Here is a 144,179-nt window from a genome sequence, read left to right as displayed (position 1 = left end):
GAAGGAGTTCTCAAATTAGAACTCCCTGAGTGAAATATTTAAGTAGGCCTTGCTAAGATTCATTGGACAATGTACTCAAAACATAGTCATTAGCAACACTTCACTGATAGTGAGAAACCCTAACTTTTGATAATGTAAGCCTACATTGAGGGTATTGTGTAACACTCTGTTGGAAAGGAGAAACAAAATTTCAGTAACACCAAGAGATTGGTTTTATCTAATGTTTAAGAAGTGATTACATATTTGTCAGGAGAGTTGGATTGAATTGTCAGCCTATTTATTTATTGCAATTAGGTTAAAATAGGATTTTAAGTTAAAAATTTTCAAAAGGAGCTACATTTCCCTATATACCAGTAAGTGACTTGAGTAAATTCAAATCATGTTGAATTTATGAGATCTCTGCATTACTCCTTGTATTACGGAGAAGCAGTGCTGGGATTCCCTCTTCAGCTCCAAACAGGCACCAAATCTATATTCTTAGGAGACATTTAGGAGGTTTGCTTTTTGCCACTTATATAAACTCCAGGGAGAAGATGGTCAAATACAATTAGCTAGAAAGACACTTTATACCCTATGTAGATTTGTTGGTATATAACCTCTTAAACAAGAGCTTTCAAAACTTAGAAAGTTACATTTGTTTGGTGTCACTTTTTCTGCATTGTATATGAGTTTAGTTCCATTTCTGATTCTTGCCTGTCCTTCCTCCAAATGTTGCTGTTACATCCTTGTTTCATAAGTAACAGTCCCACTTACTGTTTGTCCTCATGTTTACTCCTTTCCCACAGAAAACTAGACATTCACCCTCTTAAAGGTTTCCTTCACAGCTTAAAGGTTTCCTTCCTTCCTTATGAATTAGATACTGAGCAAAACCTTCTTTTGTCTCCTGTCAGTATAAATATTATACATAATATTTCCATGCTTATAGGTTAAACCAGTCTCATCTTGAAGTAGTTTCAGACGAGTACCTTTAATACTCTTATCCCTGTGAGAGGTAGATTGTCAAAGCCAGGAAGAATCCACTATCAGAATTTCAGAAAATGTTTTCTGTTATTTTCATCAATGAACTGCAGAATTAGTTACATAAAATCCCTGTGAAATCTGGAGGACAGATTTGGAAAAAAATAAACTCAAAAAATTTACAAAGTTAGCTACAGACTCTTCAGTAGAGATAATCAAATATTCTTTTCTAATGGGGGGAAAATTAAATTTCCAACAAAAAGTAAAAGTTTCAAGATTGCATTATATGTTATTTGGTCATTTTCCTCAATTAGAGGATAATCTTATGTCTCTTCTATCATTCTGGAAGAATTAGGGAGGATGATTCCAATGACTCCCCAGCCCAGGTCTCAGGATAGGCATAGACCTCAGCAAGGTACCCATTTCAATGTGAAGTTTGATTTTATGAAAACTGAGTCTATCCATTGGCAATTTATTAAGATCCCTGGGAATAATCTAAGTAAAGAATACTTAGAAATTTCTATTCCCATGCACAATGCTCTTGAGAACAAAGACTTGTTATTTGTTTGCTTTGCTAGGAGATGGAACTCCTGCTGGGCAAATGCTCTACCCCTGAATTACATCCCCAGTCCCTAAAGACCTACATTTGAATTGAAGTAGATGAAGAGAGAAAACTATCTTATGAATGTTAAAATTCTCCACTCTTAAAAAGAAAAATGTGTGCTTTAGACTTCCAGTGATTTTTATTCCCCAAGAAACCACAAGCCATAACCAGAAACTGAACTTAGTAACCATTGTTCTTCCAGGTAAAAGAGAGAAGGAAGGTGAAATACACTGCTTATAAATTGTGGTCTTTGTCCATTTCACTCTCACACCTTGGTCCACAAGTTAAATTTGAAAAGTTAATATAACAAAGAAGTTACCAGTTTTTAAAATGCTTGTATAGGATGTATAGAACAATAGCTCAATAAAATGCAATTATGAGACTAGCATTCCAACCACAGTGTAGGGGAAGTCTATGAATATTTATGCATTCCTTCCAATGACTTACTGGTGAGATGGCTGCATGGGGTGGCCACAAGACCCACGCCCTGGGATAACTGAATTGCAAAATAGAATTCAGCTGCAAGCTGAATTTAAGTCTGTATTTAAGTATGTTCCTGAAACTTTTATGTGTGCCTGCTGTCACTCTTGGCAATGTGTATTTCAGTTTTGGTAAAGAAACTCGTGTGTTCAATTTTCCCTTGCCTTTTAGGGTGGGGAGAGTTGCTGGGAGAGTTGATAGCACCCGTGTGGCAGGATAATAGACTTGAGTTGTGTGGATGCCCTCTCCTGGGAATAGTTTCCTTAGAAATATCTGATGGGTTTCATCATTTTAACCCTCACATGCTACTGATCTCTCTTAATCTAGTTATTTGTGTAGCACATGGAGGGCGTTTGTATGAGTTGAGCCACTTTATATGCAACAGGGATACTCCCTGAGGAGGGGGATTTCACAAGGCAGTGCGCACCATCCTGAGTAAACCAAGCCATTTTAATCTTAGGCGGTGTCACATCTGTCATAAAAACTCATGTGCTTTTTAAGGAAGGAAAAATGACAGGAAAAAAATCATCTCTGTTTTATTGTTGTTTTCTCTTATTGTGTAGTTTTTAAATATTCATAACAATGAACCATTTTGTTTAGACTAAAGCAACTGCCGTTCAGCCAAAGTAGTGAACACTTTTTGTTTGCTAATTTAAAAAGCAGCTCAATGATTGGTATGGCGTTTATTGTGAAGCCATGACAAAAGAGTTCTGGTGGTTTTAATAGTTTGAGCTTACGAGAGCTGTCGTTAATTTCATCTGTAGTGTTGCAGGTGAAAAAATGCACAATGGATAAATAGTCTATATTGGTTTAACTGAACATAATATATAGTGTGTTCTGGAGTTGTTTGTCTCAATAGACTATAGTAATCAAAAGTAATGAACCTATTATGTGCAGGACCTTGGAGAGCGTCAAATGGCAGTAAAAGTGTGGCACATAAAAGGTTTATTAAAGGAAATTAAAGTCCATCATTGCCACACCTGCTCCCCTATTATAAGTCTATGGCAGGTCAGTGCCTTCAATCACATCCTAGCCTCTGAGAGCAGAGACGTGGTTCCCATTACCATGGCAGTCACACTGCTTCTGCTCTTGTCAGAATTTAAGGATGGGAGCCACGGAGCGCACCTTCTGCCTGCCTCTGATTTTCAGCAAGTGAAACAACTTATTTATATTTAAGAATTCCTCCTGACAATGTGTAGAAGTGAATTAAACAAAGAGATGATTAGTGGATTCTAGAGAAACGAATGGATGTTGTCAAGTTATAGTCTATGAAAACAAAGGCTTGAAAGTCCTTCCATATCCCTCTGAAAATTATTTGATTACACTTAAAATAGTCAATAATGTAGGCAATTTGATACTGGCATTCAGATTTCACCTTCTTTATACATTTAGATGATCATAACCAGTAGTTTTTCTGGAATTCTGGGAGTAAATATAAGTCATTGTTGACACTCAAAATTTTCAATATTATTTTCTGGGGGCATTATAAGGGTTTGTCTGCATATTGCTATTTTACATGGGTAATTATCTTTCCTAACTTAGGATGTACAAGTAGCAAGGAATTTTAATTAATCATCTAAAAATCTTTTGGTTCAGCATTTGAGAATTTATCCTTTCAACTGCTACTGTTGACAGAAGCTTTGGACTCACCAGCAATACTCGTGGTCAAAGCCATCTGCACTCTTGCTATCTCTCTGAAGTATCTCTAAAACTAGTGGTATGCGAGGACAGTCACAGTTAGATCCCTGTCTTGTTAGAATGTGATTCAAATGTGAAAGGCCTCAGGCACCAGTGGCTCATGTCTGTAATCCTAGCTACTTAGAAAGCTGAAATCTGAGGATCTGGGTTCAAACCTAGAAAAAGTCCACAAGGTTCTTATCTCCAATTAACCACCAAAAAAGCCAGAAGTGGAGTTGTGGCTCAAGTGGTAAAGTGCAAGTCTTGTACACAAAAACTCAAGGACAGTACCTATGCCCTGTACTGGTGTACATGCACATGGGGGCGTGCACACGCACACACACAGACACACATATACACACAAAAGTGTGAGAGGCTAATACTGTTTTTCATAATGGCCTTCATAACTTTAGAACTTTTTACATTTGATCAAAGTCAAAGAATGACTTCAGGACTTTGTGTTCACATTGCAGATGGATGCAGAGCCTGAAGATAAAACACTACATACTCATTGTAAAGGGGTTCAGGGTGAGTTAGCAAGAAGGTTCCCATACACAGTGTCCACTGCACAGTGAAAGATGGCAGTGCCAGTGCTCCTCCCTAGTGGAGCTCAGACTATTAACAACTTGCTCAGAGTTGCTTTGATTCAAATGAGGCCAGGACACTGATTCTTGGCACTGAGGAGCAAAATGTCATAAATCGGGAATTAAAGGACTCAAAAAAGTCCAAATGATGAGTGATACTTTTTTAAAAGCAATCATGAGTAGATTTGAACATCATTTGAAATATTGTAAGTTTCAGCAAGGGAGGTATGCATCAAAGAGACCTTCTAATTATGGCTGTGACCTGTAGTGACCAAGGGAAAAGACTGGATTGTCAGTTTATTGCCAAAGCTGATTTTGATTTTGATGGTACCCAGTTTAGTGGCTCCCAGTCTATACTTAGTTGGAGTAAAATGATGATGTTGTTTTTTGACTCTCCCTGCTGGGAGTTTCCAGCATCTCTGCAAAGTAATGTTTGGAAGGTTTAACTTGCCTGTTATTCCTCTCCTTTTGTAACCAACAGATGGTAATGTAATATTGAAATATAAACAGACCCTTGATGATCTAAACAGCTGGAAAACAGGATTGGCTGGCAATAACACCCCTTAAGGAAAATAACTTTTATTATAATTAGCTATATTTCCATGACCCTTAATTCAGTAGAAAAACCATAGGTTTTCTACTGAAAAGGCACTGGATAGCTATTTCCTCCTACCACCCCTCTCAGTGTCTTCCTTACTCAGGAAGAGCCAGACTGGCTGCCTCCTGCACTTATCTGGAAGATTTTGAAATTTACAGTTGAAAGCAGCTAATCAAGAGAAACCTTTTTGCTAGTTATATGCTAATGTAATATGTTCAAGGTGGTTCATTACTCTTTAAGCAAAATCCAAAATCCTCAAATTTTAACATTGTCAAGGATGCTTTTTTTCCCCCCTGAGATTTCATATATGGCCTGACTCTCTTTGAAATTGCAATCCTGCCTTTACCTTCTTCTTTAGTGCTGGGATTACAGGTGAGTGCCACCTTGCCAGGCTCAGGATAATTTTTTCAAGTAAAATTCAATCCAATGTTATTATTAGCCACAGAATCCAAACTATAGAGCAATGCTTTACAGGATATGGGACCTCTCTCTTCCAAAACAAAACTTTTTCCCTGTATTATTTTCTAGTTTTAGTTTAAATTGTCTATAAAGAAACTATATTTTACATATTTATATTTGTAATGTAGTGTTTTTAGAGTTTAAAATTTTGTATACAACAGCCTCTCAACAGGATACAAAAAAAATTTTTTTTGGTCAGTTGTGGGGCCTGAACTCTGGGTCTGGGTGCTTCCCTCAGCTCTTCAGCTCAAGGCTAGCACTCTACCACTTGAGCCACAGCGCCACTTCTGGCCTTGTCTGCTTATGTGGTGCTGAGGAATCGAACCCAGGGCCTCATGAATGCAAGCCAAGCACTCTACCACTGAGCCACCTTCCCAGCCCCAGGATACAAAATTTTTGAGAAGAGTTTGTTTCATTATTTAGGATTGATTCACACCTGCTATAAATACCAAGTTTTTAGAGATATTTGGATTGTTTCTTTTATTTTGATGTCTCAAAGCATAATACTGAATTATAGTTTTGAAATGTGTGCCTTTTAATTTGCAATTCTTTTTGGATGTCAAATTCTCTTGGCACACATATATACACCCTTAAATAGAGCCAAACTGTTCTTCTAGAAGTGAAATGACTGTTTCTTGTGAAGCATGAGTAATTTTTAAAACCACCTGTTGTCTTCATCCATATGCTATATATCCATTATGTGGGTAGGTATTTATAAACATGAACTCCTTCCGTTCTCAGCACTCCACTCAGAAAAATCGAAGCTGTTGTGGATTTTTTTTTACTATATTTTTGAAAGGTTGTTGATATTAGCTTATCTGACGCTATCTATCTCTCCCTACCTACATATAGGAATTGTACAGAATAAAATTGAAACACATTCATTTAGTAAAGTTTTACCAGATTCATTTGAATGCTTTTTTGTGTATATATGCTGGTCCTGGGGCTTGAACTTAGGGCCTGGTCACTATCCCTGAGCTTTTTGCTCCAAGCCAGTACAGACCATTTGAACTACATCTCTACTTCTGGCTGCTTGTTGCTTAATTCAAGGTTAAGAGTCCTGTGGACTCTTATAGGCATGAGCCAGTAGCTCCCATGTTTGAATATTTGTTTTAATGTTTTAATGTTCTGAAATATGTCTCCTTGAGGATGAGGATATAGCACAGTCCTAAAGCACTTGCCTTGAATGAAGAAGACCCTGTGTTCAGTAGTATCACATACACACAAAAAGAAAAAAAGAAAAACAAAATAGGAAGCCTTGAAATTATTTTAAATAATTTTCTTAAAAATAAATCTTATTGTAAAGATAATTCGAGTCTATCTTGTTCTTGTAATTTTTCAATGACCCTCTAAAGTCAGGTACTTGGAAAGTCTAATGTATATCTACAAGGCCTTGGACTACCCAAGGCCCTCAGCCCCAAGTAAGACTGTTCTGGGTCATGTTCATCGGTCTTTCTAGCTAAAGGACCAGACAATAATAATAATAATTCCAAGCAGTTAGAAGCAAAAATGGGGCCTGTACTAACAGCTTATTGGTTATTATCTCTAGGTCAGTGAAAAATTCAGCTGACTTAGTTTTTTTCTTTTTTTCTGATTTTGTGAACAGTGCCAATGGATTCTCTAATCCAGGAGCTCAGGTAAGATGTGTCCTGCATTACTTTCTCATATTGACTGGCCTTGAATTTTAGAATGGTTTGTCTTTTTTAAGTCTCATAATCTATACACCCAGGAAATAACAAGGAGAGCACTGTACTGATAATGAATCCAAAACAACTTGAATTAACAAAACACAATAGTATTTTTAATAAGTTTTTATTGTGAAATACTGTACAGGGGGGGGTTACAGTTACATGAGCAAGGTAATGAGTACATTTCTTATCAAGCCTTGTTGCCTCCTCCTTTGTTTTTCCCCTACCATCCCTTCCCTCCCACCTCTACAACTACACTCGCCCCCTCCCCCGTTTAAATTTTAAAGTTTGTTTTTCAACATAGTGTCTTGTACATCTCACTGTTGCAGTGGGCCAACCTGTATCCCTATTTAAACATTTTGTTTTTTCCCTACCCCTCCCCAAATTATACTGACATGAAATATAGTCACAACAGGGGTTATACTGTGGGGGAGGGACATACAAAGCAACAACAAAAAAATCACATGGTACCTTATAAATACGTTAGAAACAATAGCAAGCAAGAAAAAAAAAAACCACTTAGATTTGCTGTCCTGGACAGTGACTGTCTCTTTCCATATACCATGCATGTTAAATCTTACACTGAAGGTCAGTGAGCTGAACTATCTATCATCTGTGAACCTGATTAATGAATCACCCTGATTTTGTTATTCACATTTGAAGTAATTAGATAAATCCATCAGGTAGTCACATTGTATGTGACTACACATCATAAAATAATGTATCTAAAAAGTTTGTGAGTAGGTTTGCATCTTAGGTACTCTTAACACCTCTGACAATACTTTGAAAATCTCACCTTATTAGGTTTTGCATGATAAATTCTAACTAGATTTTCTTTTCATAGAGGTTTTGACAAGGTATAATTTTTTTAAAAAAAAAAAGAAAAGAACAGGGGCTGGGATGTAGCTCAGTGGCAAAGCTCTTGCCTAGGAAGTGCAACGTCCTGGGTTCGATCCCTAGTACCAAAAAAGAAAAGCTAAAAAAAATACAGTTAAAAAAAAGAAAAGAACATAGTTGTTTAAAAAAAAAAGATATGGTGATAAAACATTTTCTGTCAGGAACATGATGTTCCCCTGGCCCATTTTGTCTACCTAGAGTCCCATATCCACTACGTGTGTTCTTAGGGTAATGCTTACAAAATGGAATGTGTGTAACAGTATCTGCATATTAGGGGGCATGAGTAACACTTTACATCATTCTTTTCCTAAGCACCTGACCTTGGATTTCCCTAGCATGGATTATTTTGGTTGGTTATTTCTGTTGCATATGATTCATCCTGTACCACATTAGTCTACCTATTTGAATTCATCAGGCTGATGCTCTTGCCTGCTAGAGAATCTGTGGTTCTACCTGGGTTATTAGTACCTTTGTTAAGAATTGTAATTTGTAAACTGCTTTGATGAAAGCAGGGCATATAGTACACTTACACATTTGAACAGCACTAAAGTATTGAACTGCTGGTCTCATTTAACTTCTTTTTTTATTGTGAAAATACCATACAGAGGGGTTACAATTACATGGGCAAGGCAATGAATGTATTTCTTATCCAGCATTGTTGCCTCCTCCTTTGTTTCCCCTTCCAATCCCTTCCCATCTTCCCCCACCACCCCACTGCGCCAAAGTTGTAAAGTTCATTTTCGACATAACATCTTGTACATCTCACTGTTGCAATGGGTCCACCTGTATCCCTATTTAAACAATTTGTTTTTTCCCTTCCCCTTCACAAATTATACCAACATCAAATACAGTAAAAACAGGGGTTATACCATGGGGGAGGGACATACAAAGCAGCAAAAAAAATCTTATAAATATGTTAGAAATAATAGCAAGAAAGAAAAAACATTTGAGTCCTTATCTTAGAGTTCATTTTACCTAACATCAACTAATCTCACCATTTCTGCTTGTCTCAGACATAAACTAATTATTGCAAATAAGGAAAATCATGGGACCTATATTTCTTTGGGCCTAGCTTATTTTACTTAATATAATTTTTTCCAAGTATTTCCATTTCCTAACAAATGGGGCAATGTCATTCTTTCTCATGGAGGCATAGAATTCCATTGTGTATATATACCACATTTTCTTGATCTATTCATCTACTGAGGGAAATCTGGGTTGGTTCCATATCTTAGCTATGGTAAATAATGCTTCAATAAACATGGCTGTGCTGGTAGCTTTAGTATGGTCTTGTTTGTGAACATTTGGGTAAATGCCCAAAAGTGGGATTGCTGGGTCATAGGGGAGCTCTATGTGGAGTCTTTTGAGGAACCTCCGTACTACTTTCCAAAGTGGTTGAACAAGTTTACACTCCCACCAACAATGAAGTAAGGTTCCCTTCTGTCACATCCTCTCTAGCATCTGTTGTTATTAGAGTTCTTGATTCTAGCCATTCTAACTGGGGTGAGGTGGTATCTCAATGTTGTTTTGATTTGCATTTCTTTTATGGCTAGGGAGGTTGAGCATTTCTCTTTCCTCTTCAGAGAAGTTTTTCTTTAAATCTTGAGCCCACTTATTTATTGGGCAGTTGTTTTTTTCAAGATTTGTTGTTGGGGGATTTAATTTTTTGAGTTCCAGGTATATTTTAGATATGGGACCCTTGTCCATTGTGAAGATCTTCTCCCAGTCCATGGGCTTTGTATTGATCTTGCTGTGTATGTCCTTTGCCATGCAGAAGCTCTGCAATTTCATGCAATCCCATTTGTCCAACCTTTCTTTGATTTGTTGTGTTTCTGAATCTCTTTTAAGATTATTTCGGCCTGTGCCAAGGAGACCTAGGGTTTCTCCTATTCAGTCCTGTAATGTTTTCAGAGTGTCTGCTTTGACTCTGAGGTCTTTGATCCACTTGGAATTGATTCTGGTGCAGGGTGATATATAAGGATCTAGCTTTAGTTTTCTACAAGTGATTAATAAATTTTGCCAGCACCATTTACTGAAGAAGGCTGTCTTTCTTCCATTCTGTTTTTTTTTTAGCTCCCTTATTGAAGATTAGATGGCTATAGGTCTGTGGATTCATTTCTGGGTTTTCTGTTCTATTCCATTGGTCCTGAGGTGTGTTCTTGTGCCAGAACCAAGCTGTTTTGATTACTATGGCTTTGTAGTAGAGTTTGAAATTTGGTATTGATATTCCTCTAGCACTGTTCTTTCTGTTAAGAATTGTTTTTGCTATTCGGGGTCTTTTATTGTTCCATACTCATTTAAATTCTTGCCTTTTAAATGTGTTCTCATTTAAAATTTCTGGAAACTTTTCTTCCTTCTAGAAAGATTGAGAGAAACTTTAAATTGAATGTCTGAAGTTTGTAAGTGACTTGCAGAACAATGGGTAGGCTTCTAGTGGTTTATTCCAAGAACTATGCTCATGACCATAGAGTTAGCTCCTCTGAGGAGCAAATATGAGTTTGTACAAGAGTCTGGAAACTCTAAAGGGAAAAAGAAACCTTTTTAGTGATGGGTCTTGAAGAATAACTTGAGGGAAAAAAGACAGAATTTTTAATGAATTTATGTGTATTCATTAACCTAAGAAGAAAAATAAAGCTCAAAGCAAAGAAGGAAGTAGTTAGCAGAAAGAAGAAAATTTATGGGGGGAATGTTTTGTATTGCTTTTATGGAGAAATATAAATTACTGTTTAGCATATAATTAATAGTAATCATGACAAAACTAATATTGGTTGAGGTCTTCTGTATCAGATACTATTACACTTATATCTCTATATCATCCAATTACTTCACTTTATCCTTCTGTTCTTATAAAATAGGAACCTTCAGGACTTCAGTTTTCAGAGAAGTACAGTTAAAACAGTTTATATACGTTGCCCAAGGGTATTCCACTGGCAGGTAACGTCCAGGCCAGCTTCTCCATCGCCCAGCTATGCTTTCTCTCACCCACAGTACTGTGTGAAATGTAAACCAGAAAGAAACTAATCATTGTCTATGCCTTCAAGCAGCTGCATTTTCAAAGTGCCACATTTTAACCTCTCTATTTTGTTTTGAACAACCTAGTTTTCTAAAATGTGGGCAAAGGGTACATTATACTTATTAATGATGTTTCTTACTCTTCTACTTCTCTAAAATTCATTTTTGTATCAAGTATTACATTTTACCTAATTTGTTAAAGTAATTCAGAAAGGTGGTGACAATTACTAGGATAAATCTTCTATTTTCCTTTAAGATCAGCTTTTAAAAATTACCAACTAATCATCATAAATTTTGCAATTACTTATGTTCAACAGGAGGAGCATGCTTAGGGTGAATAGGTACCAAGCTGTTTCTTAAGTTAACCCAAACATAGATCCTAGTTATGATTTTCATACACCTTGGGAGAAAAGTAATGATTTATGTGAAGATTCATATTTTAGCATCTTTTTTACTTTTGTGCCAATTTTATACAGCTTTATCTAAGTCCCTACAACTGCTTTTCCAATTTAATCCACAGATTTGTGATCCTGAATCATGACATGTGCCTGAATTCTGAATATCCCTAGGAAATGTGGCTTGTTTTCCTAGCATAAAACTTAGGGCTATTTTGTTGAGAACATTGACAACTTTATTTAGTCTTCCTTTTTAGAATGCATTGGACTATGTTATTGCTTCCAGAGATGCCCTAGAAAAATACTAATACAAATGAAGCTAATTTAAATATATTGTATATTGTTCATGGCACTAATAAAAATTGATACTGACATTCTCATCTTCTTATTATACTCTATGTCAGCTACTATCATCGCCATTAAAAAACCAATTTATAACCACAGGCCTACCTTTAATCATATTCCTTATTAGCATTTCCAGTTTTTCTTCTCACACATTCAGGTTACAGGTGGTGTGGAGAAAGCTTTCTTACATCTCTCTAAATCATGACCATTGCATTATCTCTGCCTCTTTCTTTTATTACTATTATCCTTAATCTGAACCTCATGCTGTTGCATTTACTAATATTGGTAATTGTCTCATGCATTGGTAAAGTGTTTTACAACACTCCAGCCCCCTTCCTCTAATTAGGAAAATATATTCTTGCCTCTTTGCTATGTGAATCCTTAGAAACACAAATGAACTCAAGGCTTTTAAGAATATTAGAGTCAAATCCCAGTGTCTTTTTTGTAGCTTATTGTTACTTACAAATTTGTTCGCTTAAGTTTTGTCATGAAAATTTTAATGTTTATATATCTTCTCACTTTATTTTATTTTTTCCTTCATTTAAAAGTTCACCATTTGACTTTTCTTATAAGTTTTAAACTGATAAATACTTACGATCTCTCATCAATAAGTTATAGATTTGATAATAATATTTTATTAGTATGTGAAAATTGTGTAATTGACAAGTTTTGATGACCCCCCTTTTCACTTCCATCATATTTCATTCCAATTTTTATATCAGTTACTTTATTTTAATCTATTTGACAGTGCTAAGGTTTAATTCAGTGCTTTGTGCTTGCTGTTACTATCCAGGTGCTCTACCACTGAGCTACACTTCTAGCCCTTAATTCTCTGTCTGACTTTCTCTTTTTCTTTCTTTCTTTCCTTTGCTTCCTTTCTTCTTTTCTTGCTTCCTCCTTCCCTTCCTTCCTTTCTTCCTTGCTTCCTCTCTTTGTCCCTATCTTCCTTCCTTCCTTCCTTTCCCTTTCTCTCTCTTTCCCTCTCTCTCCTTCCCTTTTTCCTTTCCTCCCTTTCTTCCCTCCTCTTTTGTGGAGAATACAATTTCCTTTAGAAATCATGCTTCTATTGAAACTCAATGCATACTTATTTTTGGAAATAACAACTAAAAGAAAAGATAAACTTATTTCCAATAATGAGTAAAATGGATTCAGGTTTATTAAGTCAATAGTTTTAATCACAACTTAGGCTTTTAGAAACACTTTTCTTTTTCCACTCTCATTTCTAGATGTAGTGGATCATAGCATATTTTAGGTATTTACTCCTACAGCTAGTAGATTAATGTTAGCAATATATCTTTGTAGCTATTATGGGCAAGCCTATAAATGAGAATACAAGAAAGTGTCACTTACAGAAAATCCATATTCTCTATAAGCCACTGACAACCACTGGTATTAAAGAATACCAGTAGAAGACCTCTCCTCCATGCCCTGAGTAATATGAGGCTCAGTGTTAACATGGCACTTGAGGTATTGACTCCAACACAAGCATTCCAGGGACATGAATTTGTTTGCTGATCTTTACTTACTATGGTAGAAAAGCATTGTAAAGGATGTCAGTGAAGTTTTCTGCAGGAACGTAAACAAAAAGAAGCTTGTTATTTAACAAATGAACTTATAGTTCATTGTATCTTTATAGCCTCCTGTGACATTTAGCATGGAACATGCTATTGAGTAGACTGTCAATAGGTGCACATTGAAGGAGTTGTTGAAACAATATGCACAATGTCTAATTGGAGCTACACAATGTACCTGTGAGGAGTCAGGACAAATGATACTGTCTGCATTTGGCTCATGAGCTGAGTCTAATCTGAGAATCAAGGGAGATGAGAAAAGGACTAAGGCTCTGGCTGTGAATCCTGTGTGTTCCACCTCTTCCTCACCTCCCATAGCCATACTATGCTATCTACTACTGTTACACATATTGAGTAGCATATTAATTTTAATGTTACCAATAAATTATTAATCCAAATGGAAACATACCCTGATCTACAAGAAAACTCTGCTACATTTTTTTTTATTTTGTGGGAAGAGGGACTCAAAATTGAATTAAGTGTTCTTTTGGATGGTAGACAGGTACTGTACAACTTGAGCCACAAGCCCAGCCCTTTTGTTTGTATTTTGTGCTTTTTTAGATAGGATATCACCAATGTAGTCTGGGCTACCCTTAGATTTGCAGTCCTCAGGCTTTGGATTAGCTAGAATAACAAACAAGTGCCAGCAGAACTGGCTCATATTGTTCCCAGCACTGCCAGATTCAGAGAGGCCACCATCTTTTCCTTCTAACTTACTTTCCACAAACTATGTGATTGGAAGTTCCGATGAAAAGATCTAGAAATGAAGCAAATGCTTTTTCCCTTTATTTAAATCCTCACAAGGTGCTCCTCCTTGGTGACAAATCATCAAGGACTTTCTACTTCTGACTTAGCAGCAAGGATGGGTGAATCCTTTAACTCCATTGAGGTCACTTGGAAATGTGCTGTCTGTCTAATCCTTGGCCTTCCAGCACTTTGAACTCATAAGACTAAGTGGGCTTGTGTTTCCTAATTTGTATGATATACATATACAGTCAGCCCTCAGTACCCATGGTTTTACATTCTCTATTCAACCAACCATGGGTGGGAAATACTGTTTTTTAGAAGCTCATGTCTGAACTGAACATGTCCAGACTTTATTCATCATGCTTACTAATTAACTCAACTGTTACATAATACTTACATTGACTTACATTCTAGTAGGTGTTCCAAGTAATATACAGATCATTTAAACTGTGCAAGAGGATATATATAGGTTACTTGCAAATACCATGTCATTTTTTATAAGGACTTGAACATCAGCAGATTTGAGGGGTCCTAGAAACAATCTCCCAAGTATTCTCTCTTTCTCTTTCTTTCTCTCTGCATATGTATGTATAGAGCAATTACTTGTAAATGCATAATCACAACATTCTCCAGCTTAATTTTATATGTTCTATTTTAAATTGTAACATCTTGTTCAAAGAAATACTCTCAGACTAATAGACAGATGCCCATACAGTAAAGAGATCCTCAAATAAAATAAGAACAAGGAAATATACTTTTCTTCTTCATACATTACGATAACTGTGATTACATAATTATGTTAATCTATAATTATATGTTAATATATACAATTATTTGTTCATATATAATTACATAATTATAACTATGTAACTATAAATCTATATAAATATGAATGTATGATTATAATATGTAATATATTGTTGTAAATTATAAAATAAGTGGTATAATTTTTCTACAATTAATAATTATATGTAAGAAATATAATTATAATCCCTTTCTGAGCTGATTCATATTCTTTCTCTTGTACTAAGAACATGGCTTGAACTCAGGGCTTTGCCCTCTCACTTGATTTGCTTATTCATGGGTGGCTTTCTGCTACTTGAGCCATGCCTCCAATCTCACACTTTGCTGGTTAATCATTTGTATTCCAGTGAGGTTTGAGCCTAGATCCTCTGAGTTCAGCTTCCTGAGAAACTAGGATTACAGGCGTGAGCCATGGGCACCCGATTTGAGCCAGCTATTTTTCAGATAAGGTCTTGCCCAGGTATGCAACTCAATCCAGATCTGTTTATTTTTGGTTTCCCATTCTAGCTGGTATGACAAACATGTGACACCATGCCAGATATCTTTCTATTGAGATAGAATCTGGCAGAGCTGTTGTTGTGTGAGCTGGCCTGAAACTGTGATCCTCCCAATTTTAGCCTCTCATATATATTAGAATAGCAAGCAGATATTACTGTACTCAGCTATAGTTTAGAAAGGGTCTCATAAACTTTCTTGCCTGAACTGGCTTCCAATTATGGTCTTCCCCTTTTAGCCTCCTAAGTAGGTAGTGTTATGGGCATGAGCCACTGGTGCCTAACCTTGCTGCCTTTATACTTGTTTTTTTGTTTTTGTTTTTGTTTTTCTTGGGTCCGGTCGTGGGGCCTGAACTCTGGGCCTGGGCGCTGTCCCTCAGCTCTTTCAGCTCAAGGCTAGTGCTCTACCACTTGAGCCACAGTGCCACTTCCGGCTTTTTTTTCTGCTTATGTGGTGCTGAGGAATTGAACCCAGGGCCTCATGCATGCAAGGCAAGCGCTCTACCACCGAGCCACCTTCCCAGCCCTATACTTGGGTTTTTCCTTGTATAATTTTCTCCTAATTAATTTTCTCCTTGCTATAAGAGGAAATACTTTTTTATATTCCCTTCCCCCAGTTTTTTGTCTTCCAGTCTCATGTTCCCATATTATTTTCTAAGAAAATCTTGTGCCTAAGCCTACTTTTATTGTGGGAGCAGTACTTGGTTTTGAACTAAGCCTACTTTTAATTTTTCACATTTTAAAATGCTCTTTCCATTTCAACTCTGTACAGGCTATACCTAACAAAATCCTCTTGTCACTCCACTACTTCAATCAGCCATTTTATGGAGTTTTCCTTCATCAGTTTTTCAGGGACCAACTCAGTCCCCTAGATTCTTCTTGCCATTAGCCGTAAAGAGACTGATTTAGTGCTCAAGCAAAAGAGCCTCCACTAACTTGACATACATAGGCTCATCATAGTTGGCTGCAAGCACACAGAGATGGGCTTTGTGCTTGTCTAAGTCTTTAGCAGCTTTATGAATTCCATAGGCTAGGCCATTGTAGATGAGGGCAGTTTCAGCACTTCTTATTATTGTCTGTTACACATCCAGCAGCAATGCTTATCTCAGCAGGTAGGGTGAGACTGAGTCTTGGGTGTGCCCAGGCCTCTGCCTCTATGTCATCTGGCAGGTTCTTTCATTCCAGATTCTAGGTTCTTCCTGTCCTGTCATGTCCTGCACTTTTTAAAGAAAATTTTATTATATTGCGATAAAAACAACTAGGAAGAGATCTACCATCTCTTGGTCCAAGCTGTCCTTTTAAAGCAAAGACTATTTAGCCAGCAAAGTTTTCACTGGCCCTTTAAGCACAAGTCAGTCTGCTCTACTTTATTTCTAATACGTTGTTTGGCTCATCAATGAGAATCTGGTTCTACTGAGGTAGTTTCTTATTGAGTGTAAAAGTAATATGCTCTTAATTCTGTTAACTTCTCCTTAGTCTCCTTTGGTCATTTTCAGTCATGCAGAGGAAACAAAACTAGAACAGAAACACATAGTATTTATTGCTGTTTGCTGTGTAAAGGGATCACTGGGTAAATCTGTGGACAGGAGTGGTCTCAGGCTACAAGGGCACAAAGGGAAATACTCTACTAGAACTTGTGAACACAAAGAAGAGATGGAAGGCTGTGTGGACTAGGTGCAAATGGTATAGATAAAAAGAATATCATTTGAGCATGGTTTTAGGGTTGACACAGGAGCACACCATCATTAGGGGGGAAATCACGTGGGATGATTCTCAAAGATGAGGTAGAGTTGGTATCTCCAGGGGCTCGTTGGAAAGTCAAGGGCAGGAGCTACCCCTGGGAACCTGTTCTCTGATACCCCATGAGGAAAATACAGGGTAGACTTTTCTTCCAGGTAACTCCTGTGAGAGCAGAATGAACATTGACTTCAGATTCCTCTAAGTGCTCAGGGTAATAGCTGCAGAGCCCTCAAGGTTCCTGAGTTCTTGTGTGTGGAGGCCAAAATGAAGCTGAGGTCTGTCCTTAAGGATCACTAAGCTTAGAGGAAGGGCTTGAAGGCTCTCTCTCCATGACCATTCTCAAGGAAATGTTCTCCCAACACTACAGCCTCTCAACTTGTATCTTCTCCTCCCAGCTTGTGGTATCTTCTCAGCTCTGTTTTCCTCAGTCACCCAATCTCTAAAATACAGGACTCCCAACGTACCTCTTCAATTGTCATTGCCGATGATAAGTAATCTCATTCAGACTTTCAGCATACTTATATGTAAGTACATCTACATCTTCAGTTCTCTCTTCCCTGAACTTTAGGCTATGTAGTCACTCCAAATTAGTCCCCCAAGAGTATCTCACACTTTGTACATTTGAACTTGAAATAAAACAGTTCTACCATCAATTGGATATCGCACACAGCCTTCTTCATGTCAGTAAATGGGAAGTACAAAAGGCCTAGAGCCTTCCTGACTCCTCTCTTCATACACATCCAAGGTGATGCATAATGCCTCAAATTTCTAGATAAATCTTCAATCTTCTGTTTTTCTTTCTTTCTTTTCTTTTTTTCTTTTTCTTTCTTTCTTTCTTTTTTCTTTTTTGTCAGTCATGGGGATTAAACTTTGGGCCTGGGCACTGTCCCTCAGCTCTTCAGCTCAAGGCTAGCTCTCTACCACTTGAGCACAGTCCCACTTCTGGTTTTCTGAGTGGTTTATTGGAGATAAGAGTCTCACAGACTTTCCTGCCCCGACTGGCTTTGAACCATGATCCTCAGATCTCAGCCTCCTAAGTAGCTAGGATTACAGGCGTGAGCCACCAGGGCCTAGCTTGTTACCTGTTTCTTTTCTGTCTGCTTTCCCAATGTATGTTTTGTGGAATTATTGACCTTTATTTCATTGATAATATACACAACATCTAGAATGATACCTGGCACATATTATGTGCCAGTGGAAGAAAATGTACAAATAGGTTCAGAGTACTCTAAAAGGTATTCACTCTGTGAGACACAGGAACTGACAGGTAACAGCTTAACAGTTGTAAGAATACGTTGTGATATTTTTCCCTATAAAACTTACTTCCATAAGGAACCATGGGATGAGCACTGGAGATTGGACCCAAGATTTTAGGGTCCAATATATCTTACCAGGGTTCATAGTTGCAGACAGGTGCTCTTCAGAGCTGGGTTAGCATAGACTGAGTGGCAAGACCAAGCAGTCTCATTCTCCAGTTGCCATGGGTTTGGGCTGAAGGAGAGAGGTCAAAAGAGGAGGGACAGATAAAAGAAAGTGTCCCTTTCATCCATCGAAACACAATTCTATCACTTTGACCATAGTTCTACTTACTTATCTTTTTTTAATTTTAATTTTTATTTTTTGTGAACATATTGTACAGAGGGGTTACAATTACATGGGCAAGATAATGAGTACATTTCTTATCAAGCATTGCAGCCTCCTCCTTTGTTTACCCTTCACATCCCTTCCCAGCCTCCCCCCCCCCCCCCCAATCCCGCCCCCCCTCCCCCGCACCAAAGTTGTAAAGTTCGTTTTTGACATGACAACTTGTACTTCTCATAGTTGCATCGGGACCACCCCATATTTTTAGAGCAGCATATGCTCTGAGAGCCAAATTCCTTCAGTTTTTATAATTTCATGCTTTTATGACTACAGTTTGATGGTCATCTTACTCCCAAATCTAAAATATACGTAGAACATTTAAATTTTTCTTATTTGTCTTAGTGTTTGTTTAACTTTGTGCCTGTTTATGGTAGGCAAATATTGCACAATTTGAGTTACTCCTCCAACCCTGGGCAGTTTCTTGATAACGTAGTTGATCAAGCCTGCAAACAGGTTCTAATATTACAGTTCTTATTCACCATGAGAACATCCTTTTAATGAGGACTTTCTGAACAGCTTTCACAGTTCTCTCCAACCAGTGTATAGGTGACTTGGTATGAGTGTCCTCATCCCTTACCTGTCTCCCAGTGCTGCTGGCTCAGGAAATGTGCAAACACCTCTGTGTACCCTCTCTCACTGGGTCCTGAGCACCATGAAACAGGAGCTGTTGCTCACACTGCCTAAACAAGTGTGCATCACTTGCTACTTTGCCACCTATTGCATGCTCTGCAACTATACCTGAATACAGCAGAGAGTATAAATTATTCTTTTAAAAAAAGAAGAGTCAAAAACAAGAAGCAAAACAACATAAAACCTCTTCTTTCCATTTTTTGTTTTTGTTTGGATTTCTATACCTTTTATCTTATATGTAAGGTTATCTGTTTGGGGGAAGGTAACAGGGAGCACAGAAATGGTGGGACAAAGAGGGGACTAATGTAGCAGTGATACTCACTAGACACTATGTTGAAAATGAACTATATAACTTGTGTGGGTCTGGAGAGAAAATCTTGGGAGAAAACAAGGAAAGAGGTGACAGTGTTCAAAAAGAAATGAACTCATTGCCTGATTTATGTAACTGCAGCCCCTTTGTATATTACCTTTACAATAAAAACTTTAAAAAAATAGAAGAGTATCTGGCTTATAGTTTCAGAGGCTGGGAAGTTCAGGAGATACCAGGGGAGTCCGCTCAGGTTGTGCTATACTACACAGAAGGATCACATGACAACAAAGGGAGAGAGGAAAAGGGGCCAAACTCCGGCCTTTCATAACTAATCCATTCCTGGGATCTTAGCTTAATGAGGGCAGAGCTCCTGTGGCCTAATGACCTTCTAAAGGCCCTGCTTCTCAATACTTCACAATGTCAATTAAATATTAGCATGAGTCAAAATACAGCAGGAAAGAATGGTTGTATAATAACTAAGAAGAAAATCTGTTTTTTAGAAAAGATTATGTGATGAAATATTAAATGAAGTTGTAGATATGTGAAAAATGAATCTACCCATATTGGTAGATACAAATATTGGGTACCCTGTGAGTACCAACCTGCCTGGGTAGAAAAGTGGCTGACAGTGTTGGGGCACCTACATACCCCCAGAGGAGGAAGGAGGTGACAAGGGAGGGGCCACCAAAGCAGTCTGGTGCGGGATGTGAAGGAAGGCACACATACGTTTAGAGGAGTTAGGGTTCTAGTAACTAATATGTGGAATGTACAGGCTTCACTTTTAGTTGTGCTTCTAAATCAGAGAGCCTTTACCAAGCATGTTATTTCAGACTCAGTGGGACATTTGGCTGCTCAACACAGATTTACATGTGTGCATATGCACGCATATACACACAAACATAGAGATATATTACACACATTTATATATGACATTATAAAAAGCATCCAAATAGATACCATATTCAGTACTTTCCAACATATGGTTCTCCTTTTAAATACGGCTGTAGTATGTTAAAGAGTTCTATCAAATGACTTGTAATATGTTTTGTTTACACCGCGGTATATGGGAGCATTCCAGCTATATGAGGGTTCTTTCTTGTATTTAGCAAAGACCTGGCACATGCTGATAAAGTTCTAGTTCAGTAACTCAGAAAAGAGCCTAGATTTATGGACCAAATCAGTATACTCAAGTAAATATGAAATCGATATTTGCAGTACTAGTTTCCAACAGTCATATGGCCTTTAAAGAGTCTTTTCCCTTAGTTACTTAAAAAGACAAAAAAGAAATTGGTAACAGGGTTTTAAAAGAAATGTACTAATTATCTTACTTATGTAACTGTAATCACTCTGTTCATCACCTTTGCAATACACTGTTTTAAAAAAAAGAAAGAGGAAAAAAGAAAAAAGCAGTACAAAAATTGAAAAACAAATTAAAAAAATTAAGTTCTCTGGTATTGTGTGTGTATATTTTGTTTTACTTTCCTACAGTGGATCTTTTCTTCACATGTGTATATCCAGATTTCCTAGTCTTTTCTCTGTATCTTTTTGCCAATCTTTAACACACACACACACACACACACACACACACACACACACACACACGTGCTTTATTATCATCCCTCTTTCAGGTCTCCCTACCTTCATTTCTTTCATTTCTTCATTTTGTGTGTGTGTGTGTATGTGTGTGTGTGTGTGTGTGCTGTTTGTTGGACTTAAAGTCAGGGTTGATGTCCCTTTGCTAGTTCTGTTCAAGTCTGGTACTCTACTGCTTGAACCACAGCTCTACTTCCAGCTTTTTGGTGGTTAACTGCAGATATGAATGTCACTATCTTTCATGACTGCACTGGCTTTGAACTGCAATCCTCAGATCTCAGCCTCCTTAGTAGATAGGATTACAAACTTGTCTGAGCCACACCACTTAGCATATCATACTCTATTTCACATTTCCTTCTATTTTCTTGTTCCTTCTTCACATTTCTGGTCTTAAGTATTTATTCTAGAGAACAAAAGAACTCTGTTCCTGATGTGTTTCAGTGTTAATTAGACCATTATGCTTGCGCTTCTTCACTAGTCACTCTCCTACCTCTTTACTTCAGTGGTCCTGGTTTCAGAGTTTCTGGTGGTAATTGACCCAAAGAAACAAAGAGGTTTCTATTTGTCATTAGTTAATGATTTATATTTTGTGAAGAAAAGAGATAATTTTCATTAGGAACAATATGATTGCCTCCCAAACATTAATAGAAACTTTGTCTTTCATTGTATTATGTAGTTTTTAAAAAATTTTCCACAATATCCTTTCTCCTATCCTGAATTGTCTGGCTATTTCACATGAACCTGAGTTTAGATACATGCATGTAACCTTAATTACTTTTGTTTTTGTTCAAGAACAACTTGAGAGAAGGCTTTTTAAAAGTGAATTTTACAGTTACAGTCATTTATTCCATTCTGACATGTCCATTGAAAAACATGAGTCGATGGCCAGGTTGAGGTAACTCAACCTATATTCCTAGCTCCTTGGGAGGTTGAGATTGCGTGGATAATGATTCAAGGTTATGCAAGGCAAAAATAATGTCTATTAGACTTCTTCTTAATGAAAAGTTGATACAGTGGCCCATGCCTGTTGTCTTAGCTACAGGAAAGCTCAGGTAGTAGTATGATCAGGGTGTGTGTTCCGACTGGAAACAAGTTTCTGTCTCAAAAAATAGAGCAGAAATACAAATAAAAGTTTGAAATGGAGGATTGCCAGTGCCTGGATATTAAGTCTGCAAAATGTGAAGTTCTTATCTTTTTTTGTTTTTGCTTTTGTTACATATAAATTAGCTGTAATTTACCTACAATTATGCATGTTGAAGTCCAACATGTGTAACATAGTTCTTTATTGTCTTTTTTTTTAAGAAATGTGATACAAGGGTTCTTTTTTTTTTCTAAATTGCAGTGTTTTGACAGAAGGTCTAAAGATACATAACTGATGGTTTATGGCCTCTGAGAAGTTTCCAGCACTGTGCCAAGGTTTAAGAACAGGGAAAAGATACCTAGATGTAGTCCTCACAAGATTAAGGTAGACATCTGCCAAATACAATAGAATAAAATAAAATGAAATGAAACAAAATAAAGCAAGATGGTGATTAACTGGCAGGCAGTAAGAATGAAGCCTACATTATTCAAGGGAGTCATTTGGACTCTTCAACTAATGCAGAATCACATCCTAGTAACCCATCATACGTTAGAAATCTTATATATTGAAAACGCGTTTAAGTCAGTGCATCTTCCAGACCTGCTAGCTTAGCTTGACTGGAGAGTATGGTGGGTCCACCTATGATGTTACTTGGGTGACTGGAGCTACAGCTACCATCCAGCATAGTGAGAGGAGACCATGGTGCATGATGCCAGCCCAGGAAAAGATCTAAAATCAAAATTCAAAGTATAGTTCCTACTGAATGAATATGTGTGTGTGGTTATCACTTCTATACCATCATAAAGTAAAAGAAGAAAGAAAATTAAGTTGAACCAACATTAGCCTAAAGCTGCCAATAACATGAAGATCCTTGTATTTAAGAATTTCTTTCATGGTTGATGTTTAGGGCTTATAGCATGCTCCCTTAAGGAAAATACTGAGCTCATGTGGTTGATTCCTACACTGGAAACTGCAGTCTTCTAAACCAAACCAAGCAGATGAGAACCAAGCACACATCTCAGCCCTCCCTCATTCCACCCTCTCCCCAACCTCTGTACTTAAGCAGTCCCTAAGTCATTTGCTTTTTTTAATTAGCCATATTTATAAGTATATCCCACTAATTTCTGCTGGTATCATGATTGGTATTTGAAATAAAATAATATGATATGCTAGGAAAATTAAAGAAAGGAATACTTTATTCTAAACCTAATAATTTTATGAATGTTCAAAAAAGTATAGTAGTCATGTAGACAAATAAAATATGATAGTTTTAGCCTTATTGTAGGATTTCATAGCTTCTGATTTATTTTGTGTATTATGAAGAATTCAAACATGAAATGGAAAGAGAATTTAGGATTATTGACCTTATAGTTATCCACAACCTAGGAAAGTGTCACTTTGAACTAAACTCTATGAATTCATTTTATTTTAATTGTTACACTGTTGTTCAGGCACATTAACTCTTGAGCATAAACAATCTGTAATAAAATACTTACAGAGAAAAACTAAGGTGATTGAATAATCTCAATGTTTTATTTTAAAGCATAGTTATTTTAAATCTTTTCCTTAAATACAGTAATTTTAAGTCAGACATTATTAACTGTGATTATTACTCCATGATAAGATTATTTCTTTTAAAAATATTTACTCATTTTTGTGTAGTACTAAGGATTGAACCCAATGTCTTGCACATGCTAGGCAAGTATTCTACTGAGGTATACTCACAGTTCTTTTTTCTGTGTATTTTTATACTTTTAGTTTGTATTGCTGTTGGACAAAATATAAGATAATATATTTCATTATTTTATATATGTAAATAAAAATTAATAAAATATAGGCTAGGCACTTGTGGCTCACACCTGTAATAATAGCAACATAGGAGGCTGAGATCTGAGGATCACAATTCAAAGCCAGCCAGGGCAGAAAAGTCTGAGTCTAGTATCTCCAGTTAACCATCAAAGAAAAGACAAAAGTACAACTGTGGATTAAATTGTAGAGCACTAGTCTGGAGCAAAAAGAGCTCAGGAACAGCACTGAAGCCCTATGTTCAAGCCCCAGAACCAGCACCCATCATCATCATTGTTATTATTATCATTATTTTATCATTATTATTATTATTGAATTGTACTTTTAAGAGTGTGGATGTACAATCCAATAATAATATTTACTATTACTATTAATTATAAATTATAATTTGATTTTATAGTTATTATAAAAACAAAAATAAGCAGTATGAATTTACCAAAGCCAATTCTATCAGTAAACAACATCAATCTCTATTTGTACTCTAATTCTCTATGAATTATTTCTCTATCTTGATACTATAATCTTTATGATGGGCATACTGTTATTATCTAACTTTACTGTAAAATATTTAACTGATTTTTCATTATCTTTAAGTAGTTATACAAATGGCTTTTAATTCAGCATGTCAGTTTATGAGGACAATGAATCTTGATCAGTATCACTCCTTGTCATCCATAATACTATGCTTGTGTAGAAGCCAGAGGATTACTTATATTTTGTATAGCTAAGCTGTAGCTGAGCATTACTGAATGGTTCACTCAATTTGTAAGCAATTAATAAGAATTTGGTATTATCCTTTTATTTGAGCACAATAATTATTTGCCTTTGGGTATCCACTGAAAAAGTTTATATTTCATATTAGATTGTTTTCCACATTTTGGTATATAAATTGGTGTTTTAGTCAATGACTAGATTCTGTTTCCTTAAAAAAGGAAAACTCTGTTCATATGAGGACTTATTTATCTTTAAATTTTTATGATAGATCTGCATTCTCAAAACTAGATTTCAAAAGCAATAAGTTCATAATGGCATGATCATTTGACTAACTTTTCTGAAGATCAGATAGGATTTCTTCACTCATAGGCTACTGCTAACTTACCTTTGTCTCATTCTTGGCTACCTTGCAATAACATAACTCAGTAGCAAAGGAAACTGGGCTTAGAAACTCTTATAGATTAGTGAACTCTTGTTTCAGGAGAAGTGGGCTAGTTCCACATGTGCACATTAACCAAATGTTTTTTCATGGGTCTCCTGGAAAAAGTCAATAACCTAGATTCATGCTTGCCCTAAAGTCCATTTCTATATGCTTTGCTCCGAATGAGGCTCAACATCAGTGAACATTTACTGTGGTTACTAAGGCATAGGCTTTATCTACAGGAAATGTAAGACTAGGCAAGAAACATTCTTTGATCTTCTGTACACATTTCCAAGTTTCTGAGGAATACAATTTTATTTATAATTTATTTAAGTTAATTTACATGATAATTAAAGCTTTTATCAAGCTTTTATCAAATGCTATGTTGGCATTAGTATGATGCATTGTGACAGCATGGCTAGAATGATATCACAGAGAAAGACACCTCACAATCCAAAGTTTCCTGTTATTCCAATTCTTATTTTTGTTATTGTATGGTTCTTAATGGCTTGCCTATTTCTTATTTTTGTTATTGTGTGGTTATTAATGTCTTGCCAATTTTAATTAAAACTCTGTGGGTGTTATGTAACTAATTTTAAAGCATAAAACTTAATGTCAATTAAATAACACAAAATCAGCTATTAGCTTTGGCTTTATGAAAAAAATAACTTCCCTCTTACAAACCTGATATTATCAAATAACCTTGCCAATTGAAACAGTGTTCCATAATAACAAACCAACCATTAATAGATAGCAACAACTTATCAGATGTTGAATTTGTGACTTGAGTAATAGGAGAAGCTGAAAATACAGGTTTACTGTAGGACACACTATAGCATGACTGAGTATGGTCACATACTAAGAAAAAAAAACTAGAGTCAGTTCAGGAATTTCAGGGGTTATCCTGGCAGCATGAACAATGTTCTGGGCTGGAAAGGTGGCTCAGTGTTAGAGCGCTTGCCTTGCATGCATGAGGCCCTGGGTTGGATTCCTCAGCACCACATAAGCAGAAAAAGCCGGAAGTGGTGCTATGGCTCAAGTGGTAGAGTGCTTGCCTTGAGCTGAAGAGCTGAGGGACAGGGCCCAGGCCCAGAGTTCAGGTCCCTGGACTGAAGAAAAAAAAAAGAAAGAAAGAAAGAAGAAACAACAGTTCTATAATCTTTGCTGCATAAAAGCAAATTTGCCATTTCTGGTGGCCCATAAACTCTCAGGGAGAGAGATATTTCAAACGTATGTACGAGACTTTTACTTTTTTCAGGGTCCTATCTACTAGTTTCCTAAAAATACAATCCAAGTAGAAGTGTGCAGATTGTTGTTGTGTACCTTAGCATAGTATGCCTGGGCAGAGGTTTTAGTATGTGACCTTCTCTTCACATTAAGAAAAGTAATACTGGCCTGGCGCCGGTGGCTCACACCCATAATCCTAGCTACTCAGGAGGCTGGTGAGATCTTAGGATTGTGGTTCAAAGCTGTGCAGGAATGTCCATGAGACTCTTATCTCCAATAAACCACCAGAAAATTGGAAGTGGCACTATGGCTCAAGTGGTAGAATGCTTGCCTTGAGCTGAAGAGCTCAGGGCAGCACCCAGGCCCAGATTTCAAGCCCCACGACTGGCAAGAAAGAAAGAAAGAAAGAAAGAAAGAATGTATGAAAGAAAGATAGACAGAAAGAAAGAAAGAAAGATAGTAAGAAAGAAAGAAAGAAAGAAAGAAAGAAAGAAAGGAGGGAGTGAGTGTGTGAAGGAGGCAGGGAGGGGGAGGGAGGGTGGGTAGGGAAGGAGGGAGGGAGGGAGAGGGAGGGAGGAAGAAAGAGAAGAAAGAAGGAAAGAGGAAAAAAGAAATAAGAGAAAAAGAAAAGTAGTACCAAACATGACATCATATCTGTAGGAAATAACTGTCTAAATATGGCTTAAATTTTTAGTAGAAATGATTTAGCCATTTGGAATAATCTGTCCATCCTATGAGACATATAGTGGGAAAATACTGAAAACTCAACTTCCTAAGGCATATTAAGATCATATTTTATTTTAATAAATGAGGTTCATAGATTTCTGTGCATGGCATCTAAGATGAGTATAGGAAGCTTGCTTATTTGTTAGAACAGAGAGAAAAGTGCCCAGCCTGTTTGCCTCCTCTCCCAGCTCCTGTTACTTATTGCTTATATCAAGCTTAATTGTGTATTTTCTTCTCAATTACTGTTATTTTGTGTTAAGATGTGACAAATAGAGAGTATCTAATTCTTACATGTTTTTATTATGCTGATCTATTAACAAGTTACTGAATTCTGTCTTTTTAGATTTGAACATTTTTTAATATAATATTAGAGATTCACTACAAATGTATACCCTGGTGGAACAACATGACAACCATATGTCAGTGTCTATGTTGTCATCTAGGCTAACATGTCTTACACCTTGAAGCTCCAATATCTGTTGACTTTCTAAGTGGATTATCATGAAGTCAGAAGAAAATGCTTTCAGTCAAGGCCATGCATGTATCCTGTATGCTTCACTCCATTCTCATTTAGAGAGAACCACATGTTCAGAAGAAAGTCAGAGATGTATACTTATGTTTCCCAACATTTCCTAGCCTTTACCAATGGATAGAAAGAGCAAGTTCCACACGCAACAGTACATCCAGCCTTTAGCCCACTAGGGCTCATCTCATCATGCTCCTGCCCAGGAGCCTCTGGAGACAGACTTGTAAGACAAGAATTTGTATACACAGTGTTTGAGGATTTATTTTAAAACTGTACTTGTTAAAAGGTGTAAGGGAAACATGACTGAGCACAAGGAGAAGTTGAACTATACTGCAACTGCGAGAGAAAGCAAAACCCATCCTGTGGAAAAATCTGCTTTTAGACTATTCTTCAGAGCTTTGCCCTAAAGCAAAGGAGAATGTGGGATGTCCTATGGGATGTGCTTTCGAGTTTATTAAATGGCTCTCCACTAAAGACAATTGCCACAAATAGAGTAAGCCAAGGTCTATCAGCTTCCAGTACTCATATTAGATGGAAGAAGTACTCTAGTTCTGAAGGAGAGGGGAGTAGTAATGTCAGTCTGTGTTTCATACCTCAAATTGATTTACTTGGTGCATTAGGTTCATTGTCTTCCTGCTCTTCCACACATTTCTTCCTCCTTGCCAAAGGACCTCTGCTGATCTTGATAGATTACTGGGTGGCATGACTTAGACGCTTACCTTTAAGGCAGCAAGTCTCTGAGCGCTAGAGGCTCAGCCACCAACCTTCTGAGTCTGTTTGATAACTTACAAGTTTGCTTCAGAATTTGAGACAAACACAGCAAGGAAATTCCTCAGTGAATACTTGGCTGCCAACTATATTCTCCTAATCTTCCATATCTAATAACAGAAGTACTATCTTGACTGATCAGCTCCTGATAGCATGGCAATTTTTCCTTGCCTTCTCAGCATTAGGAGCCAAGTGAGAAGTAGTTAGAGCTTAGATTTGGAAAGGAATTTTATTGTTCTACTTGTTAGAAATCCTCTCCCTTTTGGGAATCAGGATCTGTAGACTCAGAACCTGAATTTGGAGGTGGGAAAAGTAAAGAGCCTTAAGTTAGTCACTGAGATTTATAGTAAACCAAGCCATTTCTTTCTTTTTTTATTTTACTGTAAAGATGCTGTGCAGAGGGGTTACAGTTACATGAGTAAGGCAATGAGTACATTACTTGTCCATTTCTAGTCTGACTTTTGGATTCTTGGAGATATGTGTTCAAATTACTGAGACCATAGCATAATGTAATGATTCTTGAGCACATAGTGCCATTGCCTCCCAAGAAAGCCCCTAAAAATGAGTATGTGTGCGTGCACATGCACACACACGTCTATCTATGATATTGGGAGTTGAATTCAGGGCTTTCTGGTTGCTAAATAGTCACTCTACCACTGAGCTAAGCCTCCAGGTTTTTTTATTCTGGTTGCTTTTGTGATAGGGTCTCTCTTTCTTTCTGGGCATGTGCTCTGGGATTCAAATTGCCCGTTTTAGGCTTCCTGTCACAGATAACAGGTATATGATATTGCACACAGATATGAGTTGAGATAGTATGTTGGGAACTTTTCTTCCCTCATTGACTTTGAGCTTCCACCTTCCCAATCTCAGCCTCCCAATTAGCTAGAATTATAGGTGTTAACCAGTGGCACCTGCCTTAATGTATTTGACCTTAACAGCATATTATTTCCAAGTTAGCACCTTAGCCATGCTTTTAAAAGACTGCTTCATCAAAAGACAACAAAAGCTTGCAATTTCCAGACTGTGTTGTATGTGATAGGATCAGTGAACCCTGTGATTATGTTCCTACATTATATTCTTTTGTGTAATGAATCATGTGAGGACTTCTTTTTAGAGAAAACATTCTGTATGTCTTCCCACATTGGTACTGATTAAGGTGTTGAAGACAGCAGAAGTAAATGTATGCCTAAGATTTTGTTAGTTACAGTCAATCAGAATTACTGTCCTGGTAATGAGCCCAGAGGCTGGTTGAATTCTTCAATAAATGGTGCCATATTGTGGGACTAAGCATTGGCTTCCTTTTGGTGGCAGATTGAACATTGGTTGTGTGAGTGGGTATATGAGTTTCAGTTGGAGCTTATGGCTTTGGGTCTATCTAGTACCTAAATCCCTGCCACTAACATTTCTCCATTAATAACTATTTACAAACCTTGGGCAGAGGGAAGGCAGAGGCTAGATGATTTCATCTAACTAGACCACTCTGGTAGGTGGTTTTAATGCCTTTTCAATGGGATATGCTCTGTGCCTGGTACTACTATGTAGAGTTAAGGCCTTTACACTTTATATGAATTCTCATAATTCATTCTCATGCATTTTCCTCAGGCCTCCTTATCTCTGACTTTTAGCTACATCATTCACCTCTAGCTTAGCTTAGCTAGTCACTTTGCCCATGAGTTTGTGTCCTTTCTAACCTTGGTCACTCTTTTCTCCATATGAAGTAAAGAACAAGACATACCCTTCCTGACCTATAGCTCTTCCCATTGGAAAGATTTCTCCTCTTGACTCCTTTCAGAGCTACTCCTAAGCATGGGTCCTTTGCAGACTGCAATCAGATGCTGAAGCAGACTGTTTATGAACTAAACTTTACTAAACTAAACTTTACTTCTTTCTTTGTAGTTGGTAGGCACAAGCCCACATGTGTCTCACTTGTGACAGATTAGGATGAGGTATTACCACCACAATCGTAGATACCATGAAGGACTGGGTAATTTACTAGCTACCTCTCAGCAAATGATAGATTGTTGAGTTAGATTGTGTGGGCTACCCATACTACAACCTTCACTCCCTTTCCAGCCACTCAAAGCTGGCTTCTATTGTCATTGTTTCTCTGTGCTTGTAACTACAGCATTCCTAAGTATAGAAGCTGCTGTCCTCAGAATGTTTAAAAATAAAAATAAACACTATGTGGCTGGACACTGGTGGCTTACACCTATAAGCCTAGCTACTCAAGGGACTGAGATATGAAGATCACAGTTCAAACTCATCTTAGGCAGGAAAGTGTGTGAGACTCTTATCTCCAATTGACCACCAAAAATAAGGCTGAAGTGGAGCTGTGGCTCAAGTGGTAGGGCGCTAGCTTTGAGCATGCGCACATGTACACACACACACACACACACACACACACACACACACACACACACACTACAGTTTGGCCTTGTGTTTTCTTGTCAGTAGTAGGAAATGTGAGATGCAATAATTTGTCCTTTATGGGCACATGTTAGAAGCCCCATAACACCGAACCCCTAAGCATTTCACTGGTACAGTATACCCTATTTGTTAGATTTCTGTTGTCTCTCAGAACAAATGTCTTGCCACCATCTCTGAAATATTTTTCGCTTATGGTGTATGTATTCTCATTGGAATGATGTCATCAACATAAGTGACTAACATAATGATTTATGGGAGGTCTGGATTATACAGGTTCCACAAACTATACCTCAACAAAGGACAGCAGAGTTAACACAGCTCCTAGTAAGATAATAAATTTACATACTTTCCCTTGTTGTTGGAATATCTACCATTGTGTTATTAGGTAGATCCCTCAGCCCCTTTGGCGTATGGACTCTTTTTGTCCTTGGCAAGCTACATGATTTTGTGTGTTGACCTTGATTTTTATTCAGATATCCATTCCTACACCAGGTTCTGTTTCTGAGAGGAATGGAAAAAGACACATTTGTCATGTCAAGGACTTCAAAATATGCACAAGTTTACTATCTCTTATTCAAATGTTTGAGACCAAAAGAGTTCAGATTGGAGAGTGGGTCACTTTTGTGGGGGAGGGGAAGGTCTTTGAATATGTGCATGTACATAATACAGTATCTTGGGGATAAAACCTCTGTTGAAATATAAAACTCATTTCTTTTATATATACCTTATACCTGAAGGTAACTTTATACAAAATTTTAGCACATCTACATTTTGATGGTGATCTGTAACAGGAGATCACATGGAATTTTCCACTTGTAACATTATATTCAAACCCAAAATGTCTCTGAGTTTAGAAACATTTAAGGCTTCAGGTTTTCAGATTTGTTAATCTACTAATGTAAATGCCCTGTATTTGGCATAGTAGTTTGGGTTTGTGATAGTCCACTTTCTACCTCCTGAATCAGTCTTACAGGGTCCACTTTAGTGAACTAAATGGAAAATTATAGGGGCCACTAACCATGAATTCTCTAAATTTTCAGAGTGACACAAATCTTTTCCATTCCCTCCACAGTGATAATGAGAAGGGAGATACTTTAGGGGCCACCACTTATGTTTATGCTTCATAATTTCTTAGCCCACTAGCCACAAAACCTACATATATGTTCTAAATACATACAGAGACTTAAGTATGCAACTGAGAGGTAGGTTCATGGAGCAAGACACCTTCTGGGACTGGGCTCCACTTAAGACCTGTAACTCACTCTAAAAAGGGAATCAATGCAGTTCAGTCCTGAATATCAGCTGAGACACTGTCCAGCAACCCCTGAAATACTTATGCAGTCTTGTCTCCCAAGGATTATTGTTCTCTACATCCAAGGATGTGGCCACAGATCCTTTTGGAGAAGGACCAGGGTAGGAGAGACCATAGCCATATAGACTTGTAAAGACCTTCCTCAAGGATAAATGTTCTCCTCAGACACTGGGATTTCAGTCAGGGAACTGCCTTAGCTCAAAAATCTGGCAAAAAATTATGACTTTTGATCAGAGTGAGTTTCCTGACCTATTTAAGAAACCCATATCTCTGCCCACTTCCTTCTGTATCTTTTGCAGTAGATTTTCTGCAGTTTCTAAATAAAAGTAAACCATTATATTTGAGACTTTTGAGAGCCAATCTAGCAGCATGCAAGTACTATCTCCTAGGGTCCTTGACAGGGTTTTAAATCCTGTAACATGAAAGATGGCTTCCATACCAACTTCCCCTTCTCCATTGATGTTCTATGCCTGTGATCCAGCACCCCTGGGATCTGGCCCATATGTACTTCTCTAGCTCCTGCCATGACTATTAGCTAGATCCTGCAGCTCCCTTGGCATATGGACTCTTTCCACCACTAACAAGCCAGATGATGTTGTATGTTGACCTTGGTTTTTATTCAGGAGACAGTGAATGGAGTTGAAAGCATGTAAGCCTCTTCATACTTGTCATTGTAGTGTAAGGAAGAAGGGACTCCTTCTGGGACCCCAAGGGCACAGGAGACTTTTAAGACTCAGTGTTTTTAAATTGCGTCAAACAAAATATCCCATCCTGATTCTGTATGGAGCAGGCATGTCAAAGAATGTCAATATGAACTCCTCATCACTAGTTCTCCCAAATCTTGTCTCTTTGAGTTTTTCCATCTCAGCAATGGTAATGACTTAGTTTCAGTTCATAAACCAAATACCTTGACTCTCTTTTTCTCCTATATTCCACATCTATTCACTCCATAACTTTATTAACACTTCTTCCAAATTCAATCAGAAAATGGTTACTTCCCACCTAACTGCCTCAAGATACCCCCATAATCCACATCACCCATTCTCTAAGCACTCCACTTGTTTCTAATCTTGTAACCCACTGCCTATTCTCAACACAAAAACCAGGATAATCCTCCTAATATGAAAATCAGTACAAGCCTCTATGTTAGAATGCTGTGAGCTCTTCATAGGTTCCTTAAACTGTCTGTGATTTTTAGCAAATCAGGATTCATTATTTTGATGGCCTAATTCCCTATTCTCCTATCCCATTCATTATGGTCTCCGGACCTTGGCACTTGAAATTCTTAATGCCTAATATTCTGTTTCTCATCTTTCTGCATGTGTTTCCCTTATTCCCTTCATTTAAATACTGGAATTAAGTTTTACCTATGGATCTTTACTTGTCCATACTATCTGCTGCAGTTTGCATCTGGAATTTTCACCAAAGGGCCATGTGGTCCATGTATAAAAGGTTTGGTGATTAGCTTGGTGCTGTTGGGAGGTGCTGAAACTTTTAGGAAGCATAGCCTAATGGAAGGTCTTAGGCTATTGGAGGCATGCCTTTGAAGGGATTGTGAGAATTCAATCTCTCTGCCGCCACCCAACCCCCCCCCCGCCCCCGTCCGCGCATCGCAACCATGAATTAAACACTGTGCCATATGTTTTGAGCCCAAAGCAATAAGGCCAGTCAAGGACTGAATACTCTAAAATACCAGCCAAAGTAGCCCTTTCTTCTTTTTAATTTTATTATCTCAGGAATTTGTTGTAGTAACATGAAGTTGACTAATACATTATCTGAAACTCTTTTCCTCGGCTTCCATGCATTCTCCATTCTCCTTTACTTCTTATTTTTATATCTATCTTCAAACATGTGATTTGAAAAATTTCTGTCTCCTTTTTCTATAATAAAAACTTTCCGAAGAGACACTTTTTTCAGCTTTAATCAGTTCTATGTCTTAAGACTAAATATTTATTAAATTAATATTTCCACAGGGATATAAACTAAAAGTATGTGCATGAATTGTGCTGAATAATTGCTGAGATTTCTTTCACTGGAGAAGTATGCAAAAAGCAATAAAAAGTCAATTGGACTAATTAATAATCATTATTCCAAGTACAGATTGCCTTTGCTTTTGAATAGGAGTATGGAATACAAATTAACTCAGGCATGACTCCTTAAGATAATTTACATGTTGGATAATTAAGTTCAATGTATACTTGAATATCACTTGAAGACATTTGTAACAAACTCAGTCAAAACAGTCACTTTTGTTTAACCATACTTTGTTCTGTACTTAGTGTATAGAAGATGTTCCTTTACCTAGGTTAAAGAAAATGTTCTCCACCAGTGTCTCAACTACCTTTTAAGGAAAAGTTGTGGGTTATAATTCTAAACAAGGTATATATCTATTGGCTGCATTCATGGCTTTCATGAAGTAAGAATGATCTTTTGAAAAGCTTTTAGTCTTCCATGGTTGTCTGTGTTCCTTCACTGGTTTATAGGCTATCTGTTTGTTAAATCATTTTAATAGTAGGATGGTATTAGTGTGAAGGACAGTATTAAGTAATAATTAGTAAGCTAGAATTTAGGTCCAAACTAGCTGAGCCTAAATCTAACCCCTTCCATTAATGGTATTTCCTAAATGACAACAATCTCTCTGAGCTTTAGAGATAGTCCCAAATCTTGGAGTATTAGTATGAGAATTCAGTGAGTTGACACATTCAAATAACTTACAATATACCCAGAGCATTTTAAATTTGGCATGTCTTCTGTAACCGAAGGTTTCATATTTAAGAATTCAACCAATTAGGCCGGGCGCTGGTGGCTCACGCCTGTAATCCTAGCTACTCAGGAGGCTGAGATCTGAGGATCGCGGTTCAAAGCCACCCCGGGCAGGAGAGACCGTGAGACTCCTATCTCCAATAAACCAACAAAAAACCGGAAGTGGCGCTGTAGCTCAAGTGGTAGAGCGCTGGCCTTGAGCTGAAGAGCTGAGGGACAGCGCCCAAGCCCAGAGTTCAAGCCCCATGGCCGACAAAAAAAAAAAAAAAGAATTCAACCAATTAAAGATTAAAACTACTTTGAAAACAATTGTAGCTGACCTCTGCAGACTATATTTTCTTTTAATTATTTAATAACCAATCTACTATATCCACTAGCTACATTGTATTATACTATAATTAAAGTAGAAATGATTTCCAGTGTTCAAGATGGTGTATTTAGGTTATATGTAAGTATTACACCACTTCGTGTAATAGATTTAAATGCTATGAAGTGTCTGTACTCAATAAATCTTACCTTATCAGAAGCTTTTCTGGGTTACATATCTACATTTGAGGTCCAGACTCTCGTATTTTTTTTATTTTTAATACTTTTTCCAATTAAAGAAATTTATAGTTCAAATTAGCAAAATATTACACCGTGTAACAAATTAATGTATTTTAAATACTTTGTTGAAGTATAACCCACACACAGAAAATAATGTACAAGTTATATATACATAGCCTTATCAATTATTACTAGATTACTACATCTATGAAACTTTACTCAAAACAAAGAAACCCAGTGTTTACAGCATCTACAGAGGCCTCCTTCGTGGTTCCTCAACTCACAACCTCAGGTTCCCAGATTCCCCTATATAAATTAGCTGTGCTGTTTTTGGACTTAATATATCTATTATTTTGTTGTCTGGTTTCTATCATTCAACAATATGGTTGTGGAATTCACTGGTATTATTTACAGCAATCATTGCCTTCTTGTTACTGGAGAGTCTAAATATTTCACCACATCTTACTCACTGTGAAGTCAGAGGACTGTGTGATGTTTCTGGTTTTGGATAGTGTGCTGTTGTGGACTTGTGAAACTTTTGGTGCATGTGATGACTTGTTTCTCTCAGGAGTATGAATAGGACTAGAATTTCTTGGTCTCTAGTAAGATATATGTTTAGCTTTAGTAGATTACCAGGTACTTTCCAAAGTAACCACAGCAGCTCAGCTACTTTAGTGATATACGAATAAGCATTCGGTTACTCCAGGTTCTCCTGGACATTTGATTGTGGTTGTCATTTTAGTCCCTGTGGTGGGTATGAATAATACCTACCTGTGGGTTCTTATAAGTTCCTAAAGATGAAAGACATGGTGCTACACTATTTATGTATATTTCATGAAAGCAACTTGTTTGTGTTTGACTATTACTAAAATTTATAGTCTATCTTATTTATTGGTAAGATTTCATTAGTTATTTTCTAGCATCTACTATCTTTTTATATTCTCCTGCTCTGTGGCTCACTTTTTCAATATAGCAGTTGTTCAAAAGCTTTTTGAAGAGTACTATATGCCAATAGATTAGTGTGCATATTGAAAGAGCAGAGTTCAGTGAACCTTTTGACATGAGCATGCTTGTAAAATCTGATCAAGAATCAGAGTAATCACAGGAAGCTCCCTTACTAGTTGATACCCTTGGATATATGAAAGTAATTTTAGTGTGTTCTAATTTTTTAGTCATTTACTTTAAATTAGTGTTTTCTATAAACTCCATGGCTAAACTTCGCCTGCTTTAAAGCCACAGCTTTGTTGCTGTTCCATTTTTTACAGTATAAATTCTAAATCAATAACCCTCCTGGAATTGTTTGATACAATACAATAATACAAGAGAGTATTCCAAGACTCTGAGGTATACCTGCAACCTTGGAGAGCATTGAACCCCATACATGCTATTCTTTTTTCTTACCTGAAGAAAACATTTCATAGCTTTTCTTTGACATAACTTTTTGTGGTTGGGTCATTATTAACTATAATCAAAGTGACTTGAGTATCAACACTGTGATAGTTCCATAGTCAGTCTGATGACCTCAGTGTCTGGCCAGTGTCTAATGGCTTAGGTAGTATAGACACCCTAGATAAAGAGATGACTCACATCTTAGCAGCGTGGAGCTAGGGCAGTACCAGATTTCACCCTGCTACTCAGAATGATGCACAATTGACAGAGAACTTATTAAGCTATTTTTTGTAAGTTTTCATTCTATAGTTTTGGATTATAGTTGGTTATGGGAAAAGAAATGGGAAACTAAAACCAAGAATAAGGAAAGATAACTGTGTAAATGCAAGGTATAAGTTAAGACTCTTATTTTCAGACTTATGAGCACCATTCACTGAAGAGGTAACCTTTTTTCCCATGACACCTTTGTCACAAATTGACCACTCATGTATGATACTATTTCTGGAGTCAGTAAGTATAGGATCTACTCCATCCGGTCCTTCTATTTATTGCTTACACAGTGACACCCTCTCTTAAGTATTGTAGTTTTAGGATAAGCTTTTATAGCCAAACTGTCAGTTTTCCAACTCTGTTTTTATTCTTCTTCAAGATGGTCTTTACTGTTCTTGATTCTTTTCATTTCTATAGAAACTATAGAATTAACTTGAAAGTTTCTTTTTAAAAAAAATTCTCTCAAAGTTTGGTAGGATTTTTATTGAATCTATTAGATAACCTTGAAGAGAATTCAAATTTTGAACAGTGTTTCTTTCATTTCACATTTTACATCTCTCCATTTATTTATGTCGTCTTTAATATTCTCAATATGTTCTTTGGTTTGAATAAGTTTTGTACCTAAGTTTGTTACCCTTATCCCTAGTTATTCTACAGTTGTATACCATTGTAAATGGTCTAATTTTTAATTTTTATTCCCTAATTGTTTATTACTAGTTTATGAAAGTACAAGTAATCTTTTTTTTTTTTTTGGTCCGGTAGTGGGGCCTAAACTCTGGGCCTGGGCGCTGTCCCTCAGCTCTTCAGCTCAAGGCTAGCGCTCTACCACTTGAGTCACAGCGCCACTTCCGGCTTTTTTCTTTTTGCTTATGTGGTGCTGAGGAATCGAACCCAGGGCCTTGAGCATGCAAGGCAAGTGCTCTACCACTGAGCCACCTTCCCAGCCCAGTACAAGTAATCTTCTGAAAAGCAACCTCACTAGATATTCTTCCTTATTGTAAGATTTTACTGTTGAATATTTTGGGTTATCCTCTCTGCAATTTTTTTCCTTTTTAATCATTCTACCTTTGATTTTTTGTCCCTCTGTCCATCTTCTTAGTCCTAATTCAGATTCATACTTCTTGAATCCTTTCAGCAAGCCTTTTGTTGATCAGCCTAATAGGAATTCTTGCTACAAATTTTCTATGAAAATGTTGAGCATGTAAATGGTTTCTTTGGGTCAAGTGTTTCATAATCTCCATTTGTTTGTGCATTCTCTGTTTTGGGGGGAACAGAATATATAAATTTCTGGGGATCTATATATTTAAAATAGCCTTTGTATCATCTGGTAACTTGCACTGAGAATTTATTATGCTGACCAGTGTACTTAAAGGACAGATTTAGGGAATACAGGACTTTTTAATTTGTTTTGTCTTTTCTGAAAGCCCATTGAGTTTGACCTATAATTTTACTTTTAACATGGCATGTTTAACATGATTGTTACCTAATTGTAGTTTGCCACAATGATTTTTTAAAATTCAGTTTTAAGTTGCATAAAAGAGAATAGTATTTCAGATTAAAATTCAGATTTCTAAATGGAAATTGAAAAGTTTCTCTTAGGTTAACACATATCCTTTGAAGGTATTTAAATAAAATAAAAGTCTGAAAAATTATTTTAGAAGTGTTCGGTGTGTTGATAAAAATCCCTGGGGGTCTCTGGATGTTTAAAGCAACAGTTTGATTGAATAGAATAATAAATGCAGAGCTGAGTGTCTTTTTTTCCCCTCTCTCTTTCTTTCTCATCTACTAGAAAAATATAGATAATAGAGCTCATTTATTTCCTTAACATTTCAGAGCTCCACAGATGGGAAAACACAACCCAGTGGAAATGATTTCTGGCAACCTTGAGAAGATATGTTAGCATTTTGTGGCATTTCTCTCAGTGACATGTAAAGCATGGCTTTCCCTCATTGCGGTGTCACAGTGAAGTGTCACAATAAAGCCAAAATAGTGTGCCCTCGGGGAAAACTAGGTAAAGGGACCATTTTCCATGCACACACAAAGGGTAATATTTATTATAAAGCCTTTCATTTTAGCTCCATATGCTGCCTGGGCTGTGGCTACTTTACAATGGAAAAATGCACAGAATGTGAGATTTGAAGCAAATGCTATATGTCAATGTAATGTAATTCATGTAAACATAAGTAATAAGAAAAAGTGGAATGCACTATGGTCATTAGTGCATGCCTACTCTGCACGGGGCACAAGTAAGAGCACAAGGAGTATTGGGTGAGCAGTGAGCAGGTCTGTCTTCGCCTCTTTTTGTCATTGTCAGCATAGATACTACCTACCACTTTCATCTTCAAACTATGTGCTATAGAAATGATCATTTCTGTTTGCTAGATAGGAAATCCAATGCTTCAAAAGATTCAACAGTACATTTCAGATTATGAAGCTAGACTTATTAAAGCTATTTTATATACTCTAATTTTAAATAGAATGCTGTGTTTTACACTAAATTTACACTTTGGATAAAACTTTGTGTATTTCCTTTATCCTCCACTTACAACAGGTATTTAGACACAGGTATTTAGTTTGATTTTTATCAACATTAAAACTCATCTCATAGAGATCATTCTTCTGCTCCAGTTGGATGGTTCTTAATGAAGTTTCCCAAGATGTTTTTTTTTGTTATGTTCTGTACCAGTACTGGGGCTTGAACTCAGGGCTTGGGCTTTGTCTCTTAGCTTTTTTGCTTAAGGCTGGTGCACTACCACTTGAGGCACAGCTCCACTTCCAGTGTTTTGCTGACTAACTGAATATAATAGGCTCATGGGCTTTCCTATCTGGTCTGGCTTCAAACTGAAATTCTCAGGTTTCAGACTCCTGATTAGCTAGGAAGTGGGATTACTACTTCCTAGCTATTCCCACCACCATACGCAGAGTATGGTTTTCATTTTCAGTGCCATCTTCACATACAGGATGATTGTCTTATGTAACCACCCTGTGGTTATATAAGATGCTTGCCTTATGGTGGCAAGCATTTCCTTGAAGCTATTTTAGCCAGGTCCTGTTTCAACAAATTGTTCAGTACAAACAGATTTTACATAGATCTGTTGCTTTAATTTGGCAGCTTGGGAAAGAGAGCATGACTTTGAGGACCAGTAGATTTAAGTTCAAACATCAGCCTCATCTGTTTATTAGTTACTCAGTTTTGACAATATTTTGTCTTTATAAGTAACCTGGGATGACAGTATTAAGGAGATAAAGTTTGTAAGGACCAGGAAGTATTGTGTAATTATCAAAGCAAGAAATGACATTTTCTGATTCATCAATACTTGTTGACCTCATTGATGCCATGATGCTTCCCTGTTAACAAAAATGTTCTCCCTTTCCTTTTCCTCCTTCTCTTGTTGTTTTTTTTGTTATATTTTTTGGGGGGGTCTGGTCATGGAGCTTGAACTCTGGGCCTGGGTGCTGCCCTCAGCTCTTCAGCTCAAGGCTAGCACTCTACCACTTGAGCTACAGAGCCACTTCCAGCTTCTTCTGCTTATGTGATGCTGAGGAATCGAACCCAGGGCCTCATGCATACAAGGCAAGGGCTCTACCATGAGCCACCTTCCCAGCCCTCTTGTTAAGTTTTACTAAGGATATTTGACGTGAAATCTATCCTCCTAGCACATTTTAAGTGTATAATATATTGTTGTTGACCTTAGCTACAATATACCGAAATCTCTAGATTTCATGTATTTTTTGACTGAAATTTTTTGCCTGTTGGTTATTCACTCCCCTCTTCCTCCTCTTTATCTCCTAGCAACCACTATATCAATGAATTTAAATATCTTATAGTTTTTACATGAGTGGATTCATAGATACTTTGCCTTCTTTTTCTGGCTTATTTCATTTAGTATGTCTTCAAGCTTCCTCTAAGCTGTTGCAGGATTTCCTTCTTTTATAAAAGTTGGGTGGTGTTATACATGTATACCCAATGTATATATATATATATATATATATATATATATATATATATATGTTCTCTTTATTTGTTCATCTTTTCATGGATACAGAGATTGTTTCCCTAGCTTGACCAATATAGAAACATCAATGAAGGCTTTTGTTTTTTATAATTTTTTAAAATTCTGGACTACCTTTGATTCAGCAATCTTACTTATAGGTATTTATACAAAAGAATCATCTGATAAAATTATCCTAACCATGTAGAATTCCTAGAATTCCTATATATATATATATATATATCACATTTTCTTGATCCATTCATCTACTGAGGGACATCTGGGTTGGTTCCATATTTTAATCTTAATTATGGTAAATAATGCTGCGATAAAGTTGTGCTGGTAGCTTTAGTGTGGCTTTGTTTGGGTAAATGTCCAAAAGTGGGATTGCTGGGTCCTAGGGAAGCTCTATGTGGAGCCTTTTCAGGAACCTCCATACTGCTTTCCAAAGTGGTTGAACAAGTTTACACTCCCACCAACAATGCAGTAGGGTTCCTTTCTGGCCTCATCCCCTCTAGCATCTATTGTTAATAGAGTTCTTGATTATAGCCGTTCTAAATGGGTGAGGTAGAATCTCAATGTTTTTTTGATTTGCATTGCTTTTATAGCCAGAGAAGTTGAGCATTTCTTCCTGTGTCTATTGGCCATGCTTATTTCTTCTTCAAAGAAGTCTCTCTTTAAGTCAAAAGCTACATACTTATGACTTATGATGCTAGGTGAAATGAACCCCAAGATATGGGCACAAGATATCTTTCTTTGTTGTTTTAATGTACTATGTGATTTTTTTGTTTCTTTGTTATGTTCTTCTCCCTATGGTATATCCCCTGTTGTCACTTGTTGTACTTGATTTTGGTACCCCTGCATTTTGTGTATACATTTGTCTAATTTGAGGAGAAGCGGAATAACAAAATGCTGAAACAAGCACACAGGATGACCTATTGCAACAATGGACCCATAAGACTTTACAATTTGAGGGTGGGGGAGGAGTGTGAGAGGTGGGGGAGGGAAGGGATAGGGGGAGAACAACAAAGCAGAGGGTAACAATGCTCAACAAGAAATGTACTCATTACCTTACTCATGCAACTGTAACCCCTCTGTACAGCATCTTTACAATAAAATAAAAATAAAAAAAGGAATCAAATTAAGATATGGAAAAGCCTCCATTCTAATATACTTTTTTAGATTCTTTCCCAGTACCAATGTCAGGAGTAATCACTATGGTTCTTAAAAGCCACTCTCTGTCCCTGCATTTAACATCTGAATGACCTGGGCGCTTCTCCTATTTTCTACAAATCTTGTTTATGATAATAGCTTTGGGTTTTATTTGTATATTCTGTGAGAATTTTCTTTATGGAAATTTATTTGATTTTGAAGATTAAGTAATTTCTTGAACTCTTTTTACATACATAGGAACCTTATCTCTAAGTAAAAATAGACCCTTTTACCACTCTTGCTCAGAAGCGAGTCTGTCCTGGAGGGCAATTAAGGGGGAGTTCCCTGGCTATGCTCACTCTCATTGTATCAGAGCTACATGATTGAGCCCTGTGCTCACATTCTCAAACCAGCAGACTTCCTCCACACAGGTCTCCACTGGTCTGTACAGTTTTCTCATAAAGGCATTTTTTGGCTTTCATTTTCATCTGGTTATAATACTCCATCTTCTATAAATGCTCAGTTTGAACTTGGATTCATCACAGAAATTTTATGAATGCCTTTCTGATTTTGTTTTCTTTCTTTTGTTCTCCTTTCCCTATGTTTTGTGTATTAGCATCAATTCATTGTCTATGGGGTTTTATTTTGACATGTCCATATATGCATACAGAATACCTTGAAAAGACTTAATCCCTTCATCAATCTCTCAGTTTTCTTAGTAACTTCACTTAGCACAGTTTTCCTACCAGTATAATTTTTAATTTTCAGAGTTTTCTTATGCATTAATTTCTCTCTCCCTCAAAAATCTTTTTTATTTTCTAGAAGAAATGAGAATTTTTCCTCCTTTGGAAGGGTTTTCATCTATTCTATATTCAAGAATTTGTGTATGCTTATAAAACCAAATTGTTTTCATGAGCAGACCACCATCTTTGCATTGATGTGTTTGAGAGCAGTTTAAGGACTTTGTCTGGTCTATAATATTGAATTACTATGAATTTTCAATCATCTCTTAAAGATGGAGCTAATCATATCTTGTTACTTTGAGTCCAAGATCCTCTCTTCTAGAGTTTTTCATCTAAATCTCCCTCATTTTTCTTCAAAGAGCATTCAGTAAATATCTCTTACAGACTCACTGATGGTGAAATCCTCAGGCCTTCATGGATCGTGCCAGGAGAATGTTTGTGTTAACTTCACACATAAAGTGAGCTGTGCTAATTCTGAGTAAGGTGCATTTGGAAAAGCTATGTTGAAAGGGTCTCCCCAGGAGCATTTCCAAATAAAACCATGTGATAACAGGAATAGGGATAAATGGTTATTTTTTTGAAATTCAATCTTATTTTTCTCCTTTTATTTGTTTGTTCTGTGTGCCAAATGAATGAGAATCAAAAGGCAGAATGCCATGTAGCATCTTCACAGTTATTTTTTATGTGTGTCTAGAGAAGGGTTGATTGAATGTCTCTACTCAATGGCCCTTTCATTCAAGTCAAAGTCCAAGACATGTGGCATCTCAATTTTAAGGTACAACTATAGCAGCAGTAAAAAGTTTCAGTGGCAAACAACTACTTGAAAAATCTTGTGATTTACCTATACTGGTGTATATTGTGAATCTGGTGATATATTTTTCACATTAGCTGTTTCCTAGGATTAGCAAACCAGTGCAAATCTCATTTCATCCTTCCCTGGGTGTTTAGTATAGTGCCAAGCAAAGCACAGATTAACATATGCTTGCTCAAGATTAAGGATGATTTAAAAAAAAACTCTTCTGATATACAATAAAATAGACTGTGTCCAGTTTGCATATTCTATGGATGGGCTGTTTTTTGTTAGTGCCAGTGGCTAACCATAAACCTCCAGTCCCAGATTTCCAAAAGCTCTGGGTTATACTTAGATATGAAAATAAAATGCCATACACCAGTGAATACTGTCTTACAGTGTCCCGAATCTGTCCTGCTCATGCAGTGTTGCCTATAACTGCTCCATGATGAAGAAGAGGAGAGCAGAAGAACAGGCTCTGGGTGTACCAGTCAACAAGAGGAAATCCCTGCTGATGAAGCCTCGGCACTACAGCCCAGACACAGACTGCAAAGGAGACAGAGACGACAGGACTGAGAATGACAGCCTCTTGGAAACAGGAGATCACTCTGCCTCAGGTACAAGGAGGAGTGACCCATGCTTTATCTTTTCTGGCACTGTAGAATAGATAGACACAACCTTAACTTACGAAGAACCTGTGGTTGTTGTGGTTGTGCAAGTATATTTATTTCATTCAGAATTTATTTATGGAGGACCCCCTTTTTTATCAGTTAACTGTTCGAGGTCTATATATAGAGAACAGAGAGTCTTTGTCTTGAGTTCATTTTTAACTAGAATTCATTTTGTATTGTGTAATGGTCCTGGGTTTTGAACTCAGGACCTGGGTACTGTTCCTGAACCTTTTTGCTCAAGGTTGGCTTTATACCACTTAAGTCACACCTCCACTTCCAGCTTTTTTGCTGATTAATTGGACATAAGAGTCTCACAGACTTTTCTCCCAGGCTGTCTTTTTTTTTAACAGGTTTTTACAGTTTATTAATCCCTTCATGAAAAATTCGTCACCGCTGCAGGTCAAGTCAATGCAGGATCTTTATTCCTTTGGCTGTTATCCAATTTCCAGCTCATTTCTTGCCAGATCCAACATTGGCCTTTGCAGTCCCTCTGACTTTCTTCATTCTGTTTTTGCGTTCCTTTCGCTGTTTCCTTGAAGTCTTCTTCTTTTCATACAGGCCATGTCTTGCAAGTCTGTGTTTGGGCTCATTTTTCTTTGCATAATCCAAAGAATCATAAATCATGCCAAAGCCAGTTGTTTTGCCACCACCAAAATGGGTTCTGAATCCAAATACAAAGATGACATCGGGTGTGGTCTTGTACATTTTGGCAAGTTTTTCCCGAATTTCTGTCTTAGGTACTGTTGCCTTTCCAGGGTGAAGGACATCAATGACCATCTGCTTCCTCTGAAGTAGTCAGTTGGTCATGAACTTCCTGGTCCGGATAGTTACTGTGTCATTCATGATGGCGGCAGACCTTCAGACAGCCGGGGAGAGAAGCCCAGGCTGTCTTTAAACTATGATCTTCATACCTTGGCCTCTTGAGTAGCTAGGATTACAAACATGAGCCACCAGCACCTGGCCAGAGTTCATTTTTTAAAACACAGAACTAGGTTTGTCTCCTTTAGAAGACAGTAAACGATACCACACTTTAAGGTTTAAAAGTTAATCAGGTGGATATTAATTTCTTGGAATAATCCTTCAAGTTATAGGTCATATTTTAAATGATTACATTCTATATAATTATTAATGATTATGGTATACGTATGTGTATATGCGTGTGTGTGTATTTCTATATATACCAAAAACATTTATATTTTCATTAGTTAGTCAACATATGTAATATTATTTTGCCCCAAGTGAAATATAATAACAACATAAACCAATGCAAATGATTTTGACCTTAATATTTTCCATATATTTTAATAAATATCTATAGCAATGAGCTATAGAGGTGGCCTAAAGTTATTATCTTAGAGGTTTCTTCAGTAGGAAAATGACATGGAAAATCTATCACTGTGCCTATTATTTCTAAAATAAAGGATTTAAAGTACCTTAAGATAAATATTACAATTTGTTAATTCAGTTCTTCACTTGCTCATCAAACTGCCTCTATACACTAACAGAAATGTATTTATTATTTTTAAACTTTAGAATTTGTTCCTTTCTAGTTTGTAGTTACTGCCATTTATTCCTGTGAGTGACCAACCTCTAGGAGTTAGAATATCACTTGTTGCTTTGTTCATGAGGATAAAGTTGAGGAATAATCAAAAAACTCAAAAAATGCCAAAAAAGTATCTCATGCTTGACTCACTAGAAAATTAAATTAGGTGGAAATGTGTTCTATTAAATATAGACACCATTTTTTTCTGAATATGACTTTTTAGGAATCAAAATGCCCTTTATGATTTGATATTTGAAAAGAAGGTATCACACACAAAAGGTACCAATATTGTTAAGTCTAAGTACTTCTTATAAATAGGATTATAGGAATAACCAGGAAATTAATTTAAAATATATAAAAGCATATTGACTCTGCAAACCCAAGTCTCAAATTAGACTCATTGTATCTCAAATAATTTTGGCTTAAATGTAGTTAGAGGTTCTGTGATTAAAACAATGTAGTATGCTGATTGGTTCATGTTTAAGTAATGTTTCAAGCATTTCTGTATTTAGCATGTGGCTTAAACGTCACAGCTTATCTGTTAATTTTGATCAGCTTTGACATGTTTTAGTTTCTTGAGCTGGTCAATTTTACTTTGATCATGGAAATCATGGGTTAAATCTAGTCTTAAAGAAAGTTATTGAATCATTGTGGATAGTTATGTATAATTTATCTTGCTATGTTACTTAGTCAAATATTTAAGAAAATGGGCATGTATTTGCCAATACCTTTAGAAAGTCCTTAGGTCAAATATTATATGTGGCTTTCAGACTTTGCACCTTCTATTATACAATCATAGATAGTATTAGCTACAAGAATATGTGTTTAAAGTTAGTAAGTTATGCATTCAACATTTATGGAGATTTAGTTGAATGTTTACAGTGGTTATTTTATCTTTAATATTACCACTGATGATAAGGAATATACTGAATTAACAGTGATTATGGTTATTTTCAGCACTTTATATATTTCAGAAACATGAATTATATCATTTAGCACTGAAATCATGGCTCAGTGGTAGAGCATGTGCCTAACAAGAATGAGGTCCCAAGTTCAAACCCCAGTACCACCACATGTCTATATGTGTGTGCATATACATATATAATTCAATATAAATCTATTAGAATTATATATTGTAATATTTTATCATAGTATGTATATACATATATATATGTATATATGTGTGTGTATATATATATATATATATATATATATATATTAGTCCAAACTACAGTGCTAAGAGATGTGTCTCATTGGTCTTAGTTTTATAGATAGGATTATTGAGGACCAAAGTGATACAATGCTGAATGTAACAGAGCTTGTAGGTATTGAGAGGAAGATGATTAGGAAATAGAAAGGAAAATTAGTTATTATGTCCAAACTAACTGTGCTCTATCTATACTTTATATTTCTTCTGCAAGTCTATCTTACAAAGTACAGCTAGGGCTGGGTTTTGACAAAGTCAAATCATGATGTAACAATTTCCAGAAATGACCAGAGCACAGATACTTCTCTCAAATGATCAACAGAGGAAAGATTGTAAGTTATCTTGAATCCTCTGAAGAGTTTTACTTCTAACCTCTAAAGTAAAGATTGTTGAGCTAGTGCCCAACCCAGCAAAGGTACATTTCATCAAGCCATTAATTTACACCAGGAACCTCACAGGACTTTACCTTGTCTGGTTGAGACTAATTGTGTCTTCAAGTGGGGAGTTCAAATGATGGCACAAACTGCACCCAATACCCTCCTCTGACTACTTTTCAAAGAGATGCAGATAGACACCAAGGAGAATAGAAGAGAACAGGACAAACCACACAAAAATTAATTCTCTCACTGCGAAGACAAGCTGGCAAAGCACTACCAGTACACAAGACACACACAGGCTGTCCCTGTGCAAATGGAAACATATGAAAGTCCCCACAGGTGGACACACCCAAATCAGTGCACCCAGTCCTCAGCATTACAGCCATGTGCTCAGGATTCAGGGAAATCACCAGTCATAGGGTGTGGCAAGCTTGTGACAGGCTAGGATGTTGAAATGTAGAATTGAAGCCAAATGGGTTGGGATCAGCTCTTCCCTGTGTATCTGTGTGGTTTTGAGCAAGCCCTTAACTCCTTGGACCACAGTATTCCTTCTAGAAAGTAGACTAGAAAGGATCTTTTTGTATTGTTGTGAGATAAAAGGATGTAACACCAACGACTGTAGTTTATTGTCTTAGGAAGAACAGTAGCACATCCAGTCATTGGGTCTCTAGATCTTCCTCATTTTGAAGATGAAGTCCAGGACTCAGAACACTAAGGGCCTGACCACGGTTATACAGGCAGACAGTTGTGGGCCCGCAGCATGTCCTAGTGTCTGGACCTCAGACTGTGGAGACCTGTGCACTGAGCAGTTCTCAAAGACAGTTGGAGGCACAGATGTACAGATTGGATTGCTAGAACTTTTCTCCAATGAATCTGGTTCTTCTAAGTGAAATATGGGATGGCCTTATTTATGTTAACAATCCCTCGCTATTATTGTATTTAAAAATAGTACCTGGAGAGAGGAAAGGAGAGAGCCATCAATTGCTGACTTCCTTTGGGGTTTCTCTGCAGGCATGCTCTCAGGGCAATAGTGTTGTCCTGCAGTACATATGTTGGATAGGTATAAATAGTAGTGCTAGCATCAGAACTCAAGTCTAGATCCCTCTGACTCTTCAGGCCTTAGCTATTTCAGGGGTAAAGGCATAAAGCTTATCCTCATGGTACCGAGAAAAATAAAACCAGGCAGCCCCTTGCAGAGATTGGAGAAGTCATAACATCATCACAGATCTGTCAGGTTCAAAAGCTAGAATTTTTCCTTCTCCCCATGGTAAGGGCCAGAGAGGGGTTTGGGAACACAACAAAGTCGATTTGTAGTTTGCAGAAGATCCCTAGAAACTGGCACGTGTGACACACGTAGGCACCTCTGTCTGCAGGGCTCCTCTTTTTCTGAAGAATAATTAATAAATATTTTCTTTTAGCATATAACAAACAGTTGAACCAAACAATTATGTAAACTGGAAATGACCCAAAATGCAAGCAGTTGGCAGCCACACAGTGAAGTGCATTGTCGTGCACGTGTGCGAGTTTGTCACTCCCGCCTCTCTGGTGATCTGCACTTAATAGGAATATTTTAAACTATGTAGCTAAGCAACAGAGGTAATTGTTGCTTTCTAGAGCTTTTGTTAGCACTCTAACACAGCCCAAATATGCATAATTAGGTATAATGTCTATAAATCATTATTGTACACATGTGGGTAGTTAAGTGGAGTGAGAGAATAGTTCAATGAATTGAGCATATTCACTGAAAATGCTTTTTATTTGTTTTCTGTAGTTCATAATACTTTAAAATTATCATAACCCTTTACACTTTCTCTTAATAGCTAACCGTGATATTGAGAAAAACTTCATTTGCATTTTAGACTATGTTTAATATATTATTTAAACCTGCAGTTCCTCTGATATGAATTCAGAAGAGGATAGGCCCATCCTATCAAATATTGTGTGCTTGTTTATCCAGCCTCTTTTCTAGGAACTGAAATGTTAAATTTTTCAGTTTACGTTGAATAGATCCCAACAAAAGACTGCACCCTATAATCAGCATTATTTACAGGGGCTGGTGTTGTGACTGAATTCTTCCCTGCGTCCAAAAATGCTTTTAGTTACTATGGCAATATTTACTTGATCCTGGCAGTCCAGTGTTGATTTAGGGAGATAATTACCAGAAAGGAAGATGATGGAGATGTATTTTTGAGTGTCCTTGTCAGAGACAATGTTTATAAAAAATTAAATGAGACAAAAAAAGGCACATTGTCTTCAGCATAGACACCCTCTCCTGCAACCTCGAACTGAAGGCTGTGCTTTTCTTCCTTCTAAAGGTGTTTATTAACACAGAATGTACTTCACTTAGTGTCTTTAACTATCTTCAAAGGGGTTTATTATTTTGTGTTTCCCATCCCCCACCTGCCTTTGAGACACAGAAATGGTCCTTCTTTTTGTTTGGGTTTTGTTTGTTTGGGTTTGGTTTGGTTTGAATCAGTCCTAGTGAATGTTGAAGGAGCATTGTTGGGACATTGGGTACCTTTCATAGCCTGGTGTGTGCTAGGCAATACTTCATATGCCTGGGCCACAGCTGATGTCAACAAGGAATCCACACCCTGAGTTGATAGGTTTTGTTGCCGGACTTGGACAAGCTTACTCTATGTGTGTATATACAACCTGTCACTGTGAAGTAAAAAAGTGACACAGTAAGCTGCCCTGAGATGACTACCATCTCACAGTCTTTCCTGTGTAGACTGGTACTTGGAACCTCCTCTCAGTCATTGGGTACCTTGTTCAGGACCCAAGAGAGCCCTATATTTAACTTATAACCAAGTCATATTCAATATCTTCCAACCATCACCACCTCCTGTCTTCTTCCCTTTTTATGTAAACGCTCACAAATAGCAAACCAGAAAGTATGTTACTACTTAAGATTCTCTCTGATCATGCTAACTATTCCATTTATATTTCCTCTCAATATGGAATTATAGTATGACAATTGCAAAAGTAAACAAGAAGTCTTGAGAGCTTCAGAATTCCTTTAGTTATCACCTCTATGTGGACATATTTAGTATCTTAGCATTTCATAAAATCTAAGAATATGTCTGGGAAACTCCAGAGTAGAGAACATAAACCAAATAAGCTATAAAAATATATTGCCATGCTAACAGAAAGCTAATGAATGTTTTTTGTACAATGAATAATTCTGTGTATTCAGCTGCCTGCTGGCTGGCTGAGCTGGGGAAATGTAAGAAGTCCAGTAGCAATTGTGCCACATTCGGAGCTCTATCATTGTTAAGTATGGACCTCAACCTAGCTCTTCATATGATGAAAATTATAGTAACTAATTTCCACTTGCTTGCTTTTTGTTTGTTTGTTTGCCTTACTTGAGGATTGAACTCAGAGTCTCACAATTGTTGGGAAAGCACTCTACCACTTGAACATTCTCTTACTTTTTAATTTTGTTTTTCAGATAGTCTTATGCTAACTTTCCCTCTGCTACAGTCTTCCTGATTTCTACATCCCAAACAGCCAGGATTATACCTGTGCACCACCATGTCTGGCATACTAGCTCATTTATTTAAAGATAGTTTTGAGACTACTAAGTTCTCTCATTCTATTTTAAGAGCCTACATATTTCCCACTTGTGTTTATAAAATTTAATATAGCTCACACATTATAAATTATGTATACATATGTGTGTGTATCTGTGCTTATTATACATATATGTGTACATATATATGTGTGTGCATATGTGTATGGTATAATTTCCTTAGAATATTGAGGTTTGGGGATTGTTTTTCTTTTGGGAGGAAGGAGGTTTGTTTGGTATTGAGACAGGCTCTTGCTAAGCAATGTAATGGGCTCAGAGCTTGCTATATAGTCCAGGCTGACCTCAGGATCCTCCTGCCTCTGCCTCCTAAATTCTGGGATTTCAGGCATGGGCCTGAAAATACTTTTAATCCTTGCTTTTCAATATCGGTTTTGTTTTCCTATAGAAGGAATCCTAATAAAACCTGCGGATGAGAACCTTAATTCTACTGCTCCAGAAAATGCCCCCCTGAAGGAAGATCCATATGTTTGTTATCAAGAGCTCATGGTAAAGTCTTTAATGCACTTGGGGAAAATTGAAAAGAATGTGTCTGTACAGACTATAAGTGAAAACTTAAATGACAGTGGCATCCAATCTTTAAAAGCAGAGAATGATGAAGCAGATGAGTGCTTTATGATTCATTCAGATGATGGAAGAGATAAACTCAACTGTTCCCAGACACCATTCTGTTCCTCCGATGACAGTGAAAGTAACTCTGAAAGTGCAGAGAATGGATGGGACAGCGGCTCTAGCCTGTCAGAAGATGCCAGACCTCACAGCGGCCCAAAATACATGTTAGTGGATAATAAAAAAGACCTACTGGAAGTTCCTGAAATAAAAACTGAAGGTGACGAATTTATCCCTTGTGAGAATAGGTGTGAGTCTGATGCAGACAAGAGAGACCTACAGAATGCTCATATGGAGCCCTTGGACAGCAAAGCCCACTCGTCCTTCCCTGAGACTGAGGAAGAAGATGGTGAGAGCCTAGTCACCACAACTGAAGAACCTCATGACCTGGAAAAGGCCAAGGGGAACCTAAGTCTGCTGGAACAGGCAATTGCTCTGCAAGCCGAGCAAGGCTGTGTTTTCCATAACACTTACAAAGAGCTGGACAAGTTTCTCCTGGACCACTTAGCAGGAGAAAGGAGGCAAACCAAAGTTATTGACATGGGTGGAAGACAAACCTTTAACAACAAACGTAAGATACATTTTTAAATTCATTTCAAAAATAAAATTGCACTAGGGCTTGAGGGGGGTGGGTTAGATTTAATTATTCCTTCCAGGGAGCCTTTTGACAAACTAATGTAATTTAAGAATTAATTTATAGGGGCTGGGAAGGTGGCTCAGTGGTAGAGTGCTTGCTTTGCAATGCAAGAGGCCCTGGGTTCGATTCCTCAGCACCACATAAGCAAAAAGAAAAAGGCCGGAAGTGGCGCTGTGGCTCAAATGGTAGAGGGCTAGCCTTGAGCTGAAGAGCTGAGTGACAGCACCCAGGCCCAGAGTTTAGACCCCACGTCCGGACCCAAAAAAAAAAAAAAAGAATTATAGCGGACACCAATGGCTCAGACCTCATAATCCCAGCTGTTCAGGAGACTGAAATCAGAGGATTGCAGTTTGAAATCAGCCCAGTCAGGAAAGTCCTTGAGACTTCTGTCTCTAATCACCAAAATAGCTGGAAGTGGAACTCTGGCTGCAATGGTAGAACACCAACCTTGAGCAAAAATCTAACGGACAGTGTCCAGGCCCTGAGTTCAAGTCCCAGTACCATACAAAAAAAGAGGGAAAAAGAATAAATTCATAATTATGAAATAAGTCATTTTGATTTCCCCCCTACTCTGTGTTATTATCAGGTCCAGCTGGGTCAGCTTTGCAGGGTCTTCACACATAAGGAAAATATTCATTGGATCTATTTCCTTTAATTGAACTGCTTTGTAAAAGTACATTACACCTTTAAAAGCCACTTTACCAGATATTATTAGAAGTGTGATAGTACTTACTGGGCTTCAAATCATTTTAGTAACCAAGTTTATTCTAGAAATGTAAATTCTCTTTCCACCCTTGTTCTAGAATCATGTAGCTGCTTTTGAGGTTCAAAATGATGCCAAACCACTTATGAGCCAGGCAGGATTCTCTGATCCTTGTTGAGATAAAACTGTCTTTATAACCATATTCTTTTTTTGTCTTTTGTGTATATGGTGTGTGTGTGTGTGTGTGTGTGTGTGTGTGTGTGTGTGTGTATGTGCATGCACATCAAGCGCCAGTCCTGAAGCTTGATCTCAAAGCCTGGGCACTGTCCTTTAGCTCTTGTGTTCAAGGCTCAAGGTTCGTGCTCTACCACTTAAGCCACAGCTCTATTTCCAGCTTTTTTGCTGGCTAATTGGAGATAAGAGTCTCATGGAGTTTTCAGGCATCAAACTGTGATTCTCGGATCTCAGCCTTGAGAGTAGCTAGGATTATAGGCCACTAACTCCCAGATCACCAGTGGGATTTAAAATTTCACTTTATGCAAGCCTGAAGATAAGCCCCCAGTGTTGCAGTAAGTTGGTAGCACTATTGGTACTAAGTATGTCCAGATTTGGAGTATGAGTATAGATAGTGTCGTCTTGTAATTTGTTGCCTAGTCTATGACATTTGTCCAGTCAGAAATGTGAACAATGACACAGTTTATCAGGTATGAATGAGGACAGTCACAGGCAAGCTCAGATGTATCATCATAGTGTTTAAGGTCAGCCTTATTGTGTATACCTCTACAAAGAGAAGAAAAGAAGATCCAGGCTTGAGAGTTACCTCCAGCCCTCTCTCTGGCTTCTTACCATGCCAACAGGTTCTGCCCTCCAGAGCATTTCATCTGAATCTTTGTTTTGCCCAGCTCAGGAGAGACTCACAAACAAAAGTGCATGGTGGACTGTCAGTGGGCTGCACCTGGTCAGGTGCCAGGTTGCGTTATCTCCAACACCCTCTCTTCTTCCCACAGATACACTGTGGCAAGGAGGAGAAATGCTCTACGCCAAACCTTTTCAATGTGTTTTAGAAATGTGGTCTCATCTGGACAAGCTCCAGGAGAAGAAGGGCATCAAAACCCTTGCTCCTCGCTTCCCTATGAATAGCACTCCACTGTGTGGTGGAGTCGGCCCCTTAGTTCACTTCAGATTTGAAGGATTTTGACCAAGAATCTACAGATTTTTACATGCCTAAAGCAACTTAAAATTTGTCACTGTATTTGATTAAACAAAACAGACATACACAAAGCCACAGAACACCATACATACTTAATATGCCTTTTTCTGTCGTGCAAAATAGAGTTATCTCAACATCAGTTATCTTACTTAAGTCCTGTCTTAGTTGATACAAACTGCTCACAGTTTATTTGGGTCTCCCTGTTCAGTATCCTGGCCCTTTCCTGGACTGCTACTGCTGACTGTCAATTGAACAGTCTTGGTTCCTCCCCCTTATGCTGAAACCATGCCCCATATAATTGCATTACACACAGCCGGCTGTGTCCCATCTGCCCTGGACTGTATGTAATCCAACACCTGGGGTGACATGATGTCATAAAGGCATGTCTACTCTCACAGCATAGTGCCCCCAGAGATGTCCATCATATTCCACAACAGAGGCCTGGCCTTGGGTACCTGCTTGGAGCAGAAGATCATGTAGCACAACATCCTGGCAGCGGAAGGACCCTGTCCCCTGACCAAACAGGGCAAGTAGTTTTGTGGGCAAGATTGCATAGATTATTTATGTTTGCTCTCTGCCTCAGAGATGCTCAATATTCCTGTTGCTTTGAAATCTGAGTCCCACAGCCTGGCTGAGTCCACTGTGTTCTCCGAGGGCTCACATGTTCCTTCTATTGTCCTGCTAAAATCTGTGAATGCTGAGGGACACAATTCTCCTTCACTAGTTTCATCCCTACATGAGACAGGGACAGTTTGTAGTATAATGCAGCCTTTCTGTTTTATCTAACATCTCAATCACTAATATACACATTTTAACTAAGGCCCAATTTAGTTTGGGCCTAACTTCATTAGTGTTCTGTTTTGTACTCATTTATTTATGTTAGATATTTATATAAATAACCCTTTATTGTCTAGGTGCTGGTGGCTCATATCTGTACTCCTAGCTACTCAAGAGGATGGGATCTGAGGATTGCAGTTCTAAGCCAGCACAGGCAGAAAAGTCTCCGTGAGACTCTTATCTCCAATAAACCACTCAAAAACCAGAAGTGGTGCTCAAGTGGTAGAGTGCTAGCCTTGAGCAAAAAGAGGCTCGGGAGCAGCACCCAGACCTTGAGTTCAAGCCCTACTGACAAAATTAAATAAAGACAACCCTTTAACTCTCAGTACTGTGCATGTCAGAAATTAAAACTCCCCCAGTTGTCATTCGCCCTTCCCTCTCCAGGCTGCTTTGTCCTGTGAGTCTCACTTCCTCCAGGTTTCAGGCTTCCAGAAGGTTGGGAAGACAGCTGCAACTGCTCTACAGTTCCAGCTTCTATAAGTTCCCCATAAAGAACATTTCCTTTTCAAGACTACTTCCCTTTGCCTCAGTTTCTGCAGTCAGTCACATCAACAGTGTCATCACTGTAATCACTGCAGTGATACTGACAGCCCATTAGGCTTTCAAGAACTTGGAACTTAGCAGGCATTGGTTAGCTGACTTCTGTCAGCTGCTCTGCAAGAAACAAGCTCTGCTAGACCATCCCCACCCCAGGCCACCTGCTGCGAGGGACCAGCCTGCAGGACAAAGTCAAGGCGGCCTTTCTCAGATGAATTCTTTGTTTTGTCATCTTCAATCTGGCCTTCTCTAGACTCTTTGAATAGTAGGAGGTGATTTGAGTTTACACAAATTCATTTTTCTTTCTCATTTTTCTTCTTCTTTCATTCTTTTTTTTTCTTTGCCAGAGTCTGTTTAACCTCTAGTCCAGGGCGAGTTTTCATAATGAGGCTTTAACTACACAATACATGACATAGCAACTTAAAACCACCTCTATTTTAACAGACCCTTGCCTTGTGTCAGCCTTTGCTTAACAAACTGAGAAAATTAAAAACATGTTTAATGCTTCCTCAGGTGTTAGTTGAGGGTCTTTTTCAAGGCAATGTGAGAAGAATGTTGATGATGGCAAAAATGAATAAAGTGAAAATGTCACTCTGCAAGGCCACTTTACTGAATGGACAGGATGGAAAAATAACCAATGAATTTCACAATTTTTCTATAGATTCACCGAGGCCTGAAAAGAGAGAGACCAAGTGCCCCATCCCTGGGTGCGATGGCACAGGGCATGTGACGGGGCTCTACCCCCACCACCGCAGCCTTTCAGGGTGCCCCCATAAAGTGCGGGTTCCCCTGGAAAGTAAGTACTACTTATCCTCCAGAGACAGAGGTGACTTTTTACATGAACCGCAGTATCACAACATTATCTGCATCCTTAGAATTTCAATTTGAAATTAAGAATGGAAACAAGAGTTTTCCTTCTGTACACTGAGCAATTTACACCTAGTTATGCATTTTAAAACAACAGTTTATAATCAAGTGCTGGCGGCTCATGCTTATTCTCATAGCTACTCAGGAGGCTGAGATCTGAGGATCACAGTTCCAAACTAACTGGCAGGAAAGTCTGGGAGAGTCATCTCCAATTAACCACCAAAACACTGGAAGTACAACTTTGGCTCAAGTAGTAGATCAAAAATGTAGACCAAGTAGTGAGCAAAAATGCTTAGAGACAGTACCCAGGCCCTGAGTTCAAGCCCTAGGACCAGCACGCACACACACACACACACATACACACACACACACACACACACACACACACACACACAGAGTGTAGTGTATTAAGAGAAAATCTGAAGGACAGTAAGGCTGGTAGGAGGCAATTGCCATTGAAAACAGAACTTATTTTCCATTGTTCCTTGAGGAGGGATCTTGTCATACTCGAGTGGTCTCATGAAGAATCCTCAAAGTCAGTTAGGATCAGGTGCAGGAGGAGCTGTGAGCAAAAGCCTTAAGTGTGGCTTCTGTGTGGAGTACATGTGAGGCAAGCTGGAGCAGTCTGGTTTAGGGAGCTCTAGTTACCAGGTACCTGGCCCTGGATGATTAGGGCAGGAACCAAATCAGGCAGTCGGGGTGTGGGCTCCAGAGTGGTTGACTAATACTTTAAGAATGTGTTCAGGGGGGAAATTATGTGATTTGGCAAACTCTGAAAAGGGCTGATCCCCCTACTCCAAGGTCAGCAAAATCCCCGATACCAAAGCTTCAGAGTAGATAATAAGATACAGTTATACTCTGTGTGTCAGTATAGTCTTTTCCCAGCCTGAGGCATGGCTGTCCTAAGCTCAGAGTTAGTCACAGCTGCAGTGTACTACAGAGAAGACACTATTGTACTCCTGGTTGCCCTCGCTGTGGAAACACATGCTTCCTGGTGCTGTCTCAGTACATCCAGTCACATCTGAGGGCCCCAAGCAAAAGCAACCCACTCCCAAATCCCAGCCTTAGCGTGAGCTGTGCCTAAGAGGTAAAGGGAGGTTCTCCCACCTTCTAAGCTGCAAAGGACTGATAGGCTTCAGCCTTTTTGCATCTATTTATTGAGATACTCTTGGGCCATTCAATCTGGCAGAGATGGGAGAATTACAGCAACACCTTTCTCAGTGTCAAGACTGGCTAGAGACCTAGAGTCCCCAGCTCAGCCCTACCCTGCATGCCGACTTAGCATTTCTTCCCACTGTGTTTCTGATGATACCCAGCTAAAATCTTGCCAGTGGCTGCTTGGCAGCAGAGGGTGGATAAACACACAAAATGAAAATAAATTACAGAAAATTAAAAAACACTACAGGCAGACCTCAGATAGCAGGGAAAGGATGACACGACCTATATGACAAATAGTTTTCTCCATCCATTCTTCCCCCAAGGAAAAGCCTAGATGTGACAGGAAGGATGAGGAACTTTCCAGTTTAAGTAAGACAGCTAGGGTTAGGACCTCAATAAAAATCAGGAAGGTTCCTACATTGAATATAGGCAGAATTATCCCAAGTTTAGGGTTCTATATAACATGACAGTCAGAGCAATTAAAATATATGCAAGCCCAATAAATTTAGTTTCTGAAGTTCTCTGATGAATTTGTTTTTCAGTTTGAATATTATTGGAGAGAGTCTGGTGGGTTATTGAACTAAAGTTACTTGAATGTGGAACTGAGAAATGAATGTTGGTATGTAATGTGTTGATGGGAAATTATTCTCCCCTTTAATGTGATTTTTGTGCTTAGTTCTTGCCATGCATGAAAATGTGCTCAAGTGTCCCACCCCAGGATGCACAGGAAGGGGGCATGTGAACAGTAACCGCAACACGCACAGGAGGTAATTCTGACAATTCACTGATCATTTTACATTTTAAAGTGTGAGAAAGACTTTCTACCATGGGCTATTTGTTATGCAAGTTACTGTCTATTATTCCCACTTCAAATAAATTAGAAATATTCTAAACCAGTTCAAATTTTTTCATAGAAAATCACCCATGATTTTCTGTCGTGTCTTAGAAATATTTATATTAGCAGTCAGTTACAATAATGAATCAATTATCTTTGAAGATGCTAGCATTCAATGTTCATATGGTCAGAGAAAATAGGGTATGTTCTCTTCTGTTCTGGGATCTTACCAGTGCAGTTTGACATTGGAAGGAATTGCTTATGGATTATCTTGGATCTCTTTCAGTAGGCATTAAAAAGGTATTGAAAGGCTTTCAGTCTTTAGTTGATTTGACTGAAAATCAGACAGGGGAACATGAGGTATGGCTCCAGTGGTGAAACACACCAACCTTGAACAAAACTGCCAAGAAAGAGCAGAAGACCCTAAGCTCAAGCCTCAGTACCAGCACCAAGAAAAACTCCAAAACAGCTAGATAAGAGGTAGACATCATTTTACTGAAAACTCAACCAGAATAAGGAATAGATGTGTACAGAGGTATATGTGTGTGTGTATAAATATACATATACATATATATATATATTCTACTGTTTTTAGTGAGCATGCTGTTTTTAAGTGTATTTTGTGTGTAGATTATATGATTATGAGGTGCAATTTGTTATTAAAAAACTTTAAATTCCATACTTTCAAGTTAAAACTAAGATATAAAATTGAGTCCCTAAAAGCTTGCTAAAAATTCTCAGGTAAAACTGGGAGCTACCATGCTACCCTTTGTAATTGAACACACTGTATTCAGAATGAACGTATTTTACTTTGAATATTAAGAATTTCAGAATCTTTTTGTTAGGTCTCTCTTACATAATATTTTGATTTTTTAAAATGAGTTTGTTATCTTCCACCTCTGAGATGAGGCTGCGAAACAAGCATTGATGTTGTAGTCTGCAAAAACCTTTGGGAGTGTGACTGAACTACTAATATGACTTAAAATGTGCTGAGTTGGCTAGGAGGCCTGTGCCAGAGCAAATCACATGATCACTCAATTTCACATTCTCCTATTTTTCTTCTTTGAAACAGTCTTTCTGGCTGTCCAATTGCGGCAGCTGAAAAACTGGCAATGTCCCAGGATAAAAGTCATCTTGATTCTTCCCAAACTGGGCAGTGTCCTGACCAGGTGGCCCACAGGTATGAACTCCCAGAAAAATCTTAATGCTCTATCCCTACCAGAATCCCATCCAACATGACCTCTGATCCCTTGGGTAGCACTTTACTATGGTCCTACTGTCATTTTTGAAAAAACGAGTGTAGAGAATGATGCCATGAATCCAATGAGCTATGAAACCTAGGCATTTCACTTGAAGTTTATTCTTTGTAAAAGTAATAGGCTACAGATGAACCTAAAAGGAATAAAGTGTACAATAAGGTACATTAATCAAACTTCAGAGACACAAATATAATACATTCCACAGTCAGGTGAGCTTCCCTATATTAGTGATTTCACCTTTCCTACCTGGAGAAAATAGCATCATACAAAAAAAAAATTACCATCATGAGCCACCCACCTATTCAGTCCCATGATGAACAGCTAGTAGCCAAATGTCTTCCATTCATATATAAGCTCCCAAGCTGTTTAGTAGTTTGGAGGGTCTTCTGCCTAAATAACATGATTTGCATGTTGATGTTTAATGTGATAGTACATATTTACAACAGTCATATTTGTAGGAAAAATGATTTTTAGGATTAAGAAAGGTGATTGGATAACTTGTAAAAGAGTCACTGAAAAGTAAAACAGCTTTAGGCATGACAGTACTTCCCCAATATGCCTTCCCTTATTGTCAAGTGAAGCTCATGAATTATGGGATAAGTGCTATAAGAAATCTTAGAATGGGAGAGTTTTTCCCTTAGTGGATTATTTGCAAGTACAAAAATAGCATTGTTTCATTTTGCTCACTTGTTATAAGATAAATGTTGTTTTAAGTTAGAACATTTTTACAACTTTTTTTTTCCAGTCGTGGGGCCTGAACTCTGGGCCTGGGCACTGTCTCTCAGCTCTTCAGCTCAAGGCTAACACTCTACCACTTGAGCCACAGCACCACTTGTGGCTTTTTTCTTTTTGCTTATGTGGTGCTGAGGAATCAAACCCAGGGCCTCATGCATGCAAGGCAAGCGCTCTACCACTGAGCCACCTTCCCAGCCCTATTTTTACAACTTTAAGACTATAAAATTTTAAATAAACAGGTAGATAAATAAATAGATATGACAGATAATGATCCAGTAGTCTAAAACTGTTTTACCTATTCCCAAAGACTTCCTTGGTTTTTAGGCATTCTGATGGGCACCATCTGTTGGAAAATAATTGGAAGAATTCTTTGATAATTGTTCAATTCTAAAAGGTATACTTGTTTATATTCTCTTATCACTGGACCAGAGGTGGGGGGAAAAACATTTCCCCCCTTTGATTAAAACTTTTGATTCACAATTATGGTGCCCTGTTTGATGCAATTACAGTAGTTCTACAGGAATATTTAATGCACAGTAAATTAACATTTGAATGGCTATATTGAGAAATATCACTGATGTTAGAATATAGTGACTTGAATCAGATTTAGATGGTTACAGTTTAATAGATAAAATATTGAAAAGCTAGTTAAAACTTACTCAGCAAAAAAACATTTAGACTGAGAATGAGGGAAAAAAAGGCAGAAAAGTCTAAGAAGAAAATCCTAATTCAGTAGTGAGTATTCTGGTACCTGTACTACTACTAGGCATCAGACAGGATGGTGACTAGTCATGGCTAATCTGATCAACTTCCAAAAATCAGAATGTGCACATCTTGTCAGTGTCTTAACTGATATTGATAGTTATGTGGCACTTTTCTCTGTGGAGCTCAAAGTGCAAACAAACGTCAAATTTTTCTCCTTCTTGGCCACTGCATGAGGTAAAGATTAGATTGCCTCTTTCTACCTTATTTTGATAAGGGACAGGGACACAGTATGCAGCAGCTCCATGACAGTATGGTAACCCTAAGCAGAGCCAAAGCATCTCTTCATCTCTCCCAGCTCAGGAGCATCTCTACTTGTGCTGTGATCACACCTTTGATATTGTATAGTAACTGAGGGTATCTACAGGCATAGCACTTCTAACTACTGTAAATTCAGACACTAATACATGTGTCAACAGTTCAATTGCATTTCTTTTAACTCTTTCCTGTCTCTCTCCAGGACAAACTTGATGAAGCAAATTGAACTCAATTTCCGATCCCAAGCCATTACCTCTCCCAGAGCTACCATGTCGAAAGAACAAGAGAAATTTGGAAAAGTTCCATTTGATTATGCCAGCTTTGATGCCCAAGTTTTTGGTAAACGTCCTCTCATCCAAACTGGACAAGGTCGAAAAACACCACCATATCCTGAATGTAAGCTATGAATTCTAATTTTAATTTTTACTTCCTTCTAAAATGCTTTTTATATATGTTGAGGAGCAGGGAAGAAATGGACTGAAATGCTTAATAAACTACCTACAGTTCACAGGAGAGAACACATATTGTGCAGTGAAAGCAAATAAGCTGATCAAGGTTATTGATTTTTAACCTGAAGCTACATTGGATATGGTCAATAGTTAAGGGATTAATTGTACTACACAAACAATATCATTGTTGAATCTAGGTGCAGTACAGTAATTCTAAAGAAATGTTCAGTTTGCATTTATCTAGGATTTGCATTTAGCTAATATTAATGTATTGGAAACTAGTACTGTTATTATTGTTAAACATTACTTTTTATTCATGTTGAAATGATGAAAAACTAATAAATGTAAAAAAATGTTTAAATTGAAAAATCTTCTCCAGGCTGTAGGTGGGGAAACAAAGGTATACATTTTAGATGAAACTCAATTCAGGAATCAAGATTTTACTTTTTTGGGGGGTGGGGGAAGTCCGGTAGTGGGGCCTGAACTCTGGGCCTGGGAGCTGTCCCTCAGTTCTTCAGCTCAAGGCTAGTGCTCTACCACTTGAGCCACAGCACCACTTCTGGCTTTTTGTCTTTTTGCTTATGTGGTGCTGAGGAATCAAACCCAGGGCCTCATGCATGCAAGGCAAGCGCTCTACCACTGAGCCACCTTCCCAGCCCCGATTTTACTTTTTTTAAAAGTGGTTTTGGCCACGTTTACCACAAATGTAAGAAATAATATAGTATCATTTACAATGACTAATACTCCTTAGTTCTAACACATCCATAAAAAAGACTATAACTGAAAGAAGGTATAACATGTCATACTGTTTTTGCTGATACATTTCTTTAGGAATTCCAGTTCTCACGTATTGCAATGTAAAAGCAAGCAGGAGATGTAGGGGCAAACACAGGAAGTGAATCCTACACTAGGATGACTTGCCTTCCTTAAGAAACAAGCTAAAATTATGCACTTGGAGTCCTCCATGGACCAGCCTCACAGACTAGTAGCCTTCCTTACACCTTGTACTGGTTGGAGATTAAGTATTTAGTTGGAATACTATTTGCCTCCATTGTGTTAGTTGATCTATACATGCAGAAAACTTGGAGATTACATAAACTCAACAGTAAATCTGGGCTGTAGCTCAGGTTTAGAGACTTGCTTAACTATAAGGCCCTTAATTCCACCTGGTACCAAAAAAATCCAACCAGATCTAAAAAGAGTTTACACATAAGTGATAAGTAAGTTATACTGCAGAAGAAATCTACCCTTTTTGTACCCCAAATAGGTCTTAACCAAGTAACAATTGTTAGATTCAGGAAACACACAAAGTTTTTAAAATCTATCTTATTTTGTATAGATGCATAATTTTATTATATGTAGACATCATATACATACATATATTCATATATGTTTAATTCAGTTGAAACTAGTAAGATCATTATATTCATATGGTAAATATACTGATTGTAAAACTGCAAAGCATTCGACCACAGTTTATGTTGAGATTGTGGAAATAATATCTGGTAGTACTTTAAATTTTGTTTTATGAAAAATAATCAAGTAATTAAAATAAGCAATACTTAATGCAAAACAAATAGCTAAACACTAGATTTTGAACATTTCTTCCTGTGACCTTGAGTGATGTTTACCAACATTCTACTGAGGAGAACTATGGATCTCTATCCCTCAGTGAAGCCTGTATCCATGACAAGTGTGAAGTGGAAAGTCAGCCTTTCAGTTCACCTTGAGCACATTTCCTTCCTGTCCATTGCTTATCTCTCTCTCCTTGGTATGCAAAATGCATCTCATTAAAGACTCCTCCATCTACTTAGTTCTATTTGGATGAAAAACAAATTCTAATGGTTTCAGTGTAGAACCAACCTATATATCAGATAATAAAAATACAAATTTTTTGTCTTCACAACAACTGCTATTGTGAAAACAACTGTTGTGTTATTTCTGTTCTGTTTTTGCAAACACACAGTTTGCCCTACACATACACACATACCCTAAACTCTCTATAGTCCCTGGTGGGTTTTGACCATGTGCTTTTTAATCCACAATTTTTATACTAACACTGCCAGTGCACCTGTCCCTGTAACATTAGTTCTGGGAGTGTTGTCATAAGAAGGGTAAATGCAAAAAAAAAATATTAAGAGAATAGGCATTCTTTCTCAGCAATCATACCATTTGATCTGTGAGCCTCTGTAAAAACCCATCTGAATAACCTTCATTTAACATAGCAATGATAATGGCTGGAGCTTTAATTTATTCTTCACATATTTTAATGCAGGAAGTTATATCTTTAAAAAAGAAATCTATTTAATGACTAAAACCATATACATAAAATTGCTAATCAAATCTCTCTTCAACAGCAAAGCATTTTTCAAATCCAGTGAAATTTTCTAATCGACTGCCTAGTGCAGGCGCCCACACACAGAGCCCAAGCCGTGCCAGCTCTTATAGCTACGGTCAATGCAGTGAAGACACCCACATAGCAGCAGCTGCTGCCATCCTGAACCTTTCCACCCGCTGCAGGGAAGCCGCAGACATCCTCTCCAACAAACCACAGAGCCTGCATGCCAAGGTAGGCCTGTCCAAGAGCCCAGAGGGTGGGCCAGCGACTGAACCACAGAATAAACTGCCTTTCATGTTCCTACCCGCATTCACTACTACTCAGTCCCCCAACCCTGAAGCCAGCTTGCCCCTGTCTCAGGGACAGAGGAACCCAGGCAAGGAAGAGCTTGGTGCGCTGACAAAAAGCAGCCATGCATGTCTTGGTCCTTGGTGCTCCTTGAAGGATTGCTGAAATTTAGGGTAAGACTGAGCTATAGAAACTGGTTGAGGTGCATTTACAGGTTTCTAAGGTATTTCTTATCATGGGGAAGTTGGTGAACAGAAAAGGAGAATTGCTATTAAAATGTATCACTGTAGAAGTTTTCAGTATCTAAAACTCAAAAATAAGCCGGGCACTGATGGCTCATGTCTATAATCCTAGCAGCTTAGGAGGCTGAGATCTGAGGATCGTGGTTCGAAGACAGCCCAGGCAGAAAAGTCCATGAGACTCTTATGTCCAGTTAACCTCCATAAAACCAGAAGTGACACTGTGGATCAAAGTGGTAGAGTGCTAGCCTTGAATGATAAAACTCAGGGACAGCACCCAGACCCTAAGTTCAAGCCCCATGACTGACAACACAATACTAATCAATTAGTAAATATAAAAGATGACAAGAAATATTGATTAGCTAGCATTGGTGGTTCATGCCTGTAATCCTACTCAGGAGGCTGAGATTTGAAGATCACAGTTCAAAGCTAGCCTTGAGTGAAAAAGCTAAGGGACAGCACCCAAGCTCTGAGTTCAAGCCCTAGTACAGCACACACACACACACACATGCACACATGCACACGTACACACACACAAGAGCGGGAAAAGAGGGTGGAGGAGAAGGGGGAAGGAGGAAGGGAAGGAAAGAGGAAAGAAAGGAAAGGAAGAGAAGGGAAAGGGAAAGAAAAAGGAAAGGAGGCAAATTAAATGGTGCTGGTAAAAATCTGCAAAACTGACACAAGAACATTTGCTACTGCTCATGCTGTTGTCATGTGCCATGATAATCTAGTATTCTGTGTTCTCAGAGGACACAAAGTGAAACTGATACAGTAAATCAACACATGGTTCAGGGGGTCTGAGGATAATGAGCATAAACCTCTGTGACCTCTACAAACATACTGTTTCTAAACCTCAGGAAATTTATCACATTTTTTTCAATATTTTGATGGCCTCTCCTTTCCAATATGAAAAGTGCACATTGACATGGTTGTGACTTAATGAATACACCCACACATTCCAAGGTCTTGCCTTTCACCAGTGAGAGATTAAGTTTGTCTTGCTGGAGACCAAATTGTCCACACTGGACTGAACTCTGAATGAGGTCAACCATTTCCTCCAGCAGGAGTCTGACATTATTTACTTAACTTAAAGGCTTCACTTAAACCATTCCCCTACTTAAATGGTTGAAGCAGCGAAAATAATGTGCCCAGACACATTTGGTCCCTGATTTTACCTTTACTTTAAGGGCAGCATTGCCCGAGTCAAACTGGAACCCTAAAATCCACATGATTAAAGCCCATACGTTTTCCCCTTTAAGAGCTGCCTGTTCTACTGTGGTCAACTGCTCACCTGTTTTGTGCCAGGCCTTTAGGAGAGCAGGTAACATTGTGCCATTGGGCATTAGACAGAAGAATCGGAATTAGCTTCTGGACGAAGCTGAGCCAAGTATACCCCAGGAAGAGTTGGTGGCCAAAAAACACTCAAAAAACAATTTTTCAACAAATGAGGTTCTTCTACAAAGAAAAAAATCTCTACAAATATTTATTTTAAAAATCATAAAGCTATCTGGCTCCAAATTAATGACAGGTGAATGATTGGCAGACTTTTTAAATGTAACCTCATTTTTAAATTGATATTTAAAAACCAGAATGAATTTCTTTTTTTTAAAGGAATAATTCTCATAGCCAGCGGGCTACAGCAGGCTGTAGAAACACTAAAATAGCTTTATTTTTGGTTTTGTAGGCTGTCCTGTGCGAAAAAAACACCAATTTTGTAATTATTAGTGTGACTTAAAGTACTGTAGTAACAGTCAAAGGAGGAATGGTCTAACCTGTATTTGTAAATTCACTTTAAAATTCTCCATCTTGATTTTTTTTCTTTTCTCTTCTTCCTTCCCTTCTGTCTCTGCATGTCTCCATCTCTTGTGGGCCCGCAGTTTGATCTCCCCCAATAAATTCTTTTTCTGCCTGAAAAAAAAAAGACTCTCCACCTTCCATTTAATTGCTGATGTCAAGCAAAGTAATAAAGTTGACTAAAATCTGAAAGTTTTGCCCCTTATCAATATATGTTACTTTTCAAAAACATATTGCTGGCTAGAAACATGGCTAATTGATCAACATGTTTTAAAAATTCAAGTAATTAGTTTCTATCTTTTCAATGTCCATGCTCTATTGTACATGCCCAGAGACAGGAAGTCCTCTGCAGGTCTGCCTCCAGCTGCCAGCTAAGCCTGACTTGCAGAAGCCAAAGCTCCAATGGCATGAGGAGAGTGGAAGAGATAGAGAGGCACAGATTGACTTCTGAAAGAAGCTGCTCCAGCAGGAGATGAAAACCAGTTTCCTGTGAAAATCATCTCCTTAGATATAGTAGCTGTTAAGATAGGATAAAATGGCCCCTACCTGGATCTGTGCAGAAGCCCTTGTCAGCATGCATGCAAACACACATTTACACACCACTCTAACAGTTTGTTAGGATTCTTTCCTTGTTGGGTCTTAAAAGGGATGTTTTGTTGGGGGTTTTTTGTTGGGTTGTTTTTTGTTGAGTTGCTTTTATGGTAGTGCTGGGGATAGAACTTGGGGCCTCCCATTTGTTAGATATGCCCTCTACCATTAAGCTGTACCACAACCCCTAGATCTCAAAATTCCTAAAACTTCAAAAACGTTTTCTTTTAACAAAAATGGGGAAAAGCTAAGGTAATTAACCCTAAAATCTGCTTCAGAGAGAACAGTGCCCTGTGCGATCAGTGTACAGATTTCTGTACCTTTCTTCCACACTGAAAGCCAGCCTGGTTCTCTGTGTACTAGATTGGAGTTTCCTTTCTTGGTAGGCTGTTAGTATGTCTGTTTCTGATAGCCCAAATCTATAGGCTTCTTGAGTTTCTTACTTAGCAATACACAGCTTTTCTTAATTCCATGATTCTGTGGCTGAGCATTAGGTGTATTAGACATCTTCACAGATGTCTTTCAAATATACCAAGTAAAAAGTCTTTAAGTGCTGAACTGCTCTAGTCACAGGCAAGATTCAGCACCAGAGCCTGCTTCAAGGAGCTCATAAACCTATAATCCTAGCTACTCAAGAGGCTGAGATGGGGAAAAACTGATTCAAAGCCAGCCCAAGCAAGAAGTTCAAGAGGATCCCTCTCAACCAATAAAAAAGCTGGGCAGGGTGACACATGCCTGTCATCCCATCTGTTTATAAGAAGCATAAATAGGAAGATCACAGTCCACACCCACATAGACAGAGGGTAAGACTAGTTAAATGACTAAAGCACAAGGGCTCAAGTGGTGGAGCACCTGCTCAGCAAGCAACACATTCCCAAGTTTAGTTCCCAGTATCACCATCAACAACAATGAGAGATACTCAAGGATAAGCCAGATAAAGCAACAGTGTTCCTCTTGGAGCTGCACTTCTCTGCATTGTTTTAGGTGGAGGGCTGAATTTGGAGAGGTCAGGTTGAGGATGGTTATAGCAAGGGTGGCTTTCAAGTAAGTTTTGTTAGATCTTGGGAGATAGCTGATTCCTCCCTTTACCTTCACCCCATTGTGTCCTTTATACAAGGAGTTTCTCCTCAGTTGCCTAAAGCACCCACTGGAGAATGAAGTAGAAATCATTGTTATCCATGGGCAGAACCATTTTAAAACCAGTCAATAGCACTTAGACTTGGGATTGCCTTCACAACTACTTTGGGTTCATAGGGACATGTTTATGCTATATGCAAGCACACTGCTGACCCCAAGTTTATTGGAACATCTAAATTAGTTTTTCAAAGTCAGTGCTTTTAAGGAAGTTCAGAGAACAGAGGTTGTGTTCAGTAGGGCAATCTGATTTCCTACACAGTCTAAAAAAGCTCTTTCTCTTCTCTCTCTCTCTCTCATGCACAAGCGCGCACGTATGCATACCCGTGCGCGCACGCGCACGCACTCACACACACACACACACACACACACACACACACACACACACACACATACTGGGGCTTGAACTCCTTAGCTCTTTCCCTCAAGGCTAGTGCTCTACCACTAATAGAGTGACAGCTCCAGTTCTGGCTTTTTGCTAGTTAGTTGGTCTTATGGACTTTTATGCTTGGGCTAACTTCCAACCACCATCCTTAGAACTCTCAGCCTCCTGAGTATTTAGAATTACAGGTATGGGCCATCGCTGTCCTCACTGCCTAACAAGCTGCCTCATTTTTTTTTGTTGTTGTTGTTGATCATGGGGCTTGAACTCTGGGCCTGGACGCTGTCCCTCAGCTCTTCAGCTCAAGGCTAATGCTCTACCACTTGAGCCACAGCTCCACATCTGGTTTTCTGGTGTTTTATTGGAGATAAGAGTGTCACGGAGTTTCCTGCCTGGGCTGGCTTTGAACCGAGATCCTCAGATCTCAGCCTCCTGAGTAGCTAGGATTACAGGTGTGAGCACCACAGATTCATGGCACCAACTATCTTTTGAATCTAGTGGTTTCCTCCATTCTAAGATGTGTGTCATAGCCTCTATTTTAATTTGAAATCAATCTGAGCTGTGAAACATAAACAGGTCCCAGCTCCATGTACCTCAGTGCTTTCGTCCAGCCACTGTAGGTCCTGACCAGAGCCCAGCCCAGGCAAGGAGTAAGCACTAGGGTTTTCTTGAGCGATTTTCTTCAGTGACTCTTGAGAGCTATGTCAGTCCGACTCAAATCCTCTCTGGTATTTCTTCTTTCCTCCCATCTTGATCCACAGAGGTAGGAACATGCTTCACAGTCTATCTTTATCCTCATCCCTGCTGCTTGCCAAGCACTCTGTTGTTTGTTTTGGTGTTTTCCCCACCTGTTCAGACAAAATGACATATGCACAGTGTGCCTTAAAAGAAAACAAAAAAATTGACACTTGCTTGAAATGTTTAAAGTTCAAAGTCTGTTTAGTGCTTGAACAAGGCCTAGAAACAGCATGATGTCCAAGTGACATTATTGCTACCTGCTATCAGGAATAGCCTGGTGACCCTGGGATAGATAGGACTCAAAAGCAGTCTTTTCCAGCTACTAGAACATCAGCAAAGATTGTACCAGCTACTGAAAGTGAGGCATCATGAGGGTATTGTGTCAAGGATCATGAAGAATTGAGTGTATATGTATTCTAAAATTAGATTAATTAATAATTCTGAGCCAGAATCAATAACACACACTTGTAATCTCAGATGTCAAGATGTTGAACAGGAGAATTTCACATTTGAGGCCAGTTTAGGCTGCATACCAAGATCCTGTTTGTAGACAGACCAACAAAAAGACAGAGAGAGATACAACCCTAGGTACATAGCTACATTATTATAATCATTGGCTATTATGTATGAAATACCTCCTATGGGCCAGTCATTGCTCATTACTACTTTGCCCACATGAATCCTTCTAATCCTCCTAGAAAGTCTGTAAAGTTGGTGTTGCCCCTTTCTTAGAGGTGGGAGAAGTTTTACAGAGATAGTAAATGACTTTTTCTGACTGGCACCACTCTTAACTGTGGGAATTGAGACTTGAATTCACACATACCTGGCTTCTTAAGGACATGTCAAACATAGACTGTCAGCCTTCCAGCCACTTCATGGATTATGATTTAAGTCTCAAGGTCCAGGGGAAAGGATCTGAAATTTCATTTGAATTGTATACCTTACATTAGTCATCTCTTCTCTGTATTCAACATTCTGATTTAATAACCATTTTAGACAAGTTTATCACTTTAACACCTAAGTACTGTTGAGTAAGAATAAAATACTTCAATTTCATTTGTTTGTTAATGCTCTGTATACTTTGAAAACATATTTAAGTCAGCATTCAGGACAGAAAAGACAGTTCCCAAGCACAAACCCTCAAGGCACAATGAAGGACTAGAGCTGTGAGAGGAAGCTCAGGCAAAGTGCAGCAAAAATCCTGATGCCTGATTTGTACTGCCTACCAGCCACTTCAAGAAGAAAGGCTGACAGTGACTATCCTGAACTAGTAGAAAACGTTCCCACCAAGGAAAGAGACAGTGATGTCTTGTTAATATTGTGAACACTAGCCATTTCATAATCATACAGTTATAATTATATAATCTTAAGTATATAATCTTATTACAATTATATATTTATAATAGAACAGTTTACAAATTATATTTTAAAATTCTGAATATTTATGGAATCACCATCTTTAAATGTAAAATTTTTAATTTTTAAAACAAACTAATATTATCATTTGCCTTTAAAATAATGGAAAGAAACAACTTAAGCCTCTAAGTACAAAATTTTATGTGCTTTCCCTTTTGGTCTTCCAAAAACAATTCTACCTCTTTCTCTGATTGTGAACACAGCAAGAGTGCCAACCTGTTTCCTGTCTTCAGTTTTGTAAGCATTTTCCATCATGCCTAATGCTCAGTTCTCATAACCACCATTTCACCGACCAGTGGAATTCTGTTGAATACATGTGCCATCACTTTGTAAGTCATTTCTCTGGTTTTGGACATCTAATTATATAGTACAGATAAAGATTATAACCAATACTAATGTCAGCTTTCAATTTAACATTCATTTCTATTAATTAAATTATCTAAGCAGATATATACGCACAAAATAAATTCCTTGAAGGCAGAAAAATCTATTTAATGTGTGTTTGTAATTTGTGTGTGTATGTGTGAGTGTGTGTGTGTGTGTGTGTGTGTGTGTTTGCATGCACGTGTATGTGTATGTATGGGGGCTTGAACTCAGGGCCTTGTATTCACTTCTTGCTTATAGCTGACTTTTACCACTTGATCCATGTTTCCAAACAAAGGAACAATCCATTTTTCAATTTCTGTTTTCCCAAAATACATTGTCATAAACATAATAAGTACGTTCTCAATAAAGTACAGAACACAGCATGCTGCTGCCTACTATTAATAACTAGAAAGCTGCTCAAGTAGATGGTCTGCAGGAAACACACAAAGTGAGAAAGCACACAAGACTATTTATCCTACGAGTGCCCAAGAAAACTTAAATTTTAAGTGTAAATAATTTAAATAGATAAAATACATCCCAGTATACTGAGAAGTCAGTATATGAATGGAGATTGGAGGGGGACTAGGCTGGGACGAGTCAGCTGTGCATTGAACAGGTGCCTCCAATGGCCTCTCTGACTGCTTGTATTTTTGCTGCCTTTGTAGTTAGAGGCACAGAATCTAGATGCCTATTGCTACTGCTCTGAATAAACACGAATACTGTAAATGCACGGTCCCCATCTACAGCAGAAAGGCCCTTCTCTGTTACTGAGTGTCATTGTTGAATGCATCTGTGCGCTTACTTAAAGCCCATCTGTACCCCAGATCTACACATGTACCACGCTCCCTCTCCACAAAGTCAGGTGCTCGGGGAAGCCGGCTGGGGTACAGGAGAGAAAAGCATCTTTTTTAAACATTGGGAGTAATGTTTTTTGTTTTTCAATCAAGCCTTTGTTGCCCAAGATGGATAACCATAACTTCAAGAATCTTTCATTTTTTTATTTACTGTTTGGAATTTTCCTGTAAAAATGAAAATATATATGAATACAGTCTTGGAATAGTTGGTATCTTTCATAGAGCTCGAATCTGTGCTATTTATGGGTTTTGCTATAAAACTCTGCAGCCCAGTCACATGGCTTCTTTTTCCTAAGCCATCTGTCATAGAGGTCTGGAATTTTATGTGACTATTGGTTGTGCAGTCTTAACCCAAGTTTTTTTAATGGAAAAAAATGTCAGCAACTACAATATTTAGCATTTTACTTTACGTTGGCCATTAAACTTGATTACTATAGCTCTGTTTCATTGCTATAGTTACATATCAGCTATAAAGCCAAAAATTGCCTTGAAGCATGACTGGCAGAACAAATTGTAAGATCATGCAGAGAGACAGCCTGTGGCACCAATAGGGTTAATATTTGGAATTTTTGTAACTAAGGTTTATTAATGCTGGTATAAAAACGTATTTGATATTATACAGATGGCATAAGATGTTGTGGTTACTATGTTATTATCCTGGATAAGCTGTACTGTCAAATTCAGGGCTTAAAACTATCACAGGAGATTAAACTATTTACTAAAAAGGGACAGAAAGATATGACCAAAGCATCTTAGTACAACATATTAGAAGTGTATTTACCTCCCACAAATGTAATGCAGCATATCTAGCTTGTTGACTGGGAGACTGAAAATAGAACTGTGCAGGTACAACAAGCAAATAGAAGTGATACTTTTATTTTTCAATCGGGCACAGGCAGCATAGTGCTGGCCAGAACTCACAGGTGATTGCTGGGAAGAGAGGCATATGGAAGGGGAATTAAGACTCATCACCCAGAAAGTAACTAGTTACCACAGGAGTTATGCAAACATATTTTTTAAAAGACTTCTGCTTTGCTAACCAAAAGGAAAAGAGAAAAGAAATTGTCAAGAAGTGAACAGTGAATTGATGGATGATATGAAAGATATCAGAAAGGTGTTATTTGACCCAGTTGGAAAAATGGCAGGCGTGTTCTTCCAGCTTTAGGGTTTTATAGAGTGGCAGTGTTCAGTGCAGGACTCTGTACAAGCACCCCACAGGGTTAGTCTTGAAGAAGATCCAGGCCACACGAGCAATTTATTAGGACTTGGGCCAAACACAGAACGAGAAACTGTTCCTTCAAAAACAGTAAATCTGAGTGTTGATGGTACACGTCTGTTAGCCCAGTACCAGAACAATGCAGGAAAATCACAGGTTTAAGGCCAACCTGGGTCACGTAGCTAGACATTACCAAGAGAGATAGATGGTGGGTGGGGGCGGGGGAGGAGGGGAGAGGAATCATTTGAAAATATTGACAAAAGGTATCTCAAGGAGGAACATTGTAAGTTAACATTAATTTTAAGCCTTATACTAAACATCTGGAAAATCAACACATTTCTTCTGAAGTTCTTAATCTAAAAGCTGTATTCCAAATATGCAGCTGTCAGCTGCTGTCTTAGGCCCTAGGGTGAAATATGGTTTGTACTGTTTGCCTCTCTCTCCTCTGCCCTCCATAATTGAACAAAGCCTTTCCAGTTCACATAACCTAGGGTGAAATGTTGGTTTTGTATTAATCTAATATTCCAATAAAAATTATCTTCCAGCTGGTTGTGTTTGCATATTTCTCATGTTAGATTAATATTGTGATTTGGGGGTTGGGAAGTTATATGTGCCTTTTGAGAAGCACAAATGTTAATGCTTTAAATGATGAATTTGCAGTGATAATTCTGTAAAGTAGAAAAGAAGATTTAAAGCTAAACTTTAAAAATATATACACATATAAAACAATTTTAGGCAATACATTTAGTATTTGGAACATCTTATTTGTATTAAGCTTACTTTGTTTAAACCCAGAAACACCAAGCTCACTAATGGGCTGTTCTTAAAAGTGTATCTAAGAATTGAACATTACGCAGTACAAATCAGAAACCTAGCTTTAAAAGCAGATATACTGCCATAAAAGCTTGCATTTAAAATGATCCTTTAAAAGCCCCACGTGTCTAGGCTATAATTGCAAACTGCTTAAATGTTTTTCTGTTTCCTGTTATATACCAGGGAGCCGAGATAGAAGTGGATGAAAATGGCACATTGGACTTAAGCATGAAAAAATCTCGAATCCTGGACAAGTCTGCACATCTAACTTCCTCTAACCCTACCATTCCAACACCTTCCTCTTCCCCATTCAAGACAAGCAGCATTCTGGTCAATGCAGCATTCTATCAGGCTCTCTGTGACCAAGAGGGCTGGGACACTCCTATCAACTATAGCAAAACCCATGGGAAGACAGAGGAGGAAAAAGAGGTATTGTTTAACTATGTGATCAATAAGCTGAAGACAGAGAGCATGATTGCGGCTTGGTCCTTCTGTATCTCACAGTTTTGTTTCCATAGTACATGATTCCATATCTTGTCTTAGATTTTTGATAAAGTGATTATTTTAAATTGCAGATAAAATTTATCAGTGAACCCAACTTTTCTTGTCACTCTCCTAAAAGAATATGTAATTGTAGCAAATTTTGCCCCCCCACAATAATGACAATTGTCTGTACTGCACAAGAAATTACAGCAGACTGTAATGGGAAAGGCATTGGTTAGCACTGGAATGCCAACTCACTGAGTCAGAAAGTTGAAGGTGAAATCTAATCAGTGATAAGGAAGAATCTTGAAATTCTGTCCAATTGGATTTTTTGTTTTGTTTTGTTTTTACTTTCATGAAGGAGCTCTATTGGCATCCCTAGGTGGCTGTGTGGTTCCATTCACACTCCTACTGGATGGCATGGACATGGACAATGAAGACACAGAGGTGGTCTCAGATCCAAGGGATGAGGTTTCTTTTGTGACCACCCGACACAGAGTCTGCCAATCCACTGTCCCCACTTTGGGTGTCTGATTCTTTCTTCCCTCCCTCTCTTTCCCTCCCTCCTTTCCTTTCTTTCTTTTTCCTTCCTTGTTTAGATAGGGGTGTTCATGAATGCCAGATACCTAAGATGTTCTGATGGCAAAGTCAATGGGACATATTTGTGCATTTGGCTTCCTTAGAGGAGGTTGTGACTATAAAGGAGCCCATCTAGCCTTCATCTTCATAGGCTACAGCCACTAGTCCAAGCAGGCCTTGGCTAGCTTAGTCCTATACTCCTCAGTGGCAATTAGAAGACATGACAGCCATGGTTCATATGTAATTACAGTTGTGACTCTGATGGTGATAGTGAGTTATCTTGTTTTACTCTTTTTCAGAAAAGTTAATAGGTTTAGCAGTTGATGGGTAAGAGGCTGCTCTCTTCTAAGAGCATTTTCAACTTTTTGAAGTTGAGATACTTGAGGGAGAATTGAATCTGAGTTTTGCTTTAAAACAATTTCAGAGTGTGTGTTGACTTACATTGTAGTGACGTCCTCCTCCTTCCACACACCTTCCCTGGTATCTCTGAATCCATGAAGTGAGATTAGAAGTCTCTGGAGATGCAGTGACAAACAGGCCATGCTTCCACCATGCAGGTGCACCCTAGCATCGCATGAGCTCAGAGTCTGGCAGGGAGCCTGATCAAAAACTCTGATAAAGAAAGAGTAGCATGTGCGGGCATGGTGGTTCACACCTATAATCCCAGAATTTAGGAGGCTGAGGCAAGATAATTGTGAGTTGAAGACCAACCTGAGATACATAGTGAGACTCTCTCTCTCTCTCACGCGCTCTCTCTCTCTCTCTCTCTGAAGCTTTTAGGGGACTAGTTTTTTCAGAGTGGCTTATTTATTCAAGTTTGAAAGCACAGTCTTTTTCTCTGTGTGTGTGAAAATACCGTACAGAGGGGTTACAATTACATGGGCAAAGCCAGGCACCAGTGCCTGTAATCCTAGCTACTCAGGAGGCTGAGATCTGAGGATTGCGGTTCAAAGCCAGCCCAGGCAGGAAAGTTCGTGAGACTCTTATCGCCAACAAACACCTAGAAAACTGGAAGTGGTGCTGTGGCTCAAGTGGTAGAGCACTCGCCTTGAGCTGAAGAGCACAGGGACAGCGACCAAGCCCAGAGTTCAAGCCCCACGACAAAAAAAAAAAAAATTACATGGGCAAGATAATGAGTACATTTCTTATCAACCATTGTTGCCTCCTCCTTTGTTTCCCCTTCCTGTCCCTTCCCATCTTCCCCCCCCACCCCTCCCACCCGCCAAAGTTGTAAAGTTCATCATTTGTCATAACGACTTGTACATCTCATTGTTGCAATGGGTCCACCTGAGATAGCACAGTCTTTTACTGCTGTGGTTTTAACCTGAGTAATCAGAGAAACAGAATTTAGAAGTCATGTTGGAACTTAGTACCAATAAAAAAGACAATGAAGACTTTAGAGATCCTAAGTATGTTCTTAGATCAGCATACTTGCTATAGGTTTGAATTAAGGAAATACTTATCGTCATAGCAGTCTGCATAGGGTGACTTAGGGCTTGAAAGAGTTGTAGTTGGTAGGGATACACACAGTACTTCTGAATCATTGCAACTCTCAGTACAGCTTCTTAGACTTGATATTTGTTCCTCATCTGTGCCAAGATTACCTATGAACAGAGTATCTTTTACATTCTTTTCTGGATCTTGAAATTGACAAAATGTTGTTTTTCTAGGTATTCTTTTGAAAAACTAAATTATATACGGTGTCCTTGTTGGAAGGTATCAGACAAATATCAATACAGTAAGAATAATGATGACAGGGAATCTTTCTTTCTTCCTTGTCAATTGTGGGGCTTGAATTAGGGTGTGGGCACGTCCCCTGACCATTTTCACTCAAGGCTAAAGCTCTACCACTTTGAACCACATGGACACTCCCAGTTTTCTGATGGTTAACAGGAGGGAGCTAAGAGTCTCAGAGACTTTCTTGCTCAGGCTGGCATTGACTGCAATTCTCAGATTGTATCCTCCTGAATAGCTAGGATTACAAGCATGAGCCACCAGCACCAGACTGACAAGGAATCTTTGAATTGTCTTACCTCCACAGCCCAGTACAGCAGTATTATTACCGTATTTTAGAGTAGAAAATTGAAAACTCAGATAGATTGAGTTGGTCCCTTACACAAAGAAATTACATCATGGCCCTAGAATACCCTGAAACAAAGACAAAAGGGAAAGTGGGAGAAGTGGAGAAAAGGAAAAGAAAAATATTCAACAAAAACCAGAGACAACATATAGAATATTAGGAAAAGTTAAAAAAGAAAAGAAAGAAGAATAAAGCGATGACATGGGGGAAGATATAATGGAAGCTGCCATTGTCTCAGGTGTTCCCAAGGATGGAGGCCCAGAGTCCTCTGATACAGATGGGTATCTGTAATGTATCTCATAAAAAAGATACAGAAGTGGCTTGTTCTTGTCACTTTCTAGTGAGCTGTCCTAGAACCTGTGCCCTATAACATGGTAACTGTCTGAATACCCAGATGTGGTGTGTTCTGCTCCCACAACTGCCCTACCTCCTGCCCCTACCATATACAACACTCACATCACCAGAAATCCAGCGATTATTTCTAATTCATTGTTACCTAGCTCATATGCACAACAGTTGCTTAATTTTGGTGGTAATTTTCAGAAAATATTGTCTGTCTCTCTCAGTGAAATAGCCTGTCCAGATGCCCTCTTAAAAAAAAAAAGTCCTGAATCTGGAAAAAACTCAAATTATCTCGAAAGGAAAGTACTTAGAAATAACTAGGGCTGTCAGCTTCATTCAACTGTCAGTTCTCCAAAGATTTCAGGGCTTAAAATGTTAAAAGTGCCAGATGCTATTATCTGTTATTCATGTTACCATTATGTTCTGGTCTTTACTGAAATCAGTATAAAGTTCCATCTGTACATTAAAGACTTGCACTCACACACAGATTCCCTACACACACTTGTATGCCAGTTCTCTATTACATGTCTTACACAGGAGAAAATTGTTATTTTCAAAATGATGCTTTAAGTTTGGGGAAAAGAATACAAATGCTATTGAGTTATTGTACACTGCATATTGTTTAGGAAGTCATCCAATAAGAAATGCTTTTTTTTTCATTGTACTTATCCAGAATCTCTGTTAGTGATAGCCACCTGTATTTTAACACATGTCCCTTTCTCTACAGGATTCCAGAGGTAAAACGGGGGAGATTGGTTTATAAAACAATTGAATACACAGGAGTCTATAATTTTGAAATTTTGTTAAATGTTTCAAAGGTCAACACTCATAAAATTATGCTGTTAAAACATTACTATGTGTTATTATGCCAAATACCATATATCCTGCCAGAATATTTTGTATACATTAAGCCAAATAATAATTTAAATGTTTATAACTGATCATTTTTTCCAAATCCACTATTCTCTTGCCTTCCATAATATGTAGATGCAGCTATCAAATAGCAGCTGGAAATTTTTAATGCTCTCCTATAAATAAATGTGCATGCCTTTTGAGACTTTGTTCTTAACTTTATCATAATGAAAATAGTGAAATGATTCTTTATGTCATACCATTTGTGTGAAAAATTCAGCTTCCAAATGGATATACAATAGTTGTTCTACACAGAGACAATGCTGGGTTTACCCCTTGCATCTACTCCCAGAAAGCTAAGACATTTGTAAATGAAAGTAGAAATTACTATCCCAATTAAGTTAAGATTACCTCAAATGGAGTGAATGATGAAATGATCACATTTAGGAATTATTTTTAGCCATTTGTATACTTTAAGAGAGTAATTTAGCCATCTTCCCTGATGAAGTAACATTGAAATAGTTCTTTTTCCACCTAAGGATGTGAGTTTTATGAAGCACAGTTCTCTTCACCTTCAGATGAAATTTTATCAGTTATTGTTGTATTTGTCAGAAAAACAATATAAACTATTTAGAATCAAACACAATATGATTCAAAAATATTATCGCTTGAGATATTTTACCAGTGTAATTACAATGGCATACTCCTGGGCAATAATTGATTTAACAAGTGAAAAATTACATTTGCATTGTTAACAAGATGAATGCTTAAAACTTTTTTCATTGGGGAAATCTTGGGAATTTTTCTCTTTTAAATGGAGGCTTAGAAATGTAAAAATTATATTTGTGCTATAATTACTAAGTATATAATTTCTGTGTTTACTTAACTTAAATGAGATTTACTTTAGATAATTCCAGTTTACTTACTCTAAGCAGATCAGTAATTTAATATTTAGGATGCAGCTTTCTATATTAAATACAGAAAGTATTATACTTATTGGATAAAGTCTTAATGATGAAAGTAAAATAATTATGCAATTTAGGAAAACTATCATTAGTTATCTGTGAGATAATATATTGCTTGGAAAACAAATGATTTGCAAAAATTAATGTCACTTTTGTGAGTTCAAAATCAGTACCAAGCTTAAAAGAAGGCCATGAAAGTTACAAGAATTCAATAAGAAATTCTGTCTTAGAAATAACTGCATTACAAGAAAACAACTTAGCAAAACAGAAAGCAAAATCAGGAAGTGACAGGAAAATTAGAACAATTATTCAAGAAGTAGAGGTGTGGCTTAAGCAGTAGAGCACCAGCCTTGAGTAGAGAATTGTACTTATAAACTGATATGTTGAATAATAACTCCTTTGTACAACTACTTAAGCATAACAAAAACATAATTTAAAAAATGAGCACAAGGCTCTAAGTTCAAGTCCCAGTACTGACATTCACACACAAAAAAAGAGGGAATACTTATCCAAAAAAATGAAATTGAAAAAAATGAAATTGAATGCCTAATTACAGCAGTCTTTATCACATATTTAAACAAATAATTTAGATGTTAATTACTCATACATTGGAATGAGCCTTCTGTTAACCAACATTTACTTCCTCTTCTGTTTAAAACTGTATGATTCATTTTTGCAATATTCCTTTTATTTTACTGCTGTGACTGCTGGCTGGCACAGAACTATTTCTCTGTTGTCTAGAAAGTATTTATTGTATGATAGAACTTGAAACATGCTGATATACTAACTTAATTACATAGTTTGAGAAATATCTCAGCTAGGCACTCACGCCTGTAATCCTAGCTACTCAGGAGACTGAGATCTGAGGACTGCAACTCAAAGCCAGGCTAGGTAGGAAAGTCCATGAGACTTATCTGCAATAAATCACGCAGAAAAGCCAGAGGTGGCTCAAGTAGTAGAGGGCTAGTCTTGAGGAAAAGAAGCTTGAGGACACTGCCCAGGCCCCGAGTTCAAGCCCCAAAGACCAGAAAAAAAAATTTTTTTAGAATTCAGTTTACTAAGACATAAACTCTTTAGAGGTATTCCCCCTTTAATTTCAATTTCTCATTCTTGCCATAGGATAAAGGTGCCTAACAGTTAGAATGAAGAGCATGACAGAGGGGAAAAAACCCTTTTTAGTGTCTTATTTCTTTTTTCAAATCTTTTATGGTATTTCAGCTAAATCTTTACGTTAAGACCCAAACCTATCTCCAGTGACTTAAAACTGCAGTGACCTATTCAGGACTCCCTAATGGCGTCTGTTTTTCTCTCTCCTGCTTTTATTTTGCCTTGTTTGTTTTTATTTTTGGTTGATATGATTCTGGTTTTCATTTGGATTATTTTGCTTTGTTTTCTGTTTTGTATTTTATCAGAAAGACCCAGTGAACTCTTTAGAAAATTTAGAGGAAAAAAAATTTCCTGGAGAGGCCTCTATACCAAGCCCTAAACCCAAGCTTCATACAAGAGATCTGAAAAAAGAACTCATCACGTAAGTAGTGTCCAGTGCATGTTCTATAAGATTCTGGAAGTGAGAGTACCAAGTTCACAATTTGGGGTTGTACTGTCCTGGCTTATAAAAATGACTTTATGGCCATTTTAACATTCTGTTAACTATCAGTAGTTAAATGCAGGAAGCAAGACCCTATCTTAAAAATAACAAGCAGCTGGCTGCTGGTGGCTCACACCTGTAATCCTGGCTACTCAGGAGGCTGAGATCTGAGGATTGCGGTTCAAAGCCAGCTGGGGCAGGAAAATCTGTGAGACTCATCTCCAATAAACCACCAGAAAACCAGAAGTGGAACTGTGGCTCAGGTGGTAGAAAACTAGCCTTGAGCTGAAGAGCTGAGGGACAGTGCCCAGGCCCAGAGTTCAAGCCCCGCGATAGACAAAATAAAAAAATAAAAAATAAAAATAACAAGCAAAAATCAGGGCCAAAGGCACTTTCAGCAATAAAAGTACCTGTTTAGCAATCACAAACACAAAGTTCAAACCAGAGTACCTCTGAAAGCACTTTTGTAGCCTGCCATGTTGATGCTTACCTATAATCCCCGGTACACTATAGGCAAGAGGAAGGATTATCACCAGTTTGAGTCCAGCCCTGGAGGAAAGCTGGTTGAGCATGGTATAAGTAATAGAGCACACACCTAAAAAGTGAGGCATCACACTCAATTGCAAGTACTACAAAAAAATTTAAAAACCTCTTCTAAGTAACTTCCCTATAGACTAACTCTACTTTTTCTCATAGTTAAGGAAGTTGTGTGTGACTTGGATGCTACCAAACACCAGAATACACATTTTCCCAATGTTTATTTCTAAGAAGCCACTTTGGTGAGCCAGGCCCTTATTTCCATGTGGACCCACTATTCAAACTTGCTACTCCGACTTGTTTATTTACAGACTTCATTTCCATATGATAGTTTGTAATATCTTAAAAATTGCCGATTTCTATTAGAACTTGCCCAAAGCTAGTGCAACTAAATTGGTATAACAGATGGATTAACTATATTTTGTGTGTGTTGGGGCAGGTGGAGGTGGGGGGGCTGGTCCTTGAGCTTGATCTCAAGAGTGCCTCAGTGCTGTCCCTGAGCTTTTTTGCTTAAGGTTAGTGTTCTGTCAGTTGAGCCACAGCTCCACACTTTCAGGGTTTTATTAGGTAGTTACTTGTAAATAAGAGTCTCAAGGACTTCCTGTCCAGGCTGGCTTCAAACCATAGTTCACAAATCTCAGTCTCTTAAGTAGCTTGGATTGTAAGTATGAGCCACCAGCTCCTGGCTTGATCAACTGTGTTTAATCAGAAAAGTCAAGTATGATTGCTTGGTTAAGGAGACTACTCTTTCTGGGAAGGTGGCTCAGTGGTAGAGTGCTTGCCTTGCATCCCTGAGGCCCTGGGTTTGATTCCTCAGCACCACATAAGCAAAAACAAAAAAAGCTGGAAGTGGCACTGTGGCTCAAGTGGTAGAGCCCTAGCCTTGAGCTGAAGAGCTGAAGGACAGTGCCCAGGCCCAGAGTTCAGGCCCCACAACCAGACCAAAAAAAAAAAAAAAAAAGGAGACTACTCTTGAGTACAAAGGTAAACAAAAATCAAAAGCTTTCAAAGACCTTGAACATTCTTAGTGTATTTGTTTCATAAAGTCTTACTGTAGTCTTTGTTATATTCCATTTATTGTTTCTGACACATGATTGTACCTTAATTGCTTACCAAAAGTTGGTCAGGATAGAATGTATTCGTTTTGTCTGCTAGCAGTTCCCCCATGTGCATAGGATTTGAATACCCTTTACTGAGAGAATTTACTACTTTCATTCCCTTGCAAACCTTGCCAATATAACCATTGGTATTGACACATAGTGATCTGTAAGGGGTTTTTTTTCATTGTGGTTTTGAAAATAAAACTGGCTCTCAGAAACCTAAACAGAAGCTCTTTTCACTACAGAGTTGCCAATAAAGCTTCCTTTCTTTGCTTCTGACCCTTTCGTACCACTAATTTAAAAAAATTATCAACTGAATTATTTGCTATTTTATTTCATTTACGATTTATAGATAAGTGGCTTTAAAAGCATTGTAATTTCTTTTCATCTTTGGGTAAGGTTAACTGGAGTCATTAAAAATAGAAGTAAAATAAAATAAATGCAGTGTTTTGGGGAACAGCAGGTGGCGATGTGTTTCCGGAGTGGGAATTCCCAACCGGTTCTGTTGTACAACATTCAGGATAATTCAGCTCAGATATAATCACTGTTACTTTTTCTTTATTTTTAAAAAAATATGTTTTAGTGTCTATACATCCTTTTCTAGTATTTTACCCAGGAGTTTTTAAAGGGAAGACTAGATGACCCAGTTTAGATCAAGCCCTGAAAAACAAATATCCCTTCATGGACTCTAACTTATAGTTTCTTTAAATTGCCTGAAAATGAATGCAAAGTGACTTAATAGTGGGAAAAAAAAACTTAGAAAATTGCAATTCAGAAAGTATTGGAATATTTTATCCTAAATGTCTCTTGAAAAGGTTAAAATCTATTCTCTACACATACAGATGACCCTTACCATGGGCAAGATATCTGAGGCAATCAGAGGAGGAAATGATACAACTGATTCTCCCTTTTTCTTGACAGCACCACAAACAGTGCTGAGTATGCCGAAGTCAATGTGCTTCCTCCAAATAAGCAACTTGCCACTAGTTTCAAAAAAGTAAATGACTAAAACACTAGAGCACCTCTGATTGTGAAAGGAAAATTAATGCCTACCTTCTTAACTTGTTTGTATGACACTGTGTGTGTGTGTGTGTGTGTGTGTGTGTGTGTGTGTGTGTGCTGGTTCTGGGGCTTGAGTTCAGGTCCTGGATGGTGTCTTTGAGCTTTGTTGCTCTACTATATGAGCCACAGCCCTAGATTTTTGGTGGTTAATTGGAGATAAAAGTCCCACAGACTTTCCTGCCATGGCTGGCTTTGAACACACCTCCTATCTCAGCCTACTAAGTAGGTAGGATTACAGGCATGAGATACCAGTGCCTGGAGTCTTGTCGTGGATTTTTTCTTTTTGTCAGTTGTGGGGCCTGAACTCTGGGCCTGGGTGCTGTCCCTCAGCAAGTTAACTCAAGGCTAGCACTTTACCACTTGAGCCACAGCACCACTTCCAGATTTTTTTTTCTACTTTGTGTGGTGCTGAAGAATCAAACCCAGGGCCTTATGCATGCAAGGCAAGCACTCTACCACGGAGCCACCTTCCCAGCCCTTGTATTATTTTTAATGCATGGGAAGCCCAGGACATATGAGAAATTCATAAAGTAAAATGGAGTATAGACAAAGATGTGGTACGGGAGTCTGTTCCTAGGTGGGTTGAGTTAGGGATGGCCTTTGTTAGTTTGCAGCTTGGGTGAGACTGCCCCTGAGCTTTACCAACTAAATACACTTCTACCAATTTCTGCACTGCCAGCTATTTTTCCACCTAAAAATATGTTTATATTTCAGTAAAATGTGTGCCCTCTCTCTCTGTTTCTCTCTCTCTCTCTTTTTCTCTTTCTCTCTCTCTCTGTTTCTCTCTCTCTCTCTTTCTCTCTCTTCGGTTGTGGGGCTTGAATTCTGGGTCTGGGTGCTGTCCCTCAGTTCTTCAGCTCAAGGCAAGTGCTCTGCCACTTCAGCCACAGCACCGCTTCCGATTTTCTGGTGGTTTATTGGAAATAAGAATCTCAGGGACTTTCCTGCCCGGGCTGGCTTTGAACCTTGATCCTCAGATCTCAGCCTCCTCAGTAGCTAGGATTACAGACGTGAGCCACCAGCACTGGGCTATTCTCTTTTTGTCAGTGATTTCTGAAATATTCATTAAGTTACTAGGTTGCCTTGGTCTTAAGAGCTTACAAATATTTCTTTCTAGAATATATAATTGGTAGCAATATTTCTAAGATTTACTGTCACAATAAAGTATGAATTTATAATTTTTAAATAAATTTCTCTCAAAAGATAGAATGTCACTAATTGCTGAGTTATAACACTAGGACATACATAGTTGGATCACTTTCCTGTTTCTAATCATTTGTACTAGAGAATTGTTGACTTTGGAAAAAAATAACTAAGGAAAGGAACTCAGCATGCTGTTTATTCTCTTGTACTAGTATACTGGTTCTTTGGCTTTTGCCAAAGTAAAAGTTGAATGCTCTGGCGTCTGCATGCCCCATACAGTGTTAACTTATCTGGAAAGGAGAACTACTTTATAAGCTATTGGGCAGAACACATACATCTGCAAAATGCACTTGGCCCTAATGGTTTATATTTCTGTTGTCCTAGTTGTCCAACACCAGGGTGCGATGGCAGTGGCCATGTCACAGGGAACTATGCATCTCACCGAAGGTACTTAACCACCTGTTCGCTCTGTCGTATACATTTATTTTCTAGACTATTTATTAATAAATAAATTTATTCTAGAACCAGAAATAAACAGTGAATTGGTTAGGTTTGGAAGTTATCCTGTATTTTAGCTATAAAATTATATTAAGCTTTGGTCCTGCCTAGCGTTAACTGAAGATGATAATGTAACTAGAGTAGACCAGTTATCCAGAGGCAGTGGCACCTGTGTTCCTGGGAAAATAACAGGTCAAGTTATAGAGAGATGAAACAGTGCAAAAGTCCATGTTGGATCTCTCAGGTGACCTTCCTGTTGGTATGATTTGCTTTCTCTTTGGACACTAGTTTAAGCCTTTAAATCATCATCACTGGTAATGAACTCTAAGGGTAATCATCATATCATTGAATTCTGGAACTAGAGAGTCTCCTTGGATTAAAGTTCTTCACTAGATAAATAGCACATCTGAGTTTACAAGAAAGAATTAGAGTGCCTATGTGCTCATTCTTGTTAGTAGCAAAACAACATTCAAACTCAGCCATTTTTTTTTATAATTCCCAATCACCAGTAGTTTAATATATGTCACAGACTTAGGGTGCTCTCTGAGTTAAATTTGTCAACATTAATATATCTCTTTTTCTTTCTCTTCCCTCGTTAGTGTCTCTGGATGTCCTTTAGCAGATAAGACGCTTAAGTCCCTAATGGCTGCCAATTCTCAGGAACTAAAGTAAGTGTTGAAGGCATACCTCTCTCCTTACCATTCATCCAGCCTGGTATGGCCCTCCTCCACCAAGGAAAAGTAATTATACCTATCAAATTGTAACAAGACACTCTTTTTTCACAGCTGAAACTAAGCCACTATAGCTTTCTTGCCTGTGAACTTTGTATTTTATAATATTTTTAATGAAATGATGAAATTATGAAACAAATCTTTCTTCTGTTAATTTCAGAATTTATTTACTAAATCGGACTTAGGAAGTGTGACAAAGCATTTCCATCATGAATTTTAAGAAACATGGGTAATATTTTACCCTGCAGCATTTAAAATCTTACTTATTTTTCACTTTTGGATGTTAAACATAGATTTGGCTCATTCTTACCTTGTTTACAAGATCTCAAAATCATATGTATATTGACATCTACTTCTTGATTTTATTTTCCTTACTCTTGTCTTCTTTAATTCCAGTTTTCTCATTTGCTTGTTTTCATCTTTTTATATTACATACACAGTAAAAATGTTACATTATATACACAAATAAAAATTGATGATCCATCTTATACCCTTCAACATGTACCAATATAAAAAATTTGGAGTCTTAGTACCAGAAACAATAAAGAGAACTAGGAGTAGACACTGTACAAAGTGTCATGTACAACTTCTAGAAACATTATTCACAGTTACCTTTCGATTGTTGCTTTTCTCCAGCAGAATTCTTGTTTTGGTAGAACTATGTGTAAAATAATGAGTGAAGATAAAGCACTTCACATGAAGGCCATCTTGGGGATGGCCTCTCTGTGTTCACCTGTATTGGGTATTTTTTATGGCAACAAAGAAATTGAAATCTATATAAATTTAGATATCCCAGTATATTTTGAACTTTATTCCTAAACAGCATTCTAAGTAGAAATGGTTTTCTCTTCCTCTTCTGCTGCTTGTACCCCAAGTTTAATGATTGTCAATAATATAATGATGAGGCATGACTGAGTATACATTAGTTAAGTTCTCTGGTATTAGAATTAATTAATGCCCTTAAGTCTCTGAAGTTCACCTATCTAAAATAAATGGGTTGTTATGTCTGGACACAGCATAACAAGGAAAAATAATTATTCACAAAAATAATCTGGAAAAATTTTCCTTTTTACATAAAGGTTAAAAACTTTGCGTGACATAGACAGAAGCCAAGGAATAGGTTGGGGACTGTCCAGTTCCTTTCAATGTAAGATTAAAACTAACAAAAAATGAGTAGATAAGAAATTCTATACCAATTACTATTCAATATTTTAAAAATGATTCTTAACCAAAGTTAGACATATTTAAGGGAAGGGTCCTGTCCAAAGTTTCCACTGTGTGATCATGGCGTGATGGTCCTCTCTCCCCTGACCTTGTCCACACGCTGTCCTCTTGTTTTCCAGATGTCCAACCCCAGGTTGTGATGGTTCTGGACATGTGACTGGAAACTATGCTTCCCACAGAAGGTAGGATTGATCCCACTTTTGAAATGGGAGCCAAGAAGTCTGCAGCAGAACAATAAGATCACATGGTTTTGTGTTGTTTATTGTTGATTATACATTTTAGCTTGTCTGGCTGCCCACGAGCAAGGAAAGGCGGCGTCAAAATGACTCCTACCAAGGAAGAAAAAGAGGACCCAGAGCTTAAGTAAGTGCAACAGTTGAAGCACTAAGGTGAGCTTTATCTTATTAGACAAATGAGAGGAGCCTTGGTTGGGATACAGTAAAGCCTCCAGAGTCAGGAGAGGGTAAACCAGTGAACACTGGCACTCCTGACAGTCCTGAAGCACTGGCAGACTGATTACCTGGGGATGTGACCCAACCCTGCCCACAGGCTGTAGGTCCTGAATTAAAATCCTGGAAAGAGACAGAGACAGACACAGGCAGACAGAATTCCCATTCATAGCTGTGTTTCTGCATTTCTTTGATGATGAAAAAATAAAAAGGGGTGGTTGTGAGAGTTCTCCTTTTCCTAATTGTTTTAAAGGAAAGTAGTACTATAAAAGTGACATTTTTCTCTGAGATGTTAAATGTTGCACAAAGTTAAGCTATCTATACTGAATTTCCTCCTCTAAGAAATGGCTGTGGAGGTGCTGGGAAGGGGGCTCAGTGGTAGAGTGCATGCCTTGCATGCCAGAGGCCCTGGGTTCGATTCCTCAGCACCACATAAGCAAAAAGAAAAAAGCCGGAAGTGGCGCTGTGGCTCAAGTGGTAGAGCACTAGCCTTGAGCTGAAGAGCTGAGGGACAGCACCCAGGCCCAGAGTTCAGGCCCCATGACCGGACCCAAAAAAAAAAAAAAAAAACAAAGAAATGACTGTGGAGTCCTAGATGATAGGTACAGTATACATACAGAAATATAGTTTTTTCTATACCATTTCTAAATACAGTACCTAAACTTTGCAAACTAAAATTCTAGTACCATGTCCCATGTGCTGTGTAGTATTGATTGAGGCAGTTAACATTGTATACCCTTGGACTTTCTCCAGAAATGATATGATTTAGTGATTAAGTATAGCTGAAAAGTGTAACCATGAACATGGTTTTCTTTGCTTTTTTATTAAATATATCTTTATTGTAAAGATACTATACAGAGGGGTTACAGTTACATGAGCAAGATAATGAGTCCATTCCCTATCACTCCTTTGTTCTTTTGCTTCTTATAAAATGAGTGTGCTTAAAATATGAGTAGGTAAGTCAGCTCAGTTCTTATTAGAAGCCTCATTTTTACCACTTACATAATTGGATAATAGCATTCTCTATTCAGTAGGTTTGCAGTGCTATCTTACAAAGTAATAGTCAGGCAGTTGTGGTTTATACTTATAATCCTAGCTACTCAGGAGGCTGAGATCTGAGGATTATATGGTTCAAAGCCAACTGGTATAGGAAAGTCTGTGAGACTCTTTATCTCCAGTTAACCATCAAAAAGCCAGAAGTGAAACATGGCTCAAATGGAAGAGCTCCAGCCTTGAGCAAAAAAAGCTGAGAACAGCACCCAGGCCTATTAGTAGCACACACACGAACACACACACACACACACCAACAACCAAACAAAAAAACGTAAATACTGCTCAGCTCAAAGCCTGTCAACCATTATTACTACAAATACAATACCATTTTGCTTGTTGTGGTAGCATCTTTTAAAATTCTATAGTTTCATGGCTTGCCCTGGGTAGCACAGGACTGTTACTGCTTCTCTTCATCTGGTAATGTTTCTGCTGTGTCTCTGTAGATGCCCTGTAGTAGGATGTGATGGCCAAGGTCACATATCAGGTAAATACACGTCACATCGAACAGCTTCCGGCTGTCCTCTGGCTGCCAAGAGACAGAAAGAGAATCCTCTCAATGGGACCCCTCTGTCCTGGAAACTGAACAAACAAGAATTACCCCATTGTCCCTTGCCTGGCTGCAATGGGCTAGGACATGTAAATAATGTTTTTGTCACCCACAGAAGGTAATGTTTGTTTTCCATCTTCTTGTCTTGTTGATGTGATTGTCACTGGAGTTGATTTGGGGAGGGGGTAAACCCTCCTAAATGTCATTAATTATATCACTTTGGTCTCATAACACTGTTTGCTAAATAGATATTTAACTACTCTGAAGAACAGAAATGTTATTTTCTCTAGTTCTGAAAACTCACTGCACAATTTTCAAGTGCTCTAGAAACTGTGCATTTGCTTTTTGTATTCTAAAATACTGCTTATGCTGCTATTTTTAAATGGTTCAGTCTTTTAATGGTTCACTTCAGTTCCAAGTGGTGATATCTACTCTATTATGTTACATAATTGTAAAGTTTCACTTTACATATTTATATCATTCCCTCCCTCTCATACCTTGGCTCAGCTTCCGGCCAAAATTGTAGCTATTTTGCTGCTGGGAAGCTGTGACTCGCCCACAGCAGCCAGAAAGAAAGAAGATGGCATAGAACTGTGAGGTGCAGAGCAGGATGAAGGGAGGTTTAGAAAACCCTTTTACAGCTTCACACTGACTTAATTCTTTTATCACTGAGTGTCATGGATTTCAACCAAATCCTTCACTGGACAAGAGTGATCTCAGTCCAGCTTTCTGGTTCATATTCTATCTAAAAGGAAAAAGCTATAAGATTCATGATGAGTCCACTTCTTGTCCTGTTAGTGATGGGAATGATGCTGATTCAAAACCCAGTGCAGTTTTAAGGAACCTCTGATGATTTGTTTGAGAGCTGTGTACAGATTGAGCAAAGTTGGAACATCTTGATGCTTTGTTGAGTACTAAGGATGCAGATCAACCGTTTCAGAAAATAAAGTGTTCCAGGAATTGCTTGTTTCCAGGTTACCAGTGAGATCTGCTTATGGAGAAAATGCGAATGTTGCAGGTGGCTTATGTTCTGATTGCTTTCAAACTCACGTCCATGTCCATCACAGGCGCCTTTGTTTGATTCAGATTCCCCCAAAACAGTCACAAATCAAGTGGGCCATGTTACCTGCAGTTTGTCTTTAAGAAGGCAAATAAAAATAAAAATTAACATTGCCTTGATATGTGTTTATTAAGTTTCATATCAACAACATGCTTGGTTCTACATTATGTAATTGTGGAACATAATTTATGACTATAAAAATAAATTTATTTGTATTCAAGTAATTATACGAAAGGGTTTCTATTCAAAATGTCAGCTTACACTGAATCATAATTCTTGTACACATAAGTTGGCATATTAAGTAACTTTTTTGTGGTACTGGGGTTTGAGCTCAGAGTAAGTAGGTAAGCAGGTATTCTACTATGTGAGCTGATCACTAGCCCATTTTTGCTTTATTTCCTCCCTTCCTCCCTTCCTTCCTTCCTTCCTTCCTTTCTTCCTTCCTTCCTTCCTTCCTTTCTTCCTTCCTTCCTTCCTTCTTCTAATAAGCTTTCTTGTCTTGCCCAAGGCCAGCCTTAGAGTGTGATCCTCCTACTTGATCTTCCATGTAGCAGGGATCACATGTGTATGTCACCACACTTAGCTTGTTGGTTGAAGTTTCACTTTTGTCCTGGCTAGATGTGAACCACAATCTTTCTGATCTCTACCTCCTGAATAGTTGTGATTATAGGCATGAGCTACCATACTTAGCCATCATCAACTTGGAAAATTACAAGTTTCTAAACAAATAGATCCTTAGAAAGGTCAGAAAGGCTCTAATGATATGTTACAAACAGACATATTCCAGAGTCATTGTAAAATCCAGTTTACCAACTAAATATTTATCCCATTCATGACCAGTGTCTGGGAGCCCATGTGACCATAAGTCTAGATACACCTGTGCAGAATCCTCAGGAAGAGAACCAATCACAGTGAGGCTCATCCTGTCCATGAAGGGTAGTGAAAAGCTTCCAAACTACAGGCTCAAGTGTGAGCTTATTGTACACAGCCTTCTTGTTTTCTTTTCTCTTCAAAACTTCTCATCAAAATTGACCACACAGCTTTATCTTTTCATAGTATTACCAATTATTATCCATTACTATTATGTTTATACTATTTCCATATTTCATAGAATTTTAGCATTGAACAATTTGCCATTCTTTAAGAGAAATGTAATAACTCATATTTATTTATTAAAGTCTTTCCTCCAGAAATACTTTCTTCCACTTTTCACAGCACCACAAACCTCAGGTTGAAAGGATTGTTTTGTAGATGAATTAGAACCGCATTTCTGTGGAGAAAAATATTTTAAGTGGCTGGTTATAATCATTTTTATTATGATCTAAAAATGTTTGTACAAAGATACAACAAAACTGCATGAGAATTAATAGCTGCTTGGAAGAACAGAATTATCTGCACACAAACAATGGAAACTCAATTTTGATCAGTGTTGGAATTATCATATTGGTGTAATTTAAATAAAGCAGGTGACCTTAGGGGAAGGAAGGCTGCTGAAGAGGGTGGCTATTCAGTGAGCAGAGTTCCCAACACTGCCAGAACAATGGCCCTTGCCATGGCCACTTCTCAATACACTCACAGCGGCTCCTTTTATTCTCCTGTTCAAGGGAGAGAGTTGTAAAATGAAGAAGTAACATTTTCACATTCAAATTAAAAAACAGAAACTTCTCCATAACCAGACTGAGTATTATTTAGGGAAAATGGGAGTTGTTCTTGACTTTTGTTAATCACTTGACTTATTCTGTAAATCTCAGACCATACTTAGTTAAAAACAGGAAAAACTAGATTCTGTTTCATTTTTCATGGAATTTTGGCCAGTTAGAAACAGGTTTCATTCATAATATGCATGGATAATTTCATGTTGATAGAAAAAAAAAACTAGTTCCAGGCATCAGTAGTTCACACCTGTAATCTTAGCTATACAAGAAGCTGAGATCTGAGGATCAAGGTTAGAAATCAATTATCTTATCTCCAATTAACTACCCAAAATCCAGAAATGGGTTAGAAGTAGAGTTATAACTTGAATGGTAGAGTACCAGCCCCAGTTCTAGTACAGGGTAGAAAGACTAAATGGAAAAATAAATCAAACACAACAAAGGAAGCGAGCAGTGGATCCGCAGAACACAAAACATTTTCAACCACCTGAAGACCTTACGGTCTTGATTTAATAGATAATTTTGGTTGCTTTCTACAAAGAGATGATAAAATGTGCAAATTAGTGGACAGGCAAAAACATCAATAGTAGATAGTGAATTTTATTTAATTTTTATAAGAAACAAGCATATTTCACACATTAGTATAAAATTGTTTTCACAGCTTATCTGGATGTCCTCTCAATGCACAAGCTATCAAAAAGGGCAAAGTCTCTGAGGAACTCATGACGATCAAGCTCAAAGCCACTGGTGGTAAGTGACTGTCTCCACAGAGACCAGATGGCCCCTAGGGTTCTGTCTATGCTGTGTGCCCCATGTGATTTTAATATTATGGAAGAAAGGTTTTCTCAGATTTGAGCTAATACTATACCTTTACCTGAGAAACAATCTCTTGACATCTCCCATCTTTGTAATAAGGATTTTAGCACAGACAGGCAGGAAATGTTGTATGTTTCTGGTATTACAATGAGTGTGTGTTTGTGTGTGTGTGTGTTCCCAGTATGAATCCTGCATCAAATTGTAGGAAGCACAACTATATTTAAATCTTTAAATATTGTTCTATACTCAGTGTTTTCCGGTGACCCCAGGTCACCAACTTTTATAGCTACATTTTCATTTCCCTACACATTTTCCTAGTGTCAAAGGGAGATACAGCATTCTGAGTTCTATTTTGGCACCCTCTCCTTGGCTCTGTCTGTGGTTCTTCAGTGCTTTTCTAAATTTATGGCGGCAATATCTCAGGCCTGTATTGTGTCTTATCTGAGATCTCTCTGAGGCACCTGAGAAATGGTGGCAAAGCAACTATCATGCCTGGGAGAGTTTATTGGATGGTTAGGGCTGAGCCACAGTCTTTTCTTTCCTTGTGTGGTAGGCATATGTTCTGCCACTGGGCTTCCCCAGTCCAGACTGAGGACTTTTCCTTGCTGTCACTTTACCTCTCTGAAAGTCTAGCTCATACCTTTTAATGTGACCAAGTTGAGAAAGAGGAAAGAAGAGAGCCCACAGGAGCTTCTCACTAATCCCCCCCAGGAGGCCCCCACCTACTTTTCCTTAACACCTCAGGGAGCCCCTCCCCCTCTCTGGGTGTCTAAGGCTAAGAACTGCAGGAGAGCATCCACCACTGGAGGAGAAATGAGTTCCCTGGATTTTAATCAGGGACAGGCCTAGGACCTCCTCTCTCTACACCCAGAGCTCTGTGAAGCAGCTTTCTCAGGTTGTTGACTGTTGCTCAGACACATTCCTCATTCCTCAAACACCTCAGGACCTCTTAAATGAAATTGGGATGATTTAATGTGCACTTATTTGTATATCACTTTAATTCCAACAGTATGTAATAGGTATTGAGTACAAAACTGTATAAAAGAAGGGAAAACCAAAGATTGGAAATCAAGAGAGAGCAAGGCTGAGAAAGCAAGACAGTGCCCCCAGGCTGTTTCACACTCCACAATAGCTCACATCTAACCCTGCTTTTAGAAGCCACAGCAAAGGAGAATGTAATTACTTGGCGACTCACAGTGTAGTGAGTACATTAGATCACATAGCTGTGAACTGAGCTCATGAAGAAAATACTTTTCTGTGCATTCCCAGTATAGAATACAAGTAACACCTATTACCAAAATATGATGCACAGAGATGCTCATAGTACAGATAAAAGCAAAATACAAGCTAGGACATTCCACCAAATTATGATGGAGCTATAAAAACAGAAAAATAAAAATGAACTTGTAAACAGATTCTAAGTGCATATGACTTTAACCTTAGTCCACAGTGTTAAATTAAGTTAGATGTGAATCAGTCCCACAGCCATCTGAGTTCATGTTTTGAATTAATATTACTTACCAACCAGTCCACACTGATAAGTCTATACCAAAAAATGTTTACATTTAATATACAAGAATTGATCTTCAAGCTGGGCGCTGGTGGCTCACACCTATAATCCTAGCTACTCAGGAGACTGAGATCTGAGGATCGTGGTTCAAAGCCAGCCCAGACAGGAAAAGTCCGTGAGACCAATAAACCACTCAGAAAATGGGAAGTAGTACTGTGGCTCAAGTGGTAGAGCACTAGCCTTGAGCTGAAAAGCTGAGGGATAGTGCCCAGACCGACAAAAAAAAAAAAAAAGAAGAAGAAGAAGAATTGATCTTCAGTTCTCCAACTTTGTCATAATTAAATTGCCATACTGATTTCCTTAAAAACTACTATTAGTACTTGGTAATGAAAGTGGTCCAATTTACATTAATTCATTATCACTTAAACAAAAAGGTAAAATATAAACCAAATATAAATACTCACCCAGGGAATATAGTTAGGCTTATAAATATAAGTACATGAGAGGCAGAAATTAGGAAGAGTGAGTAGAGACCATCCCAGACAAAAACTTCTCAAGGCTCTATCTCAGATAATGACTGGCATGGTAACTCATGCCTGACATGCCAGCCACTCAGGAGAGTGCAAATAGGATAAGGATCACTGTCTCAAAAATAACCAGTACAAAAGAGGGCTGGGTCAGTCAGTAAAGCACTTGCCTAGCAAGCACAAGGCAAAATAAGTAAACAAAGGAATTTGAATGAAATAAAATAGAATTCTTTTCTTAGAAAAAGCACTTGTAAAAAGCACTTGTAAATTGAATATACTTGTTATAAATCGGTATTTTGATATTTGTATAGAATGCCAGGAATATGGAATATCAAGAAAATATAAATGACATAATCACTAATTATTCAAAGCAGGCACAGATTCATACTAAGTAAAACTTAGAATTGTTAAATGAAACAAAAGTGAAGCTTTTTGAATACCAGATTTATAGAAAACAAAGCCAGGATTGAAAGTTAATTGAGTAATGAAGTGGAAGCCTGCACGACTTCCTTGGTCAGCAGCGGTGCACAGCTAGCAAACAGTCTACCCCAGGTATGTCTACAGCACAACACTGCACAGTTTCCAAAACACAGTGTTTCCACAACACATCACGTATGGGAGTAAGAGTTACCTTACAGTCACCTCCTTCAACTCTTAAGACCCCAGGGGTTGCCTTAAAAGTTGTAGGTAGCACTGACTTTGTATACCATATTCCCTATAAATACCACCTGTGATAAAGACTAATGTATCAGTTAGGCAAAGGAGAAGAATAACCACAACAAAACAGTTGTTGTTGTAAACAAGCTGCTACAATAAATGAATGTTACTTGAAACATATAAAGTTTCCACTTAGTTGTTCAGGCTGTAGTTCAGTTAACCACAGCGAACTGAAATCTACCAAAGCAAAACCATGACTGAGTGAGAAAGCACTGTGTAATGGTTAAAGAAGCATAATTCTGAATAACCAGCTCTACTGCTTTCCTTATACCTTGATTGTGCCATCAGGATTTTACCTCATGGATCCAGTAAGTTACTATTTGGAAACAGAGTGAAATAAAAAAAAAGATCACACCAACTGCCCTTTTTAAAATCTGTACATACTACGTATGGTAAAGTTCCATTTATAAGTTAAGTTCTCCATAATAAATAAAGCCCCTTATCCACTTCCAGTGGTAAAAGGAAGGCTCTACTAGGAACAATTTAGATTGTGCATATGTGGAAATAGATAAGGTGATGTATTAGCTAGAGTGCTGGGTTCAATTCCTCAGTACCACATAAACAGAAAAAGCTGGAAGTGGCGCTGTGGCTCAAATGGTAGAGTGTTAGCCTTGAGCAAAAGATGCTCATATGTGTGTGTGTGTGTGTGTGTGTGTGTATACATATATATGTACATACATATATATACACACACATATATGAAGAGAGTAACTGAACTTGATCCTATACCCAAAATATCCCCTAAATGTTCATAAAACATTGGTCCCCTTGTTGATGGATTTCATGAAAGTTTATATAAGCCTGTAATGTAATAGCCTATAATGGTGTTTCTTTTGATCCTGTCCTTTGATTGCTACTTCAAGGCACCTTTTGGTAATATACCCCTTTCAAATGGCACTATTTTACGTGGGCATGGTTAGTCAGATTTCCATTGCTATATATAACAAAATGCCTGAGATAATCAATTCATGAAGAGTAAAGTTGGGATTTTTTGGCTTATAGATTTGGACTATATGGCATAGACAGTTCCATCTATGATGTTGCTCCCACAAAGAAAGTCCTAACTATGCAACTCATGGGTGGAGATGAAAGGGAGGGATTGGGAGAAAATGAAAGAAGAGAAAATATTGTACGAAAGGAAATGTACACATCACCTGACTCATATAAGTACAATCCCTCTGTACATCACCCCTATAATAATAAGTTAATAAAATTAAAAAGTCCTAAAATACCACCTGCTCCAGCAAAACATAGTCTCCCTTCCTTTTCTCTTCCCCTACTCCAGGCCTCCACAAGCCTTGCAGATTCTTTCTACAGATTTTGTTTTGAGTTCATCTTCTTCTCTTAACCCTAAACTCCCTTGCCCATGGAAAAGGATTATAAGACACAGTCACAATTTCAGACTGACCTTGTAGCTTCTACTCTCTCTCCTCAATCCCCTCTCTACTAAAGTCGAAACCTACTTAGATTTTTGAAAGTCAGCCAGGTCACACCAACTGCCCTTCTTAAAATCTGTACATACTACCTATGGTAAAGTTCCATTTGTAAGTTAAGTTCTCCATAATAAATAAAGCCCACTGGTAGCTTCCCTGTGTCCTGCCCACCTCTGCTCCCCTACCAATACCTGTGTTTTTCCTACTTCCCTCACCTGGGACATTCATCTTGCCTCTCCTCATTCTCCCAGCTCCTTTTTAGCTTTAGTGTCTCAGAGTGGGTATCTTCTGCAGTGAAGGTCCTCACAGCACCCTGCCTGTTTCCTCCAGAGAGCTTCATAGTTACAGGAGCTTTTTTATTTGCCTCACCAGATATTATAGAAAATACCATCCTGAGGTGGAGTTTTGATCACAGAAGGAAAAAAAAAGCAATGTCAAAAAATACAATAGAAATTCTCATTTTCTCAGATCAGAATAAAAGGCAAACGCAGTAGCACTCCAAATACCCATTTCATTGAGATCCAAATATTTCAAACCTTTGTTCCCTTGTCTGAGACAAGGTTGCTCTCGCAGAACATCAGCTAGTAGTACTCGGTGCTCAAGAATCCTCTAGATTTCTCTAACTACATCTGGCCATTGAGAAGAAAAGCAGTCCCATGTCTGGTATACTACAGCTCCCTTACCCATTAGTGTGGTTCTGTATATCTATTTGCTCTTCTTGGCTGGTCAAACCATTGTCTCACATTCAGATTGGTCTATCTTGGTTTTTAGCTGTTGGCTTGTGTTCCTTTTATAATGACTCCCAGAACCACAGTGCCATTTCTGGTTTTCTGGTGGTTAATTAAAGATAAATCTCATGGACTTTCTTGCCTGATTGCTTAGAACTGCCATCCTCAGATTTTAGCCTCCTGAGTAGCTAGGATTACAGGTATGAGCCACCAGCGCCCAGCTTAGGCAGTTGGTTCTTAGAAAAACAGTAATTGGGCTGGGAAGTTGGAGCAGTGGTAAAGTGCTTGACTCGCATGCATGAGACCCTGGGTTCGATTCCTCAACACCACATAAGCAGAAAAAAGCCAGAAGTGGCTCTGTGGCTTGAGTGGTAGGGCACTAGCCTTGAGCTGAAGAGCTGAGGGACAGCACCCAGGCCCAGAGTTTAGTACCCACAATCCCCCCCACACACACACACAAAATCCAGTAAGTACCTACAGAATAGCCATGTTGTAAGTGAACCTTGAGGACATAAATTTTTCCTTCTTTATATATATTTTCTTAAGAGTCACCTATGTTGTTTGGAGGGGCAGATGTGGCTTGTTTCCAGTTTGGTCTTTTGTAAATAGTGTCTCTGTGTATGTCTTGTGCATGAATCCTATTGTATGTATTCACCTATCTGTCTTATGTGTGTATTTAGGAATGAACTGCTGGGTCATAGAAAATGTGAGCACTCATTTACCCTCAGTAGTTGTCTTGCTCCATTTTCTGTTAGTATTACAAAATCCTCAAAACTGGGTATTTTATGAGGAATAGAAGCTGATTTGTCTCATAGTCCTGAGATTTGGAAGTCTAAGAATTTGTCACTGGTAATCTGCTTATTACCTTGAGGAGGAAACATGGCACCTGCTCAGTAATGTTGTGGAATGTGTCTCATGGTTAGACAGAGCAGGAGTACAGGCTCATCTCTCTTCTTATAAAACTCCAAATGCAATCTGGGGGCCTCCACCTTCATCACCCCATCTAATGCAATGTCATCAGGGAGGATCTTGTTTAGTCCAAATTATGTTCCAAAAGTCACACCTTCAAATATCATTAAATATGACTTTGAAACTTTAGTATCCAACACATTTGAATTGTAATGCCAGGATGTGGACTTTTTTCCAAAGTAGACATCCCCAGAAAGTATAAAAAATAGACTTTGTTCAAAATAATTGTCAAGCCAAATCTCCCTCAATCTTAGTCTCCTGAAATTGATCTTTTTATAATGCACATACTGAATTGTCCGGTGGGGTTTTTTTTTCCCCTCTTTGGCTAGCTTAGATTCATTCTCCTGTACTTTCTGTTTCTCATATTGTGAGTACCTTTTCCAGCTTCTTCAAATGTTGAAAATATCTTCATGAAAATGTCTTCATATGCTCTTTACAAAAAAAAAAAAATTTGAGATCCTGCCATGGGTTCCATACTCTGCCCTTCAACTGCATTCACTGTCACAGCACAGGTATAGTCTCCTGTTCAGGAGAGAACACTGAAGCCTTGAAGAATCTTGATAAGGTGCCCAAATTCAAAAGCACTGTCAAGGCTATGTTCTTTCTTATAACTTCCCTGTGCTTCTCACCCAAATCCACTTAGAGAGCCCTATTGTGTGTCTCTGCCCGCGGTGTGCCTGCAGCCCCTCTCTCGGCACAGTGATAAGATACCTACTTGCTGTGTGTCCGTCATGTCTTCACTGTTCCTGTAGGAGGTATATAAGAGAACACACAGGCTTTGCAGTTTACATCCAGCTTGCTCTCTAACTTGGAACTTAAACAGGTTATTTAACCTGCATCATCCACCTGTCTCAGCCCAGTGTCCTTACATGTGAAGCAGTGTACTAAGATTTGCCCAATGGGTGCAAGGCTGTAAGTGTGCCTAGCAGATTCATGTTAATGTAGCTGAGCCACTTCAAACACTGGTGCTTTCCTACTCCCTCTTTTCTTATAAAGGATTAAATCTGGTAACTCTTTTAACTTACTTTTTCTGAATTCTGCATATGTGTGGTTTGGGTAAAAAAAAAAATACTTCGAACTGAAGTCTCACAAGTTAAATATAAAACGAGTCACAGTTGTCCCTGTCTCATGTATTCAGTATCAACTAAGACTGTCGACTCTCCACAGGTATAGAAGGTGATGAAGAAATCAGGCATTTGGATGAAGAAATAAAGGAATTAAATGAATCCAACCTTAAAATCGAAGCAGATATGATGAAACTTCAAACTCAGGTAAATACACACAAAGTTCATTTTTAAATAATCAGTTTTTAGTAGAAACAAAACACTAAACTTTCTAAGCCTTGCATATGAAAGCATCCTGACGTCTTGAAACACACCAGCATTTCTCTGTTATACTATGTGTGTAAACCCTGAGTTGGAGCGTCACCATCCGGGGCATCACTGGGTGGGCAGCTCTAGGCAGAGCTGATCTCATTTCTGCCCTGCCTGCATGGAAGCCTTCCTAAACAAATAAAGCAGATTGGCCTACAGAGCATGTAGAAAGAATTCCATTAAGAAAATTAACAGTGCTTAGTCTTTTTTTTTTTTTTGTGGATCGTGGGGCTTGAATTCTGGGCTTGGGCGCTGTCTTTGCATTCTTCAGCTCAAGGCAAGCGCTCTACCGCTTGAGCCACTGCGCCACTTCCAGTTTTCTGAGTGGTTTATTGGAGATAAGAGTCTCATGGACTTTCCTGCCTGGGCTGGCTTTGAACTGCGATGCTCAGATCTCAGCCTCCTGAGTAGATAGATTACAAGTGTGAGCCACCAGCGCTTGGCTCAGTGCTTAGTCTTATTCAAAATTTAAATAAATCACTTTTTAATTTCTCTAGAACACTTCTTCCTGTGTCCATATGTAACAGTAACAAATCTTACTGAACAATTTCTTGTGTAAGATTTTTTGGTATGTGTACTGGAACTTAAACTCTGGGCCTAGATCTCTTGCTTAGCTTTTTTGCTCAAGGCTGATGTTCTTCCACTTTATCCACACCTCCACATTTTTCTTGTAGAAATTGTTATCCAAATAAAAATTAAGCAATTTCCCAATGCAACATTATCCAGAATGCCTTTGCCATCCCTAACTAAATTTATGCAAGTGAAATCAGGTTCAGTCCAGGCCAGGGATATGGCTCAGGGGTTATACACCTGCAAGTGTGAGACCCTGAGTTTGTACCCCAGTGTTGCCATAATTTAAAAATGAAGTAAAATTGCTCCACAATTTTGAAAATACTAATAAAAACTATTGCAACAAACCAGAAGGAAAAGAAAAAGAGAAAGCAAAACATGGAGGGTCCTTTCTTTCCTTCTCTCCTATCCCTCCCTCCCCCCTCTTGCTGTTTTCCCCTCTCCTAAATGATAAGGCTTTAGCCCATTGCTGTCTTAGCAGTCTTGGGCAGCAGTAGATAGTCAGGTTCCTGCAAATGAGGGAGCTGGGCCAAGGGCATGCCACAGGGGAAGGGGACCAGAGGTGTCCAGGATCATTCACACATGGGACCTCCTACCCCATGTTAATGACCACGACATTGGATTTAATTGTGAAAAAGTACAGAATCATGGTGTGGATTTGAGTTCAGGAATTACACCAGATTTCCTCACATTTGAAGAGATTCTTTCAGTCAGCCATGCTGAGGGAAGACAGCCAAGACCTAGGGGGCAAAGGTAGTACTACCTCCTGCAGGAAGGAGGTACAGCAGGTGGTTCCATCATGCAAAATTTAAAAGAGGTTTCTAGTGGATTTGAAGTGTGAGAGCAAAGAGAGGCAGGGCAACCTTGAAGTCTTAAGCATTATTCAGGCTCTATAGTTGTGAAGGAGCTGCTGTGGTGGAGAGGATTGTAGGAATTAGTAAATTCCCTGTGTGGCACCATGATCCAGGATAGCCAAATACAGATAGTCTTTGGTCCTGCAATTCACAGAGAAGTCTGGGCAAAGATACAAACTCAAATGGGACACCAAGACACAGTATGATACTCAGGGTTGCAAACTGGAGCAGATAAATGTCGGTGTCTGCATCCGTTGTTTATATTCATGCATTTTCCTCAGAGACCTTTTGTGTGCCTCAACCCCTACTTACAGTCCCAAGTTATTTCCACTTCAGATCACCTCTATGGAGAGCAACTTGAAGACGATTGAAGAGGAGAACAAACTCATCGAGCAGAACAATGAGAGTTTGCTGAAGGAGCTGGCGGGGCTGAGCCAGGCTCTCATTTCAAGTCTCGCTGACATCCAGCTGCCACAGATGGTAAGTCAGGGCCCAAAACTTTGCTGCCAACATCAAAAGTGTACCATCATCATGCCGTTACCCAGAGGGCGGCAAGGTAGCAGGACATGCCGCCAAGAGCCACCACCACCCAGCTTCAGCCCATTCTCACCTAAAGTGACTCCCTAGCTGGGAACATGGTAGATACATGCATTTAAATTCTATGAAAGCCAAGAATAGGCAGGCAGGCAGGCAGACAGACAGACTGACAGATAGACTGACAGACAGACAGACAGATAGACAGACAGACTGACAGACAGGCAGACAGACAGACAGATAGACTGACAGACAGACAGAGAGACTGACAGACAGGCAGACAGACAGACAGACAGATAGACAGACAGGCAGACAGGCAGACAGACAGACAGATAGACTGACAGACAGACTGACAGACAGGCAGGCAGACAGGCAGGCAGACAGACAGACAGATAATAAGCAGTACTGGGGTTTGAACTTAGGACACTCTACCACTTGGGACTTAAGCCACACCCTCAGCTTTTTTCTTCTTCAGTTATTTTCAGATAGGGCCTCAAGATTTTTTCTTAGGCCAACCTCAAACAGGAAGACTTGATCTTCCTACCCATGCGTCCCACATAGCTGAGATTACAAGTGTGCTACCACTGTGCTTGGTTTATGTGTTGAGATTGGGGTCTTGCTTAATAACATTTTCCCCCAAGTATCCTTCACATCACCATATTCTGGATCTCTACCTTCTAAGTAGCTGGGATGAGAGGCAGGAGAAAGCACACCTGGCCTTAGCCAGGTAGAATCTTAAAAACTGGGGTCATTAAAAATTCAAGGTTTATTTGAAGCTGGTTTTACATGAAGGGTGACTGTATTACAAAATTCTCACTGGAAATGTATTTCTAAGTACAGGATTTTATGGCTTCTAAACATGAGAGTTGGTCATCTACCTAATTCAAGATCTATTCTTTTAATTCCCAGTAAATTCTCTATAATATTGTTTATCTCATCTAGAATAAAAAGCACAAAAATGTGCAGGGCATCTTTATTTCCAAAACCTTAACATGTAATATAGGTTTGCCGCTTTTTAGAAAGTTTAAAACTTGTTTCTTTTGCATTTTCATGAGTGTGGATAACTCTTTAGAGGAGGGGTTACACCAACAAGTACTACTTCTCCTCCTGACTTCTTCATTTGTACAGCCAAGCTGCCAGGTGTGTGGGGAAAATGCCTTCAAGAAGCAGAATTGTAAATAAATAAATATAAATTAAAATAACATCTGGGAGTGTGCTTGTCATCCACGCTGTGTGAGTAGTGTAAATAGGAAGACCGAAGTCCACGATGGCCCTGGGCCTAAGTGTTAGAGTCTGGTTTGCAAGGTGCTGGTGGCTCACACCCTTAATCCTAGATACCCAGAAGGCTGAGATCTGAGCATTGCAGTTTGAAGGCAGAAACTAGAAGTGGAACTTAACGATAGAGCTCAAATGATAGAGCGTCAGCTCGAGGCAGGGGGCTCTAATTCTGGCACCAAACAAAGAAAAACAAGAAGAAAAGGAAAAGCAGCAGCAGCGTAAACAAATGCTGCTAACTTTGCTTTGAACAATGAATCTCTCGAGTTCCCCAATTCCTAGCACAAAGCCTTATTTTACTTCTTCCAAATGTGTTTTTTGACAAAAAGTCAATAATATAAAAATGACACAAAAGAAAATTAATGCTTGCTTTATAGCTTGAATTAAGGTAACTTGATTAGGATAGTAATGTTTCTATCAATGTTTGTCTAAGTCTACTTCAAATGTGCATTCCTTACTGTTTTTTTCCTCACTGGGGTACAAAGCGATAGAGACGTGGACAGTTATGGTTTGAGGCCCTCTCATGGTAACTTTCAAGGCACATAGCAGAACATGTTCTCTGAGCACCAGAGATGAGCAGCAACATCCTGTTCTCCAGTGGGGGAACCCAGGGCTTAGTCCCCTCACTGGATCTCCATTCCAGAGCTAGTACAGTCAGGCAAACCCTGACTGTGGCCTTTACCCACTATGCCACCCAGAACCCTGTCCAGTTACATGAATGTCCAAGAACTAGATGGCACAGTAAAGGCAAAAACTAAAAACAAAGGGAAAATCATAATTGGACAATGCTATTAATCTTAAGACTTGGAAACCTTGTTTTTTAAGTAGCAACAATGATAACTATATCCTATGTACCTGATGTAGTTAGATTGCTTTTAAAGTCATTTCATCCCAACACTTTGTAAGAGAAGTAAGGATATGTCATAGGTTTTCCAGGAGGTGGGAAATAGAGACACCAGCAGTGACTGGTTACATGTGCTTTGTGTCAAGCATTACCTATAACACATGCCCACATGTTTTTTTGTATATATCTGGGGTTACTCTCTTTAAAGTATCACTTTAGGCAGAGGAAGCCCCTAAATGGCAAATATGTGAACAAATCTTGACCTTGTAAAGCTCATATTCTATCTGAAGAGATGTAAAATTAAAACCAACACTGCAAGCTCTGTGCTGGTAGCTCACAGCTATGATAGCTCACAGCTATGATCCTAGCTGCTCAGGAGGCTGAGGTTTGAGGATTGAAGTTTGAAGCCAGCATGGGTAGGAAAGTCTGTGAGACCCTTATCTCCAATTAACCACAAAAAAAAGCTAGAAGTGAAGGTAAGGCTCAAGTGCTAGAGCGCTTTCCTTGAGTGGCAAAAGCTAACAGACAGCACCCTGCCCCTGAGTTCCATCATAAATAAATAAATAAATGCATTCATACACTGCAGTGATGTTACGGAAGAAAAAGGGACAGTAAATGTCTGAGGAGATAGCAGAATAACCCTGCACTACAATGGTTTAGTGAGCAATTTGCCCACATCTTAAGTTCTTTCAGTCCCAACCCCATACTGTTAAAGGAACCTCTTAGCAGGGCAAAGTTTCCTCCCAAGGCCACAACACTGATCATCTCCAGGTGGACCTTCTTTTGAGCCCGGCATGTGCAACGGAGGCCCAAGATTCCCCCTAAGAGAACGTACAGTTGGATGTGGTCTACGCAACCTGGTATGTCTCCAGATTGGCCCTGGGACTGCACAATCAAGTGTGATTCATCCTGTGAATTAATAGTGGCCAGATGAATTCCAGCACACTCAAATTTCATTCTTCATCTCTCCAAACTCCTGCAGCAGTGTGAACCCAAGCCTTCCCTCCCACACTCCTGTCACAGTCCTGCCTTTCCTTGTCATCTGATTCTTGAACAGTTGCGATTGCTTTTAATGTTTTTTTGTCTCCATTTAGGGACCTATCAGTGAGCAGAATTTTGAAGCATATGTAAATACGCTCACAGACATGTACAGCAATCTGGAACGGGACTATTCCCCGGAATGCAAAGCTCTTCTGGAAAGTATCAAGCAGGCAGTGAAGGGTATCCATGTGTAGGACCACCACACTGTGGGCAAGCGAGATTCTAACCACAGTGAACTCCACGTGGTGTGCAAGGGGCTCACTACTGCCAAGCATGGAGTTGTCCTCCTGAATTTCCAGTTGCAACATTGCACTAATTTCCCCCCAGCTGACATAAAAAGGAAAGAAAAACTATGATAAACTCTTTGGATTAAAAGCAATGCAGTCAATTATTAGATCTTATTTATTTTCATATGTTTTTCTTTTATTTCTTCATTGCACTCTTTCTTTTGTAAAGTATATGTAAAAATAAATGTGACATTTTTATATTTTATTTATTACTAATCAAAGAGTTTTTTATCTTTTAACTGCATTTTGAGGTCTGCCATATTTTTACAAGTGTGTTAATTTATTTTCTAATAGGACCTAAATAGAAATGCTATTGTCAAATCTCCTATATTGCTGGGTTTAAATGAGAAACAAGTGTGTGAAGAAAATCCTGTGTAAGGACTGCACTATGGTCGTTTGGTTTTTATTGCACACTTCTTTTTCCCCTTCCCTTGGTTTTGTATTTACAAATGAATTTGTGGTCAGGTGAGCTGAGGAAGGACGTGAAGACAATTAGCGCCCTCTAGTGGGGCCATCGCACTCACAAGAGCGCAAGACCTAGAAAACAGCCTGCTCAGAATTTGTTAGCAATAATTAAACCTAGCAACCAGCGAAGTATTCAACTTGGCTGTACAGTTTTAGTTAACATGAAATATTTATCTGAAGTGTTTTAAAGAAACATAAGCTTTTTGTGATGCAGATTTGTTGGTTTGTTTTTCAAGTCATATCAGATAGTTGGAAACTCTCATCCCAAGATGAGAAAGAAGTTGATGTGACCAGCCTTCCTGCCATATGTTGGTACAATATACAAGTGACAATATTGGTGTAGATTTGTACTTAGAAAATACAAACATCCAAATGTAAATTTTTTTGATACCATATCCCCTGAAATAGCATTTATCTTACTGGGTTAACTGGAAAGAAATGGAAAATAGAGTCACAAATGAGAAAACTCTATTCCAATCTAAGTGAATGTGTTCAACACGGGTAACACTGGTGGCTTTCTCCTTGGGAATACAACACCACTCAATTTGATTTTTTCAAAAAAGCTTGCCATTGAACTGCAAGGGGTACACAAAGTCCACATATATGAATGAATACACATCCAGTTGAACCTTCAATTTGAATTTCTGAAAGGATCTGAGCTTAGTTGTTGCTGTAGTCAAGGCAATGACTATTTCAGGGATTGTAAAGTAGTGAAGCATTGTTTGAAAAGTTTTTTTATATTTATTTTTATTAAGGAAAAGGTATAGACAACCAGCTAAACTGCCTTTGTGGTGAGCACACACATTTCCATGTGCAGACGTGCCTCAGTGTAAATGTACACATGAACCTGGTATAGGCTTAGTGTTCTGTGCTATAACAAAGTGTTTATTTTTGATTAGCCTCATGGATATTTGATTGAATGTGATGGCACTCCCAGGCTTGAAGTATTCCGCTGTTCTCACTGCTAACTGCACAAGCACCCACAGAGTACTTCCCACAGTGATCCCTCCCGTGAACCCGTGCCACTGTTAGGCATTATATGAGGCTTATCCTTGGTTTGGGGTTCACTTGAACTCTTAACTCTTAGTTTAGTGAAAATGAGATGTCTGTTCTTAGGTAGGAACGGTGTTTATTTAAAAATCAATTTAAAAGAAAAGGCTACCATATGTGCTGTCTACTATTAGTGGGACACCAAACAAAATTTTCTATTAAAGTTATGTACTTGCGAACATTTTTGCTATACAGTACATCATAGATGCATACAAATGAGTTCACCTATTGCAAAGATGGAAGTTTAATTTGATAAATATTTTAACAAGTTTGTTATATATTTTATTTAATTTTAAAAGAAATCTCTTACCCACCTATGTATTTATTACATTATTTACAATGACTTCAGGTTAATTTATTTGTGTTGGCATAGTTGGAGTGAAATGTTGTGTGAACTATGTTTGTATTTATTTGCTTTGTATTTGATGTGTTTTGTAATGTGCACTGAAGGTTATTTTTTCTTTTCAACTATGTTAATGATTGATACTGTAAATTGGGTCTTTTGTAAACAAAAAACAATGATGTATGCATTTTTTTAATTTGAAGTAGTTTGTTTGTATACTGTTTCTCCAAACAATTAATATTTCTTACATCAAAGCAACAAAATTGTGATCAGTGCTGTACATTTGGTGTATGGTAGGAAATAAACATTGATAATGAGTTTTGCTGTGATCTTTCTGAAGCTATGACTTACGAGGCTGGGCTCACCATCCCACAGAACCCACAGTTCTGGAAGTGGCCCTGACAAGGTGGAGTACCCTTAAGCCTCTTGTAGTTCTGGTGCATTTTTGTTTCCATAGTTAGATTATTTTCTCATCTGAAGTGGAGATGGTAGAGTGGGCTGTGGGCCAATTAATGACTTGTCATACCTTGGTATAGTGTCCACCTTCCACACAAGGAATGTCACCCAGCAATACTGAGCATCAGAGGAAACTCCACCTCCATTCCCAGTTAGGCCCTGAGTAGGTCCCAGTATGGACAGCTGTCTGTGCAGCTACTTGAACGCTTGAAAGAATAATCAGGGGGACCTCTAGGCATGTAAACTTGTTCATCTACTCTGGAAAGTAGTATGGAGGTTCTTTAAAAGACTAAACTTAGAGCTTCCCTATAACCCAATTATTCCATTCTTGGGCATTTGCCCAATGAACCACAAACCAAGCCACACTAAAGCCACCAGCACAACCATGTTTATTACAGCATTGTTTACCATAGCCAAAGTATATGTATATATATGCATATATATATGCATTCTATTCATCCATCAGAAAGAACGATATTGTAGCATATTTAAGGAGAGACTTTGAAAAAATTATATTAAGTGAAGTAAGCCAGAGCCAAAATAAACATAGGCTGCATAGTGTCCCTCATTTGTGATAACTAGAATGCGCTTACAAATCTTCAAGTAAGCACACTGAATGACTAAAATAAATAACACTGGGACATGATAAATTATATAGGAATCTACTCATTAACATACAGAGGCCAAAGGAGGCTATGCATAGGAGTGGAGGACAAAGGCTCAATAGCTATGTACAAATGATGATATAAAATATTCTATGAAATGCACTCCAAGAAAAGGAAACAAGATACTCTTCTGTTGCCATTGTTGTTTTGTCTTTTCCTCTTGTATTGTTTGTTACTTTGTATTTTGGAGGACACATAAAAGGTGGAACAAGGATGAACAAACACAGCAGTGATACTCACTAGATACTATTTGGAAAATGAACTGGATATCCTTTTCTTATTGTAAAGATACTGTACAGAGGGGTTAGAGTTACATGAGTAAAGCAATGAGTACATTTCTTGTCGAATGTTGTTACCCACTCCTTTGTTGTTCTCCTACCACCCCTTCCCTCTCTCACTCCTTCCCCAGACCCTCCCCACTTCCCCCCCATCCCCCAGACATGGAAACAACATGTCTTTTCTTTTCTTTTTTTTTGGTTTTGACCTTGTTGTGGCCAATGTACTGTGTCTAGTTTTCTTCTTATTTTATGTCATTTTTCTTTTTCCATTGGTTTATCCCTAGCAATCACTGTCTTTGATTCTGATACCCTCTGCTTTGTATATACATTTATATGATTCGGGGGAAGGAAGAGGGATAACAAAATACCAAAAGAAGGACAAAGGATGACCCATTGCAACAACAATACTCACAAGACACTATGTTGGAATTGAACTGGCTATCTTATAGGTGGGGACAGGAGAAAAAGACTAGGAGACAGCAATGAAAGGGGAGACATGATTCAAAAGAACTGTACTCTATACTCATTTCCTGATTCGTGTAACCGTAACCCACTGAATATCAACTCTACAGTAACAATTTTAAAAACTTTTGCAAAAAAAAAAAGTAATCAGGGCCAGCAGATTCTTCCCAATGATGATTGTGCTGGGGGTTTTCTTTGCTAATGTCAAATTGCTTGTTTTTTATTTTTTTCCAGTTTCTACTCAGACTTACCCATTTCTTATATATAATATGGTAAAAATCCATGTAATCTATGTAGTGAAGTCAAATTGTCTAGGTCCCCCAGAGGAAAGCCAATGTTGAACAGGTTGTCTAATTGGGGTTCATTTGCCACAGTTAATGCACAATATGCCTTCTGATAGCCTTTGAGTTATTTGCAGATGTGGGCATAATACAGCTGGGAAGATGAGAATGAGATGCCCTGTGGCTCAGCCAGGTCCCTAGTTTTTCCTTCACTGAGTGTTTTACATCTTACATGCACTGGAATTGAGTGTCAGTGACAGGGCAATTGTGTCACCAATTTGTCCTGAGAGTACCAGTCCTACTGGAAATAAAGGAAAGGGACTCTTCTTTGGGGCCCCTCTCTTCTGAGAGTCTCACTACATTCTTTCACGGCTTCCTTTTAACTCTCAAATAAACTTGATTTTAAAAAAAAAGAGGAAAGATTAGGAAGAAACATCCAGCCACACAAGCAACATCATGGAATCAGAGCATGGTGAGGCTCAGCTCTCTGCCTGACTCCACACATGTTCAGGGGGCAGGTGGCTTAAGTGACAGGCAGTGCCCTGGATCTTCCTGGGTCCCTGTGGAAGTGTTACCTGATGAGCTTCAATTTTCTGGGAAATTTAGGGGATCCAGACTAGTTGGGACAGTTTGAGAAAAAAGCATTGCAGGAAGTGACAACTACATGTGCAGAGGCACATGGGTGAGACAAATCATCAAAGTGGCAGCTGAATATGTTTTAGACAGCAAAGGCTTGGTGAGAAAAGCTGGGTGCCTGTGGCTCACGCCTGTAATCCTAGCTACTCAGGAGGCTGAGATCTGAGGATATCGGTTCAAAGCCAACCCGGGCAGGAAAGTCTGTGAGACTCTTATCTCCAATAAACCACCTGAAAGCCAGAAGTGGTGCTGTGGCTCAAGCAGTAGAGTGCTCTTCTTGAGCTGAAGAGTGCAGGGACAGCGCCCAGGCCCAGAGTTCAAGCCCCACAACTGACCAAAAAAAAAAGATTGGTGAGAAGTGAGAAAACAGAAGAATCAGAAGCCCAGAGGAGGCCAGGAGGCAGGAGAGGAGGCCATAGAAGAAACTGCCATGCTTCACAGTTCTCATTTATCCAGAGCCCACTCAGTATGCCAACAAAAGACTTCAAGCCAGAGCTGGAGTCTTACCCAGCTCATAGTAGGGCACTTATATCACATAAGGCCTTGGTTTCAATCCCCAGATTGCACACTCCAAAAACTTAAGAGAATGACACAATCTGATTTCCATTGGAAATTTGTTCCAGCAATGTAAACAGTAATATTTCTTATATCAAGATAACAAAATGAAAAAAAGGTAACAAAATTGTGTTCATTGCTGTACATCTGAGACAGGGTAAAATCAGTGACAACATTCATCACATGAAAAGTCCTAGAATCTTTAGACAACAGTCTAAAGTTCTATATCAACTGAAGTCTTAAATAAAATGGAAGAGGTAGATGGCTCTCTGACTTTCCCCATAAGAAAGTTTTGAAAGTTAACTTTTTCTGATACATAAATATGAATATTCATTTAACAGTAATGTTTTCTACGTCTCTTTCCACACATTACATCCATTTTATTATGATCTGGGAGCTATACCCTACTATTTCCCCTCATTATTCAGCAGATAATTATGAAGTATGCACATTTAATTGGCTAATAACTATCTACATTATCAGATTCAATAAAAGGTTTTGTGTACTTCATCTCACAAAATCCTCACATTTATGGAGTCAGTAACAGTGGACCTAGTGAAACTAATAAAGCAACCAGCTCAGATAAAACTGGTAACTTAACCAAATTCAAAAAACTAGGGAAAAGTGAAGCCAAGGTTTGACCACAGATGCATTAGATTGAAAAGCAAACCACATCTTTCCAATGCTTTTAAGAAAACAACACTATTAACCAGGAGCCAGTGGCTCAAGCCTGTAATCCTAGCAACTAACTAAGTATGCTGAGATCTGTGAATTATGGTTCAAAACCACCCCAGGTAGGAAAGTCTATGAGACTCTTTTCTCCACTTAGCCACCAAGAAGCCAAAAGTGGAGTTGTCTCTCAAATGGAGGAGCACTAGCCTTGAGCAAAAGAAGCTCAAGGACAGCACCCAGGCCCTGAGTTCAAGCTCCAGGACTGGCACAAAAAAAAGAAATTTTGAAAAGGAGGGAGGGAGGGAGGGAAGGAAGGAAGGAAGGAAGGAAGGAAGGAAGGAAGAAAGAAAGGAGATTGAGATCCAGAGAATCACAGCTTAGAGTTAACCAGGACAGAAAAGCCTATGAATTACCATCTCAAAAATATCTTGCTAAAAGCCTGGCTGGAAGCCTGGCTTCATTGGTAGACTGTCAATGGAGCAAGCAAGCCAAGCAAGCAAGCATGAAGTCCTGAGTTCAAACCTAGTACCATCGATCAAATATATTATTATATGGAGTTTTATGACTACAGGATTCACTGGCCTGCAGTTGTAGAAATAAGCAAGTCTAGAGTAGACTTCTAGTCAGTGTTCTATCTGAGTTAGCCTCAGACATCCCATCTCAAGGTGAGAAAAGAAGAATTAGGCGAGGAAACAATACATACTAGGACTCTGCTAGAGCCAAGGTGACAAAGCTTACCAACCTTTACTAAGTGCTTCCCTGATTCTCTCAAAAAGCTTCAATGACAGACCACAATAGGGCTATTGTGATCGTCTTTGTACTAGTTCTTATTAGAAAGAATAGAAGTACACTGATGCTGAAGAGATGAGTCCTTGTCAGGCTTCAGCCAGCTCTGACCCATACCCTGTCCCTGTCCTTCAAACCATCAGTCTTACCTTCCACTGACCATCTCCACATGGCCAGCATTCTAATCCACCTGGGTTCATGCAGTCATTGGGCAAAGGGCTGTCAGAATGCCAGTTCAGGAAATACTGTCCAAAGAAACATTCTCACATTTAGAGCAACTATTAGTGGGCATTTTTCTCATAGTGGCATTGTCATAAAAATGTTATCCTTTAATAATTTCCTTCATGAATTGAGATTGAAATTCTGAATATGGGCTGAGGTAACATCCACTGAATAAGAAAAATGTAAATAATGATTTTTTTCTCATTCTAGAGCAAAACAACATAATTATTTTGTTTTGTCATTCGCTGCTTTGTGTGTGTTTGACAGTTTGAGATTGCCCCTTGGCAAATTAAAGGACATTTCCCACTGACCTTTATCAGCTTGTAAATGTTTGAAAACATGAAGAGAATATAAAGTTCCCTGCTATTAAGAAATAACTGCTATTTTACTAGAATTTTTCGCTCATATATATTATCCTATATATGGTAGTCATTTTCCTGCTCTCACTGATGCCTTGTTCAGCAGTCAGTGAAATGAGTTGGGTTTATGGAGTAGCAATTTTAAACTATGAATGGCATTTGGGGATGTACTATTCTAATAATGCCTGTAAAGAATCAAACTTAATTCTCAGAAATGTTTGTAAACATTGATCCCCAAAATTGACGTACTTTGAATTGCAAAAATATGAGAGAGAACTTTTCATGTATGTACCTCATCAAAAACCCAAGAGCCAGAAATTCACATCTACCCTGCTGCTGTAGGCATAGTCCATCCCCACGGGTCACCTCCACTAACATGAACTCCCTGGCCATTAACATGAACTCCCTGGCCATTAACATGAGCTCCCTGTCCATTAACATGAGCTCCCTGTCCATTAACATGAGCTTCCTGGTCCAGGAAATTCTTGCCCAAGAGGAAAAATTGAAAATATCTTTATTATTTTTTCCAGGAACTTTTTAAAAAAATTCATTAATTTGAACTAGGTAAAACTAGAAGTAAGCTAGCATAGTCTCCAATAAATAGCTCTTGGTAAAACAACAGAGCATAGGTTGATTGTTTGTTCTTGGAGCCACAGCTCTCTGGATTCACTGTTGTCTCTCTTCTAAATCATTAGGTTATGAACTTTCTCAATTCTAATTATGTCCTCTTGTTTAAAGGCCTCCCTGAAGCAAACACCTTCAAGCCACATAAATACCCTGGGTTGCTCCTTACCTGATATGCTTCTAAGACTCTGTCAAGGTAAATTCTGTTTTATCAAGCCACTATTTTGTTTGTATTCTGTGTGAGTTACCATGTGACAAATTCAAGGAATGTACAGACTCATCAGCAAATCTATCCCCAATCTATATATTAGTTTTGGATACACAGGTTACTTAGATGTTGAATTTTTTCCTATCAAAATCCTCAAAAACATAATTGTGAACTGGGTACAAATAACTCACACCTATAATCCTACCTAATGCAGGAAGCTGAGATCTGAAGATCACAGATGGAAGCCAGCCCAGACAGAAAATCCATGTACCTCTTGTTTCCAATTAACCATCAAAAAAGCCAGAAGTTGAACTCTGGCTCAAGTGATAGAATGCTAGCCTGAACTAAAAAGCTAAAGTACAGCACACAGGCCCCTAAGTCAAGCCCTGTATTAACACACACACACACACACACACACACACACACCATATTTGTGAATGTTTTCAACAATGGTCTTGGATACTTCTAACAGAAAAAAAAGGGGATGGGTTTACTTTCTCACATATGTTCCTTTTGATCTCCAGAGAATCAGTTAGATCTCAGTAAAACTCTAAACAAACAACAAAAGGAAGAAAAAAAGGCAGGAGAGAAGAAAAAGAACAACAGAAAACTTATCAGTCTTGGTAATACAAGGTTGTTGTTTGGTTTTGTTGTTGTGGTGCTGGTTTTTAAACTAAATCAAAGAAAATACAAAATCCTGGGGAACAACAGCAGAAGCAAATTAATGGTTTGGAAATGGCAAAGCACAAAGTCTCAACAGGTACTGCAAAGGAATCCAGGATTTTTTTAAATAATGTTTTGTGTGTGTGTGTGTGTGTGTGTGTGTGTACATGCATGTGTGCATGTTTATCATGCAGATTATACTGGGGATTTTGCAAGTGCATTTCACATTAGTTCTTGCAACAATTTTATAGTTGATGAATTATTATAATCATGACACATACGTTTTAAAAGGGCTTTCAAGAAGTCAGTGATGAGTACAACTAAGAATGTAGACACTGGCTCCTCTACTCTACTCTGCACAGAGGTCCCTTCTTATAGAAACAAGCCTCTTGATCCATCCCCCTCCCCAAACTCTTCCTGCCACTTTGCCTCTTCCTCCCTAGTCTTCACCACATGGTTCCTAGCAGTTATGGGACACCCAATGATGTCTTGTGCCTCACATTGAAATACAACATATCAAATGCATTGGATTGAACATACTGTCATTTTTTTGTTCATTTGTTTTTGGTTTTGTTGGTTGTGGGTCTTGAACTCTGGGCCTAGGCACTGTCTCTGAGCTCTTCAGCTCAAGGCAAGCACCACTTCTGGTTTTCTTTTGGTTAATTGGAGATAAGAGAATCACTGACCTTTCTGCCCGGGTTGGCTTTGAACCGTGATCCTCAGATCTCAGCCTCCTCAGTAGCTAGGATTACAGGTGTGAATCACCGGTGCCCAGCTACACACTTCTAATTTTAACTACTCAAGAGGCTGAGTTATAAGGATCACAGTTTGAAGCTAGCTAGGGCAGGAAAGTTAGTGAGACTCTTACCTCTAATTAACCACCAGTGTAGGGGGAAAAGTGGAGCTGAGGCTCAAGTGATAGAGTGTCACCCTTGAGTGAAAAAGCTAAAGGTCAGTTCCCTGGCCCTGAATTCAAGCCCTAATACCAGCACAAGACTGGGGGGGCGGTGGAGGGAGAGAAACAGAGAGGGAGGGAGGGACAGAGGGAGGGAAGAAGTAAAGGACAGAAGGATAGGGAGAGAGAGAGAGAGAGAGTCTACATTCTATATTTTCCCTTTTCTATAGCTCAGAAATCACAATGCTTTTTTCCTGTTTGGCTTTTTCAAAAAAAAATTCCAAATTAGGTTTTTTTTTTCCTTTTTCTTTCTTTATCACTTTTTTGTTTACAAGTATTTATCTATAAAACCCAATTCTGTCTGTTTTCTTTATTTTAGCATATGGCTGTATGCAATGCTGAGTTATAAATTTAGAAAACCTGTTCAAAATTAGAAAACCAGGCTGAGTGTGGTGGCACATATCTATTCCCAGCATTTGGGAGGGGAATGCAGGAGGACTGAGAGTAAAAGGCTAGCCTGGACTATATCATGAGACTCTGTCTAAAAAAGAAAAAAGAGAGGTAGGGAAGGAGTATGATAGGATAATCAAACAAATACCAGGAGATTATTTTCCTTTATGTAAAAGTGATCTTTTCATGACAAGAAAGCTGAGTTTATTGCTGCCTCATAAGGAACACACAACCTTGACAGTTTTGGAAGCTCCTAGAAGAGAAAGAGAATTATGGCTTCTTTGTAGTTGGGTCTCTAGTTTCAGACAAGTATTTCCATGACAAGCTTAGGTAATGGTCCACAACTGGTTGTCACAGGTTCAGAGGTACGTTTTGAAGGCAGTCTTAGAAAATATACAAATGTTAGATCTTCTCTATCAACAGCTAACTGGTCCGGTATTCATGTCAGTAGATTTTCTTGAAGCTCCTAAAATGAGCAATAAAGTCACTTTCCTGAGCAGAGTTTGCTAGGATAGTAGAGCCTTAGTGAAGTCATCAGAAGTTGTGCAGTGAGCTTGGTGGAGTAGGCTGTTTCTGGGCTCTGGGGTAAATGGGCAGAGCCTGTGAACCAACATACATGGTCTTGGAAAATGTGTGGGGACTAAGAAAGCTAGGGGCCAGCAGGAGGGAGTTCGTGGACCTGAGGACACGGCATGGCAAGATCAAGCCCACGATCTATTAATGACAACCTGGACACCTTCGTCCAGCACCTTTTTACTGCCAGTCTCTGGAAAGGTAACTAGAAAACACACATTATCTTGTCTCTAAGAAGATGAGACTGTGCACCTTGAGTGTATGTAGTAAGATCAAAGAACAAAGGATTGTGGGAGAGACAAAGGAAAAATGGCTCATGTAATCCAAACTTGGTCAAACACAACACACCTGGGACTTCAAAAAGTCTCCCCAGGTAAATGTTTATAGTTTCCTTCTGGACTACTTGAGATCCAACCACTGTCCGTAACTTGTCTACCTTGGAAAATGGAAGAATGAGAATTCAAATTCAGGTCTGTGTGGCTCTGAGATCATAGCTCCCATGACATTAGGTGGAACCTGATCCTTGGTGCAAAGAAACAGCAGTTCACAGTTGGAATTGTCCCAATACCCAGAGCTTTTGAGCACTGATCAGACACTCAGTGGAAATGCCACATGATGAAACTTAGTTTCATAAAGAAACTTAGTTTCATGCATGAAATCATTAAAAATGGCATAAATATATTGTGGGTTATGTGTATAAGGTGATCATGAATCAAAAATGAGTTTGTGCTTAGAGTTGAGTATTATCCCAAAGATATTGTGTATATAGAAATATACACGAATATTCCAAAACCCCAAAGCTCCCCAAACCCAAACACTGCTGGTCCCAGCTCCTTGGATAAAGAAGGCTGAGACTTCACCCAGTGTGAAAATGAGGTAGGTGTTAGAGAGGGGTTTGGGAAGATTGTCAGGAAGAGTGACAGCTACAAAGGCTGAAAATGGAAGACCTGACAAAGAAGAGTGCAGTGAAAAGGAGGAAAGGCCAAATGCAAGGAAATATTTCCAAAAGTGTAATGTTTATATTTTTTCATCAGCTAAATAAACTGACCTTAATGTCACACCTGTACATTTATTACCCAGGAATTTTTATCTTTTTGGTTAGGTGGGGAAAAAAAATACTAAAACTTAGCTCATTTTCTAATGCTGGGACTTCCAAAGTAAGGAAAGGCCCAGACACCCAGGGGTAGCAGTGTTTGCTTAAGAGGGGTAAGATAGATATATTTGACAAAATGGAAATGGAACTAAGTTACTATTCTCACAGAAATCCCATTTATCATGTGCTGGAGAAAATTGGCTCCCACAGAAAGTGCATCCCAACACATCACTCCATCCATAGGAAGTTTACTTCTATGTCATCTTTGTTTCATTTTGTTATATATGCTGCATTTGCATAAAAATGGGAATGCAGTGGTATCCATTTCAACATAGATATTTCAGCTTAGAAAAGCACACTCCCATGAGGCACATAGTAACACTCTCCCTAACGAGAGACAGGGAAATGGAGGCACTGTCTGGAGTCCATTCAGAGGCTGCTGACACAAACTACCACAGACTAAGTGACTTGTCAGTGACAGAAATGTATTCTCACCATCTGAAGGTTGGGAATGGCAGGATGATAGCACAGCAGGACTGGCATGGTGAGGGCGTGGGGGGGGGTCCATTTCTTACTACCTGTTTGCTTTGTTTTCAAATGGCCCCTGAGGACGAAGCATTCTTCTGGGCCTCTTTCACAAGAACACTAATCCCATTTTTGAGGGTCCTCTCCACATCACCTAATAGACTTGTTAAGATCTCTCCTTCTAATACCATCATTACCTTGGGGATTAAGACAATAGATGAATTTGAAGGATCATTAACAACCTATAGCTGGCACATTGAGATTTCTCTGTGTTTGAACATGGTACATGTCACCTTGATAGTATGAAGCAAGATATACCCCATTATTTCCCAATCCAGATTCAAATATCCAGATCTGTGGAACAGTTGCTATCATCTTAATGATATGTAATTATCATAGGCTCTCCTAATTTGATAGAAATAAAAGTAGTGTGCTTAATTGTATTAGATAAATTTTGCTAATCTGAGCATAGCAGAAAAGCTCCACAAGATAGTTACCTTTCCCCCTCTTTTCCCTAACATATACTTGGATATTAGACAATCCAATGTAAATCTAGTTTCATCTGTCATTTTAATGCATCATCTTGTCACAAGATTGTATCTGTGAAGTTATCATGTCTTCCAATATGGCTGCTAAATCTCCACCCTTTTCATCTGCATCCAATACTATGAGAAGGAGAAAGGCTAAAGAGCAAGCCTAAAGAGCAAATAGGGATCTGTGGATCTTGGCCAAGTCCTTTTCATCAGACACCACCTATAACACTTGTTGTCCTTTTCCATTGGCTAGAATTAGTCACATGGCTTTACCAACATGGCCGGGACTTTTTCTGAGGGTAATAATATGCACAGATAAGAACTCAGTGTGGAGTTCTTTTCTTCAGAAGGAGGCAGGCACTGCTCAGTGTCTTCACATTAGCTGAGTTGAGGTAGAGCAAGAACCTGTGGCCTATCATCCTGGGTAGAACGCAGGGCAAAAGATGGTATTGCTTTCACAACAATTTTTAAAAATCGTTAATTTTTAAATTAAAATTTAAAAGTGGTCGCCTCATTCTTGCTGAATATGGGTGGACACCGCTGAGCAGCTGAGCACATGCTGAGGTGGACTGATGGGGGTCTGGGGCAGTCTGAGATGCACCTAACTGCAAGCTGCAGACTAGAGGGCTGTGTCTGTCATCAGACCAATCAGGTTCAAGGGCTGGGAATGTGGCTTAGTGGTAGAATGGTTGCCTAGCATGCATGAAACCCTGGCTCAATTCCTCAGTACCACATACACAGAAAAGACTGGAAGTGGTGCTATGGCTCAAGTGGTAGAGTGCTAGCCTTGAGCAAAAGAAGTTCAGGGACAGTGTCCAGGTCCTGAGTTCAAGCCCCCGGACTGGCAAAATAATAATAATAATAAAAGGGTAAAAAAGTTTTTAAAGTCAAAATAAATTTATTTAAAGCAAAATAAATAGCCAGAAGCACTCCTTGTGCAAGGAGGGGGTCTTGGAACCAATGTTCCACAGTTATCACTCTCATAAGGGAGCATCTTGATCTCTCCCTCTAAGTGCTTGTCCTGGTCCATTTGATGAAAGGGTGGACATAAGGTGTGAGGAGTCTCATGATTGCCCCGCCCCCAATCTCAAGTTAGCACCAGAAGTTTCCCTATGATTGGAGCCACCATCTCTGGTCAGTGTAAGGTTTTAGGTGAGGAAAGAACACTCAGGAGGAGGTAAAGGTGAAGAAAGAAAAGTTTATTGGGGTATGCTCCTGGGCGAACTCCCTAGTTGGATCAGAGAGGTCGCCAGAGTCTGGTTGTAGCAGGTTTATATGACCGAGGTCAGCAGGAACAAGTTACTAGCTAAACAGCTAGTAACTTGTTTTGCAAGTTTGAGCGGTTTCAGGCTTAATGCCCCTAAAGAATGACTGGGACAGGTGGTATAAGGAAGTAGCTTTTCTCGGCTGCCTCTGCCCTCCAGCGGCCTGACAGTCAGAAGTACAGAAGAAGGAACACGTACTTGGCCATGGTCTCCAAGGGCACATGCATTTGGGACCTCAAGCACAGGAGGTATTTCTTGCTGCATTATCCCCTCCTCTATCTTGCAGCTGGTCCAGCCACAGTCTTCTTTTAATCCTGTAGTCTTCTCTCCCTGACTAACTAATGGGAACCTAATTTCCTGTCTAGCCACAGGAGGAAGTCAGGGTATGCCTTCGTTGGCTGAAAAACATGCCACTGGCTGCCACATCTGCAGCGTCCTAAGCCCCAAATACCAAGTGGCAAAAACATTTCAATCACTATGTGCATGAAGCAGCCCTGAGCGAGTAGCATCCCAAATGTCACCCAAGAGGCTGAAAGTGGAGCTTGCAAGAAGAATGGTCCAGGCCCTGGATTCCTTCGCCAGCAGGGAAAAACAAACTTCTAGCAAATGTGGAGACCAAGGCCTATAGGAAGAGAATTGCAAAAAGCTTATGTTTGTGCCCCAGGTCTTCACTCATTGGTGATTCACAGCAGGTTGCACTATGGTCACAAAGGACCAGAGCCTCCAGCCAGGAAACCTGAAACTACATTTCCCGCCCCCCCCCCCCCCCCAAACCTCTCCAGGCCAAACCCCACCTCTTCAGCAAAATGCACATCCCTACCCAAGTCCCACGGATTTCCTAAATCCCGTTCTTTCCCAAGCCACGCCCCTCTCCAAGGCCCCTCCCCTATCCAAAGCCCCACCTCTTCCTCGAGATCCCTCTTCCCCAAGCTCGGCCCAGCTCTCAAGTGAGACTCTTCCCAGGCCTGAGGCCCTGCCATCTACTCCCACAGGTGCCCCTTCCCAGCCCACCCGGTCCTGTCTGCTCTACTACTAGATAACATAACTTGAGCTCAGATGCACAATGTGACACATAGTTGCCAGACACTTTGAAATGCCTATAGTCCTTCCTTTCTACGTACAGGTAGTGATTGAGGCCAGCTTGTTTTGTAGTTGTTTGCTTATTTCCAGATCTTTCTAAATCTACCTGGGTGGTCAGGAAAGGAAGTCTGATAGGATGGAGGCTCAGGTGGCAGACAGCATCAAGGATCAGAGAAGTGAGAGGCCCCGAGGGCTGCAGTGGGTTCTGGAGGGCAGTAGCCTGTGGCTCGGGCCTGACAGGAAGGAAGCACAGGGAGCCTGAGTCCTGGCTACGGGACACTCCAAGAGTTCTTTGCACACACCTGTCGCCTCAGGGCCATTCTAGAAAATAAATGGAAGATCACACCTGAAAACTAAAGCAAAAAGGACCAAGGTTGGAGTTCAAGTTGTGGGGCACCTGCTGCACAGGGCCCTGAATTAAAAACCCCAATATGGCCATAAAATAATAAGAACTGTACATCCTGTCTGGAGTGGTTTTTCAGCTCTCAACATACCTCTGGCCAAGGTAACGGGTTTTCTGTCAGGTGGTGCAGCCATCTTGGACTGTTGCAAAGATGCTGTCTGGCCTTGCCCTACCTAGTCGGCCCTCCGTGGGTTTTCCCTTTATCCTCCTTTCCCAATTTAAACTTCTGCATGCCTCTATCAGCCTTCTTATACCCTGGGAACACTTCCTACTATCATATTCACAGGAATCCTGATCACATGGGATTTTGGAGACACAGTGAATAATTGTTGGGGTCAAGGGGTACAGCAGAGAAAGTAGAGAGGGGCTGTGGCCAAACATTGCTGCAGATGAGTCTACTTCCTGGCAACCTCTGAATTTATGTGGCCAGAGAGAACAGGTATGCACAGGCCATCCAATAGCAGGCTCATTAACACTCCACAAAACCTTACAAATCACTGGGTGGATTTCCCCACCCAAAACTTGGGTAAAACAATGATTCACATTAGCAAAGCTATAACACAGTTCAGTAAAATATTTGGTGTCTCATAGCAAAGGAACATCTGTATAAATATATGTTTTACTTTTCAGCTAAAGGATTTTGGCACAAAGTAGGCTGAGTCTGAAAAAAATATTACAGCCTGACTCATGATAGCTAACTGTTATATAGATCTAGAAAAACAAATTGGCCAAGACACAATTTTTCAAAAATTGCAATGCAATAATCTAATGCTAATTTCTCTGCTGCAATCACATTTAGATCTGGCACTAAACAATGAGTAAATCAACTTTACAATAGCCTTTTTTAGCTTATTCCTATGACTGAATTAAGCACATTTCCCATGATGCTCTTAATATCTAGACTCATTTCCTACCAGAGTGGATATCATTTTTCTAAATGTCTCTCCATAGTTGAGGTATTTTTTTCTGTGTTTGATTCCTTAAATGCCTGATTTTGTTAGGAGACATGGGATGGAGAAGACTTGTGTCAACACAAGCCCTTGATTTACCCTTTAGTGATCAGAACTTATTAAAATGGGGAGGGGAGCTACATGGCAATTTCATTTGTCTACACTCTTGCTCCAACAATTCTCCTTTAGTCCAGCCTACAGAATACAGTTAGTTTTTGTTTTTAAATTTGATATAGTATTTTTAAACTTTCCTCTTTCCTCTCTTTCTTCTTTCTCTTTCTTTCTTTCTTTTCTTTCTTTTGTGTTGGTCCTGGAGCTTGAATTCAAGGCCTATGTTCCTTAGCTTAGTTTTTACTCAAAGCTGATGCTCTACCACTTAATTCACAGCTCCACTTCCAGCTTTTTGTAGTTAATTGGAAGTAAGAGTCTCCAAAGACTTTCCTGCTCTGGCTGACTTCAAACTGCAGTCCTCAGATCTCAGCCTTGCAAGTAGATAAGATGAGCGATAGAGAGCCACCAATGGCACTGGGCACAATATAATTTTCTAGTTTTACTTATTCTCTTTAAAAAAAAAAAAGCAAGTCCACTATGTAGTTCAGGTTGGCTTCAAACTCAAAATTCTTCTTCCTCTGTAAGAGCTGGGATTACACCTGTGTACATTCACACCTAGCTGTGTTTTGCTTTTGTTACCTGAGCTTATTGTATCTAAGAAATCATTGCCCAGACCAAGGGAATAAATCAGTTCACCTCAGTTTTCTTCTAGTGGCTCTATGGCTTCAGATCTTACATATAAGCCTTTTATCCATTTTAAACTAGTTTTTGTATATAAGTGAAATAAGTGCCCAATTACCTTCTTGTTCATGTGATAACCTGTGTTCCGAACACTGTTTACTAAAGAGCATAGCCCTATGATACAGTATAGCTTTATAATACACACACACACACACACACACACACACACACACACACACACACAGAACTGGATGTTAATGAGCTTTAACAATCTTTCTATAGTGTATACATCGATCAAGACTTCACAATGACCCCACAAATATATGCAATTATTATTTGTCAATAAAAACTAAAATTTAAAAATTACTTTTTATAATGATTTAATTGGCCCCTTAAGAGCTACATAACAAGTACTCCTGCAATGACTGTTAGTTATTACTTTCTTTTTTGTTGGTGGTGATGGTCATGGAGCTTGAACTCTTGGCCTGGGTGCTGTCCCTCAGCTCTTCAGCTCAAGGCTAGCACTCTATCACTTGAGCCACAGCACCATTTCCAGTTTTTTCTGCTTATGTGGTGCTGAGGAATCGAACACAGGGCCTCATGAATGCAAGGCAAGCACTCTACCACTGAGCCACCTTCCCAGCCCTAGTTATTACTTTCTCACGTGACCTTAGAAGACTCTGCAAACTCAGTGTCCCCCAATATATAAGGTGCAGGATTAACTGAACTCAGTAGTGGCTGCATTTCCATCATGAACAGACTCAATCTCCTTTAAGCATCTCAAATCTACTGCGTCGGGTGCCTTTCCATTAAAAAAGCCAGACTTGTGTTGTTAAATCCAATTTTCACAGAGCCAAATGTCAATTCTTTTTATTTTATTTTATTGAAGTAGTTGTACAAAAAGGTTTTAATTCAACATGTCAGTTTATGAGTATAATAAATCTTATTCAGTCATCCCTTTTATCATTCTCCATCTCTCCCAACCCCACCCATGCCCTCAATTTTCCTAGTTCCATTTTTACATATATACATTGAATATTATGATTGCATCTGCCCACTCTACCTCCCTTCATTCATCTAAACCTCTTCCAGGACCTTACCTTCCTTGACACCTCAAGTTATAGCTTCCTGGTATTCATTTTGTTAGACTGTAGGTTACTTGTTCAAAGGAGTTACACCATTAGAATTCTCCCCTGCATATACCATGCTTTAGTGAATATGTTTGGGTAGATGTGCATATGATTCTCTTTATGATTATATATATATATTATAAATTAGATTCAACTTCCATATGTAAGAGAAAATATGTGACTTTTGTCTCTCTGGACCTGACCTAATCTTTGTAACGTAAATTTTCCCAGTTCATCTATTTCTTTGCAAATGGCATATTATTCTTCTTGATGAAATAAGTAAAATTCTACTCTGTGTGTGTGTGTGTGTGCCTGCATGCTTGTGAGCATATGCACACGCACCTCCAAACATCAGTTCTTTTATCCTTGGGATGAGAAGGGAGCAGAGCCAGTAACCATACCAGAGCTCCATGATCTGAGGCAGGACTTGATCTAGGGCCAGTAGAGTGGAGTGGGAGTCCAGCCCAAATTAGCCCCACCCACATGCCTGCACAAAGAAAGGCTAGGGGTTTCATTAATATGAGAATGGTCCACAGGTGAACAGAATATTCCAGACCTATCCTGGTCTCCAAGTCTTGTCTCTCCACTTCCTTGTACGACTATATTTGGTTATTTCCCAACGTTGCCATAGAAATCGTAAATTGCCAGAGCTTAATAGGCAGGAGCTTCACTATGGAAACATATTAAAATGAATTTGGAGGGCAAACAAGCCATCTCAGACCGGTTTGGGTTTACTGAGTCCCACATCCTGCTTTGACCTTGGGTTCCAAGATAATTGTGACCTCCCATTTTTCACAGAAACTCACCTGTGATGGAGTAAATCGCATGTTTGTGCATCGCATGCCCATCACGCAGAAATTCCATTTTCTGGCCAGGGTCCCGGAAAGAGAAGCAAAGGAGGCAAAAGGGAGAATAAAAATAAGAAAGAACAGGGAGGGCATGGGACACAGATAGGCATGAATCGTAGGTAGGGCCTGTCCATTCCCAGGTGGAGCTGCACAGTGAGATGCTCCTCAGGTTGGATTCCATTTTAGTGCTGGGCCTGGCTTAAAAGGCAGGCAGAGGACCCTGTGCTATGTTCCAGTCAATTCTCACCCCCAGGATTTTGTTCATTTAGAGACATACCAGATCCCAGGAAAGTCTGGAGTCCCTGGGGTGCACTATGGATTAATGGAGCTGCCCTTGAGATCCAGTCCTGTGTGGTAAGACAAGGTGACACTCAGGGTGGGGCAGAAGAGCCCAAGAGAGCTCAAGAAAGCTCGTAGGTCCAGCTTGAGAAAAGGGATGTGGCCTTTAAGCACCTGCCCACTCTAGATTCATACTTACTCAGATCGCAGCATCCCTGTGATTGCAGGCCAAGGCCACCCAGCTCACTATGCCAGGGGCCTCAGTGCCAGCTGTGGCCTCACACACTCTACTCTGCTGGAGGTGTAGAGGAGGGGATGCCAGTCTTTCATTTTGGGAATTAAGTGCCTGAGTGACTCTCACTCATTTAACTGCACCCCAGGCACCCAGGTTGCTCTCTTTCTCAATCCTATATTGCAAAGCAAAATATATCAAGTGTCATGGAGAAGAGGAAAAAATTAAGAAAATTGCATGCTCTAAGCACAAACAGGAATGACACTACTGACACCCAAGAAGGCCTCATGGAGTAATATAGTTTGAGCTGGCACTTAGAAGGAATAGGACTTTGGAAAGGGATGGTAAAGAGAAGGGAAAGGTCTGAAGGCTGGTACTAAGGGGTGCAAGTGGACAGAGTCCGAGGTCAAGGAAAGGAATTAGAGAAGGGAACTGACAGCAGAAACTGACCAAAAGAGGAAGAAAGAGGACTAGGTGCTGAAAACTTCAGAAAACCAGTACCAGAGATATAGCAAGACTCAGGGTTAGTTTACTCATTGGCTAGATGAATTCAGTCAGGACTCAGGTTCCCCCCATGTCTGTATACTACCTTTAAATATCTTCATTCCCAACAGTTCCAAGCTGATATTGTCTAGAGGATAGATAGGACCAGTTTCTCCCTATAATATTCATTCCCTCATCAATGGGAATGCATTTCCTAGGATAGCCAGTCCACACCTCTCTCCTCCTTGGTCCTTCCTGGAGCCAGTTGTTGGTAAGGAAATGAAATAAGCTGGATCACTGTGCTATCTTTCAGCTCCCTATCACGGTGGATGTCTTGTGCAAAGCAGACAATTGTCATCCTCCTGGTATTCCTAGTGCCCAAGCTTTTTGCTCTTTAATGTCCCTGAAACCATACAGCCTCAAAGATCCACATTATCCATTAGCCTTATCACACTAGCTGCTTGTGGTCTTTTCCAGAGCCATAGATCCCTCTTTCCAGGATCTTTCCCATGCCTCTTGCCCTCCAGTCCCATTGATACTGAAAACCCACAACACTTGGATCAAACCCTGTGTCTCTATGGTCTTGAAGAATGAGTCCATGGACACAGGAGGAGAAGCAAAATGACCAAGATTTATTGAAGAAAAAAGTAGGCAAAGATCCCACTACACAGGAGGGCACAGCCTGGGGTTCCTTGTGCAGAAGTGAATAATGTGCCCCTAGGAGAAAACCAAGTCACTCTCAAGATCTTTCAACAGTCTGTGAGTCATAGCAGTCCACAGACCCAATCAGAGGCTCCACGCAGACTGTAACTCTTCCATATCATTTAGCCCCTCTCACAGGATGCTCGTTTTGACACACACATCTGGGGTCTGATCAGTCCATTGTTCAACGAAGCCTTTTAGGGACAATGGGCCACTACATCATACCCAGAGGTCTGCATTTTTTACCATTAACGGCTATGCTGGTATGATGTGTTGGGTCTTACATTGGAGACTGTTCAAAGCCACTGAGAGAGAAACTCAGAACCTTTATGGGAGGAGTCTTTGCCCTGATTGCCTAGCTGGTTCTGGTTTTTTTTTTTTATTATTATCTGTCTATCATTAAAGCTGCAGAGTGGTTTATTGCCTGGCTGCCACCACCCAGGGACATTCAGTAAGAACAAAGGAGCTCATTGAAACCTCAAGCTGTGCTGGTTGTACCAGCCACAGATTTGAAGAGATGATGTACAAGTCAGTGGTAGACAGAGGCAAGAGAAACATCAGAGCACCATGTTCCCAGAGCCTTCCCCTGGCCAACTGATTACCACTCACTCTTGAATACTTTTAAGTTGAGATGTTCTCATTTCAACTGACCTTCCCTTTGTCTTTGCTTGAATTTACCACCTTGCAGGAACTACTAGAGCTGACTTACTAGATTACAAAAAGACTGGATTAAGAATTATGTGAGGCCAAATTAAAAGACACACAGAGCCTCTAGGCAAACCAGAGTGATAAAACACCAAGTCCCTAGGGCTTAAGGGTAGGGTTTATCAAAGGTAGACAGAGGCACAACCAAGAAATAAAGTCAGGTGTGTGGAGACTGGTCACAATGGTTTACATCTGTAATTCCAGATAGGTGGAGGCAGAGATTTGGAGGACTGCTGTTAGAGCCAGTCCAGGCAAATGTTAGCGAGACCTCAATCTCAATTAGTAAGCTAGGCATGGGGGTATGCATTTTAGATCCCAGGTACACTGGATGCTGTAGATAGGAGAATTTTAGTCTTACGCTAGCCCAAATAGTGAGTGTACCTGAAAAATAAAGAATTTTATAAAAAGGCTGGAATTGTGACTCAAGTGGCAGCGCATCTGCTTAGCAAACATAAAGCCCTGAATTCAAAACTCTAAAACTCCAGTACTACAAAAAAGCCCAAAGGATGGTGAAATAATGGAGCAAGGATGGGCTGAGAAAGTGGCTTATTGGTAGAGTGCTTGCCTAGCATGCATGAAGCCCTGGGTTTGATTCCCCAGTACCACATAAACAGAAAAAGCCAGAAGTGATGCTGTGGCTCAAGTGATAAGAGTACTAGCTTTGAGCAAAAGAAGTTCAGGCTCTGAGTTCAAGCCCCAGGACTAGCAAAAAAAATGGAGTAAGGAAAGCTCAGTCAGAAGTTGTAGGAACAGGGCAGACTCTGAGCATAAGACTGTCTTCTTAAAACAGAACAATATAGCATAGAACTCTCAAGGTAGCTATGATACAGCTCTTGTGCAGAGTGCTGAGGATACTGTCTAGGGAAGTAGGGAAACTTCCTCCTTGGCCTTTGAGAGAATGAGATAATGATATGCAAGTTGCATAGAAGCAGCAAGTACTACACTGTGAATTGATCAACATGCCTCCTCTCATCTGCCCTTGTTCAGCATGGAAACAGATGCTCTGCATTGTCAGTGATCAGAATCCTGCCAGCAACATGGCCTCTTCCATTACTCTCTTCTCACCTTTCTCAATGTCTTGGCTTTGAGTCAGAATCGTAAAAGCAACATAGGCTCTATTATTCTTAAATAAATTGATTGTGTAATTAAAATAGTGCTTTGCACATTGCCTATTCCTGTTTTATTATAATTATAATCCTTGTCATTAGAAATTAAATCTAGAACTAGATAAGTAAATTTCTTATCTACAACTTATAAACTAAAACTACACTAACAGATTTTCCTTAGGCCAGGAGAGACATATGGGCCAACAGAGGTTTGTTAATCTATAATTAGCTGACTGAAATCCAAATATTTTACATGCCATACTTTAAAGCATTATTTTCCACAAGTAGTTTATTTGGTCAGATTTTGCTGCAATGTATTATATTAATAGTAAGTAAATGATGACATCTCTCAGTGCTAAATATATTTAAATGGATAATACATACTTTACCAATTTATAATGACTCAATTAAATTCTTTAGTGAGCTACATTCACATTGTTTCAAATTCTTGATTTCAAGGATCATAGTCATTAGTCCAGATAATCTTGTTTTATATCCTTTTCTGAATTTAAGTACTTTCAGGGAAAGTATTTAAATATGCCCATCCTTACACACACACACACACACACACACACACACACAGAGAGAGAGAGAGAGAGAGAGAAAGCCATACTCACATAGATATTGGTAAAAAAAAAAAAAGGTGATGAATGGGTAGGTGGGTGAATGGATGGGTGAATGGGTGAGTGAACGGATGGATGGATGGACAGACAGACAGACAGATGGATAGGTGGATGGATTAGAGGATACATTGATGGATGGGGAAAGAACACTGAATTGACTTCCCATGGTATATATTCTACTTATTCCCTTACAATTGATGTTGGACACCTTATTTACATGCTCTGGCTAATAATAGGAGGTTAGATTATGTGACATCTTGGGTACTTTTTCTCTTCTAAAGATATCATTAAAAAAATATTTCTAGGAAAGTTTCAGCCCTGCAGTTGTCACATTAGCATGCTGTCCTTTCCTGGCTTCCTGGCTCTCTTCATAAGCAACTCCTTTTGAACACCAGCACTGGTGGAAGAACTAATGTTTATTAAGAAAATAAATCTGGTCAAGGCTACAGCTTATAATGGATAAGTCAGAACAAAACAAAATGAAGTCAGAGTTTGCTTTAAAAATATAAAAAATGGCTGGGTGCTATGGCTCACTCCTGTAATCCTAGCTACTCAGGAGGCTGAGAGTTGAAGATCATTGTTCGAAGCCAGCCTGGGCAAGAAAGCCCATGAGACTCTTATCTCCAATTAACCACCAGAAAACCAGCTGGGGTCATTTAAACCATCTGCTAGAGAAATTTCTTCTTCCCAACCCCCCAAAAATGTCAGAACCAGCCAGGAGCCTCTTCATTTTGAGAGGCTGATGTAGAGGGTTTCCATGTGCATGTAACCGCTGGACATTTGGAGTGTTCCCAACTCCTCATCCCACCTCTCCCAGCCAGAGGAGATGAGCCACATGCAACTAATCACTCTGTCACTGAGGAAACATCAAGAGGGCAGATGTCTTTGGTTTGGGATTTTGCTTTACCTAAAAAAGGAAACTATGCATTGTTGTGATATACACTATGAATGTTTTTGAGGAAAGTGTTCACACAGCTTAATGGGGTTAATTTCAGAACTGTCATCAGGTAGCAGCCACAACCTGCCAACTTCATGAGACTGTCTGCAGAAAGAAGGGGAAACAGCTGTGCCTATGAAGGGGCCTGAAATACTTGGTGCCACTCTTGAGGCAGTGCTGTTGATGGAGATGGGGTTGGTGATGAAATCACGGGGTATAGGAGAAGCTGTGTCCACTCTTGGTGAGGTATCTTTCTTTCTCACTTGTAAATCTGTGAAGCCCATCACTGTCTTTGTTGACTTTGCTTTGTCACACAGGTTGGTAGTTGGTAAGAAGTGTCTCCAGAGAACAGTTGAGCCTTCTCCTCCAGAAGAGAGGCTGGCTTAGGCTGGTGGAGCGATCCCTGTCAGGCTGAATGCCCCACCTCAAAATCAGCCTCATACTGCTGCCTGGTATGGAGGAGACCTGAGTGAAATTAGCTAATGAGGAGGATCACTGTTGCCCACCCTTGTTACTCAGCTTTCAGCCATCCTGTCTCAGAAGGGGCAGCAGTATGGCTAGAGACTATTGGACATGTTCATTTTAGGGACATTGTGTACATGATGCTTATACGTTAGCTTTTGTGTGTGTGTGATACTAGGAATTTGAACTCAGGTCCATATACCAGCTAGACAAGCTGTAAGGTATATTAAATAGGTAGATTTCATTAGGTAGCTGATAAAGAGAATTCCACATGCTATTCAGGCAGGAAAAGAAGTTCATTTACCAAACATTACCATTTAACTACAACTCCAGCTCATATGAGAGCATTTTTTAAAGTAAGTACAGACTAACAAGGCTTCCATGAGCCCTTCAATCCTATATGCCTGGGTTGCCTTTTTAAGGGAGACTGGAAGCCAGTGGTTAGGGTTATAAAGGGCTCAAATTGTAGACCCATCAATTTTTTTCTTTTTTACTCTGGGAGTTGTTAATACAACTTTTGTGATAATTTCTCAGTGTTTCTACATTACTCAGGTCATATCTCTTTAAAGAAATGTGAAATAATCCAAAGTAGGTTTTTTTTTGGTGAGTGAAGTATAGCCAGAAGAATCAAACATGCCCCCAACTCCCCCACCAGTTATGCATATAGTATAGACTTATCGATTGTATCAAAATTGGCTATCAAAAGAGACTAAGGGAGCCCAGGAATTTTGCTTGGGCTAATCCTACAATAAGTTAAGGATGAGGTGTATTTCCTGTCAATATTTTCCATGCTGCATTTTACCTTCATAAATTCTGTATCTAGCTCCTGTTAGATTTCAATTCTCCCTTCTGTGCCCCTTCACATGCCTGATCTAATTACCCCCGTGTGTGGGGGGGGGCGTGCCAATACTGGAGCTTGAACTCAGGTCCTCATGCTCTTACTCAAGGCTGAAACTCTACCCCTTGAGTCACACCTCCACTTCCAGCTTTCTGGTGATTAACTGGAGATAAGAGTCTCATGGACTGCTCTTCCCAGGCAGGCTTGGAACTGCAATCCTCAGATCTTTACCTCCTGAACAGCTATAATTACGAGTGTGAGCCACTGGTGCCTGGCTTTGCATAGTATTTGTTAAATGAACAAAATCAATGAACACTGAGTGCCTTATTGATGCTCTTACACACCAAAGTATACTCTGAAACCTGCAGTTTCATAGCTCTCAAAAGCCAGACCTGGGTGGGATCAGCTGAACCACAGGAACCACAGAAGTTTGCTTCCTTCTATCCTCCCTCAGCTCAGCCTCTCTCTCCTCATCCAATAACAGTGACTCCATCTGTGACAGGAGCTGCCAAGTTCTAAAACCAGAGCACCCTTAGCCTGGGTAAATGCTGCTTCATTTTATTCTATCCAAGTAGACAGGAAACCACCATGGTGGACAATCTTATTTTTAGCAAAGAAAACAACACAGTTTGTTTTTTCAGTGTTTTGATTCAGTTTCTCACATTTCTTACTCCAAGAATGTCTCAAATGAGAGAATTGGTCTGCAAGGCTTCTGTTGGAAATTGCCACTTGGTGCCTGGATAATGATGAATAGCAATCAAATAATGGGAAGACATTTTATTTGTAGATATTTTTCTGGGAGCAATTCGATGATTTTAGTCTACTTTGAATTGAGATTTTTTTGTTTTTTTTAAAGGAAGAAGAGAAGGAAGAAGAGGAAAGGGAAGAAGAGGAAGAGAAGGGTTCATCAAGCTGCTAATTTTTTGTTTTGTTTTTGGGTTTTTTTTGGTACGGTTGTGGGGCCTGAACTCCGGGCCTGGGCACTGTCCCTCAGCTCTTCAGCTCAAGGATAGCGCTCTACCACTTGAGCCACAGCACCACTTCTGGCTTTTTTCTTTTTGCTTATGTGGTGCTGAGGAAAAGAACCCAGGGCCTCAGGCATACAAGGCAAGCGCTCTACCACTGAGCCACCTTCCCAGCCCAAGCTGCTAATTTTTATAGTTAAGACTTTTGGGGCTGGGATATAATCCAATGGTGGAGTATACATGTACACCCTAGGTTTGCTCTCTAGATGACAAAAAGTAAACCAATAAACAAAACTAACAAACAGGGGCTGGGAAGATGGCTCAGTTGTAGAGTGCTTGCCTTCAATGCATGAGGCCCTGGGTTTGATTTTTCAGCACCACTTAAGCAGAAAAAGGCAGAAGTAGTGATATGGCTCAAGTGGTTGAGTGCTAACCTTGAGCTGAAGAGCTGAGGGACAGCACCCAGGCCCAGAGTTCACACCACACAACCGACAAAACAAAAAACCTAACAAACAGAGCTTTCAATTTCACAATGGTAAAGATTTTGAGATATTGTTTCTACTTTCATGCATTTTTTTCAAGTTATTCCAAATTTTTCTCTAGTAAGAAAATATATGTTTATTTATCAATTCTACATGTTTTTTCTCTTTGGGGCTTCCCTCGGCATATTTTAAACTCTTTAGTTAACACTAAAATTAAAATCATTTTTTTTCTGGTTTCAGCATTGATACATGAATCTCTCTTCTTTCTACATGTCATCTAGTATGAAATGAATAACAAGTCTGACATGATACATTAGCAATAAATTACAAAAGTGACATATTTTGTGTGTATGTTTTGTGTGTATGAGAGAGAGAAAGAGAGAGAGAGAGAGAGAGAGGGAGAGAGACAGTATGAGTACTAGGCCTTGAACTCAGGGCCTGGGTGCTGTTCCATGGATTTTTACCTCAAAGCTGGCACTCTACTTAACCATACCTCTACTTTGAATTTTTTAATGGTTAATTGGAGATAGGCTGGCTTTGAACCATAATCCTAAAATATTAGCCTCCTGAGTAGCTAGGAGTATAGGCATGAGCCACTACCACCCAGCAACATAAATCTTTTGTTTTTTAAATCCAACCCAGAGCCTTGTGCATACTAGACACCTGTTATACCACTGCGCCCCAGCTCCAGTATGAAACAAGTCATTTAAAGTCAGAAGTCAGTCCAGAATGTGACCCTTCCCCTTGGCCCCTTGATTAATGTAACCTTCCTAAAGCCCTCAAGCTATAGGCTTTGTTTCTTGCCTGACTGCCTTAGCTTAGTGAACAATGAAAAGTTGATATAGCAAAAGCTTCTACTGTCCCCTGGGTTCCCCACAACCCCAAGGCATACCCTCAGTCCTGATGTACCTAACCCTGACCTTGAGCCTCAGATTCAGGACACACCCACATCTGTCCTTGACCAATAGGCATTTACCAATCCCATACTTCTTATATATTCTCTTATAATTATCCCATCTTTCCCTTCATCCTAACTTACAAGCCCTTTACTAAGGCCAAAACCCCAGTGAACAGGTGAACCCTCCCCATTGCCCACCACATACACCCAGTCTCAGCCCATCTCAAGATAGCCCCTCTGTGCCCTCTCATCTGCAATGCTGAGGAGCTTCTGTCTCTGATGGCTGCACTCTATTCTAGTGTTAGAAGCCAAGGTGATCTCTGTAGAGAGCAAATCAGATCCTGTCACCCCAAACCACAACATAAAACCCTTCAAATTTTTCCATTGAAGTTGAAAAGAAACCAAGATACTAAATTGTGGGGTTTTTTTTGTCTTCTCCTGGGATGACCTAAACAATATCTGTGTCCTCTCAGACACAGGAGACAGTCTCACAGATGGGGCTGCTGCCCCTTCAACCTGCCTTGCAAATTCTGCAGTCCTGAAGACTCCAGCACAGAAGGGTTCCATGACTGAGCACTGTGTGCAGAGTGCAGACCTAACAGCACCCTCCATAAGCAGGCAGATCTCCCACCAAGAAACCAGTCTCTCTTCCAGCTCCACAGTGAGGTGATCTCAGAGGGTTTTCCTAGGATAGAAAGTAGCCAAAACCCTTCTAATTGAGCTCTTCCTCCATGGGACACAGCACTTAGCCACACGTCCCATGGCTATAGCCCTCCATTGTGGGCTGCCTGCAGCTCTTCACCCCCACAAGACTTTCAGGAATCTCTTCTTTGTCCTCACTTCTGTCAAGTTCTTTCCTATGTCTGCATTGTTCTTTCTGCAGAATTAGAAAATGGCACATCCAAGAATACAGGCTTTTCACCCCTATCATCTTAGATCAAATGGTATGTCTAGTAAACAAGACACAACCAAGATTATCATGGTGTCAAAGGCATATGCATTCTGAACATACTTTGAGTTGGAGATTTTGATCTTTCTGTAGGCTAGTGATATGGGGTCTGTCCCTAGCTTCTGCACGCTTTCATTTTACCATTCAGTTCTTTCTTCTCAGAATCAAGGTCCAGTGCTATCCATTCACTTGATTGGTAAAAAAAGTCTAGGATGTGGAAGCTGAGAACACGAGTTAAAACCAATACTGTACACTTGCTCTAGACCTGAATTGCTTGTCTAGGTTTCATGTTGCTTCATTCCCCAGTGAGGAGGGCTAAGTAAAACCACAATAGTGAGATGATGCTTAAACAACCAAGCCTCTTCTTCAGTTCTTCCTCTTGGGAATAAGATGCTAATTTTTAGATACAGGGTTTCCCCTTTTCAGTGTCTGCGGGAATGTGGCATGGAAGTGGTGGAGCATGTGGATGTGTGCTACAGGTGCGGTCCCAGTTGTCTATTCCATGGGATGAAAAGTGTCCAGGACACATTTTAGTCAGGCATGGGTAGCTGAAGTTTGTAATCCTAGTTACTTCGGAGGCTGAGATCAGAGGCTCGAGGTTCAAAGCCAGCCCATGCAGGAAAGTTTGTGACAGACTCTTATCTCCAGTTAACTAACAAAAAGCTGGAAGTGGAATAGTGGCTCAAGTGGTAGAGAACCAACCTTTAGCAAAAAAAACAGCACCCAGGCCTAGAATTCAAGCCCCAGTACTCATGTGCACACACACACACACACACACACACAGGATACATTTTGCACTAATAAAGAGACTTTCAAAACAATTGTTTTTTCTTTTGCTATCAGCAGGGAATGTTCAATTAGACAAGTTTGAAATCCTGCTTGTGCTCATTATACTATTGTAGACTATGGATATTGCACCACTGAATCTACTTCCTCTTTTTTGTGGAACAATGATACACATGTCACCACTCTACTCCCATTTTTTATAACAAGATGTAATATTATGGTATTTATCACACTTCCCCTCAATTCTTTTTTTTTTTTTTATTTTTGGTTCCGGTCGTGGGGCCTGAACTCTGGGCCTGGGCACTGTCCCTCAGCTCTTCAGCTCAAGGCTAGCGCTCTACCACTTGAACCACAGAGCCACTTCTGGCTTTTTCTTTTTGCTTATGTGGTGCTGAGGAATCGAACCCAGTGCCTCATGCATGCAAGGCAAGTGCTCTACCACTGAGCCACCTTCCCAGCCCACACTTCCCCTCAATTCTTATCAACTGTTACACACAAGTCCATGAAAAAATTTGAGTCTTTATTAGCCCTTTTTGTTACAATAATGAAACACCTGAGTCAGGCTAACCTTTATCAGGGAAAGAAATTATTTCAGTCACAGTTGTGAAGGCATGGTGCAGGCTCTGGCCAGGACCTCATGGAGGACAGCACTAGTAGGAATGTGTGGGAGAGGAAGCAACCACATCACTAGGAGGCAAGACAGAGACACCTGATTTGGGATTGGGCTCAGGATTTTGGAACAACTCACTGAAAACCATGAAGAGATTTCATACAGGATTTAGGCCAATGGGCACATGCCTAAAAGGGAATGTGGGAATGCCAGTCTATTCCTCTGTGTTTGCTTCCTAGAAAGTTGTACTGCTACTTGCTTAAGCCATAACATGCTGCCTCACCCCCCAACCTCTAAAACAGGGACAACTCCTTCTCCCTTCTCCCTCTCCTTCTCCCTCTCCCTTTCTCTTTCTCTCTCCTTTCTTCTCCCCCCTCCCTTTATCTCCCCCTCCCTTTCCCTTTCCCTCTGCCTGTCCCCTTTTGTCCACTTTTGTGCAGGTCCTCCTCAGGGCCTGGGCACTGACCCTGAGCTTTTGTGGTCTAGAGCTCTAACACTTTAGCCATAGCTCCATTTCCAGGTTGTGGGGGGGGGGATTAATTAAAAATAAGAGTCTCACAGACTTTCCTGCTGAAGTTGGCTTTGAACCATGATCCTCAGACCTTAGCCTCCTGAGTAGTTAGGATTACATGCATGAGCCACCAGCTCCTGGTTAACCTTTTCTCTTTTTAAAACTTTCTAGAATATTTGGTTATGGTAATAGAAAGCTAATAGATTCTACCTCTCAAAAGTCCTCAACTCCCAACCCCCACCATAAAGGAAGCAAGCTTCCAGATCACAGGTGCTTGGGAGCTAAACTCACCAAACTGTAACAATGCCTAGCAAAAGTTATTTACTGATTACTGGCACTAATACCACATTTAAAGCTTCATCATGGAGACTACATGTCTCCAAATTTCACATAATTCTACAGATAATATGGTTGTTTCCCATTCCAAGAACAGGAAAGCTTCTTTGTGGTACTTCTTTTAAAATTAATGTTAGAAGGAATTCTTATTGTGTGAATTAACAAACAGATGGCAGGACTTCAGAGAAAACTGATATTCTGCTTTCCACTGCATAAATCAAAAGATAATTAACCAAGGTACAATAGCTCTAATTCACCATTTTAAATTCAAGCTTTATTTATAATTTAAATTCTATGCTACTTTCTTTCAGTCTAATAATAATTTGAAATTTGAAATTTGTGTATTATTTTAATATAAAAACATTACTTAAGCACGAAATAGAATTATATATATATATATATATATAGTTCAGGAAAGATGCATCATGTATTTTAGGGAAAAAAATAGCTCTTAGCTTAGGAAAATAGAATTTGTAGGGAAAAATAAGGGTATAATCTGGTAGAAGATGGAAAAACAAAGAAAGCTGATTTTTGTACTTTCATAGAATAGTAGAGATCAGGAGAGAGAAATTAGGATAGTCAGGGAGCAAGAGTAAAGCCATGATGTGGGAAGATTCTATGGGTGGCTCTCTAGGCAACAACCTCCGCAGCCAAGGCCCAGGGACTGCTCCAGGCACCACCTGCCATCTGCAGCCCCATCCCCTTCCCGGTGGATCACATGATGATGTCCTTTTGGATCATGTGATCTCATGGGCATTATTGTGCTCCAAGCCTAGGGTTTCATTCTAATGTATATTTGCAGAGTTTTATGAATGCTCAATTCCCTTTGCCAAATCTGTCCTCAAATGGAATTCTACAAACAGCAGCTTGAATTAGGTTCTGTAAATTAAAATAATTTTCAGGCACCCTGGGACATTCATAGCCTGTGTTCTCCTGGCATTCTTGGCAGGAGCTCAGCAGTAATTGTACATGGCATTAATATTAAATAAGCCTTTTAAACAATTTTCTGAAGGTGGCATGCAATTTCAGTAACTTTTTTCTCCACAAGTTGTGTAAATAGCAAAGCGGTTTGGTAGGGAGATACCGTTAGAAGCTTGATCATAAGCCTCACCTCCTACAAGTATCCTTGGACATGCTAATTGGAATCCCCTAAAACATGGTACTGAAACAAATGGCTCTGTTATGCTGTTTAACACCAGTGCCAACCTCACACTGTTAATTCCAATCAGAAAACTTAAGGCAGACAGGGTCATGTCCTCATGGCTAGTCAGAAGTGTATCTTCAAAAGGTTGCAAATTTCTTGATTCCGTGTTACAAAGTGAGATGGAGAAACCCCTGACCCCAGTACCCAGACCACTGTCAGAGACACAGAGGCTTAATTTTAGCACATGCTGGATTTGCCTGAACATAGAATCAAATCCTCCTAGGAGAGTTCTCAAGAAATAGATGGGCAGAACCCTGAATTTGTACCATCTTCTCTATATTTGAGAGGTTCCTCTGAAACAAAATGACCAAGTAAAACAACAGGCTAATTGCAGAATGAGCCAAAAGTCAAGATCTTGCTTTTGAAAACTAAGTTAAAAAAATAATGAAGTATAAAAGTAACTTAAACTGTATAAGACCCCATGAAAAGTAGCTTAAATGATGGAGTGCCTGACTGGTAGGCATAAGACCCAATTCAGTGCCTAGTACCATCATTTAAAAAAACAACAGCTTCATGGTGTTTGTTATCATTTAAAATAGAATAGAAGATGAACAAAGAGAAGATACTAGAGATTTGAAGAGTATATCCTTTGTCCCTCAATCCTCAGAAATACAACGTATACTACTATGGAGACAGCTAACAAAACCTCCAAAATTTCAATGCTTCAATTTTGCAGAAAACTGAGCTAATGAATATAACTTATGTCAGATTGTTCCCAATAATAAATAATTAAAGCCCCTCTACCCTTTGGAAATGAGAATGAATTTAGACCTTTACTTTTGTATACCATATACAAAATTAATTGATGAAAAAAACTAAATTACAACTCCAGATTATAAAACTCTTAGGAGAGAACACAGAGATAAAAAAGAAAACTTCATAACCTTGAATTTGGCAATGAATTCCTAGATATGATACCAGAGGTTAATAACAATAAAATATTTTTAAATTGTTAAATTGAGCCTTATCAAAATTTAAATATGTTCTGCATCAAATAACACTATTGCCATAGTGAAAAAACAAAATACAAATGGGAAAAATATAAATCATATACAAAAAGAAATCATATGTCAAAAATCTAAAGAATGTCATAACTCATCCAGGTACTTGTGGCTCCCATCAATACTCCTAGCTACTCAGGAAGCTGAGATCCACAAGATTGTGTTCTAAGCCAGTTTGGGCAGAAACACCAGTGAGACTTCCTCCCCAAAATAACCTGCAAAAAGCTGGCCTGGAGGCATGACTCAAACCCGCCTAGCAAGCAAGGCAAGTTAGTGCAATGTTCTGAGTACCAGCAAAATAAAAAAAAATTATTTTTAAAAGATAATTTAAACAGAGGACACATTAAAATATAGAAAGATGGTATACGTAGAAATTTTTCCAAAACATACAAATATCCAATAAATACTTTAAAAAGCAGTTGATGTTATTCATCACCAGCTATGAGTGAGCAAGCTGAGCAAGAGCTTGAGGCCCTGAGTTCAAGGTATGATACTGAAAAAAAAAAGAAGCTAAACATAGAATTCCACATTGCTCAGTAGTTCCTAGCTACATACTGAAAGAACTAAAAATAGGTACATTATACACACACACACACACACACACACACACACACATACTGTATGGGATGCCAATCCTAGCATTGTACAAAACAGCAAAACTGCAGAAGCAACTCTAATGCCATAGACAGAGGAATGGACAAGCACACTATTGTATCTTGACACAATGAAAATGAATGATGTGGGCTGAGAAGGTGGCTCAGTGGTAGAGTGCTTGCCTTGCATGCATGAGGCCCTAGGTTCGATTCCTCAGCACCACATAAGCAGAAAAAAAAGCAGGAAGTGGCGCTGTGGCTCAAGTGGTAGAGAGCTAGCCTTGAGGTGAAGAGCTGAGGGACAGTGCCCAGGCCCAGAGTTCAGGCCCCACGACCGGACCCCCCCCCCAAAAAAGATGCAAATACATGAGAAAATCATGTTAGTTATTCTAATTTCCTATGCTAGACTATATAGAACAAAGATAATTAAAATATCCTGGACTTTGGAGAATTAGTTATTTCCATATCTACATTCTATGATCCTGAGTCACAGATTTAGATATAGATTAGTGATTCTAGGATTACTTAATGGCCCTGGGTCCTAGCTGTTCACTTGCCAAATGAGAGTACTGTCATAGACTTTGCAGAGACCAGTATGAAGATTTAATAGGGCAACTTATTGAAAGCAAGGACTTTCATATACTTGATCAATGATAGCTATCAGTCTAAATTCCACAGCAGGAATTAGCAGAAATGTGTAGTTGATAGGTGAAATTTACATAGATTTTGGAGAACAGAAAGAATACAGAAACTGGTCAGGCGAGATCTATACGTGCATGTGATGCATGCCAGATGGCTCCCAGCATTGCCTGGCACAAAGAAAACAGCAACCACCTTTTCTGAGATCTTACCCAACACTTAGGTGTGTTACAGGTACTGCTTTATCTATCCCCACCCCCAAGATTTGTGACATATATAGAATTACCACTGATCCACATGAAGAAATATAGTCTTAAAAAAAATCTTCTGCAAAGTCATGTGGACTAGGGGAAATAATATTAGCCAACCCTGATAAAACACGTTCTACTAATGTATCCTTCCCTGTACGTCTGTGAGTAGGTGCCATTATATATATATATATATATATATATATATATACTGAAACCACTGAGGCACAGAGAAGGACAGCCCAGGTTGGCACAAATCTGCAGTGTGAATCTACTGTGCAATCCCCGTGGGCTATAATAACAGCCTCCACCTTTTACCTTTGTGATAACTCAAGTAAGAGTATTTGGGCATAGGAGAAAGACCTGCAGGCAGGTCTTCTGCAGGCAGGCAGAGTTTATGCTTTTTTCTCTCTAGGGCATGGCAAGTGCAACTCAAGACCACATGTCAGGTTGAGAATGTATGCTTTTTCTCATGCTGAAATTAATATATGTTTCACAAATGATACATGTTTTTATTGAAGTTATGCTATCTTTGCTCAAACTGCTACCATGAAATCAATGTAGTATGATAAATTTTCCTGAATCCAGGTGCTTATCTTAATAATGTATTAACCCAGAGAGTATGGAATATAATCATTTCTTTATCATTATTTATGGGCTAATGAGTTTTAAGTATTTTTTTCATGGACAGGATGTAGCTTCTTATATAAATATTTCTCGTTTCTCTTGTTTGTTAAGCAACAACTTACCTCCCACCCTAGCATTCATTTTCAATATATTTAAACAAAATAATCACTATTTGCCAATGATTGGATGTGTACAACTGACAGTGGATTTTCCTCCTTTCTTTATCTGAGTATCAAAGGATTCCATCTCTTAAACTCTAAATTCCCACATGTGAGTCCTGAAGCACTACTAGACTCCCAATCACCAAAACATACATTTTCTAGCACTAAGGAAGCTAAGAAAGAAGAATCTTGGGTTGGGGTCAACTTGAGCTTCTTACTGAGAAAAATCCAAGGTGTGTGGCTCAGTAGTAGAATGCTTGCCTACCATGAGCAAAGCCCTAGCTTCTATTCCCAGAACCACAGAAAGAATGTTCTACAATGGGCAAAGATTATAGATGTATTGTGGTCATCTGAGATATGCAGGGTCTTTCTAGATTTGTTGTGTGTACACATACATGCGTGAGTATGTGTGTACATGTGCACATGAGTGTGCGTGTGAGTGTACGTGTGCTAGTATAACGCAGCTTGAACTCAGAGCTCCATGTTCTTGCCTAGCTTTTTCAATCAAGACTGGTGTTCTGGGGCTGGGAAGGTGGCTCAGTGGTAGAGCGCTTGCCTCGCATGCATGAGGCCCTGGGTTCAATTCCTCAGCACCACATAAACAAAAAGGAAAAAAGCCAGAAGTGGTGCTGTGGCTCAAGTGGTAGAGTGCTAGCCTTGAGCTAAAGAGCTGAGGGACAGCACCCAGGCCCAGAGTTCAGCCCCCTGACTGGAACCAAAAAAAAAATTAGACTGGTGTTCTACCATTTGTGCCACATCTCTATTTCCAACTTTTTGTTGGTTAAAGAGGCTCTCAGGTTTGTCAGCCTAAGCTGTCTTTAAACGGTGATTCTCAGATCTCAACCTCCTCACTAGCCAAGATTACAAATGTGTCACCAGTGCCCAACAGATTGATCTATAAAATGTGAAAATCATGTAAATTTAGGAGTACCACGTAATGTTTCAGTAAAATGTGTCTATTATGTGATATTCTAATTGTGGTAAACCCATTTTCTCCAACATTTATCATTTCTGGCAAAAAAAACATTCAAAATCCTTTATTCTACCTTTAATATTTAATGCAAAATTGCTATCTGTAGCTGCCCTACTGTGCAACAGAACACTAGACCGTCTTCCTCTTATCTCACCATAAGCTAATGCTATTAACCCTTTCCTGTCCTTCCTTCTTCCTAATTGCTCACAATCCTCCAGTCCCAGGGACCCCACTCCTGCTAACACACCCACAGACATAGCTAAGAGGCATCAGGAGACCTATAAAAGAGGGAATAAACAAATAAATGCCAAAAGAACTGTTGCTGTATTTGTGATATTATGAGATATTTTAGACACATTAACAAGTCTGAAAGATAACATAAAAAACACTAATGCATCCTGAATTTCATTGAGGAACTCACAATATAGATGCCTTTGTCCTTACATGCTTTAGCATTCACTTTGTTCTGTGCCCTTTACTTTAATTACATGACAGAAAGTCTAAAATAGCAGCTGGGCAAGAGGAAGGAAAAAAGTGTTCACTTCACATCCTTAGGCTGAAATGTGGATCCACTAAATTTTCTCTCCTAATTGCTACAACTATGACAGGCTTTTATTTTTATGTGCTCAAAATCAAGTAAACAAAAAGATTCAAATAAAAGCTACAAAATCAATATGCAAAAACTTCAAAAAGCCTCTCACATTTACTGATGAATGTCCATTGGAGGAAGAGTTTAGGACATCATTGTTAATTACCTTTTTCATTTTTTAGGATTTTTGTCATTTATTAAAGATAGACAATAATTGTGACATCTACTTATTTTTATGAACATTTGGAACATAAGTATAAACTACTACAGCCACTGCTTCTTTGAAAGTGTTCTTAGGTTTCTGTAGTGGGGCATGAACTCAAGGCCTCACAGTTACTCAACTTTCTCGATCATGCCTGGCACTCTACCACTTAAACACCTCAAGCCCTGCATTTTGCTGATTAGTTGTCACAGATGTTTCTGTGTGGGCTGCCTTCAAAATGAGATCTTTCAGATCTCAGTCTCCTGAGTAGCTAGAATTATAGGTGTGAGCTGGCAGTGCCTAACTTTGAGTTTTGTTGGTTTTTTTTGGGGGGGGTTGTTTTATGCTTTTTGTTTGTTTGTTCATTTGTTTTTTTAAATATGTATTGGTCATAATGACTTTTCTTTTTTCTTTTGGCTGTTGTGGATCTTGAACTCAGGGCCTGGTTTCTGTCCCTGAGCTCTTTAACTCAAGGCTAGACTCTACCACCTTGAGCCACACCTCCACTTCCCATTTTCTGGTGGTTAATTGGAGATAACAGTCTCACAGACTTTCCTGAGTACAATGCATATTGATCAATGGCATCCCTTCCATCATTTTCCCCTATCTCTCCCAACCTCTTCTCATCCCTCCAAATTACCTAGTTCCATTTTCACATATTCACATTGACTAGTATGACTGTTATGACTGTATTTTCCCACTCTTCCTTTTTCCATTTGTCTGCCCCTTTCCCTTTGATCTCCCCCCCCCCACTGACAACACATGTTCCAGCTTCCTGGTACTCCTTTGTTAAACTTTGTTAGTTGTTTGGAGGAAATAAACCATTGGAGTCCTTCCCTGCATATACTATACTTCAGTTAATATATTTATGTCTATATTCTCTTTCTCCATCAATATTTCCCTCTTCACCACAGTACAAATAGCTTTTCTTCCATGAACTCCAGAGCTCTCCATGCTGGTATAATGATGCTTGCCCTATCCTAACACATCAGAATGGTCTTGGCAAGTCTGTTGCTCTACTCTAAGCCACGTGAGGGCAGAGAATCAACCTGCCCACTGCTTGTCTTAGGATAGTGTCTTGCAAAGAGTAGTTGGTTCAAGGTTGTTCAAAGGAAGGTGTTTTAC

The 144,179-nt window shown here is 39.0% G+C and overlaps 1 protein-coding gene and 1 pseudogene across 2 annotated transcripts; one reads left to right on the top strand and one right to left on the bottom strand.

The window, feature by feature from the left end:
* Positions 1 to 44,308: 44,308 nt before the first annotated feature.
* Positions 44,309 to 106,243, top strand: St18 (suppression of tumorigenicity 18, zinc finger). The gene is made up of 18 exons (XM_013009265.1): positions 44,309 to 44,496; positions 51,655 to 52,446; positions 56,461 to 56,595; positions 58,501 to 58,591; positions 59,732 to 59,839; positions 61,876 to 62,069; positions 64,480 to 64,691; positions 74,472 to 74,717; positions 81,002 to 81,117; positions 85,404 to 85,466; positions 86,117 to 86,185; positions 87,592 to 87,654; positions 87,755 to 87,835; positions 89,418 to 89,639; positions 92,895 to 92,983; positions 100,101 to 100,204; positions 102,067 to 102,210; positions 105,478 to 106,243. Exons 1-18 carry the CDS (start codon positions 44,325 to 44,327, stop codon positions 105,616 to 105,618), a joined length of 3,042 nt encoding a protein of 1,013 aa, XP_012864719.1. The 5' UTR covers positions 44,309 to 44,324; the 3' UTR covers positions 105,619 to 106,243.
* On the bottom strand, positions 44,890 to 45,394 carry LOC105980422 (annotated as a pseudogene). The gene has a single exon (XR_001174741.1). The product of XR_001174741.1 is annotated as a 40S ribosomal protein S24 pseudogene (transcript).
* Positions 106,244 to 144,179: the final 37,936 nt, after the last annotated feature.

The sequence above is a fragment of the Dipodomys ordii genome, unplaced genomic scaffold, assembly GCF_000151885.1.
Source record: "Dipodomys ordii isolate 6190 unplaced genomic scaffold, Dord_2.0 Scaffold9, whole genome shotgun sequence".
NCBI lineage: Eukaryota > Metazoa > Chordata > Mammalia > Rodentia > Heteromyidae > Dipodomys > Dipodomys ordii.
Note: the sequence above shows the minus strand (reverse complement) of the source record. Positions and strands in the feature narration are given on the sequence as shown.

Coding starts and splice junctions, on each gene's coding strand:
- St18 (XM_013009265.1), top strand. CDS start 44,325: ATGATGAAGAAGAGGAGAGCAGAAGAACAGGCTCTGGGTGTACCAGTC. Junction 52,447..56,460: donor ACAAACCTTTAACAACAAAC/GTAAGATACATT, acceptor ATTTTTCTATAG/ATTCACCGAGGCCTGAAAAG. Junction 89,640..92,894: donor GTTTTTGTCACCCACAGAAG/GTAATGTTTGTT, acceptor TTGTTTTCACAG/CTTATCTGGATGTCCTCTCA.